Source organism: Hyla sarda, chromosome 2 (genome assembly GCF_029499605.1).
Source record: "Hyla sarda isolate aHylSar1 chromosome 2, aHylSar1.hap1, whole genome shotgun sequence".
Classification (NCBI taxonomy): domain Eukaryota; kingdom Metazoa; phylum Chordata; class Amphibia; order Anura; family Hylidae; genus Hyla; species Hyla sarda.
In genome coordinates this window covers 414,864,059-415,008,237 of record NC_079190.1, presented here as the reverse complement: position 1 = coordinate 415,008,237, position 144,179 = coordinate 414,864,059, and the positions used below count along the sequence as shown (strand labels likewise).

The 144,179-nt window shown below is 42.7% G+C and overlaps 1 long non-coding RNA gene across 1 annotated transcript; it reads left to right on the top strand.

Moving 5' to 3' along the window:
* Positions 1–37,420: 37,420 nt before the first annotated feature.
* On the top strand, positions 37,421–118,745 carry LOC130356843 (uncharacterized). Its single transcript, XR_008889012.1, has 5 exons — positions 37,421–37,970; positions 42,940–43,024; positions 50,314–51,421; positions 115,312–115,396; positions 117,493–118,745. It is a non-coding gene; the product is annotated as an uncharacterized LOC130356843 (long non-coding RNA).
* Positions 118,746–144,179: the final 25,434 nt, after the last annotated feature.

Sequence of the window (144,179 nt, the reverse complement as noted above, 5' to 3'; positions counted from 1 at the left end):
CATGCGCGCGGCACCCCCTTTTTAATCAGTCCCCGGAGCGTGCTCGCAGGGCCAGCGGCATGTGACGTCACGCCCCCGCCCCCGTGTGACGTCACGCTCCGCCCCTCAATGCAAACCTACGGGAGGGGGCATGATAGCTATCACGCCCCCTCCCGTAGGCTTGCATTGAGAGGCGGAGCGTGACGTCACACGGGGGCGTGATTTCACACGCCGCCGACCCTGCGGTCGACCGTAATCAGACCCGGAGCGAACACGCTCCGGGGACTGATTACAAATTGGGTGCCGCGTGCATGATCCCGGGTGTCCCCAGCTGCGGGACTCCCCCGATAAGGCATCTTATCCCCTATCCTTTGCATAGGGGATAAGATATGTAAGCACCGGAGTACCCCTTTAAAGCTTCAATTGTTTTTGAATGTTTAAAATTAGGAATACCGGATTATGAGATTGTGGGCAATGGAAACTTTCATGTTACTACTATTTGTGATAAAAGAAGCAAATAGTTAAAAATGCACCAATTTTGGAGATGGACAGGAAGGCTGTAGGGGCGGAGGAGGCCTGAACTGAGCATAGCGATTTATTTGTAACTGTGCTCAAAAGATGCAATCTAGTAAAGTATCCAAGGCCGCCATGTCATATTCCTTGTATATTAACAATCTATTGTGAGATTTCCTTTTTTGTTAACTTTTCATTTGTCTTTATATGTATTATTACAATGTTCTTTCGCAAGGGAGTGACTAAAAGCATGACAACTATTTTGATTATCTTATACCAGAATTTTAAAACAGGTGATTTATATTCTTCCGTCAGAAAATCGTCAGCAAAAGGGCAGTTATAAAATCCTATACGGCCGTTAGAAAATCCCAGTATAGTTTGTGGGATTTTTCTAATAGCCGTTTTAACACGTTATAGCCCGTTATTAATAACGGTCATTATTTGTGACGGAAGATAGTAACGTGAGAAATAGTTCATGAACTATTTCTTCCATTACTATCTTCCATCATAAAATAACGGGTTAAAACGGCTATTAGAAAAATCTCACAGACTATAATGGGGTTTTCCAACGGCCGTCTAGGACTAGGTAACTACCGTTTTAATGCCGATTTTTTGAGTAATTATGTAGTGTGAAAGGGGCCTTAAAGCTTCAATTGTTTTTGAATGTTTAAATTTAGGAATACCAGATTATAAGATTGTGGGCAATGGAAACTTTCATGTTACTAATATTTGTGATAAAAGAAGCAAATAGTTAAAAATGCACCAATTTCGGAATGGACAGGAATTATGTAGGGGAGGAGGACTGAACTGAGCACAGCAATTTATATGTATTTGTGCTCAAAATGTGAAATCTAGTAAAGTTTCCAAGGCCGCCATGTCATATTCCTTGTAAATTAACAATCTTCTGTGGAGTTTTCTTTTTTTGTTCACTTTTAAAATTTCTTTACATGTGTTATGTAAATGTTCTTTCACAAGGGAGTGACTAAGTAAAAGCATGACTACTGTTTTTGATTGTTTTGTTAAAGAATGTTATAACATAGGGGATATATATTCTTAAAGGGGTACTCCGGTGCTTACACATCTTATCCCTTATCCAAAGGATAGGGGATAAGATGCCTGATCGCGGGAGTCCCGCAGCTGGGGACGCCTTGGATCATGCACGCGGCACCCCCTTTTTAATCAGTCCCCGGAGCGTGCTCACAGGGCCAGCGGCATGTGACGTCACGCCCCCGCCCCCTGTGTGACGTCACGCTCCGCCCCTTAATGCAAACCTACGGGAGGGGGCATAATACCTATCACGCCCCCTCCCGTAGGCTTGCATTGAGGCGGAGCGTGACGTCACACGGGGGCGTGATGTCACACGCCGCCAGCCATGCGGTCGACCGTAATCAGACCCGGAGCGTAAACGCTCCGGGGACTGATTACAAACTGGGTGCCGCGTGCATGATCCTGGGCGTCCCCAGCTGCGGGACTCCCGCGATCAGGCATCTTATCCCCTATCCTTTGCATAGGCGATAAGATATGAAAGCACCGGAGTACCCCTTTAAAGCTTCAATTGTTTTTGAATATTTAAAATTAGGAATACCGGATTATGAGATTGTGGGCAATGGAAACTTTCATGTTACTACTATTTGTGATAAAAGAAGCAAATAGTTAAAAATGCACCAATTTTGGAGATGGACAGGAAGGCTGTAGGGGCGGAGGAGGCCTGAACTGAGCATCGCGATTTATTTGCAACTGTGCTCAAAAGATGCAATCTAGTAAAGTTTCCAAGGCCGCCATGTCATATTCCTTGTATATTAACAATCTATTGTGAAATTTCCTTTTTTGTTAACTTTTCATTTGTCTTTATATGTATTATTTCAATGTTCTTTCGCAAGGGAGTGACTAAAAGCATGACAACTATTTTGATTATCTTATACCAGAATTTTAAAACAGGTGATATATATTCTTCCGTCAGAAAATCGTCAGCAAAAGGGCAGTTATAAAATCCTATACGGCCGTTAGAAAATCCCAGTATAGTTTGTGGGATTTTTCTAATAGCCGTTTTAACACGTTATAGCCCGTTATTAATAACGGTCATTATTTGTGACGGAAGATAGTAACGTGAGAAATAGTTCATGAACTATTTCTTCCATTACTATCTTCCATCATAAAATAACTGGTTAAAACGGCTATTAGAAAAATCTCACAGACTATAATGGGGTTTTCCAACGGTCGTCTAGGACTAGGTAACTACCGTTTTAATGCCGATTTTCTGAGTAATTATGTAGTGTGAAAGGGGCCTTAAAGCTTCAATTGTTTTTGAATGTTTAAATTTAGGAATACCAGATTATGAGATTGTGGGCAATGGAAACTTTCATGTTACTAATATTTGTGATAAAAGAAGCAAATAGTTAACCCCTTAAGGACTCAGGGTTTTTCCGTTTTTGCACTTTCGTTTTTTCCTCCTTACCTTTTAAAAATCATAACCCTTTCAATTTTCCACTTAAAAATCCATATTATGGCTTATTTTTTGCGTCGCCAATTCTACTTTGCAGTGACATTAGTCATTTTACCCAAAAATGCACGGCGAAACGGAAAAAAAAATCATTGTGCGACAAAATCGAAAAAAAAACGCCATTTTGTAACTTTTGGGGGCTTTCGTTTCTACGCAGTGCATATTTCGGTAAAAATTACACCTTATCATTATTCTGTAGGTCCATACGGTTAAAATGATACCCTACTTATATAGGTTTGATTTTATCGCACTTCTGGAAAAAATCATAACTACATGCAGGAAAATTTATACGTTTAAAAATGTCATCTTCTGACCCCTATAACTTTTTTATTTTTCCACGTATGGGGTGGTATGAGGACTCATTTTTTGCGCCGTGATCTGAAGTTTTTATCGGTATGATTTTTGTTTTGATCGGACTTTTTGATCACTTTTTATTAATTTTTTAATGATATAAAAAGTGACCAAAATACGCTTTTTTGGACTTTGGAATTTTTTTGCGCGTACGCCATTGACCGTACGGCTTAATAAATGATATATTTTTATAGTTCGGACATTTACGCACGCGGCGATACCACATATGTTTATTTTTTATTTTTTTTACACTGTTTTATTTTTTTTATGGGAAAAGGGGGGTGATTCAAACTTTTATTAGGGAAGGGGTTAAATGACCTTTATTAACACTTTTTTTTTACATTTTTTTTGCAGTGTTATAGGTCCCATAGGGACCTATAACACTGCACACACTGATCTCTAATGCTGATCACTGGCGTGCATTAACACGCCTGTGATCAGCATTATCGGCGCTTGACTGCTCCTGCCTGGATCTCAGGCACGGAGCAGTCATTCGTCGATCGGACACCGGGGAGGCAGGTAAGAGCCCTCCCGGTGTCCGATCAGCTGTTCGGGACGCCGCGATTTCACCGCGGCGGTCCCGAACAGCCCGACTGAGCAGCCGGGTCACTTTCACTTTCACTTTAGAAGCGGCGGTCAGCTTTGACCGCCGCTTCTAAAGGGTTAATACCGCACATCGCCGCGATCGGCGATGTGTGGTATTAGCCACGGGTCCCGGCCGTTGATTAGCGCCGGGACCGACGCGATATGATGCGGGATCGCGGCGCGATCCCGCTTCATATCGCGGGAGCCGGCGCAGGACGTAAATATACGTCCTGCGTCGTTAAGGGGTTAAAAATGCACCAATTTCGAAATGGACAGGAATTATGTAGGGGAGGAGGACTAAACTGAGCATAGCAATTTATATGTATTTGTGCTCAAAATGTGAAATCTAGTAAAGTTTCCAAGGCCGCCATGTCATATTCCTTGTAAATTAACAATCTTCTGTGGAGTTTTCTTTTTTTGTTCACTTTTTAAATTTCTTTACATGTGTTATGTAAATGTTCTTTCACAAGGGAGTGACTAAGTAAAAGCATGACTACTGTTTTTGATTGTTTTGTTCCAGAATGTTATAACATAGGGAATATATATTCTTAAAGGGGTACTCCGGTGCTTACACATCTTATCCCCTATCCAAAGGATAGGGGATAAGATGCCTGATCACGGGAGTCCCGCAGCTGGGGACGCCCGGGATCATGCACGCGGCACCCCCTTTTTAATCAGTCCCCGGAGCTTGCTCACAGGGCCAGCGGCATGTGACGTCACGCCCCCGCCCCCTGTGTGACGTCACGCTCCGCCCCTTAATGTAAACCTACGGGAGGGGGCATGATACCTATCACGCCCCCTCCCGTAGGCTTGCATTGAGGCGGAGCGTGACGTCACACGGGGGCGTGATGTAAAACGCCGCCAGCCATGCGGTCGACCGTAATCAGACCCGGAGCGAAAACGCTCCGGGGACTGATTACAAACTGGGTGCCGCGTGCATGATCCCGGGCGTCCCCAGCTGCGGGACTCCCGCAATCAGGCATCTTATCCCCTATCCTTTGCATAGGCGATAAGATATGAAAGCACCGGAGTACCCCTTTAAAGCTTCAATTGTTTTTGAATGTTTAAAATTAGGAATACCGGATCATGAGATTGTGGGCAATGGAAATTTTCATGTTACTACTATTTATGATAAAAGAAGCAAATAGTTAAAAATGCACCAATTTTGGAGATGGATAGGAAGGCTGTAGGGGCGGAGGAGGCCTGAACTGAGCATAGTGATTTATTTGTAACTGTGCTCAAAACGTGTAATCTAGTAAAGTTTCCAAGGCCGCCATGTCATATTCCTTGTATATTAACAATCTATTGTGGAATTTCCTTTTTTGTTAACTTTTTATTTGTCTTTATATGTGTTATTTAAATGTTCTTTCGCAATGGAGTGACTAAAAGCATGACAACTGTTTTCATTATCTTATACCAGAATTTTATAACAGGTGATATAAATTCTTCCTTCAGAAAATCGTCAGCAAAAGGGCAGTTACAAAATCCTACACGGCCGTTAGAAAATCCCTTTATAGTCTGTGGGATTTTTCTAATAGCCGTTTTAACACGTTATAGCCCGTTATTAATAACAGACATTACTTGTGACGGAAGATAGTAACGGGAGAAATAGTTCATGAACTATTTCTCCCATTACTATCTTCCATCATAAAATAACGGGTTAAAACGGCTATAAGAAAAATCTCACAGACTATAATGGGATTTTCCAACAGCCATATAGGACTAGGTAACTACCGTTTTAATGCCGATTTTCTGAGTAATTATGGAGTGTGAAAGGGGCCTTAAAGCTTCAATTGTTTTTGAATGTTTAAATTTAGGAATACCAGTTTATGAGATTGTGGGCAATGGAAACTTTCATGTTACTACTATTTGTGATAAAAGAAGCAAAAAGTTAAAAATACACCAATTTTGGAGATGGACAGGAATTCTGTAGGGGAGGAGGAATGAACTGAGCATAGCAATTTATATGTATTTGTGCTCAAAATATGTAATCTAGTAAAGTTTCCAAGGCCGCCATGTCATATTTTTTGTAAATTAAAAATCTTTTGTTGAGTTTTCTGTTTTTGTTAACTTTTTAAATTTGTAAATTTCTTTACATGTGTTATGTAAATGTTCTTTTACAAGGGAGTGACTAAGTAAAAGCATGACCACTGTTTTTGATTGTCTTATACCAGAATGTTATAACATAAGTGATATATATTCTTAAAGGGGTACTCCGGTGCTTACACATCTTATCCCCTATCCAAAGGATAGGGGATAAGATGCCTGATCGCGGGAGTCCCGCAGCTGGGGACGCCCGGGATCATGCACGCGGCACCCCCTTTTTAATCAGTCCCCGGAGCGTGCTCGCAGGGCCAGCAGCATGTGACGTCACGCCCTCGCCCCTGTGTGATGTCACGCTCCACCCCTCAATGCAAACCTACGGGAGGGGGCATGATAGCTATCACGCCCCCTCCCGTAGGCTTGCATTGAGAGGCGGAGCGTGACGTCACACGGGGGCCTGATTTAACACGCCGCCGGCCCTGCGGTCGACCGTAATCAGACCCGGAGCGAACACGCTCCGGGGACTGATTACAAACTGGGTGCCGTGTGCATGATCCCGGGCGTCCCCAGCTGCGGGACTCTCGCGATCAGGCATCTTATCCCCTATCCTTTGCATAGGGAATAAGATATGAAAGCACCGGAGTACCCCTTTAAAGCTTCAATTGTTTTTGAATGTTTAAAATTAGGAATACCGGATTATGAGATTGTGGGCAATGGAAATTTTCATGTTACTACTATTTGTGATAAAAGAAGCAAATAGTTACAAATGCACCAATTTTGGAGATGGACAGGAAGGCTGTAGGGGCGGAGGAGGCCTGAACTGAGCATAGCGATTTATTTGTAACTGTGCTCAAAACGTGTAATCTAGTAAAGTTTCCAAGGCCGCCATGTCATAGAAAATCCCATTATAGTCTGTGGGATTTTTCTAATAGTCGTTTTAACACGTTATAGCCCATTATTAATAACGGCCATTATTTGTGACGGAAGATAGTAACGGGAGAATTAGTTCATGAACTATTTCTCCCATTACTATCTTCCATCATAAAATAACGGGTTAAAACGGCTATTAGAAAAATCTCACAGACTATAATGGGATTTTCCAACGGCCGTATAGGACTAGGTAACTACCGTTTTAATGCCGATTTTCTGAGTAATTATGTAGTGTGAAAGGGGCCTTAAAGCTTCAATTGTTTTTGAATGTTTAAATTTAGGAATACCAGATTATGAGATTGTGGGCAATGGAAACTTTCATGTTACTACTATTTGTGATAAAAGAAGCAAATAGTTAAAAATGCACCAATTATGGGATGGACAGGAATTCTGTAGGGGAGGAGGACTGAACTGAGCATAGCAATTTATATGTATTTATGCTCAAAATGTGAAATCTAGTAAAGTTTCCAAGGCCGCCATGTCATATTCCTTGTAAATTAACAATCTTCTGTGGAGTTTTCTTTTTTTGTTCACTTTTTAAATTTCTTTACATGTGTTATGTAAATGTTCTTTTACAAGGGAGTGACTAAGTAAAAGCATGACTACTGTTTTTGATTGTTTTGTTCCAGAATGTTATAACATAGGGGATATATATTCTTAAAGGGGTACTCCGGTGCTTACACATCTTATCCCCTATCCAAAGAATAGGGGATAAGATGCCTGATCGCGGGAGTCCAGCAGCTGGGGACGCCCGGGATCATGCACGCGGCACCCCCTTTTTAATCAGTCCCCGGAGCGTGCTCACAGGGCCAGCGGCATGTGACGTCACGCCCCCGCCCCCTGTGTGACGTCAAGCTCCGCCCCTCAATGCAAACCTACGGGAGGGGGCATAATAGCTATCACGCCCCCTCCCGTAGGCTTGCATTGAGGCGGAGCTTGACGTCACACGGGGGCGTGATGTCACACGCCGCCAGCCATGCGGTCGACCGTAATCAAACCCGGAGCGAAAACGCTCCGGGGACTGATTACAAACTGGGTGCCGCGTGCACAATCCCGGGCGTCCCCAGCTGCGGGACTCCCGCGATCAGGCATCTTATCCCCTATCCTTTGCATAGGAGATAAGATATGCAAGCACCGGAGTACCCCTTTAAAGCTTCAATTGTTTTTAAATGTTTAAAATTAGGAATACCGGATCATGAGATTGTGGGCAATGGAAATTTTCATGTTACTACTATTTGTGGTAAAAGAAGCAAATAGTTAAAAATGCACCAATTTTGGAGATGGATAGGAAGGCTGTAGGGGCGGAGGAGGCCTGAACTGAGCATAGTGATTTATTTGTAACTGTGCTCAAAACGTGTAATCTAGTAAAGTTTCCAAGGCCGCTATGTCATATTCCTTGTATATTAACAATCTATTGTGGAATTTCCTTTTTTGTTAACTTTTCATTTGTCTTTATATGTGTTATTTAAATGTTCTTCCGCAATGGAGTGACTAAAAGCATGACAACTGTTTTCATTATCTTAAACCAGAATTTTATAACAGGTGATATAAATTCTTCCATCAGAAAATCGTCAGCAAAAGGGCAGTTACAAAATCCTACACGGCCGTTAGAAAATCCCTTTATGGTCTGCGGGATTTTTCTAATAGCCGTTTTAACACATTATAGCCCGTTATTAATAACAGACATTATTTGTGACGGAAGATAGTAACGGGAGAAATAGTTCATGAACTATTTCTCCCATTACTATCTTCCATCATAAAATAACGGGTTAAAACGGCTATAAGAAAAATCTCACAGACTATAATGGGATTTTCCAACAGCCATATAGGACTAGGTAACTACCGTTTTAATGCCGATTTTCTGAGTAATTATGGAGTGTGAAAGGGGCCTTAAAGCTTCAATTGTTTTTGAATGTTTAAAATTAGGAATACCGGATTATGAGATTGTGGGCAATGGAAATTTTCATGTTACTACTATTTGTGATAAAAGAAGCAAATAGTTACAAATGCACCAATTTTGGAGATGGACAGGAAGGCTGTAGGGGCGGAGGAGGCCTGAACTGAGCATAGCGATTTATTTGTAACTGTGCTCAAAACGTGTAATCTAGTAAAGTTTCCAAGGCCGCCATGTCATAGAAAATCCCATTATAGTCTGTGGGATTTTTCTAATAGTCGTTTTAACACGTTATAGCCCGTTATTAATAACGGTCATTATTTGTGACGGAAGATAGTAACGTGAGAAATAGTTCATGAACTATTTCTTCCATTACTATCTTCCATCATAAAATAACGGGTTAAAACGGCTATTAGAAAAATCTCACAGACTATAATGGGGTTTTCCAACGGCCGTCTAGGACTAGGTAACTACCGTTTTAATGCCGATTTTCTGAGTAATTATGTAGTGTGAAAGGGGCCTTAAAGCTTCAATTGTTTTTGAATGTTTAAATTTAGGAATACCAGATTATGAGATTGTGGGCAATGGAAACTTTCATGTTACTAATATTTGTGATAAAAGAAGCAAATAGTTAAAAATGCACCAATTTCGGAATGGACAGGAATTATGTAGGGGAGGAGGACTGAACTGAGCATAGCAATTTATATGTATTTGTGCTCAAAATGTGAAATCTAGTAAAGTTTCCAAGGCCGCCATGTCATATTCCTTGTAAATTAACAATCTTCTGTGGAGTTTTCTTTTTTTGTTCACTTTTTAAATTTCTTTACATGTGTTATGTAAATGTTCTTTCACAAGGGAGTGACTAAGTAAAAGCATGACTACTGTTTTTGATTGTTTTGTTCCAGAATGTTATAACATAGAGGATATATATTCTTAAAGGGGCACTCCGGTGCTTACACATCTTATCCCCTATCCAAAGGATAGGGGATAAGATGCCTGATCGCGGGAGTCCCGCAGCTGGGGACGCCCGGGATCATGCACGCGGCACCCCCTTTTTAATCAGTCCCCGGAGCGTGCTCACAGGGCCAGCGGCATGTGACGTCACGCCCCCGCCCCCTGTGTGACGTCACGCTCCGCCCCTTAATGTAAACCTACGGGAGGGGGCATGATACCTATCACGCCCCCTCCCGTAGGCTTGCATTGAGGCGGAGCGTGACGTCACACGGGGGCGTGATGTCACACGCCGCCAGCCATGCGGTCGACCGTAATCAGACCCGGAGCGTAAACGCTCCGGGGACTGATTACAAACTGGGTGCCGCGTGCATGATCCCGGGCGTCCCCAGCTGCGGGACTCCCGCGATCAGGCATCTTATCCCCTATCCTTTGCATAGGCGATAAGATATGAAAGCACCGGAATACCCCTTTAAAGCTTCAATTGTTTTTGAATGTTTAAAATTAGGAATACCGGATCATGAGATTGTGGGCAATGGAAATTTTCATGTTATGATAAAAGAAGCAAATAGTTAAAAATGCACCAATTTTGGAGATGGATAGGAAGGCTGTAGGGGCGGAGGAGGCCTGAACTGAGCATAGTGAATTATTTGTAACTGTGCTCAAAACGTGTAATCTAGTAAAGTTTCCAAGGCCGCCATGTCATATTCCTTGTATATTAACAATCTATTGTGGAATTTCCTTTTTTGTTAACTTTTTATTTGTCTTTATATGTGTTATTTAAATGTTCTTTCGCAATGGAGTGACTAAAAGCATGACAACTGTTTTCATTATCTTATACCAGAATTTTATAACAGGTGATATAAATTCTTCCTTCAGAAAATCGTCAGCAAAAGGGCAGTTACAAAATCCTACACGGCCGTTAGAAAATCCCTTTATAGTCTGTGGGATTTTTCTAATAGCCGTTTTAACACGTTATAGCCCGTTATTAATAACAGACATTATTTGTGACGGAAGATAGTAACGGGAGAAATAGTTCATGAACTATTTCTCCCATTACTATCTTCCATCATAAAATAACGGGTTAAAACGGCTATAAGAAAAATCTCACAGACTATAATGGGATTTTCCAACAGCCATATAGGACTAGGTAACTACCGTTTTAATGCCGATTTTCTGAGTAATTATGGAGTGTGAAAGGGGCCTTAAAGCTTCAATTGTTTTTGAATGTTTAAATTTAGGAATACCAGTTTATGAGATTGTGGGCAATGGAAACTTTCATGTTGCTACTATTTGTGATAAAAGAAGCAAAAAGTTAAAAATACACCAATTTTGGAGATGGACAGGAATTCTGTAGGGGAGGAGGAATGAACTGAGCATAGCAATTTATATGTATTTGTGCTCAAAATATGTAATCTAGTAAAGTTTCCAAGGCCGCCATGTCATATTTTTTGTAAATTAAAAATCTTTTGTTGAGTTTTCTGTTTTTGTTAACTTTTTAAATTTGTAAATTTCTTTACATGTGTTATGTAAATGTTCTTTTACAAGGGAGTGACTAAGTAAAAGCATGACCACTGTTTTTGATTGTCTTATACCAGAATGTTATAACATAAGTGATATATATTCTTAAAGGGGTACTCCGGTGCTTACACATCTTATCCCCTATCCAAAGGATAGGGGATAAGATGCCTGATCGCGGGAGTCCCGCAGCTGGGGACGCCCGGGATCATGCACGCGGCACCCCCTTTTTAATCAGTCCCCGGAGCGTGCTCGCAGGGCCAGCAGCATGTGACGTCACGCCCTCGCCCCCGTGTGATGTCACGCTCCACCCCTCAATGCAAACCTACCGGAGGGGGCATGATAGCTATCACGCCCCCTCCCGTAGGCTTGCATTGAGAGGCGGAGTGACGTCACACGGGGGCCTGATTTAACACGCCGCCGGCCCTGCGGTCGACCGTAATCAGACCCGGAGCGAACACGCTCCGGGGACTGATTACAAACTGGGTGCCGCGTGCATGATCCCGGGCGTCCCCAGCTGCGGGACTCTCGCGATCAGGCATCTTATCCCCTATCCTTTGCATAGGGAATAAGATATGAAAGCACCGGAGTACCCCTTTAAAGCTTCAATTGTTTTTGAATGTTTAAAATTAGGAATACCGGATTATGAGATTGTGGGCAATGGAAATTTTCATGTTACTACTATTTGTGATAAAAGAAGCAAATAGTTACAAATGCACCAATTTTGGAGATGGACAGGAAGGCTGTAGGGGCGGAGGAGGCCTGAACTGAGCATAGCGATTTATTTGTAACTGTGCTCAAAACGTGTAATCTAGTAAAGTTTCCAAGGCCGCCATGTCATAGAAAATCCCATTATAGTCTGTGGGATTTTTCTAATAGTCGTTTTAACACGTTATAGCCCATTATTAATAACGGCCATTATTTGTGACGGAAGATAGTAACGGGAGAATTAGTTCATGAACTATTTCTCCCATTACTATCTTCCATCATAAAATAACGGGTTAAAACGGCTATTAGAAAAATCTCACAGACTATAATGGGATTTTCCAACGGCCGTATAGGACTAGGTAACTACCGTTTTAATGCCGATTTTCTGTTTTTGAATGTTTAAATTTAGGAATACTTGATTATGAGATTGTGGGCAATGGAAACTTTCATGTTACTACTATTTGTGATAAAAGAAGCAAATAGTTAAAAATGCACCAATTTCGGGATGGACAGGAATTCTGTAGGGGAGGAGGACTGAACTGAGCATAGCAATTTATATGTATTTGTGCTCAAAATGTGAAATCTAGTAAAGTTTCCAAGGCCGCCATGTCATATTCCTTGTAAATTAACAATCTTCTGTGGAGTTTTCTTTTTTTGTTCACTTTTTAAATTTCTTTACATGTGTTATGTAAATGTTCTTTTACAAGGGAGTGACTAAGTAAAAGCATGACTACTGTTTTTGATTGTTTTGTTCCAGAATGTTATAACATAGGGGATATATATTCTTAAAGGGGTACTCTGGTGCTTACACATCTTATCCCCTATCCAAAGGATAGGGGATAAGATGCCTGATCGCGGGAGTCCCGCAGCTGGGGACGCCCGGGATCATGCACGCGGCACCCCCTTTTTAATCAGTCCCCGGAGCGTGCTCACAGGGCCAGCGGCATGTGACGTCACGCCCCCGCCCCCTGTGTGACGTCACGCTCCGCCCCTTAATGTAAACCTACGGGAGGGGGCATAATACCTATCACGCCCCCTCCCGTAGGCTTGCATTGAGGCGGAGCGTGACGTCACACGGGGGCGTGATGTCACACGCCGCCAGCCATGCGGTCGACCGTAATCAGACCCGGAGCGAAAACGCTCCGGGGACTGATTACAAACTGGGTGCCGCGTGCATGATCCCGGGCGTCCCCAGCTGCGGGACTCCCGCGATCAGGCATCTTATCCCCTATCCTTTGCATAGGCGATAAGATATGAAAGCACCGGAGTACCCCTTTAAAGCTTCAATTGTTTTTGAATGTTTAAAATTAGGAATACCGGATCATGAGATTGTGGGCAATGGAAATTTTCATGTTACTACTATTTATGATAAAAGAAGCAAATAGTTAAAAATGCACCAATTTTGGAGATGGATAGGAAGGCTGTAGGGGCGGAGGAGGCCTGAACTGAGCATAGTGATTTATTTGTAACTGTGCTCAAAACGTGTAATCTAGTAAAGTTTCCAAGGCCGCTATGTCATATTCCTTGTATATTAACAATCTATTGTGGAATTTCCTTTTTTGTTAACTTTTCATTTGTCTTTATATGTGTTATTTAAATGTTCTTTCGCAATGGAGTGACTAAAAGCATGACAACTGTTTTCATTATCTTATACCAGAATTTTATAACAGGTGATATAAATTCTTCCGTCAGAAAATCGTCAGCAAAAGGGCAGTTACAAAATCCTACACGGCCGTTAGAAAATCCCTTTATAGTCTGTGGGATTTTTCTAATAGCCGTTTTAACACGTTATAGCCCGTTATTAATAACAGACATTATTTGTGACGGAAGATAGTAACGGGAGAAATAGTTCATGAACTATTTCTCCCATTACTATCTTCCATCATAAAATAACGGGTTAAAACGGCTATAAGAAAAATCTCACAGACTATAATGGGATTTTCCAACAGCCATATAGGACTAGGTAACTACCGTTTTAATGCCGATTTTCTGAGTAATTATGGAGTGTGAAAGGGGCCTTAAAGCTTCAATTGTTTTTGAATGTTTAAAATTAGGAATACCGGATTATGAGATTGTGGGCAATGGAAATTTTCATGTTACTACTATTTGTGATAAAAGAAGCAAATAGTTACAAATGCACCAATTTTGGAGATGGACAGGAAGGCTGTAGGGGCGGAGGAGGCCTGAACTGAGCATAGCGATTTATTTGTAACTGTGCTCAAAACGTGTAATCTAGTAAAGTTTCCAAGGCCGCCATGTCATAGAAAATCCCATTATAGTCTGTGGGATTTTTCTAATAGTCGTTTTAACACGTTATAGCCCATTATTAATAACGGTCATTATTTGTGACGGAAGATAGTAACGTGAGAAATAGTTCATGAACTATTTCTTCCATTACTATCTTCCATCATAAAATAACGGGTTAAAACGGCTATTAGAAAAATCTCACAGACTATAATGGGGTTTTCCAACGGCCGTCTAGGACTAGGTAACTACCGTTTTAATGCCGATTTTCTGAGTAATTATGTAGTGTGAAAGGGGCCTTAAAGCTTCAATTGTTTTTGAATGTTTAAATTTAGGAATACCAGATTATGAGATTGTGGGCAATGGAAACTTTCATGTTACTAATATTTGTGATAAAAGAAGCAAATAGTTAAAAATGCACCAATTTCGGAATGGACAGGAATTATGTAGGGGAGGAGGACTGAACTGAGCATAGCAATTTATATGTATTTGTGCTCAAAATGTGAAATCTAGTAAAGTTTCCAAGGCCGCCATGTCATATTCCTTGTAAATTAACAATCTTCTGTGGAGTTTTCTTTTTTTGTTCACTTTTTAAATTTCTTTACATGTGTTATGTAAATGTTCTTTCACAAGGGAGTGACTAAGTAAAAGCATGACTACTGTTTTTGATTGTTTTGTTCCAGAATGTTATAACATAGGGGATATATATTCTTAAAGGGGCACTCCGGTGCTTACACATCTTATCCCCTATCCAAAGGATAGGGGATAAGATGCCTGATCGCGGGAGTCCCGCAGCTGGGGACGCCCGGGATCATGCACGCGGCACCCCCTTTTTAATCAGTCCCCGGAGCGTGCTCACAGGGCCAGCGGCATGTGACGTCACGCCCCCGCCCCCTGTGTGACGTCACGCTCCGCCCCTTAATGTAAACCTACGGGAGGGGGCATGATACCTATCACGCCCCCTCCCGTAGGCTTGCATTGAGGCGGAGCGTGACGTCACACGGGGGCGTGATGTCACACGCCGCCAGCCATGCGGTCGACCGTAATCAGACCCGGAGCGAAAACGCTCCGGGGACTGATTACAAACTGGGTGCCGCGTGCATGATCCCGGGCGTCCCCAGCTGCGGGACTCCCGCGATCAGGCATCTTATCCCCTATCCTTTGCATAGGCGATAAGATATGAAAGCACCGGAGTACCCCTTTAAAGCTTCAATTGTTTTTGAATGTTTAAAATTAGGAATACCGGATCATGAGATTGTGGGCAATGGAAATTTTCATGTTACTACTATTTATGATAAAAGAAGCAAATAGTTAAAAATGCACCAATTTTGGAGATGGATAGGAAGGCTGTAGGGGCGGAGGAGGCCTGAACTGAGCATAGTGATTTATTTGTAACTGTGCTCAAAACGTGTAATCTAGTAAAGTTTCCAAGGCCGCCATGTCATATTCCTTGTATATTAACAATCTATTGTGGAATTTCCTTTTTTGTTAACTTTTATTTGTCTTTATATGTGTTATTTAAATGTTCTTTCGCAATGGAGTGACTAAAAGCATGACAACTGTTTTCATTATCTTATACCAGAATTTTATAACAGGTGATATAAATTCTTCCTTCAGAAAATCGTCAGCAAAAGGGCAGTTACAAAATCCTACACGGCCGTTAGAAAATCCCTTTATAGTCTGTGGGATTTTTCTAATAGCCGTTTTAACACGTTATAGCCCGTTATTAATAACAGACATTATTTGTGACGGAAGATAGTAACGGGAGAAATAGTTCATGAACTATTTCTCCCATTACTATCTTCCATCATAAAATAACGGGTTAAAACGGCTATAAGAAAAATCTCACAGACTATAATGGGATTTTCCAACAGCCATATAGGACTAGGTAACTACCGTTTTAATGCCGATTTTCTGAGTAATTATGTAGTGTGAAAGGGGCCTTAAAGCTTCAATTGTTTTTGAATGTTTAAATTTAGGAATACCAGTTTATGAGATTGTGGGCAATGGAAACTTTCATGTTACTACTATTTGTGATAAAAGAAGCAAAAAGTTAAAAATACACCAATTTTGGAGATGGACAGGAATTCTGTAGGGGAGGAGGAATGAACTGAGCATAGCAATTTATATGTATTTGTGCTCAAAATATGTAATCTAGTAAAGTTTCCAAGGCCGCCATGTCATATTTTTTGTAAATTAAAAATCTTTTGTTGAGTTTTCTGTTTTTGTTAACTTTTTAAATTTGTAAATTTCTTTACATGTGTTATGTAAATGTTCTTTTACAAGGGAGTGACTAAGTAAAAGCATGACCACTGTTTTTGATTGTCTTATACCAGAATGTTATAACATAAGTGATATATATTCTTAAAGGGGTACTCCGGTGCTTACACATCTTATCCCCTATCCAAAGGATAGGGGATAAGATGCCTGATCGCGGGAGTCCCGCAGCTGGGGACGCCCGGGATCATGCACGCGGCACCCCCTTTTTAATCAGTCCCCGGAGCGTGCTCGCAGGGCCAGCAGCATGTGACGTCACGCCCTCGCCCCTGTGTGATGTCACGCTCCACCCCTCAATGCAAACCTACCGGAGGGGGCATGATAGCTATCACGCCCCCTCCCGTAGGCTTGCATTGAGAGGTGGAGCGTGACGTCACACGGGGGCCTGATTTAACACGCCGCCGGCCCTGCGGTCGACCGTAATCAGACCCGGAGCGAACACGCTCCGGGAACTGATTACAAACTGGGTGCCGCGTGCATGATCCCGGGCGTCCCCAGCTGCGGGACTCTCGCGATCAGGCATCTTATCCCCTATCCTTTGCATAGGGAATAAGATATGAAAGCACCGGAGTACCCCTTTAAAGCTTCAATTGTTTTTGAATGTTTAAAATTAGGAATACCGGATTATGAGATTGTGGGCAATGGAAATTTTCATGTTACTACTATTTGTGATAAAAGAAGCAAATAGTTACAAATGCACCAATTTTGGAGATGGACAGGAAGGCTGTAGGGGCGGAGGAGGCCTGAACTGAGCATAGCGATTTATTTGTAACTGTGCTCAAAACGTGTAATCTAGTAAAGTTTCCAAGGCCGCCATGTCATAGAAAATCCCATTATAGTCTGTGGGATTTTTCTAATAGTCGTTTTAACACGTTATAGCCCATTATTAATAACGGCCATTATTTGTGACGGAAGATAGTAACGGGAGAATTAGTTCATGAACTATTTCTCCCATTACTATCTTCCATCATAAAATAACGGGTTAAAACGGCTATTAGAAAAATCTCACAGACTATAATGGGATTTTCCAACGGCCGTATAGGACTAGGTAACTACCGTTTTAATGCCGATTTTCTGAGTAATTATGTAGTATGAAAGGGCCCTTAAAGCTTCAATTGTTTTTGAATGTTTAAATTTAGGAATACCAGATTATGAGATTGTGGGCAATGGAAACTTTCATGTTACTACTATTTGTGATAAAAGAAGTAAATAGTTAAAAATGCACCAATTTCGGGATGGACAGGAATTCTGTAGGGGAGGAGGACTGAACTGAGCATAGCAATTTATATGTATTTGTGCTCAAAATGTGAAATCTAGTAAAGTTTCCAAGGCCGCCATGTCATATTCCTTGTAAATTAACAATCTTCTGTGGAGTTTTCTTTTTTTGTTCACTTTTTAAATTTCTTTACATGTGTTATGTAAATGTTCTTTTACAAGGGAGTGACTAAGTAAAAGCATGACTACTGTTTTTGATTGTTTTGTTCCAGAATGTTATAACATAGGGGATATATATTCTTAAAGGGGTACTCCGGTGCTTACACATTTTATCCCCTATCCAAAGAATAGGGGATAAGATGCCTGATCGCGGGAGTCCTGCAGTTGGGGACGCCCGGGATCATGCACGTGGCACCCCCTTTTTAATCAGTCCCCGGAGCGTGCTCACAGGGCCAGCGGCATGTGACGTCACGCCCCCGCCCCCTGTGTGACGTCAAGCTCCGCCCCTCAATGCAAACCTACGGGAGGGGGCATAATAGCTATCACGCCCCCTCCCGTAGGCTTGCATTGAGGCGGAGCTTGACGTCACACGGGGGCGTGATGTCACACGCCGCCAGCAATGCGGTCGACCGTAATCAGACCCGGAGCGAAAACGCTCCGGGGACTGATTACAAACTGGGTGCCGCGTGCACGATCCCGGGCGTCCCCAGCTGCGGGACTCCCGCGATCAGGCATCTTATCCCCTATCCTTTGCATAGGAGATAAGATATGAAAGCACCGGAGTACCCCTTTAAAGCTTCAATTGTTTTTAAATGTTTAAAATTAGGAATACCGGATCATGAGATTGTGGGCAATGGAAATTTTCATGTTACTACTATTTGTGGTAAAAGAAGCAAATAGTTAAAAATGCACCAATTTTGGAGATGGATAGGAAGGCTCTAGGGGCGGAGGAGGCCTGAACTGAGCATAGTGATTTATTTGTAACTGTGCTCAAAACGTGTAATCTAGTAAAGTTTCCAAGGCCGCTATGTCATATTCCTTGTATATTAACAATCTATTGTGGAATTTCCTTTTTTGTTAACTTTTCATTTGTCTTTATATGTGTTATTTAAATGTTCTTTCGCAATGGAGTGACTAAAAGCATGACAACTGTTTTCATTATCTTATACCAGAATTTTATAACAGGTGATATAAATTCTTCCGTCAGAAAATCGTCAGCAAAAGGGCAGTTACAAAATCCTACACGGCCGTTAGAAAATCCCTTTATGGTCTGCGGGATTTTTCTAATAGCCGTTTTAACACATTATAGCCCGTTATTAATAACAGACATTATTTGTGACGGAAGATAGTAACGGGAGAAATAGTTCATGAACTATTTCTCCCATTACTATCTTCCATCATAAAATAACGGGTTAAAACGGCTATAAGAAAAATCTCACAGACTATAATGGGATTTTCCAACAGCCATATAGGACTAGGTAACTACCGTTTTAATGCCGATTTTCTGAGTAATTATGGAGTGTGAAAGGGGCCTTAAAGCTTCAATTGTTTTTGAATGTTTAAATTTAGGAATACCAGTTTATGAGATTGTGGGCAATGGAAACTTTCATGTTACTACTATTTGTGATAAAAGAAGCAAAAAGTTAAAAATACACCAATTTTGGAGATGGACAGGAATTCTGTAGGGGAGGAGGAATGAACTGAGCATAGCAATTTATATGTATTTGTGCTCAAAATGTGTAATCTAGTAAAGTTTCCAAGGCCGCCATGTCATATTTTTTGTAAATTAAAAATCTTTTGTTGAGTTTTCTGTTTTTGTTAACTTTTTAAATTTGTTAATTTCTTTACATGTGTTATGTAAATGTTCTTTTACAAGGGAGTGACTAAGTAAAAGCATGACCACTGTTTTTGATTGTCTTGTACCAGAATGTTATAACATAAGTGATATATATTCTTAAAGGGGTACTCCGATGCTTACACATCTTATCCCCTATCCAAAGGATAGGGGATAAGATACCTGATCGTGGGAGTCCCGCAGCTGGGGACGCCCGGGATCATGCACGCGGCACCCCCTTTTTAATCAGTCCCCGGAGCGTGCTCGCAGGGCCAGCAGCATGTGACGTCACGCCCTCGCCCCTGTGTGATGTCATGCTCCACCCCTCAATGCAAACCTACCGGAGGGGGCATGATAGCTATCACGCCCCCTCCCGTAGGCTTGCATTGAGAGGCGGAGCGTGACGTCACACGGGGGCCTGATTTAACACGCCGCCGGCCCTGCGGTCGACCGTAATCAGACCCGGAGCGAACGCGCTCCGGGGACTGATTACAAACTGGGTGCCGCGTGCATGATCCCGGGCGTCCCCAGCTGCGGGACTCTCGCGATCAGGCATCTTATCCCCTATCCTTTGCATAGGGAATAAGATATGAAAGCACCGGAGTACCCCTTTAAAGCTTCAATTGTTTTTGAATGTTTAAAATTAGGAATACCGGATTATGAGATTGTGGGCAATGGAAATTTTCATGTTACTACTACTTGTGATAAAATAAGCAAATAGTTACAAATGCACCAATTTTGGAGATGGACAGGAATTCTGTAGGGGAGGAGGAATGAACTGAGCATAGCAGTTTATATGTATTTGTGCTCAAAATGTGTAATCTAGTAAAGTTTCCAAGGCCGCCATGTCATATTTTTTGTAAATTAAAAATCTTTTGTTGAGTTTTCTGTTTTTGTTAACTTTTTAAATTTTTTTATTTCTTTACATGTGTGATGTAAATGTTCTTTTACAAAGGAGTGACTAAGTAAAAGCATGACCACTGTTTTTGATATTCTTGTACCAGTATGTTATAACATAAGTGATATATATTCTTAAAGGGGTACTCCGGTGCTTACACATCTCATTCCCTATCCAAAGGATAGGGGATAAGATGCCTGATTGCGGGAGTCCCGCAGCTGGGGACGCCCGGGATCATGCATGCGGCATCCCCTTTTTAATCAGTCCCCGGAGCGTGCTCGCAGGGCCAGCAGCATGTGACGTCACGCCCCCGCCCCTGTGTGATGTCACGCTCCGCCCCTCAATGCAAACCTACCGGAGGGGGCATGATAGCTATCACGCCCCCTCCCGTAGGCTTGCATTGAGAGGCGGAGCGTGACGTCACACGGGGGCGTGATTTCACACGCCGCCGGCCCTGCGGTCGACCGTAATCAGACCCGGAGCGAACACGCTTCGGGGACTGATTACAAACTGGGTGCTTTGTGCATGATCCCGGGTGTCCCCAGCTGCGGGACTCCCGCGATAAGGCATCTTATCCCCTATTCTTTGCACAGGGAATAAGATATGAAAGCACCGGAGTACCCCTTTAAAACTTCAATTGTTTTTGAATGTTTAAAATTAGGAATACCGGATCATGAGATTGTTGGCAATGGAAACTTTCATGTTACTACTATTTGTGATAAAAGAAGCAAATAGTTAAAAATGCACCAATTTTGGAGATGGACAGGAAGGCTGTAGGGGCGGAGGAGGCCTGAACTGAGCATAGCAATTTATTTGTAACTGTGCTCAAAACGTGTAATCTAGTAAAGTTTCCAAGGCTGCCATGTCATATTCCTTGTATATTAACAGTCTATTGTGGAATTTCCTTTTTTGTTAACTTTTTATTTGTCTTTATATGTGTTATTTAAATGTTCTTTCGCAAGGGAGTGACTAAAAGCATGACAACTCTTTGATTATCTTATACCAGAATTTTATAACAGGAGATATATATTCTTCCGTCAGAAAATTGTCAGCAAAAGGGCAGTTACAAAATCCTATACGGCCGTTAGAAAATCCCATTATAGTCTGTGGGATTTTTCTAATAGCCGTTTTAACACGTTATAGCCCGTTATTAGTAACGGCCATTATTTGTGACGGAAGATAGTAACGGGAGAAATAGTTCATGATCTATTTCTCCCATTACTATCTTCCATCATAAAATAACGGGTTAAAACGGCTATTAGAAAAATCTCACAGACTATCATGGGATTTTTCAACGGCCGTATAGGACTAGGTAACTACCGTTTTAATGCCGATTTTCTGAGTAATTATGTAGTGTGAAAGGGGCCTTAAAGTTTCAATTGTTTTTGAATGTCTAAATTTAGGAATACCAGATTATGAGATTGTGGGCAATGGAAACTTTCATGTTACTACTATTTGTGATAAAAGAAGCAAATAGATAAAAATGCACAAATTTTGGAGATGGACAGGAATTCTGTAGGGGAGGAGGACTGAACTGAGCATAGCAATTTATATGTATTTGTGCTCAAAATGTGTAATCTAGTAAAGTTTCCAATGCCGCCATGTCATATTTCTTGTAAATTAACAATCTTTTGTGGAGTTTTCTTTTTTTGTTAACTTTTTAAATTTTTAAATTTCTTTACATGTGTTATGTAAATGTTCTTTTACAAGGGAGTGACTAAGTAAAAGCATGACTACTGTTTTTGATTGTCTTGTTCCAGAATGTTATAACATAAGTGATATATATTCTTAAAGGGGTACTCCTGTGCTTACACATCTTATCCCCTATCCAAAGGATAGGGGATAAGATGCCTGATCGCGGGAGTCCCGCAGCTGGGGATGCCCGAGATCATGCACGCGGCACCCCTTTTTTAATCAGTCCCCGGAGCGTGCTCGCAGGGCCAGCGGCATGTGACGTCACGCCCCTGCCCCCGTGGGACGTCACACTCCGCCCCTCAATGCAAACCTACGTGAGGGGGAATGATAGCTATCATGCCCCCTCCCGTAGTCTTGCATTGAGGCGGAGCGTGACGTCACACGGGGGCGTGATGTCACACGTCGCCGGCCCTGCGGTCGACCGTAATCAGACCCGGAGCGAACTCGCTCCGGGGACTGATTACAAACTGGGTGCCGCGTGCATGATCCCGGGCGTCCCCAGCTCTGGGACTCCCGCGATCAGGTATCTTATCCCCTATCCTTTGCATAGGGGATAAGATATGTAAGCACCGGAGTACCCCTTTAAAGCTTTAATTGTTTTTGAATGTTTAAAATTAGGAATACCGGATTATGAGATTGTGGGCAATGGAAACTTTCATGTTACTACTATTTGTGATAAAAGAAGCAAATAGTTAAAAATGCACCAATTTTGGAGATGGACAGGAAGGCTGTAGGGGCGGAGGAGGCCTGAACTGAGCATAGCGATTTATTTGTAACTGTGCTCAAAACGTGTAATCTAGTAAAGTTTCCAAGGCCGCCATGTCATATTCCTTGTATATTAACAATCTATTGTGGAATTTCCTTTTTTTTTACTTTTCATTTGTTTTTATATGTGTCATTTCAATGTTCTTTCCCAAGGGAGTAACTAAAAGCATGACAACTGTTTTGATTATCTTATACCAGAATTTTATAACAGGAGATATATATTCTTCCGTCAGAAAAATATCAGCAAAAGGGCAGTTACAAAATCCTATACGGCCGTTAGAAAATCCCATTATAGTCTGTGGGATTTTTCTAATAGCCGTTTTAACACGTTATAGCCCGTTATTAATAACAGCCATTATTTGTGACGGAAGATAGTAACGGGAGAAATAATTCATGAACTATTTCTCTCATTACTATCTTCCATCATATAATAACGGGTTAAAACGGCTATTAGAAAAATCTCACAGACTATCATGGGATTTTCAAACGGCCGTATAGGACTAGGTAACTACCGTTTTAATGCCGATTTTCTGAGTAATTATGTAGTGTGAAAGGGGCCTTAAAGCTTCAATTGTTATTGAATGTTTAAATTTAGGAATACCAGATTATGAGATTGTGGGCAATGGAAACTTTCATGTTACTACTATTTGTGATAAAAGAAGCAAATTGTTAAAAATGCACCAATTTTGGAGATGGACAGGAAGGCTTTAGGGGCGGAGGAGGCCTGAACTGATTAACGATTTATTTGTAACTGTGCTCATAACGTGTAATCTAGAAAAGTTTCCAAGGCCGCCATGTCATATTCCTTGTATATTAACAATCTATTGTGGAATTTCCTTTTTTGTTAACTTTTCATTTGTCTTTATATGTGTTATTTCAATGTTCTTTCGCAAGGCAGTGACTAAAAGCATGACAACTGTTTTGATTATCTTATACCAGAATTTTATAACAGGTGATATTCTTCCGTCAGAAAATCGTCAGCAAAAGGGCAGTTACAAAATCCTATACGGACGTTAGAAAATCCCATTATAGTCTGTGGGATTTTTCTAATAGCCGTTTTAACACGTTATAGCCCGTTATTAATAACGGCCATTATTTGTGACGGAAGATAGTAACGGGAGAAATAGTTCATAAACTATTTCTCCCATTACTATCTTCCATCATAAAATAACGGGTTAAAACGGCTATTAGAAAAATCTGATAGACTATAATGGGATTTTCCAACGGCCGTATAGGACTAGGTAACTACCGTTTTAATGCCGATTTTCTGAGTAATTATGTAGTGTGAAAGGGGCCTTAAAGCTTCAATTGTTTTTGAATGTTTAAATTTAGGAATACCAGATTATGAGATTGTGGGCAATGGAAACTTTCATGTTACTACTATTTGTGATAAAAGAAGCAAATAGTAAAAAATACACCAATTTTGGAGATGGACAGGAATTCTGTAGGGGAGGAGGACTGAACTGAGCATAGCAATTTATATGTATTTGTGCTCAAAATGTGTAATCTAGTAAAGTTTCCAATGCCGCCATGTCATATTTCTTGTAAATTAACAATCTTTTGTGGAGTTTTCTTTTTTTGTTAACTTTTTAAATTTTTAAATTTCTTTACATGTGTTATGTAAATGTTCTTTTACAAGGGAGTGACTAAGTAAAAGCATGACTACTGTTTTTGATTGTCTTGTTCCAGAATGTTATAACATAGGTGATATATATTCTTAAAGGGGTACTCGGGTGCTTACACATCTTATCCCCTATCCAAAGGATAGGGGATAAGATGCCTGATCGCGTGAGTCCTGCAGCTGGGGATGCCCGGGATCATGCACGCGGCACCCCCTTTTTAATCAGTCCCCGGAGCGTGCTCGCAGGGCCAGCGGCATGTGACGTCATGCCCCCGTCCCCGTGTGACGTCATGCTCCGCCTCTCAATGCAAACCTACGGGAGGGGGCATGATAGCTATCACGCCCACTCCCATAGGCTTGCATTGAGAGGCGGAGCGTGACGTCACACGGGGGCGTGATTTCACACGCCGCCAGCCCTGCGGTCGACCGTAATCAGACCCGGAGCGAACACGCTCCGGGGACTGATTACAAACTGGGTGCCGCGTGCATGATCCCGGGCTTCCCCAGCTGCGGGACTCCCGCGATAAGGCATCTTATCCCCTATCCTTTGCATAGGGGATAAGATATGTAAGCACCGGAGTACCCCTTTAAAGCTTCAATTGTTTTTGAATGTTTAAAATTAGGAATACCGGATCATGAGATTGTGGGCAATGGAAACTTTCATGTTACTACTATTTGTGATAAAAGAAGCAAATTGTTAAAAATGCACCAATTTTGGAGATGGACAGGAAGGCTGTAGGGGCGGAGGAGTCCTGAACTGAGCATAGCGATTTATTTGTAACTGTGCTCAAAAGATGCAATCTAGTGAAGTTTCCAAGGCCGCCATGTCATATTCCTTGAATATTAACAATCTATTGTGGAATTTCCTTTTTTGATAACTTTTCATTTGTCTTTATATGTGTTATTTAAATGTTCTTTCGCAAGGGAGTGACTAAAAGCATGACTACTGTTTTGATTATCTTATACCAGAATTTTATAACAGGTGATATAAATTCTTCCGTCAGAAAATCGTCAGCAAAAGGGCAGTTACAAAATCCTACACGGCCGTTAGAAAATCCCATTATAGTCTGTGGGATTTTTCTAATAGCCGTTTTAACACGTTATAGCCCGTTATTAATATTGGACATTATTTGTGACGGAAAATAGTAACGGGAGAAATAGTTCATGAACTATTTCTCCCATTACTATCTTCCATCATAAAATAAAGGGTTAAAACGGCTGTAAGAAAAATCTCACAGACTATAATGGGATTTTCCTACAGCCATATAGGACTAGGTAACTACAGTTTTAATGCCGATTTTCTGAGTAATTATGTAGTGTGAAAGGGGCCTTAACCCCTTAAGGACAATGGACGTACTCCTACGCCCCCGTTTCTGAGTCCTTAAGGACCGAGGACGTAGGAGTACGTCCTGTCCTTTCCCGGCCCCTTGCCGCTAGCCGGAGGGGAGCCGGTGCCCGATGCCTGCTGAAAGCGTTCAGCAGGCATCGCGGCATATCGCCCAGGGGGGTCATTATGCCCCCCCCATGTCGGCGATGGCCGCAGATCGCTGGACAATTCGGCCGACCAATCAGGGTGCCTGCTGCGGGTGTCACTCCCGCACCCGCTCCGCCCCTCTTCCGGAGGACGTGAGCGGGTGCGGGACGTGCACCCCTGGTGCTGGGGACCCCGATCCCCGGCGTTAATGTTGGGATCGGGGCCCCAGGAGCGACGACGGCGGCGGCGGCGGGACTGACCTGTGCGGCGATCAAGCAGCAGCAGGAGGTGAGTGACAGCCTCCTGCTGTTGCTTAGCAACAGCTCCCAGCTAGACCGTACATGCTGGGAGTTGTAGTTTTGCAACAGCTGGATGTTCCCCCCCCAATGTGAATGTACAGGGTACACTCACATGGGCGGAGGATTACAGTAAGTATCCGGCTGCAAGTTTGAGCTGCAGCAAATTTTCTGCTGCAGCTCAAGCTGCCAGCGAGAAACTACTGTGAACCCCCGCCCGTGTGACTGTACCCTAAAAACACTACACTACACTAACATACAATAAAATAAAAAGTAAAAAAACACTACATATACACATACCCCTACAATAAAAATGAAAAACGTCTGGTACGCCACCGTTTCCAAAACGGAGCCTCCAGCTGTTGCAAAACTACAACTCCCAGCATGCACTTATAGACCCTACATGCTGGGAGTTGTAGTTTTGCAACAGCTGGATGTTTCCCCCCCCCCCCCAATGTGAACGTACAGGGTACACTAACATGGGCGGAGGATTACAGTAAGTATCCGGCTGCAAGTTTGAGCTGAGGCAAATTTTCTGCCGCTGCTCAAACTGCCAGCGAGAAACTACTGTGAACCCCCCGCCCGTGCGACTGTACCCTAAAAACACTACACTACACTAACACAAAATAAAATAAAAAGTAAAAAACACTACATATACACATACCCCTACACAGCCCCCCTCCCCTCCCCAATAAAAATGAAAAACGTCTGGTACGCCACTGTTTCCAAAACGGAACCTCCAGCTGTTGCAAAAAGGGCAGTTACAAAATCCTATACGGCCGTTAGAAAATCCCATTATAGTCTGTGGGATTTTTCTAATAGCCGTTTTAACACGTTATAGCCCGTTATTAATAACGGCCATTATTTGTGACGGAAGATAGTAACGGGAGAAACAGTTCATGAACTATTCAAAAAAAATTGAAGCTTTAAGGCCCCTTTCACACTATATAATTACTCAGAAAATTGGCATTAAAATGGTAGTTACCTAGTCCTATACGGCCATTGGAAAATCCCATTATAGTCTGTGAGATTTTTCTAATAGCCGTTTTAACCCGTTATTTTATGATGGAAGATAGCAATGGGAGAAATAGTTCATGAACTATTTCTCCCGTTACTATCTTCCGTCACAAATAATGGCTGTTATTAATAACGGGCTATAACGTGTTAAAACCGCTATTAGGATTTTGTAACTGCCCTTTTGCTGACGATTTTCTGACGGAAGAACATATATCACCTGTTATAAAATTCTGGTATAAGATAATCAAAACAGTTGTCATGCTTTTAGTCACTCCCTTGCAAAAGAACATTGAAATAACACATATAAAGACAAATGAAAAGTTAACAAAAAAGGAAATTCCACAATAGATTGTTAATATACAAGGAATATGACATGGCGGCCTTGGAAACTTTTCTAGATTACACGTTATGAGCACAGTTACAAATAAATCGTTAATCAGTTCAGGCCTCCTCCGCCCCTAAAGCCTTCCTGTCCATCTCCAAAATTGGTGCATTTTTAACAATTTGCTTCTTTTATCACAAATAGTAGTAACATGAAAGTTTCCATTGCCCACAATCTCATGATCCGGTATTCCTAATTTTAAACATTCAAAAACAATTGAAGCTTTAAAGGGGTACTCCGGTGCTTACATATCTTATCCCCTATGCAAAGAATAGGGGATAAGATGCCTGATCGCGGGAGTCCCGCAGCTGGGGACGCCCGGGATCATGCACGCGGGCATCACCGAAGGGCATGCTGGGAGATGTAGTTATGCAACAGTTGGAGGTACCCAACAACAACTCCCAGCATGCCGAGACAGCTGTTTGCTGTCTTGGCATGCTGGGATTTGCAGTTTTGCAACATCTGGAGGGCTACCGTTTTTAGACCAGTGCACAGTGATCTCTAAACTGTGGACCTCCAGATGTTGCAAAACTACAACTCCCAGCATTTCCAGACAACAAACAGCTATGTGGGCATGCTAGGAGTTGTAGTTTTGCAAGATCTGGAGGGACATAGTTTAGAGACCACTGTATAGTGGTCTCTAAACTGTAGCCCTCTAGATGTTGCAAAACTACAACTCCAAGCATGCCCAGACAGCTGTTTGGGCATGCTGGGCAGCCACTGACTGTCTGGACAGCCACTGACTGTCCAGGCATGCTGGGAGTTTAGCAACAGCTGGAGGCACCCTTTTTGGGAATCACTGGTGTAGAATACCCCTATGTCCACCCCTATGCAATCCCTAATTTAGTCCTCAATTGCATATGGCACTCTCTCACTTTGTAGCCCTGTCGTATTTAAAGGAAACAGTTTAGGGACACACATGGAGTATTTCCGCACTCGGAAGAAATTGCACTACAAATTTTGGTGGTCTCTTTTTCCTTTTACCGCTTGTGAAAATGAAAAGTTGGGGGCTACACCAGCCTGTTAGTGTAAAAAAAGAAAAAACAAATTACACTAACATGCTGGTGTTGCCCCATACTTTTTATTTTCACAAGCGGTTAAAGGAAAAAAAGACCCCCAAAATTTGTAACACAATTTCTCCTGAGTACGGAAATACCCCATATGTAAGCGTAAAATGCTCTGCGGACGCACAACAAGGCTCAGGAATGAGAGCGCACAATGTACATTTGAGGCCTAAATTGGTGATTTGCACAGGGTTGGCTGATTTTACAGCGGTTCTGACAAACGCAAAAAAAAAAAATACCCACATGTGACCCCATTTTGGAAACTACACCCCTCACGGAACGTGACAAGGGGTGTAGTGAGCCTTAACACCCCACAGGTGTTTGACGAATTTTCATTAAAGTTGGATGGGAAAATGGGAAAAAAAAAATGTTTCACAAAAATGCTGGTGTTACCCTAAATTTTTCATTTTCACAAGAGAAAATAAGAAAAAGCCCCCCCCCCATATTTGTAACCCCATCTCGTCTGAGTAAGAACATACCCCATATGTGAATTTAAAGTGCTCTGCGGGCGAACTACAATGCTCAGAAGAGAAGGAGCACAATTGGGATTTTGAAGACAAAATTTGTCCGGAATTGAAGGCCACATGTGTTTACAAAGCCCCCATAGTGCCAGAACAATGGACCCCGACACATCTGACCCCATTTTGGAAACTACACCCCTCACGTACTGTAATAAGGGGTACAGTGAGCATTTACGCCCCACAGGTGTCTGACAGATTTTTGGAACAGTGGTCCGTAAAAATGATAAATTTAATTTTTCATTTGCACAGCCCACTGTTCCAAAGATCTGTCAAACGCCAGTGGGGTGTAAATACTCACTGCACCCCTTATTAAATTCTGTGAGGGGTGTAGTTTCCAAAATGGGGTCACATGTGGGGGGGTCCACTGTTCTGGCACCACGGGGGGCTTTGTAAATGCACATGGCCCCTGCCTACCATTCCAAACGAATTATCTTTCCAAAAGCTCAATGGCGCTCCTCCTCTTCTGAGCATTGTAGTTCGCCAGCAGAGCATTTTACATCCTAACATGGGGTATTTCCATACTCAGAAGAAATGGGGTTACAAATTTAGGGGAAAAACTGCATTTTAGTAAAAAAAAATGTTTTCTTATTTACACATCCAACATTAACGAAAAGTCGTCAAACACCTGTGGGGTGTTACGGCTCAGTGGACCTCTTGTTACGTTCCTTTAGGGTTGTAGTTTCCAAAATAGTATGCCATGTGTGTATTTTTTGCTGTTCTGGCACCACAGGGGCTTCCTAAATACGAAATGCCCCCAAAAAAACATTTCAGCAAAAATTGCTTTCAAAAAGCCAAATGTGACTCCTTCTCTTCTGAGCATTGTAGTTCGCCCGTAAAGCATTTTATGTCCTAACATGGGGTATTTCCATACTCAGAAGAGATTACAAAGAGGTTACAAATTTAGGGGGGCATTTTCTCCCATTACCCTTTGTAAAAATGGTAAATTTGGGGTAAAAACTGCACTTTAGTTTGAATTTTTTTTTCCATTTACACATCCGATTTTAACGAAAAGTTGTCAAACACCTGTGGGGTTTTAGGCTAACTGGACCCCTTTTTACGTGCCTTGAGGGGTGTTGTTTCCAAAATGGCATGCCACGTGGGGTTTTCTGCTGTTCTGGCACCATAGGGGCTTTCTAAATGTGACATGCCCCCCAAAAACCATTTCAGAAAAATTCCCTCTCCAAAATCCCATTGTCACTCCTTCCCTTCTGAGCCCTCTACTGTGCCCGCCGAACACTTGACATACACATATGAGGTATTTCCTTACTCGAGAGAAATTGGGTTACAAATTTATTTATTTTTTTCTACTATTACCACTTGTAAAAATTCAAAAACTGGGTCTACAAGAACATGCGAGTGTAAAAAATGAAGATTTTTTATTTTCTCCTTCACGTTGCTGCTATTCCTGTGAAACACCTAATGGGTTAACAAGCTTACTGAATGTCATTTTGAATACTTTGAGGGGTGCAGTTTTTATAATTGGGTCATTTGTGGGGTATTTCTAATATGAAGGCCCTTCAAATCCACTTCAAAACTGAACTGGTCCCTGAAAAATTCCGATTTTGAAAATTTTGTGAAAAATTTGAAAACTGCTGCTGAACTTTGAAGCCCTCTGATGTCTTCCAAAAGTAAAAACATGACACCAAAAAGAGAACCATGCCACAAATTAAACAGAAAAGTAAGAGAATGTAAAAAATAAACTTTATTAATACAATTTAGTAATAAAAAATAGATATTAGAATTAAAACAAAAAAAGTAGTAGCAATAGATAGGCACTAGTGGACATACAAAGATATAGGACAATGGTAGGACCCAAATACATCAAAATATACAAGTATAAGGAGTAAATGCCACAGAAGCTGGTAGGATACAAGAATAATACCTGCCAATAGTATACAATAAAGGGTGCCAAACCATACCTACACCTGAACCCCCTATCTATTGCCACTACTTTTTTTGCTTTAATTCTAATATCTATTTTTTATTACTAAATTGTATTAATAAAGTAAATTTTTTACATTCTATTACTTTTCTGTTTAATTTGTGGTATGGTTCTCTTTTTGGTGTCATAAGTGCAAATACATACCCTTACCTACTATATATGTAGGGTTATATATATCTTTGGTGACAAAAGTAAAAACATGTAAACTTTATGATGCAAACATATAGTAGACATATTTTATTTTTGAATCAATATATAATTTATTTGGAATATCCATTTTTCTTATAAGCAGAGAGCTTCAAAGTAAAAAAAAATGCAAAATTTTCAATTCTTTCATCAAATTTTGGAATTTTTCACCAAGAAATGATACAAGTATCGACAAAATGTTACCACTAACATAAAGTAGAATATGTCACGAAAAAACTATCTCGGAATCAGAATGAAAGGTAAAAGCATCCCAGAGTTATTAATGCTTGAAGTGACAGTGGTCAGATGTTAAAAAAATGGCCGGGTCCTTAAGGTATATTTGGGCTGGGTCCTTAAGGGGTTAAGGGCAAAATGGGCTTGGTCCTTAAAGAGTAGCTATCACTAAATTAAATTTCCCTATTCCCCCTCCCCATCTGTCCCTGACACTAACTACATCTATCCCTGTCTTTATATTTCTACAAATCCCCATAAAAATACCTTATGTTTAACTGCTGCAGGAGCTCAGAGTTGAGCTCTCTGGTGAGGGCAGGAAGTGGACGGCCACGGCAGGCGTGACATCGATTGAAGCCTTCCCGGGGCTCGCTTCTGCCCGTCTCCTTTCTCTCCTGCAGCTCGTGCGCTGCAATGAATTAGGAGAGGGAGATGCAGGGGGGAAGGGAAATTTTATTTTTTGCGCGCCGCACGCGTACGAGCACTGTACTCGCTCTCTGCCTGTATAGGAAACAGGCAGAGAGCGAGCACAGTGGTCGTGCGCGCGCGGCACGTGAAATTTTAATATCCCCGCCCACCTGCATCTCCCTCTCCTCATCCATGTGAACGCGCGTTCTGGACCACGCTGCCCGGCCAGCGTTGGTCCGAACATGCCGAACGTCAGGGGGGGGGGAAAGTAATCCTGAGCCATATTGGGTGACACGTAGTGGCCAGGTTTACTAATGTAAAAAAAAAAACACATATAACACTTTTTTTTTTTTTTAAATAAAATATATTAGAAACATTCTATTTAATAAAAAAAAATAATTAGAGTACCCATTTCAGGGGTTAAATAACGCTTAAATAATGTTCTATACGTGTCATATTGATTTAAGATACATATATGTATAACCTTTGTCTTTATATATTCATATTGGTTATTACTCATAACTAATAAATCTGCATAGTTAATAATACCTGTGTGTTATTTCATGATATTGAAAACATACCGCCATAGCTTAAATCAATGAGCTTTTAAATATTCTGGGTAAATATTCAGGCCCAGAGATATGAATTGCATTATAGATATTTAAGCAGTTAATAAGATCACATATATTAAATTACTGGTGACTGCAGGTCATGGTGTCACAATGAAGCAATGACCGCCCGCCATAGCGGGATAGACACAACATTCATATGGGGGTCATCCTGTGGGGGAACTAATCCTATATTCAGGGAGTTGCCCACAGGGATGATTTACATATGAATAGTGGTCTCACTGTGCATAATCTCCTCCCACAAATTTAAGGAGGTCTGCACATGGGTCACCATCGTGTGTGATCAGTAAAACTGACAGCTTTTGGTAGGTCCTACCGAGATCAGATAATACTGACATTATTTGGTAGGTACCACCGTAGATCAGATCAATAATACTTCCGCCCGTCAGACTTTTATGGTATAGCCTGTGGGTATGCTATCAATCTCCAGATGGAAAATCCTCTTTAATAGTATTGAGTACACTTATATAGAGATAAAATCAACCAGTCAGGGTTAAATTCTTACCTAGAAGCAGTAAACAAGCACTGGACTGAACCATTTACGGGAGGCGATAGTAAAGTAGCAGGTCAGCAGCAGCAACATTTTTTATTTATTTTTTTAAATCAAATGGTGCCAGACAGTTAAACAGATTTGTAAATTACTTCTATTAAAATAAAAATATATCTTCACCAAACCAGTACTTATTAGCTGCTGTATGCTCCAGAGGAAGTTGAGTTGTTCTTTTCAGTCTGACAACAGTGCTTTCTGCTGACACCTCTGTCCCTATCAGGACATGACCAGAGCAGGAGCAAATCCCCATAGCGAACCTCTCCTGCTCCAGACAGTTCCTGACATGGACAGAGGTGGCACCAGTTGATAAAAAAAAAAATAACCAGAGTACTCCTTTAACCCCTTAAGGATAATGAAAGTAAATGTACGTCCTGATGCAGTGGTACTAAGGAAAACTGTCAGCCTGCTCACCACACTAAACCCAAAACAATGGGTTATAGTGTGGGTGAACAAGTATCCAGCGAGGGGTCACTTACCTAAATATGTCCAGTAGGTCCTGAGATATGTCCCCCAGAAGATCCTCTGCTTAATTCAGTGAATCACGTGTAGCGGGCGGGGCTTCTTTACTCCAGGAGTCACAATGAATATATAAATTGAGCCGGTGAAGCCCCGCCCCCTGCGCGTGATTCACCAAATTCAGAAGAGCATGTTCTGTGGGACATATCTCAGGACCTACTGGACAAATTTAAAGGGGTACTGATGTATGATCTTGGGGGTCCCTCCGCTGGGGACCCCCACGATCTCCCTATGCATTGCGGCCTTCACTCCATCTCCCATAGGCTTGCATTGCATTGACGTCATGAGGGGCAGAGCCATGACGTCGCGGTACTCCAGTCCCTGTATTGTGAGTCATCAGACACGGAGCGATCTTCGCTCCATGAGGCTGATGACAAGTTTGTGCCGCAGGGAGATCGCGGGGTCCCCAGCAGTGGGACCCCTGCGATCAGACATCTTATCCCCTATCCTTTGGATATGGGATAAAATGTCTAGTTCCGGAGTACCGCTTTAACCCCTTAAGGACCGGAGGTTTTTCCGTTTTTGCATTTTCGTTTTTTGCTCCTTGCCTTCAAATTTACACCTAAAAATCCATATGATGGCTTATTTTTTGCGCCACTAATTCTACTTTGTAATGACATCAGTCATTTTGCCCAAAAATCTATGGTGAAGCGGGAAAAAAAATCATTGTGCGACAAAATTGAAAAAAAAACGCTGTTTTGTAACTTTTGGAGGCTTCCGTTTCTACGTAGTACATTTTTCGGTAAAAATGACACCTGATATGTATTCTGTAGGTCCATACGATTAAAATGATACCCTACTTATATAGGTTTGATTTTGTCGGACTTCTGGAAAAAATCATAACTACATGCAGGAAAATTAATACGTTTAAAATTGTCATTTTCTGACCCCTATAACTTTTTTATTTTTCCGTGTATGGGGCAGTATGAGGGCTCATTTTTTGCGCCGTGATCTGAAGTTTTTAACGGTACCATTTTTGCATTGATAGGACTTATTGATTTTTAAATGATATAAAAAGTGACCAAAAATGCACTATTTTGGACTTTGGAATTTTTTTGCGCGCACGCCATTGACCGAGCGGTTTAATTAATGATATATTTTTATAATTCGGACATTTCCGCACGCGGTGATACCACATATGTTTATTTTTATTTTTATTTACACTGTGTTTTTTTTTTATTGGAAAAGGGGGGTGATTCAAACTTTTAATAGGGGAGGAGTTAAATGATCTTTATTCACTTTTTTTTTTCACTTTTTTTTGCAGTGTTATAGGTCCCATAGGGACCTATAACACTGCACACACTGATCTTCTATGTTGATCACTGGTTTCTCATAAGAAACCAGTGATCAACGATTCTGCCGCATGACTGCTCATGCCTGGATCTCAGGCACTGAGCAGTCATTCGGCGATCGGACAGCGAGGAGGCAGGAAGGGGCCCTCCCGCTGTCCTGTCAGCTGTTCGGGATGCCGCGATTAGCCGCGGCTATCCCGAACAGCTCGACTGAGCTAGTCGGGAACTTTCACTTTCACTTTTAGCCGCGCGGCTCAGCTCTGAACGCGCGGCTAAAGGGTTAATAGCGTGCGGCGCCGCGATCGGCGCTGCGCGCTATTAGAGGCGGGTCCCGGCTTCACTATGACGCCGGGCCCGCCATGATATGACGCGGGGTTACTGTGTAACCCCGCGTTATATCAGAAGAGCAGGACCAAGGACGTACCGGTACGTCCTTGGTCCTTAAGGGGTTAAAGTGGTACTCGGGTGGAAAACTTTTTATTTTTTTAAATCAAATGGTGCCAGAGAGTAAAACAGATTTGTAAATTGCTTCTATTTAAAAATCTTAATCATTCCAGTACTTATTAGCTGCTGAATACTACAGAGGACATTGTTTTCTTTTTGGAACACAGTGCTCTCTGCTGCCATCACGAGCGCAGTGCTCTCTGCTGACATCTCTGTCCATTTTAGGAACTGTCCAGAGCAGCATATGTTTGCTATGGGGATTTTCTCCTACTCTTGGACAGTTCTTAAAATGGACAGAGATGTCAGCAGAGAGCACTGTGCTCATGATGTCAGCAGAGAGCTCTGTGTTCCAAAAAGAAAATATTTTCCTCTGTAATATTCAGCAGCTAATAAGTACTGGAAGGATTAAGATTTTTTAATAGAAGTAATTTACAAATCTGTTTAACTTTCTGGCACCACTGACTCCTGTTCACCCACACTATAACCCAGTATAGTGTGGGTAAATAGACTAACAGTTTTCCTTTAACGCACTAGGACGTACATTTATGTCCTGTACATGATGGGGGCACCAGACTGCCATTAACCCCTTAGATGCCATGATCAATACAGATAACGACATCTGCGGCAATGCAGGCATTATATTGGATGATCGGATCGATGACTGCACTGCTGCGGGGATACGATCATCCAAAATGGCGGATGTCTGCCATTAACCCCTCAGATGTTGTGATCAATACAGATTACTGCATCTGCAGCAATGCGGGCGTTATATTGGATGATCGGATCACTGGCGGCACTACCGCAGGGATATGATCATCCAAAATGGCGGACAAAAGGTCCTCTAACTGGCCTCCGCCGCTCTCCCAGGTTCTTCTGCTCTGGTCTGACATCGAGCAGACCAGAGCGGAAGATCGACGATATGTCTATGCATAGCACTGAATGGTATTAGCAATCAAATGATTGCTATCAATAGTCCCCTATGGGGACATAAAAAGTGTAAAGAAAATAAGTAAGAAAAATGTGAAAAATCTCCTCCCCCAATTGAATTGTACATCGCCAGTTTTTCAAAATTTCCCCCCAAAAAAGCGTAAAAAAAATTATTAATAAACATATTTGGACTAACAAAAGGTTAATGATTCCATACAGTGAATGGCATAAACATAAAAAAAAAATTAAAAAAAAAATTGATGCTTTTTGGTCACATCACATTCCCCCAAAAATTTATAAAAAGCGACTTAAAAGTCATGTGGTACTAAAAAAAAAATACAGGTCATTGCACAAAAAATGAGCCCTCATAAATCCCCATATATGGAAAAATGGAAAAGTAATAGGTGGTCAGAACAGGGCGATTTTAAACATACTTAGTTTGTAAAAATAAAAAAATTTTTTTTTTTTAAACAATATAGCAATAGAAAAGTAAACTATTTCTGGGAAGGAACCAGCACTGCTCCTAGGGATGTTACTCAATATCCCATGACTTGTAGATCCAAAGAAGAAGAAGCGGCACTCCTGTCAAATAGTGGTAATGTGAATTTATTCACCCATCAAGTCACAAAAGTGCCACGTTTCAGTCTACACAATGAGACCTTGAGACCAATGAGACCGAAAAGTATGTGATCATGGATTTCATTTTAATTGCATTGACCCACAGAAAAAAAAAAAAATCATTTTTACCGTAAAGTGTACAGTAGAGATGAGCGAACTTACAGTAAATTCGATTCGTCACAAACTTCTCGGCTCGGCAGTTGATGACTTTTCCTGCAGAAATTAGTTCAGCTTTCAGGTGCTCCCATTGGGCTGGAAAAGGTGGATACAGTCCTAGGAGACTCTTTCCTAGGACTGTATCCACCTTTTCCAGCCCACCGGAGCACCAGAAAGCTGAACTAATTTATGCAGGAAAAGTCAGCAACCGCCGAGCCGAGAAGTTCGTGACGAATCGAATTTACTGTAAGTTCACTCATCTCTAGTGTACAGCGTAAAAAACAAAACCTTTCAAAATGTGCAAAATTGCAGTTTTTGTTTCAATTTCTTCACACAAATAATAATCTTTTTAGGCTTGCTGTACATTTTATGGTAAATAAGTGATGGGTCCAAAAACAAGCCCTCATATGGGTCTGTGGATGGAAATATAAAAGAGTTATTGATTTTAGAAGGCGAGGAGGAAAAAACGCAAAAATAAAATTGGCCTGGTCCTTAAGGGGTCAATCATAGAGCTGCCTTAATTTTTACTGTGTGTTTTGTGGCAGTTTACCGTTTCTTGTGTTGGTATAATTCACTGTTGCTTGTTGAGCTAGGTACTATTGCTATGACAACTGTTATATTTCAGCAGCCATTTTAACTGCCATCCTAAAGACAGATTGAAGACCAGTCCAGTGCCAGTCCTGAGTCCCCCCCGCCATTTGTATGGAGACAATCCTGCTTCTCTCTCTGCTTCCTGTTTCTGTAATTTAAGGTGAACATAGATGGCGCACAGGTTTTGGGCAGTGTTGGCACAGAGGTGAGCGTTTCCATTATACTTTGTAGTCTAGGAGATGGACACATACATGGCTCCTCATGTTACCATGTTATGTGTATTTGCCATGTACAATAATTTGGTCGGATTGTACATTGTGATACCTAAAAGCTTATGAGTGCCGCACATTGCTGGTGTGCAGTAGAAATCGGGTGCACTATATGGTGACCATTGGGAAAGTGTTTAACCTGTTAAGGACCATGGATGTACGCATACGTCCTAGCTCCCTGGTACTTAAGGACCAAGGATGTACGCGTACATCATGTAGAATTTCGGTCCCTGCCGGGAGCGCACCCCGCGCAAATGCCCAGGGGGGTGAAGGAATAGGAGTGAGGTGGCAGGGGTGCCACCCCTCCTATCCCTGCTATTGGTTGTCAGAAGCATTGACCAATAGCAGATCGGGGGCGGGGGGTTAACTTTCGCTTTCCTCGTTCTGCCCACCCACAATAGGCAGGGCAGGACGGGGAAACCGACAGGGACCGGGCGCCGAAGTCCACTTACCCATCGGCGATGGCAGCGAGACACGATCGGCGGTGGCAGCAGGCAGCAGACGAGGATGGCTATGCGGCTCCCTGGATCGTACAGAAGCCAGTGAGTTACCTAGCAACATCTGGAGGGCTACAGTCTGAGACCACTATACAGTGGTCTCTATACTTTAGCCCTCCAGATGTTGCAAAACTACAACTCCCAGCATGCCCAGACAGCTGTTTGGACATGCTGGGAGTTGTAGTTTTGTAAAAGCTGGAGGACCACAGTTTGGAGATCACTGCAAATCGCAGCATGCCCAAAGAGCAAACAGCTGTCTCAGCATGCTGGGAGTTGTAATTGCATACCTCCAGCTGTTGCATAACTACATCTCCCAGCATGCCCTTCGGTGATCAGTACATGCTGAGAGTTGTACTTTTGCAACAGCTTGAGGCACACTGGTTGGAAAATACTGAGTTAGGTAACAGAACCTAACTGAAGGTTTTCCAACCAGTGTGCCTGCAGCTGTTGCAAAAGTACAACTCCCAGCATGCACGGTCTGTCAGTACATGCTGGGAGTTGTAGTTTTGAAACAGCTGGAGGTTTGCCCCCCCCCATTTGAATGTACAGGGTACATTCACACGGGCAGTAAGTTTCCTGCTTCAAGTTTGGGCTGCGGCAAATTTTTCACCGCAGTGCAAACTCCTAGCGGGATACTTACCGTCACCCGCCAGTGCGAATGTACCCTAAAAACACTACACTTCACTAATACAAAATAAAGGGTAAAACGCTACATATACACCCCCCTACACTGTCGTCCCCCCCCCCCCCCCCCCCAATAAAAATGAAAAATGTATTGTACGGCAGTGTTTCCAAAACGGAGCCTCCAGCTGTTGCAAAACAACAACTCCCAGCATTTCCGGACAGCCACTGACTGTCCAGGCATGCTGGGAGTTTAGCAACAGCTGGAGGCACCCTGTTTGGGAATCATTGATGTAGAATACCCTCATGTCCACCCCTATGCAATCCCTAATTTAGTCCTCAAATGCTCATGGCGCTCTCTCAGTTCAGAGCCCTGTCGTATTTCAAGGAAACTGTTTAGGGCCACATATGGGGTATTTCCGTACTTGGGAGAAATTGCAATACAAATTATGGGGGGCTTTTTCTCCTTTTACCCCTTATGAAAAGGAAAAGTTGGGGTCTACACCAGCCTGTTAGTGTAAAAAAATTAAAATTTTTACACTAGCATGCTGATGTTGCCCCATACTTTATATTTTCACAAGCAGTAAAAGCAAAAAAAGACCCCCAAAATTTGTAACGCAATTTCTCCTGAGTACGCAAATATGCCATATGTGGGCGTAAAATGCTCTGCGGATGAAGGCTCAGGATTGAGAGCACACTATGTACATTTGAGGCCTAAATTGGTGATTTGCACAGGGGTGGCTGATTTTACAGCGGTTCTGACATAAACGCAAAAAAATAAATACCCACATGTGACCCCATTTTGGAAACTACACCCCTCACGGAACGTAACAAGGGGTATAGTGAGCCTGAACACACCACAGATGTTTGAAGAATTTTCATTAAAGTTGGATGGGAAAATGAAAAAAAAAAGTTTTTTCACTAAAATGCTGGTTTTACCCTAAATTTTTCATTTTCACAATGGAAAATAGGAAAAAAGCCCCCAAAATTTGTAACCCCATTTCTTCTGAGTAAGAAAATACCACATATGGGGATGTAAAGCGCTCTGCGGGCGAAATACAATGTTCAGAAGAGAGGGAGCGCAATTGAGATTTTGGAGAGAGAATGTGCCTGAAATTGAAGGCCAAGTGTGTTTAAAAAGCCCCCATAGTGCCAGAACAATGGACCCCCCCACACACATGTGACCGCATTTTGGAAACTACACCCCTCACGTAATGTAATAAGGGGTGCAGTGAGCATTTATGCCCCACAGGTGTCTGACAGATTTTTGGAACAGTCGTCCGTGAAAATGAAAAATTTTATTTTTCATTTGCACAGCCCACTATTTCAAAGATCTGTCAAACGTCAGTGGGGTGTAAATATTCACTGCACCCCTTATTAAATTCTGTGAGGGGTGTAGTTTCCAAAATGGGGTCACATGTGGGGGGGGTTCTACTGTTCTGGCACTACGGGGGCTTTGTAAACACACATGGCCCCTGGCTCCTATTCCAAACAAATTCATTCTCCGTAAACTCAATGGCGCTCCTTCTCTTCTGAGCATTGTAGTGCGTCAGCAGAGCACTTGACGTCCACATGTGGTATTCTTAGAAGAAATGGGGTTACAAATTTTGTGTGTCATTTACTCCTATTACTCCTTGTAAAATAATAAAAATTTGGGGGAAAAGCAGCATTTTAGTGAAAAAAAATCATTTACACATCCAACTTTAATGAAAAGTTGTCAAACACCTGATGGGTGTTAAGGCTCACTGGACCCCTTGTTAAGTTCCTTGAGGGGTGTAGTTTCCAAAATAGTATGCCATGTGAGTTTTTTTTTTTTTTTGCTATTCTGGCACCATCGGGGCTTCCTAAATGTGACATGCCCCCCAAAAACCATTTCAGAAAAACTCACTCTCCAAAATCCCAGTGTCGCTCCTTCCCTTCTGAGCCCTCTACTGCGCCTGACGAATACTTTACATACACATATGAGGTATTTCCTTACTCGAGAGAAATTGGGTTACAAATTTTACGAAGATTTCTCTCCTTTTACCCCTTGTTAAAATTCAAAAACTGGGTTTTCAAGAACATGAGAGTGTAAAAAATGAAGATTTAGAATTTTCTCCTTCACTTTGCTGCTATTCCTGTGAAACACCTAAAGGGTTAACAAGCATTATGAATTTCATTTGAATACTTTGAGGGGTGCAGTTTTTATAATGGGGTCATTTATTGGGTATTTCTAATAGGGCTGGGCGGTATACCGGCTCATACCGGATACAGTTTTTTTTTTCTCCGACGGTATGAATTTTGCCCCATACCGCTATACCGGTGGGGCCCCTCCCCCCCACCCATGAATGAATTACAGAGCCCACGGCTCCATTCTGTCAGGGGAGAGCAGGATGAGACTCCTCATCCCCGCTCCCCCTGCAGTTTCAGGCCGGCTCTTCTCTGCAATCAGAGCCAGGGGAAAGCGCAGAAACTGCATCCCCTGGCTCTGATGTTTCCCCGAGCCGGCTCCCTGCTCCAGTCCACCTCTCCCCTCTCTTCGCCTACTTCAGGGAGTGTTCATAACAAGCGCCCGCTCCCCTTGGTCCTGCGGCGTAAGGCGGAGTATTGTGCCGCATTTCTTCTAGTTCTGGTGCCCGTTCCTGAGGCCCCTAGTGCACGCCGCAGGACCAAGGAGAGCGAGCGCTTCAGGGGCGGACAGACCGCCTGTGAGGGGGCCCCCTGATCTTTGAAAGAGCGGCGGGCCCCCTCACACAACGCACGTGAGCTGCGCCGCTGCTGCTCACTGTTCTAAAGTGGAGGTGGCACATAATAGCGCAGTGGGCACTTTAGATCAAAATTTAAAATTCCCTCCTGGTGGAAGCGTCAGCATCCTGCGGTGATCGCTTCTGCCAGAGAGGATCCCGTGTCCGGGTGGTAAGCGCCCACGTTACTGCACTGATGACAGGGGCACTTCCCAGCAGCCGCATCAGCGCACAGGTGAGGAGGGGGGGTTATTGAAGCAGAGGGGGTAATGGAATAAGGGGCAGGATAGGATAAATGAAAGGATCAGGGGGGGTTAATGGGTGCAGGGGGGTAATGGAAGCAGGGGCGTTAATGGAATGAGGGACAGGATCGGGTTAATTGGTGTAGGGGGGTTAATGGGTGTAGGGGGGTGAATGGAAAGAGGGGCAGGACGGGGTGAATGGAGAGATTTTCGCTGCCCTGACTCCTCATCCCCTGTAGTGCAGAGCTGTAATAGACAGCAGTGGGGGAGTATACAGTACAACGCTGTTTCCCCAACCAGTGTGCCTCCAGCTGTTGCAAAACTACAACTCCCAGCATACCCAGACATCCGCAGGCTGTCCAGGCATGCTGGGAGTTGTAGTTTTGCTACAGCTGGAGGCACACTGGTTGGGGAAATCCTGATGTTCTGACACTTAAACAAGCCCCCCCCCCCAAATACTGTTAAATACCGTGATACCACCATCATTTTAAAAAATACTGTGATACACATTTTTGATCATACCGCCCAGCTCTAAATTCTAATATGAAGGCCCTTCAAATCCACTTCAAAACTGAATTGGTCTCTGAAAAATTCTGATTTTGAAAATTTTGTGAAAATTGCTGCTGTACTTTGAAGCCCTCTGATGTCTTCTAAAAGTTAAAACATGTTAACTTTATGATGTAATCATAAAGTAGACATATTGTATATGTGAATCAATATATAATTTATTTGGAATATCTATTTTCCTGATAAACAGAGCTTCAAAGTTATAAAAATGCAAAATTTTCAAATTTTTTTCCAAATTTTGGAATTTTCAACAAGAAATGATGCAAGTATCGATGAAATTTTACCACTAACATAAAGTAGAATATGTCACGAAAAAACAATCTCGGAATCAGAATGAAAGGTAAAAGCATCCTAGAGTTATTAATGCTTTAAGGGGTACTCCGGTGCTTAGACATCTTATCCCCTATTCAAAGGATAGGGGATAAGATGCCTGATCGCGGGAGTCCCGCCGCTGGGGACCCCCGTGAACTTGCACGCGGCACCCTGTTTGTAATCAGTCCCCGGAGCGTGTTCGCTCCAGGACTGATTACCGGCGACTATAGGCCGGGCGGCGTGTGACGTCACGCCCCCGACCCCGTGTGATGTCACGCTCCGCCCCTCAATGCAAGTGTCACGATGCCGGCTGGCAGGTAGTGGATCCTCTGTGCCAGAGAGGGATTGGCGTGGACCGTGCTAGTGGACCGGTTCTAAGCCACTACTGGTTTTCACCAGAGCCCGCCGCAAAGCGGGATGGTCTTGCTGCGGCGGTAGTGACCAGGTCGTATCCACTAGCAACGGCTCACCTCTCTGGCTGCTGAAGATAGGCGCGGTACAAGGGAGTAGGCAAAAGCAAGGTCGGACGTAGCAGAAGGTCGGGGCAGGCAGCAAGGATCGTAGTCAGGGGCAACGGCAGAAGGTCTGGAAACACAGGCAAGGAACACACAAGGAACGCTTTCACTGGCACTAAGGCAACAAGATCCGGCAAGGGAGTGCAGGGGAAGTGAGGTGATATAGGGAAGTGCACAGGTGAACACACTAATTGGGACCACTGCGCCAATCAGCGGCGCAGTGGCCCTTTAAATCGCAGAGACCCGGCGCGCACGCGCCCTAGGGAGCGGGGCCGCGCGCGCCGGGACAGAACAGACGGAGAGCGAGTCAGGTAGGGGAGCCGGGGTGCGCATCGCGAGCGGGCGCTACCCGCATCGCGAATCGCATCCCGGCTGGCAGCGGAATCGCAGCGCCCCGGGTCAGAGGACGTGACCGGAGCGCTGCCGCGGGGAGAGTGAAGCGAGCGCTCCGGGGAGGAGCGGGGACCCGGAGCGCTCGGCGTAACAGTACCCCCCCCCTTGGGTCTCCCCCTCTTCTTGGAGCCTGAGAACCTGAGGAGCAGACTTTTGTCTAGGATGTTGTCCTCAGGTTCCCAGGATCTCTCTTCAGGACCACAACCCTCCCAGTCCACTAAAAAAAAATTTTTCCCTCTGACCTTTTTGGCAGCTAAAATTTCTTTGACCGAGAAGATGTCCGAGGAGCCAGAAACAGGAGTGGGAGGAACAGATTTGGGAGAAAAACGGTTGAGGATGAGTGGTTTGAGAAGAGAGACGTGAAAGGCATTAGGGATACGAAGAGAGGGAGGAAGAAGAAGTTTATAAGAGACAGGATTAATTTGACACAAAATTTTGAAAGGACCAAGATAGCGTGGTCCCAACTTGTAGCTAGGGACACGGAAGCGGACATATTTAGCGGAGAGCCATACCTTGTCTCCAGGGGAAAAAACGGGGGGAGCTCTTCTTTTCTTATCCGCGAACTTCTTCATGCGTGATGAAGCCTGTAAGAGAGAATTTTGGGTCTCTCTCCATATGATGGAAAGGTCACGAGAAATTTCATCCACAGCGGGCAGACCAGAGGGCAAGGGAGTAGGGAGGGGGGGAAGAGGGTGACGGCCGTACACCACGAAAAATGGGGATTTGGAGGAAGACTCAGAGACCCTGAAGTTATACGAGAATTCGGCCCATGGGAGGAGATCTGCCCAGTCATCCTGGCGGGAGGAAACAAAATGTCGCAAATAATCACCCAAGATCTGGTTAATCCTTTCTACTTGTCCATTGGACTGGGGATGATATGCAGAAGAAAAATTTTATTTAATCTTGAGTTGTTTACAGAGAGCCCTCCAGAATTTAGACACGAATTGGACGCCTCTATCCGAGACAATCTGCGTAGGCAACCCGTGAAGACGAAAAATGTGTACAAAAAATTGTTTAGCCAACTGAGGCGCAGAAGGAAGACCAGGAAGAGGGATGAAATGTGCCATTTTGGAGAATCGATCAACGACCACCCAAATAACAGTGTTGCCACGGGAAGGGGGTAAATCAGTAATAAAATCCATACCAATCAGAGACCAAGGCTGTTCGGGGACAGGCAGAGGATGAAGAAAACCAGCGGGCTTCTGGCGAGGAGTCTTATCCCGGGCACAGATAGTGCAGGCTCGCACAAAGTCCACAACATCCGTCTCCAGAGTCGGCCACCAATAGAAGCGGGAGATGAGTTGCACAGATTTCTTGATACCCGCATGACCTGCGAGATGGGAGGAGTGACCCCATTTGAGGATTCCGAGGCGTTGGCGAGGAGAAACAAAGGTCTTTCCTGGAGGAGTCTGCCTGATGGAGGCAGGAGAAGTGGAGATCAGGCAGTCAGGTGGAATGATGTGTTGCGGAGAGAGTTCAACTTCTGAGGCATCCGAGGAACGAGAGAGCGCATCGGCCCTAATGTTCTTATCGGCAGGACGAAAGTGAATCTCAAAATTAAATCCGGCAAAGAACAGAGACCACCGGGCCTGGCGAGGATTCAGCCGTTGGGCAGACTGGAGGTAGGAGAGGTTCTTGTGGTCGGTGTAGATAATAACAGGAGAACTTGATCCCTCCAGCAGATACCTCCATTCCTCAAGTGCTAATTTGATGGCTAGAAGCTCTCGATCCCCGATGGAGTAGTTCCTCTCCGCTGGAGAGAAGGTCCTAGAGAAAAAACCACAAGTGACAGCATGCCCGGAAGAATTTTTTTGTAGAAGAACAGCTCCAGCTCCCACTGAGGAGGCATCAACCTCCAATAGGAAGGGTTTGGAAGGGTCAGGTCTGGAGAGGACGGGAGCCGAAGAAAAGGCAGACTTGAGTCGTTTAAAGGCGTCTTCTGCTTGAGGAGGCCAGGACTTGGGATCAGCATTTTTTTTGGTTAAAGCCACGATAGGAGCCACAATGGTAGAAAAATGTGGAATAAATTGCCTGTAATAATTGGCGAACCCCAAAAAGCGTTGGATAGCACGGAGTCCGGAGGGGCGTGGCCAATCTAAGACGGCAGAGAGTTTGTCAGGATCCATCTGTAGTCCCTGGCCAGAGACCAAATATCCTAGAAAAGGAAGAGATTGGCATTCAAACAGACATTTCTCAATTTTGGCATAGAGTTGGTTGTCACGAAGTCTCTGAAGAACCATACGGACATGCTGGCGGTGTTCTTCTAGATTGGCAGAAAAAATTAGGATATCGTCCAGATATACAACAACACAGGAGTATAACAAATCACGAAAAATTTCATTGACAAAGTCTTGGAAGACGGCAGGGGCGTTGCACAGTCCAAAGGGCATGACCAGATACTCAAAGTGTCCATCTCTGGTGTTAAATGCCGTTTTCCACTCGTCCCCCTCTCTGATGCGGATGAGGTTATAGGCGCCTCTTAAGTCCAATTTAGTGAAGATGTGGGCACCTTGGAGGCGATCAAAGAGTTCAGAGATGAGGGGTAAGGGGTAGCGGTTCTTAACCGTGATTTTATTAAGACCGCGGTAGTCAATGCAAGGACGTAGGGAGCCATCTTTTTTGGACACAAAGAAAAATCCGGCTCCGGCAGGAGAGGAGGATTTACGGATAAAGCCCTTTTTTAGATTCTCCTGGACGTATTCGGACATGGCAAGAGTCTCTGGGGCAGAGAGAGGATAAATTCTGCCCCGGGGTGGAGTAGTGCCCGGGAGGAGGTCGATAGGGCAATCATAAGGCCTGTGAGGAGGTAGAGTCTCAGCTTGTTTTTTGCAGAAAACATCCGCGAAGTCCATATAGGCCTTAGGGAGACCGGTTACTGGAGGAACCACAGAGTTACGGCAAGGGTTACTGGGAACCGGTTTTAGACAGTTCTTGGAACAAGAGGACCCCCAACTCTTGATCTCCCCAGTGGACCAATCCAGGGTAGGGGAATGAAGTTGAAGCCAGGGAAGTCCAAGGAGAATTTCCGAGGTGCAATTGGGGAGGACCAAAAGTTCAATCCTCTCATGATGAGATCCGATGCTCATAAGAAGGGGCTCCGTGCGGAAACGTATGGTACAGTCCAATCTTTCATTATTTACACAATTGATGTAGAGGGGTCTGGCGAGACTGGTCACCGGGATGTTGAACCTGTTGACGAGAGAGGCCAAAATAAAATTTCCTGCAGATCCTGAGTCCAAGAAGGCCACTGTAGAGAAGGAGAAGGCAGAGGCAGACATCCGCACAGGCACAGTAAGACGTGGAGAAGCAGAGTAGACATCAAGGACTGTCTCACCATTGTGCGGAGTCAGCGTACGTCTTTCCAGGCGAGGAGGACGGATAGGACAATCTCTCAGGAAGTGTTCGGTACTAGCACAGTACAGGCAGAGGTTCTCCATACGGCGTCGTGTCCTCTCTTGAGGTGTCAGGCGAGACCGGTCGACCTGCATAGCCTCCACGGCGGGAGGCACAGGAACAGATTGCAGGGGACCAGAGGAGAGAGGAGCCGAGGAGGAGAAACGCCTCGTGCGAACAGAGTCCATATCTTGGCGGAGTTCCTGACGCCTTTCGGAAAAACGCATGTCAATGCGAGTGGCTAGGTGAATAAGTTCATGTAGATTAGCAGGAATTTCTCGTGCGGCCAGAACATCTTTAATGTTGCTGGATAGGCCTTTTTTGAAGGTCGCGCAGAGGGCCTCATTATTCCAGGACAATTCTGAAGCAAGAGTACGGAATTGTACGGCATACTCGCCAACGGAAGAATTACCCTGGACCAGGTTCAACAGGGCAGTCTCAGCAGAAGAGGCTCGGGCAGGTTCCTCAAAGACACTTCGGATTTCCGAGAAGAAGGAGTGTACAGAGGCAGTGACGGGGTCATTGCGGTCCCAGAGCGGTGTGGCCCATGACAGGGCTTTTCCGGACAGAAGGCTGACTACGAAAGCCACCTTAGACCTTTCAGTGGGAAACAGGTCCGACATCATCTCCAGATGCAGGGAACATTGGGAAAGAAAGCCACGGCAAAACTTAGAGTCCCCATCAAATTTATCCGGCAAGGATAAGCGTATCCCAGGAGCGGCCACTCGCTGCGGAGGAGGTGCAGGAGGAAACACAGGCAAGGAACACACAAGAAACGCTTTCACTGGCACTAAGGCAACAAGATCCGGCAAGGGAGTGCAGGGGAAGTGAGGTGATATAGGGAAGTGCACAGGTGAACACACTAATTGGGACCACTGCGCCAATCAGCGGCGCAGTGGCCCTTTAAATCGCAGAGACCCGGCGCGCGCGCGCCCTAGGGAGCGGGGCCGCGCGCGCCGGGACAGAACAGACGGAGAGCGAGTCAGGTAGGGGAGCCGGTGTGCGCATCGCGAGCGGGCGCTACCCGCATCGCGAATCGCATCCCGGCTGGCAGCGGAATCGCAGCGCCCCGGGTCAGAGGACGTGACCGGAGCGCTGCCGCGGGGAGAGTGAAGCGAGCGCTCCGGGGAGGAGCGGGGACCCGGAGCGCTCGGCGTAACAGCAAGCCTATGGGAGGGGGCGTGACAGCTATCACGCCCCCTCCCATAGGCTTGCATTGAGGGGTGGAGCGTGACGTCACACGCCGCCCGCCCTGTAGTCGCCGGTAATCAGTCCCGGAGCGATCACGCTCCCGGGACTGATTACAAAAGGTGTGCCGCGTGCAAGATCATGGGGGTTCCCAGCGGCGGGACTCCCGTGATCAGGCATCTTATCCCCTATCCTTTGGATAGGGGATAAGATGTCTAAGCACCGGAGTACCCCTTTAAAGTGACAATGGTCAGATATGCAAAAAACGCTCTGGTCCTTAAGACCAAAATGGGCCAGGTCCTTAAGGGGTTAACAGTTTTCCTCAATATTCCTTCTTTATCTGCATTCATTCTCTTAGGGTGCTTTCACACTACGATTGTAGTGTACGGTTGCTGGATCCGGTTGGGAGGGGCGAAAACCGTCCGCTCCCGTATCCCAGCCGGATCCAGCCTGAACCCCATTCATTTCAATCAGCCGACCGGAGTCAAACGCTGACTCCGGTTGTCTCATTTTTGCCTCGCATACAGTTTTCTGACTGGACCTAAAACCGTGGTATACCACGGTTCTCAGTCCGGTCAGAAAACCGTATTTGGGGAAAAATTAGACAACCGGAGTCAGCGTTTGACTCCGGTCGGCTCATTGAAATGAAAGGGGTTCAGGCTGGATCCGGCTGGGATATGGGAGCGGCCGGTTTTCGCCCCTCCCAACCAGATCCAGCAACCGTACACTACAATCGTAGTGTGAAAGCACCCTTACTTGTATCTGCACCATTTTTTAAATAATGAAAGAATGTGGAAATCTTTTCCTTATTATTAATAAGTGCTACAATAATCTTTTCAAGACAAAAGCCATTGGGGATATTTATCAAAACCTGTCTAGAGGAAGAGTGGTGCAGTTGCCCATAGCAACCAATCAGATAGCTTCTTTCATTTTTCCCAGGCCTCCTTAAAAATGAAAGAAGTGATCTGATTGGTTGCCATGGGCAACTGCACCTCTCTTTCTCTGCACAGGTTTTGATAACTCTCCCCCATTGTGTGTTAGAATGTCCACTGAGTAATGTCTTTTGGAAGGCTGCATACTAAAGGCAAACATAAAAAATATTTATATCATTATATATATATATATATATCATTTTCAGATGTATATCATTTTTTTAATAGACAATTCTATACACAAATGGGGCTTTAAAGGGGTTATCCAGGATTAGAAATGCAAAGCTGCTTTCTTCCTTTCCTCCAAAACAGCACAACAGCGGTCCGGTGAATAAAGAAGAGTAGTGATAACACAGAGCGCAGTGGTGCTATATATATATACACATATATATATAGCAAATCCAGAAAATCACCACACAAGTAGGTCTTGGATCAGAAAAAGCTGGTGGTTTTAATCCCAATTAAAGTGCAACGTTTCGTCAATAGCCTTTATCAAGCATGGCTATTGCCGAATCATTGCACTTTAATTGGAAATAAAACCACCAGCTTTTTCTGATCCAAGACCTACTTGTGCGGTGATTTTCTGGATTTGCTGTTCATTTATCCTGGGCTGGCAGCCTGGGCAACCACAGGCACAGAGGTTGATCCCCGGTGCGGTCTTACCATCTACATATGTATGGAATAATGTCCTCTCACTTTAGGTTTGTGTAACACTGATTGTGACAAAGATTACAGGGCTGATGACATCATAACTGCAGATAGAATGTTTAGCCAAGTGCACAGGTTACAATTTCATTCGCTCACTAGGGATCAGCAGAGTCACTTGTGATAGGTCACTGTCCATTGCTGTAGTTTTCTAGTGACTTTATCATCTTTGTCATGCTCATAAAATGTAGGCAAAAGGGAAGAAAATTCATTTAGTAGAGGAAGAGGAAATAAGAAGAAAGATGAGCTGAGACCAGAACAGTGAAAATGATTTTCAGGAGCCACCAAGTACAGATGAGATACCAAGAAAGAGCAAGTTATTGGCGTTCCTGGAGAATATCTGGGCCCGGATGACCTGTAAGAGTATGACAGTAAAGAAAAGAGCCTACCCACACCCGGCATCTGATGGATGGCACAGGTAGGACATCATAATTTTAGGGCCCAGTCACCCTGCATTGCACTTCATCCATGCTACCATTGTTATCACCTTTCATTTAATTTTTCGGGAATATGCAGTGACCAGAAATCATCAGATCTGGCACTGGGTATTTATTTTTGTTTATGGAGTTCGATGTGCAGCATAAATAATGTTATTTTTAAATACCATGGGCTTTTTTTGCATAAAGGGATTCCAATTCTGGAACTTTTTTTTAGCCTTTTTGCTTTTTAAGTTTTTAATCCTCCTGAACTGCACACGGCTGTCAACTGTTAAAATCAGCTAACAACCCAGGAGTATAGAGAAGGCTTAGCTCCTATGCATATGCCCCTGTGAGCATTGGGCATACTATATATGGAGAGAGAGAGAGAGAGACATGTATTGAACATTTATAGGATATATCACCAGTGCCCACACCCTTCTGAAGACCCTAGCTGCTGTAAGCAAACACTGGATTGAACCATTGGCTGGTGGGTAAATAAAAGAACATTAAACAGTGGGAAAATGCATGAATACAAAATGAAAAGAGAGTAAGAAAATAAAATACTTTCACAATTTTCATGTTTTAATCATACAGCTGCCTACCTTATCATTTTTTTACTGTGTGCTTTGGGACAGTTTATCTGTTCTTGTAGTGGTACGGCCCGCTGTTGTTTACTGAGCTTGGTGTGGTTGCTATGACAACCTCTATACTGCAGCAGCCATTTTAACTGCCATCCTAGAGACAGCTTGAAGACTAGTCCAGTGCCAGTTCTTTGTGTCCCCCCAGTTTTATGGAGACAACACTGCTTCTTTCTGCTCCCTGTTTTTGTAATGTAAGGTCAACACAGATGGCACACAGGTTAGGCAGTGTTGGCACAGAGGTGAGCACTGTGTACCAAATATTCCAGACCAAGTATGTGCAGCCATCTTGCCTAAATGTCTATTGAAGTAAAACAGTGAAAGATACTTCTTCTAGGAATTAGTAGGGGCCCAGTGGTCAGAATCCCACCAATCAGATATTTTGGACTAATCTAATGCATCTGTCATAATTGTCTTCACAATGTCTTATGTGATTCCTTTAAACGTATATGTTGTGCACCATTTGTTTACACTGCTTCATTTGAGGCTATATTTTATGGGATTTCTTAGAAATGTTTGCACATTATTAAATGCATACATTTCTGAAAGATAAATCTTCCACCAGAGCAGAGTAGGGATTATAAGGATTTATACAGGTTCACTGTGAAAGTATAATCAAAACTAGTTAAAAGAAAAGCAGTTGCCCATAGCAACCTGTTAAACACAAGTTGTCATTTCTCAGTGTCTAATGCCAGCTGTCACTTCTGCTTGCACAAATTTCAATAAATGTCCCCTGGTTAGTCTGTATGAGGCTGTATCCAGTTTGCTCTCTCTGGTGGTTGACTTGTCTTTCAGAAATATATGTATCTAAGACAATCTGTCAGGTAAAACAGATCAGTGGGTACAGAGGAAAGAATTATAGCCTCTATGCAGGAGGAGTGTCCTGATTAATTACATAGCAGATCATGATCAGTCCTATCGATTACCCTGTGACCTTGGAGGCACGCTCTCTTCCTAGGTCCTACTTACAACCACTAAGTAATACCTGTCACAAAATTGTGATTGTATAGAACTGCATGGGAATGCAGTTTAACCCCTTAAGGACACAGGGCGTACAGGTACGCCCTGATGTCCTGGTACTTAAAGGGGTTATCCAGGAAAAAAATTTTTTTCATATATCAACTGGCTTCAGAAAGTTAAACAGATTTGTAAATTACTTCTATTAATTTTTTTTTAATTATTTCAGTACTTATGAGCTGCTGAAGTTGAGTTGTTCTTTTCTGTCTAAGTGCTCTCTGATGACACCTGTCTAGGGAACTGTCCAGAGTAGAAGCAAATCCCATAGCAAACCTCTTCTACTCTGTGCAGTTCCCGAGACAGACAGAGGTGTCAGCAGAGAGCACTGTTGCCAGACAGAAAAGAACAACTCAACTTCAGCAGCTGATATTTATTGGAAGGATTAAGATTTCTTAATATAAATAATTTACAAATCTAAACAGTAACCAACCCCTCAAGACTAGTACCAGTTACCTGATACATAGATGAACAATAATTATAATGATAATGGATACCTTGATTGTGCTTCAATTATAAGATACAACTATATAAAAATATAGAAATGTTTTATTTAAAATATCAAATAATGGAATGTAACCTCATATCACAGGGCTCTTGTACAAATCTGTTTAACTTTCTGGAGCCAGTTGATATAAAAAAAATAATAATAATTCTCCGGGAATACCCTTTTAAGGGCCCAGGGCATACCTGTACGTGCTGGACTTTTCCGTTCACCCGGAATGGGATGCCTGCTGAAATCATTCAGCAGGTACCCCATGCAGACTCCTGGGGGGGGGATCCTGAGACCAGATCGGCGATTTGCGGCAATTCCAGGTCAATCAGGTCACCGGTGACCCGAGAAAACCACCTCACAATTGTCCTGATTCATCTGCAGTTACCAGCTAACAAATCAGGACTCCTGCTAGGGGCACCCGCTCCGCCCCTAATGGCACCCGCTCCGCCCCCATTCCAGTGGGTGAAAGCGAGTGTCGGGAGTGTACACCGCACTTGGGGCCCCCGATCCCCGGAGTCTGTGGTGGGATCGGGCTCCAGGACCAGCGGAGGCGGTGATGAGGAGGGAGCAGGCAACAGCAGGAGGTAAGGCTGTGCCTCCTGCTGTTGCTTAGCAACAACTCCCAGCATGCAGAAAAGGGCATGCTGGGAGTTGTTGTTATGCAACAGCAGAAGGCACAACTCCCAGCTTGCCCTTTGGTAGTTTGTGCATGCTGGGGGTTGTAGTTATGCAACAGCTGTAGGCACATTCTTACTATGAAAAAGTGTGCCTCCAGCAGTTACATAACTACAACCCCCAGCATGCATGAACAGCCAAAGGGCATGCTGGGAGTTGTAGTAGTGTGCCTCCAGCTGTTGCGTAACTACAAGTCCCAGCATGCCCTCCTGCTGTCTGTGCATGCTGAGAGTTGTAGTTTTTGCAACAGCTGAAGGCACACTGGTTGCGAAACACCTGAGAGTTTGTTACATAACCTAATATGTGGATGTAAAGTGCTCTGCGGGCGCACTACAGGGCTCAGAAGAGAAGGGTCACCATTGGGCTTTTGGAGAATTTGGCTGGAATTTAAGGCCATGTGCGTTTACAAAGCCCCCATGGTGCCGAAACCATATGTGACTCCATTTTGAAACTACACCCCTCATGGAATGTAAAAAGGGGTGCAGTGAGCATTTACACCCCACAGGTGTCTGACAGATTTTTTGAACTGTGGTCCATTAAAATGAAAAATTTATTTTTTTATTTGCACAGCCTACTGTTCCAAAGGTCTGTCAAATGCTAGTGGGGTGTAAATGCTCACTGCACCCATTGTTACATTCCGTGTGGGGTGTCTGAAATAGGGTCACATGTGGGTGTGGTTTACTGTTCTGGTAGCACGGGGGCTTTGTAAATGCACATGGCCCCCGACTTCCATTCCAACCAATTTCTCTCTCCAACAGCCCAATGGCACTCCTTGTCTTCTGAACCCTGTAGTGCGCTCGCAGAGCACTTTACATCCACATATGTAGTATTTCCATACTCAGAAGAAAAGGTGTTACACATTTTGGGGGGCTTTTTTTCCTATTACCCCTTGTGAAAATAAAATTTTTGGGGTAATATCAGCATTTTCGTGAAAATTTTTTTTTTTCATGTCCAACTTTAAAGAGAATTTGTCAAACACCTGTGGGGTGTACAGGCTCACTGTACCCCTTGTTACGTTCCTTGAGGGGTGTTATTTTCCAAATAGTGTGCCAAATGTGTGTGTTTTTTTTTTTGTTTTGTTTTTTTGCTGTTCTGGCACCATAGCGGCTTCCTAAATGCGACATGCCGCCCAAAAACCATTTCAGCAAAATTTGCTTTCCGAAAGCCAAATGTGGCTCTTTGTCTTCTGAGCCCTGTAGTGCACCTGCATAGCACTTTACGTCCACACATGGGTTTTACCCTTGTAAAAAATTCAAAAAATGGGTCTACAAGAACATGTGATTGTAAAAAATGAAGATTTAGAATTTTCTAAAGGGCTAACAAACTTTCTGAATGTCATTTTGAGTACTTTGAGGGGTGTGGTTTTCATAATGGGTAATTTATGGGGTATTTCTAATATGAAGGCCTCTCAAATCCACTTCAATCTGAACTGGTCCCTGAAAAAATCAGTTTTTGTAAATTTTGGGAAAAAATTGGAAAATTGCTGCTAAAATTTGAAGCCCTCTAATGTTTTAAAAAATAAAAACATGTCAACTTTATGATGCCAACATAAAGTTTATATATTGCATATGTGAATTAATATATCATTTATTTGGTATGTCTATTTTCCTTACAAGCAGAGAGCTTCTAAGTTAGAAAAATGCAAAATTTTGAAATTTTTCATGAAATGTTGCTATTTTTTACTGAGAAATGATGAAGTATCGACGAAAATTTATCACTATGTTAAATTAGAATATGTCACGAAATTTTTTTCTTGAAATCAAATTAATAAGTAAAAGCATCCCTGAGTTATTAATGCTTAAAGTCACAGTGGTCAGATGTGCAAAAAATCCTCTGGACCTTAACCCCTTGAGGACCCAGCCAATTTTCAGTGTAGGACCCGGCCATTTTTTGCACATCTGACCACTGTGACTTTAAGCATTATTAACTCTGGGATGCTTTTACTTTTCATTCTGATTCCGAGGTAGTTTTTTCGTGACATATTCTACTTTATGTTAATGGAAAACTTTTGTCGATACTTGCCTCATTTGTTGGTGAAAAATTCCAAAATTTTATTGAAAAATTAAAAATTTCTCTCTGCTTTTAAGGAAAATAGACATACCAAACAAATTATATATTGATTCACATATACAATATGTCTACTTTATATTGGCATCATTAAGTTGACATGTTTTTACTTTTGGAAGACATCAGAGGGCTTCAAAGTTCAGCAGCAATTTTCCAATTTTTCACAACATATTCAAAATAGGAATTTTTCAGAGACCAGTTCAGTTTTGAAGTGGATTTGAAGGGCCTTCATGTTAGAAATACCCCACAAATGACCCCATTATAAAAACTACACCCCTCAAAAGAATTCAAAATGACATTCAGTTAGTGTGTTAACCCTTTAGGTGTTTCACAGGAATAGCAGCAAAGTGAAGGAGAAAATTCAAAATCTTCATTTTTTACACTCGCATGTTCTTTTAGACCCAGTTTTTGAATTTTTGTAATGAGTAATAGGAGAAAAAGTTCCCTAAATGTGTAACCCAATTTCTCTCGAGTAAGGAAATATCTCATATGTGTATGTGAAGTGTTCGGCAGGCGCAGTAGAGGGCTCAGAAGGGAAGGAGCAACAATAGGATTTTGGAGAGTGAATTTTGATCAAATGGTTTTTGGGGGGCGTGTCACATTTAGGAAGCCCCTATGGTGCCAGAACAGCAGAAAACCCCCCACATGGCATACCATATTAGAAACTACACCCCTCAAGGCATGTAACAAGGTGTCCAGTGAGCCTTAACACCCACAGGTGTTTGACAACTTTTCTTTAAAGTCGGATGTGTAAATGAAAAAAATATATATATCGACTCCATTGGGGGACACAGACCGTGGGTGTATGCTGCTCTCTCTAGGAGGTGTGACACTATGATAATAAAAAAAGGTCGGCTCCTCCCAGCAGGATATACCCGCCTCCAGGCCCTGAGCTAATCAGTTTAAGCTTAGTGTCTGAAGGAGGTGGACATGGTCCCCCCGTGCGCATATGCGGCTGACATATGCGCTCAGGACTAGGAGCGTCCTTCTAGTCCTTCCCCGTCCTTCATTAGCTCCGCCTACAGGGCCGTCGGAGCTCCCTGGAGGCGCAAAGTGTCCTCCAATCAACACCTTGTCACTAAGGTGGTTTCCCCTCCCTCAGTGGATCCACCAATCTCCCGGATCTCTAAGGCCACTACACTGCCACTGGCAGATGCGGCCGCCTTCAAGGATTCTACAGACAAGAAGGTGGAGTCCTTAGCGAAGTTTGTCTCTGAAGCAGCCGGCTCTTCGCTTCTTCCCATCTTCACCTCAGCATGGGCGTCCAAGGCCCTATCGGAGTGGTGCCCAAAACTCTGTCAGGGTATCCTAGCAGGATCCCCCTCAGAGGATCTGTCTGCTCTGGCTCTCCAATGCTCTAAAGCTGGGGAATTTCTGTGCACAGCTTCCATGCAGTCAGCCCGTTGTTCTGCCTTGCTGTGGGTCACCTAGCTGCTTCTATGTGGCTTAAAGCTTGGAATGTGGATGCCGCTTCCAAAAGGTCTCTCACTGAGCTTCCTTTTACGGGTGGCCGTCTTTTTGGCAAGCACCTTGACGAGATTATCTCAGAGGCGACGGGAGGTAAGAGTTCCTTGTTGCCTCAAAATATGGCTCGTTCTACTTCCCAAAGGAAGTCCTCTTCCTTTCGGACCTTTGGCCCCAGCAAGGGGTCTGAGCGGGCGCCTTCGCGGGACAAGAAGGCTCCCTCATTCCGGCTGCGCCCGTCTTGGAAGTTGGACACCAACCATTACGGCCGGTTTGCGGCCAAATCAGGCAACCGCAAACCCTCTTCCAAAAAGAAGCCCCCACCCGCAGTTTTTTCTCGGGTGGGAGGTCTTCTCTTATTTTTTTCGAGACATCTGGACCACACACATTCAGGACTCCCGGGTCAGGGACGTGGTATCCAGCGGTTACCGAATCGAATTTGCCTCCCTCCCAAGGGATCGCTTTTTTCGATCCCTGGCCCCCCGGTCTCCTTCTCTGGTGAAGCAATTTCGAGAGGCTCTACAGTCTCTGCTTCTCCAGGGGGTTATCGGTCCCTTTCCTCCAGGGGAACGTTTTTGGGGTTTCTATTCCAATCTTTTTGTGGTCCCCAAGAAGGACGGTTCTGTGCGGCCAATCCTAGACCTCAAGCGTCTCAACTGTCATCTTCTCATCTGCCACTTCCGAATGGAATCTCTCCGTTCGGTAGTGGTATCCCTGGAACTAGGGGAGTTTCTCCTCAGTAGACATCAAGGATGCCTATCTCCATGTGCCAATATTTCAAGGCCATCACGGTAACTCCACTTTGCGGTTCCGGAGGGGCATTTTCAATTCGTAGCCCTCCCCTTTTGCCTGGCCACGGCTCCTCGGGTCTTTACCAAAATCCTTGGCCCTGTTGCGGCCGAGGGGAGTCTCGGTGATACCCCACCTGGACGACCCTCTCATCAAGACTTCCACCAGATCCCAGACTCTGGAGAATGTGGATGTCACTCTTCACACTCTGGATCACTTCGGGTGGAGGGTCAACCGGGACAAGTCAGTCCTCTCTCCCACCCAGTCCCTGATATTCTTGGGACTTCAGTTCAACACGACCTCGGCCCGAATTTGACTTCCGCCAGACAAACGTCTGACTCTTCTGTCAGGAGTCCGCTCCCTTTGGCTCCAGGTCCCAGTCTCCATCCGCACTTGCATGGAAGTCCTGGGATGGATGGTGGCGACCATAGAGGCCGTGCCCTTTGCCCAGTTTCCTTACCGACCTCTTCAACTGGCAATTCTCTCTCGGTGGGACAGATCTCCGCTCTCCATGTTCTCCCTCACAGGATCCGTCAGTCTCTTCTCTGCTGGCTCCGCTCCCCGCTTCTTCTCCAGGGGCGCTCATTTGTTCCCCTTCACTGGCAGGTGGTTACGACGGATGCCAGTCGGGCTGGGGCGGTGTGTTCAGGGATTGGACAGTCCACGGACTCTGGTCTCCCCGAGAAGCCCTTCTTCCGATAAACATATTGGAACTACGGGTGATCCTGGTTTGTCTTCTTCATTGGGAATCCCGGCTTCAGACCCGACCTGTCCGTGTCCAGTCAGACAACCCCACGGCCGTGGGATACATAAATCGTCAAGGCGGCACTCTCAGCTCGACAGCCATGGCGGAGGTGACAAAGATTCTCATCTGGGCGGAAAGCATGGTTCCGGCCATCTCGGCGATTCACATTCCGGGGTTGCTCAACTGGGAAGCGGACTTCCTCAGTCGGTCCTCACCCGACCCAGGTGAGTGGTCCCTACATCCAGAGGTCTTCACGCAGATCCGCGACCTCTGGGGCATTCCAGACGTGGCCCTCTTCACGTTCCGGCACAATGGGAAGATCCTTCCATTTGTGTCCAAGTCCCGGGACCCTCTGGCTTTAGCCGTGGACGCCCTAGTGATTCCTTGGGTGGGGTTTGCCCTACCCTATCTGTTTCATACCCTTCCGCTCCTTCCCAGGAGTCTGAGGAAGCTCAAAGCGGAGGACGTTCCCACCATTCTGGTAGCTCCAGATTGGCCCCGAAGGTCGTGGTACGCCGACGTGGTCAGGCTCCTGTCCCTCCTTATCGGTCGCCCTCTCCCCCTTGGGACTTGAATCATGTTCTGAGTGCCCTCCAGGGTGAACCTTTTGAGCCCCTTAGAGAGGTGTCTCTACGCCTCCTTTCTTGGAAAGTGGCGTTTCTTGTTGTTATCACCTCCATCCGAAGGGTGTCTGAATTGGCAGCTCTCTCCTGCCGTTCTTCATTTTTGGTGCTCCATCAGGAAAAGGTTGTTTTCCTGCCAGATCCTTCCTTTTTTGCTTAAGGTGGTTTCGGCTTTTCATCTCAATTTGGACATTGTCCTCCCGTCTTTTTGTCCTGCTCCTTCTCCTTATCTCTCTATCACTTCTGCGTTTCGTCAGTGTGATTCCTTTTTCGTCCTTACGGAGGGTCGTTGTAAAGGACAGCCTGCTTTCAATGCCACCATTTCTCGGTGGATTTGGTCTGCCATTTCGGAAGCCTGTAAGGGGAAGATTTTCTCCTTTCAGGGTTGTGGCTCCTCACAGACTATAATGGGATTTTCCAACGGCCGTATAGGACTATATAACTACCATTTTAATGCCGATTTTCAGAGTAATTATGTAGGGTGAAAGGGGCAGCCTTAAAGCTTAAATTGTTTTTGAATGTTTAAAATTAGGAATACCAAATTATGAGATTGTGGGCAATGGAAACTTTCATGTTACTACTGTTTGTGATAAAAGAAGCAAATAGTTAAAAATGCACCAATTTTGGAGATGGAGAGGAATTCTGTAGGGGAGGAGGACTGAACTGAGCATAGCAATTTATATGTATTTGTGCTCAAAATGTGTAATCTAGTAAAGTTTCCAAGGCCGCCATTTCATATTCCTTGTAAATTAACAATCTTTTGTGGAGTTTTTTTTTTTTATGTTAACTTTTAAAATTTTAAAATTTCTTTACATGTGTTATGTAAATGTTCTTTTACAAGGGAGTGACTAAGTAAAAGCATGACTACTGTTTTTGATTGTCTTGTTCCAGAATGTTAAAACATAGGTCATATATATTCTTAAAGGGGTTCTCCGGTGCTTACACATCTTATCCCCTATCCAAAGGATAGGCGATAAGATGCCTGATCGCGGGAGTCCCGCAGCTGGGTACGCCCGGGATCATGCACGCGGCACCCCCTTTTTAATCAGTCCCCGGAGCGTGCTCGCAGGGCCGGCGGCATGTGACGTCACGCCCCCAACCTGTGTGACGTCACGCTCCGCCCCTCAATGCAAACCTAAGGGAGGGGGCATGATAGCTATCACGCCCCCTCCCGTAGGCTTGCATTGAGAGGCAGAGCGTGACGTCACACGGGGGCGGTCGACCGTAATCAGACCCCGAGCGAACACGCTCCGGGGACTGATTACAAACTGGGTGCCGCGTGCATGATCCCGGGCGTCCCCAGCTGCGGGACTCCCGTGATAAGGCATCTTATCCCCTATCCTTTGCATAGGGGATAAGATATGTAAGCACCGGAGTACCCCTTTAAAGCTTCAATTGTTTTTGAATGTTTAAAATTAGGAATACCGGATTATGAGATTGTGGGCAATGGAAACTTTAATGTTACTACTATTTGTGATAAAAGAGGCAAATAGTTAAAAATGCACAAATTTTGGAGATGGACAGGAAGGCTGTAGGGGCGGAGGAGGCCTGAACTGAGCATAGCGATTTATTTGTAACTGTGCTCAAAAGATGCAATCTAGTAAAGTTTCCAAGGCCGCCATGTCATATTCCTTGTATATTAACAATCTATTGTGGAATTTCCTTTTTTGTTAACTTTTCATTTGTCTTTATATGTGTTATTTCAATGTTCTTTCGCAAGGGAGTGACTAAAAGCATGACAACTGTTTTGATTATCTTATACTAGAATTTTATAACAGGTGATATATATTCTTCCGTCAGAAAATCGTCAGCAAAAGGGCAGTTACAAAATCCTATACGGCCGTTAGAAAGTCCCATTATAGTCTGTGGGATTTTTCTAATAGCCGTTTTAACACGTTATAGCCCGTTATTAATAACGGCCATTATTTGTGACGGAAAATAGTAACGGGAGAAATAGTTCATGAACTATTTCTCCCATTACTATCTTCCATCATAAAATAACGGGTTAAAACGGCTATTAGAAAAATCTCATAGACTATAATGGGATTTTCCAACGGCCGTATAGGACTAGGTAACTACCGTTTTAATGCCGATTTTCTGAGTAATTGTGTAGTGTGAAAGGGGCCTTAAAGCTTCAATTGTTTTTGAATGTTTAAATTTAGGAATACCAGATTATGAGATTGTGGGCAATGGAAACTTTCATGTTACTACTATTTGTGATAAAAGAAGCAAATAGTTAAAAATACACCAATTTTGGAGATGGACAGGAATTCTGTAGGGGAGGAGGACTGAACTGAGCATAGCAATTTATATGTATTTGTGCTCAAAATGTGTAATCTAGTAAAGTTTCCAATGCCGCCATGTCATATTTCTTGTAAATTAACAATCTTTTGTGGAGTTTTCTTTTTTTGTTAACTTTTTAAATTTTTAAATTTCTTTACATGTGTTATGTAAATGTTCTTTTTCAAGGGAGTGACTAAGTAAAAGCATGACTACTGTTTTTGATTGTCTTGTTCCAGAATGTTATAACATAGGTGATATATATTCTTAAAGGGCTACTCCGGTGCTTACACATCTTATCCCCTATCCAAAGGATAGGGGATAAGATGCCTGATCGGGTGAGTCCCGCAGCTGGGGACGCCCGGGATCATGCACGCGGCACCCCCTTTTTAATCAGTCCCCGGAGCGTGCTCGCAGGGCCAGCGGCAGGTGACATCACGCCCCCGCCCCCGTATGACGCCACGCTCCGCCCCTCAATGCAAACCTACGGGAGGGGGCATGATAGCTATCACGCCCCCTCCCGTAGGCTTGCATTGAGAGGCGGAGCGTGACGTCACACGGGGGCATAATTTCACACGCCGCCGGCCCTGCGGTCGACGTAATCAGACCAGGAGCGAACACGCTCCGAGGACTGATTACAAACTGGGTGCCGCGTGCATGATCCCGGGCGTGCCCAGCTGCGGGACTCCCGCGATAAGGCATCTTATCCCCTATCCTTTGCATACGGGATAAGATATGTAAGCACCGGAGTACCCCTTTAAAGCTTCAATTGTTTTTGAATGTTTAAAATTAGGAATACCGGATTATGAGATTGTGGGCAATGGAAACTTTCATGTTACTACTATTTGTGATAAAAGAGGCAAATAGTTAAAAATGAACCAATTTTGGAGATGGACAGGAAGGCTGTAGGGGCGGAGGAGGCCTGAACTGAGCATAGCGATTTATTTGTAACTGTGCTCAAAAGATGCAATCTAGTAAAGTTTCCAAGGCCGCCATGTCATATTCCTTGTATATTAACAATCTATTGTGGAATTTCCTTTTTTGTTAACTTTTCATTTGTTTTTATATGTGTTATTTCAATGTTCTTTCGCAAGGGAGTGACTAAAAGCATGACAACTGTTTTGATTATCTTATACCAGAATTTTATAACAGGTGATATATATTCTTCCGTCAGAAAATCGTCAGCAAAAGGGCAGTTACAAAATCCTATACGGCCGTTAGAAAATCCCATTATAGTCTGTGGGATTTTTCTAATAGCCGTTTTAACACGTTATAGCCTGTTATTAATAACGGCCATTATTTGTGACGGAAGATAGTAACGGGAGAAATAGTTCATGAACTATTTCTCCCATTACTATCTTCCATCATAAAATAACGCGTTAAAACGGCTATTAGAAAAATCTCATAGACTATAATGGGATTTTCCAACGGCCGTATAGGACTAGGTAACTACCGTTTTAATGCCGATTTTCTGAGTAATTATGTAGTGTGAAAGGGGCCTTAAAGCTTCAATTGTTTTTGAATGTTTAAATTTAGGAATACCAGATTATGAGATTGTGGGCAATGGAAACTTTCATGTTTCTACTATTTGTGATAAAAGAAGCAAATAGTTAAAAATACACCAATTTTGGAGATGGACAGGAAGGCTGTAGGGGCGGAGGAGGCCTGAACTGAGCATAGCGATTTATTTGTAACTGTGCTCAAAAGATGCAATCTAGTAAAGTTTCCAAGGCCGCCATCTCATATTCCTTGTATATTAACAATCTATTGTGGAATTTCCTTTTTTGTTAACTTTTCATTTGTTTTTATATGTGTTATTTCAATGTTCTTTCGCAAGGGAGTGACTAAAAGCATGACAACTGTTTTGATTATCTTATACCAGAATTTCATAACAGGTGATATATATTCTTCCGTCAGAAAATCGTCAGCAAAAGGGCAGTTACAAAATCCTATACGGCCGTTAGAAAATCCCATTATAGTCTGTGGGATTTTTCTAATAGCCGTTTTAACACGTTATAGCCCGTTATTAATAACGGCCATTATTTGTGACGGAAGATAGTAACGGGAGAAATAGTTCATGAACTATTTCTCCCATTACTATCTTCCATCATAAAATAATGGGTTAAAACGGCTATTAGAAAAATCTCATAGACTATAATTGGATTTTCCAACGGCCGTATAGGACTAGGTAACTACCGTTTTAATGCCGATTTTCTGAGTAATTGTGTAGTGTGAAAGGGGCCTTAAAGCTTCAATTGTTTTTGAATGTTTAAATTTAGGAATACCAGATTATGAGATTGTGGGCAATGGAAACTTTCATGTTACTACTATTTGTGATAAAAGAAGCAAATAGTTAAAAATACACCAATTTTGGAGATGGACAGGAATTCTGTAGGGGAGGAGGACTGAACTGAGCATAGCAATTTATATGTATTTGTGCTCAAAATGTGTAATCTAGTAAAGTTTCCAATGCCGCCATGTCATATTTCTTGTAAATTAACAATCTTTTGTGGAGTTTTCTTTTTTTGTTAACTTTTTAAATTTTTAAATTTCTTTACATGTGTTATGTAAATGTTCTTTTTCAAGGGAGTGACTAAGTAAAAGCATGACTACTGTTTTTGATTGTCTTGTTCCAGAATGTTATAACATAGGTGATATATATTCTTAAAGGCTACTCCGGTGCTTACACATCTTATCCCCTATCCAAAGGATAGGGGATAAGATGCCTGATCGGGTGAGTCCCGCAGCTGGGGACGCCCGGGATCATGCACGCGGCACCCCCTTTTTAATCAGTCCCCGGAGCGTGCTCGCAGGGCCAGCGGCAGGTGACATCACGCCCCCGCCCCCGTATGACGCCACGCTCCGCCCCTCAATGCAAACCTACGGGAGGGGGCATGATAGCTATCACGCCCCCTCCCGTAGGCTTGCATTGAGAGGCGGAGCGTGACGTCACACGGGGGCATAATTTCACACGCCGCCGGCCCTGCGGTCGACGTAATCAGACCAGGAGCGAACACGCTCCGGGGACTGATTACAAACTGGGTGCCGCGTGCATGATCCCGGGCGTGCCCAGCTGCGGGACTCCCGCGATAAGGCATCTTATCCCCTATCCTTTGCATACGGGATAAGATATGTAAGCACCGGAGTACCCCATTAAAGCTTCAATTGTTTTTGAATGTTTAAAATTAGGAATACCGGATTATGAGATTGTGGGCAATGGAAACTTTCATGTTACTACTATTTGTGATAAAAGAGGCAAATAGTTAAAAATGAACCAATTTTGGAGATGGACAGGAAGGCTGTAGGGGCGGAGGAGGCCTGAACTGAGCATAGCGATTTATTTGTAACTGTGCTCAAAAGATGCAATCTAGTAAAGTTTCCAAGGCCGCCATGTCATATTCCTTGTATATTAACAATCTATTGTGGAATTTCCTTTTTTGTTAACTTTTCATTTGTTTTTATATGTGTTATTTCAATGTTCTTTCGCAAGGGAGTGACTAAAAGCATGACAACTGTTTTGATTATCTTATACCAGAATTTTATAACAGGTGATATATATTCTTCCGTCAGAAAATCGTCAGCAAAAGGGCAGTTACAAAATCCTATACGGCCGTTAGAAAATCCCATTATAGTCTGTGGGATTTTTCTAATAGCCGTTTTAACACGTTATAGCCTGTTATTAATAACGGCCATTATTTGTGACGGAAGATAGTAACGGGAGAAATAGTTCATGAACTATTTCTCCCATTACTATCTTCCATCATAAAATAACGCGTTAAAACGGCTATTAGAAAAATCTCATAGACTATAATGGGATTTTCCAACGGCCGTATAGGACTAGGTAACTACCGTTTTAATGCCGATTTTCTGAGTAATTATGTAGTGTGAAAGGGGCCTTAAAGCTTCAATTGTTTTTGAATGTTTAAATTTAGGAATACCAGATTATGAGATTGTGGGCAATGGAAACTTTCATGTTTCTACTATTTGTGATAAAAGAAGCAAATAGTTAAAAATACACCAATTTTGGAGATGGACAGGAATTCTGTAGGGGAGGAGGACTGAACTGAGCATAGCAATTTATATGTATTTGTGCTCAAAATGTGTAATCTAGTAAAGTTTCCAATGCCGCCATGTCATATTTCTTGTAAATTAACAATCTTTTGTGGAGTTTTCTTTTTTTGTTAACTTTTTAAATTTTAAAATTTCTTTACATGTGTTATGTAAATGTTCTTTTACAAGGGAGTGACTAAGTAAAAGCATGACTACTGTTTTTGATTGTCTTGTTCCAGAATGTTATAACATAGGTGATATATATTCTTAAAGGGCTACTCCGGTGCTTACACATCTTATCCCCTATCCAAAGGATAGGGGATAAGATGCCTGATCGCGTGAGTCCCGCAGCTGGGGACGCCCGGGATCATGCACGCGGCACCCCCTTTTTAATCAGTCCCCGGAGCGTGCTCGCAGGGCCAGCGGCAGGTGACATCACGCCCCCGCCCCCGTATGACGTCACGCTCCGCCCCTCAATGCAAACCTACGGGAGGGGGCATGATAGCTATCACGCCCCCTCCCGTAGGCTAGCATTGAGGCGCAGCGTGACGTCACACGGGGGCGTGACGTCACACGCCGCTGGCCCTGCGGTCGGACGTAATAAGACCTAGAGCGAACACGCACCGGGGACTGATTACAAACTGGGTGCCGCGTGCATGATCCCGGGCGTTCCCAGCTGCGGGACTCCCGCGATCAGGCATCTTATCCCCTATCCTTTGCATACGGGATAAGATATGTAAGCACCGGAGTACCCCTTTAAAGCTTCAATTGTTTTTGAATGTTTAAAATTAGGAATACCCGATTATGAGATTGTGGGCAATGGAAACTTTCATGTTACTACTATTTGTGATAAAAGAAGCAAATTGTTAAAAATGCACCAATTTTGGAGATGGACAGGAAGGCTGTAGGGGCGGAGGAGGCCTGAACTGAGCATAGCGATTTATTTGTAACTGTGCTCAAAAGATGCAATCTGGTAAAGTTTCCAAGGCCGCCATGTCATATTCCTTGTATATTAACAATCTATTGTGGAATTTCCTTTTTTGTTAACTTTTCATTTGTCTTTATATGTGTTATTTCAATGTTCTTTCGCAAGGGAGTGACTAAAAGCATGACAACTGTTTTGATTATCTCATACCAGAATTTTATAACAGGTGATATATATTCTTCCGTCAGAAAATCGTCAGCAAAAGGGCAGTTACAAAATCCTATACGGCCGTTAGAAAATCCCATTATAGTCTGTGGGATTTTTCTAATAGCCGTTTTAACACGTTATAGCCCGTTATTAATAACGACCATTATTTGTGATGGAAGATAGCAACGGGAGAAATAGTTCATGAACTATTTCTCCCATTACTATCTTCCATCATAAAATAACGGGTTAAAACGGCTATTAGAAATATCTCACAGACTATAATGGGATTTTACAACGGCCGTATAGGACTAGGTAACTACCATTTAAATGCCGATTTTCTGAGTAATTACGTAGTGTGAAAGAGGCCTTAAAGCTTCAATTGTTTTTGAATGTTTAAATTTAGGAATACCAGATTATGAGATTGTGGTCAATGGAAACTTTCATGTTTCTACTATTTGTGATAAAAGAAGCAAATAGTTAAAAATACACCAATTTTGGAGATGGACAGGAATTCTGTAGGGGAGGAGGACTGAACTGAGCATAGCAATTTATATGTATTTGTGCTCAAAATGTGAAATCTAGTAAAGTTTCCAAGGCCGCCATTTCATATTCCTTGTAAATTAACAATCTTTTGTGGAGTTTTCTTTTTTTGTTAACTTTTTAAATTTTAAAATTTCTTTACATGTGTTATGTAAATGTTCTTTTACAAGGGAGTGACTAAGTAAAAGCATGACTACTGTTTTTGATTGTCTTGTTCCAGAATGTTATAACATAGGTGATATATATTCTTAAAGGGCTACTCCGGTGCTTACACATCTTATCCCCTATCCAAAGGATAGGGGATAAGATGCCTGATCGCGTGAGTCCCGCAGCTGGGGACGCCCGGAATCATGCACGCGGCACCCCCTTTTTAATCAGTCCCCGGAGCGTGCTCGCAGGGCCAGCGGCAGGTGACATCATGCCCCCGCCCCGTATGACGTCACGCTCCGCCCCTCAATGCAAACCTAAGGGAGGGGGCATGATAGCTATCACGCCCCCTCCCGTAGGCTAGCATTGAGGCGCAGCGTGACGTCAAACGGGGGCGTGACGTCACACGCCGCTGGCCCTGCGGTCGGACGTAATCAGACCCAGAGCGAACACGCACCGGGGACTGATTACAAACTGGGTGCAGCGTGCATGATCCCGGGCGTTCCCAGCTGCGGGACTCCCGCGATCAGGCATCTTATCCCCTATCCTTTGCATAGGGGATAAGATATGTAAGCACCGGAGTACCCCTTTAAAGCTTCAATTGTTTTTGAATTTTTAAAATTAGGAATACCGGATTATGAGATTGTGGGCAATGGAAACTTTCATGTTACTACTATTTGTGATAAAAGAAGCAAATAGTTAAAAATGAACCAATTTTGGAGATGGACAGGAAGGCTGTAGGGGCGGAGGAGGCCTGAACTGAGCATAGCGATTTATTTGTAACTGTGCTCAAAAGATGCAATCTAGTAAAGTTTCCAAGGCCGCCATGTCATATTCCTTGTATATTAACAATCTATTGTGGAATTTCCTTTTTTTGTTAACTTTTCATTTGTCTTTATATGTGTTATTTCAATGTTCTTTCGCAAGGGAGTGACTAAAAGCATGACAACTGTTTTGATTATCTCATACCAGAATTTTATAACAGGTGATATATATTCTTCCGTCAGAAAATCGTCAGCAAAAGGGCAGTTACAAAATCCTATACGGCCGTTAGAAAAACCCATTATAGTCTGTGGGATTTTTCTAATAGCTGTTTTAACACATTATTGCCCGTTATTAATAACGACCATTATTTGTGACGGAAGATAGCAACGGGAGAAATAGTTCATGAACTATTTCTCCCATTACTATCTTCCATCATAAAATAACGGGTTAAAACGGCTATTAGAAAAATCTCACAGACTATAATGGGATTTTCCAACGGCCGTATAGGACTAGGTAACTACCGTTTTAATGCCGATTTTCTGAGTAATTATGTAGTGTGAAAGGGGCCTTAAAGCTTCAATTGTTTTTGAATGTTTAAATTTAGGAATACCAGATTATGAGATTGTGGGCAATGGAAACTTTCATGTTACTACTATTTGTGATAAAAGAAGCAAATAGTTAAAAATACACCAATTTTGGAGATGGACAGGAATTCTGTAGGGGAGGAGGACTGAACTGAGCATAGCAATTTATATGTATTTGTGCTCAAAATGTGTAATCTAGTAAAGTTTCCAATGCCGCCATGTCATATTTCTTGTAAATTAACAATCTTTTGTGGAGTTTTCTTTTTTTGTTAACTTTTTAAATTTTAAAATTTCTTTACATGTGTTATGTAAATGTTCTTTTACAAGGGAATGACTAAGTAAAAGCATGACTACTGTTTTTGATTGTCTTGTTCCAGAATGTTATAACATAGGTGATATATATTCTTAAAGGGGTACTCCAGTGCTTACACATCTTATCCCCTATCCAAAGGATAGGGGATAAGATGCCTGATCGCGGGAGTCCCGCAGCTGGGGACGCCCGGGATCATGCGCGCGGCACCCCCTTTTTAATCAGTCCCCGGAGCGAGCTCGCAGGGCCAGCGGCATGTGACGTCACGCCCCCGTATGACGTCACGCTCCGCCCCTCAATGCAAACCTACGGGAGGGGGCATGATAGCTATCACGCCCCCGCCCGTAGGCTTGCATTGAGAGGCGGAGCGTGACGTCACACGGGGGCGTGATTTCACACGCCGCCGACCCTGCGGTCGACCGTAATCAGACCCGGAGCGAACACGCTCCAGGGACTGATTACAAATTGCTTGCCGCGTGCATGATCCCGGGCGTCCCCAGCTGCGGGACTCCCGCGATAAGGCATCTTATCCCCTATCCTTTGCATAGGGGATAAGATATGTAAGCACCGGAGTACCCCTTTAAAGCTTCAATTGTTTTTGAATGTTTAAAATTAGGAATACCGGATTATGAGATTGTGGGCAATGGAAACTTTCATGTTACTACTATTTGTGATAAAAGAAGCAAATAGTTAAAAATGCACCAATTTTGGAGATGGACAGGAAGGCTGTAGGGGCGGAGGAGGCCTGAACTGAGCATAGCGATTTATTTGTAACTGTGCTCAAAAGATGCAAACTAGTAAAGTATCCAAGGCCGCCATGTCATATTCCTTGTATATTAACAATCTATTGTGGAATTTCCTTTTTTGTTAACTTTTCATTTGTCTTTATATGTGTTATTTCAATGTTCTTTCGCAAGGGAGTGACTAAAAGCATGACAACTGTTTTGATTATCTTAAACCAGAATTTTATAACAGGTGATATATATTCTTCCGTCAGAAAATCGTCAGCAAAAGGGCAGTTACAAAATCTTATACGGCCGTTAGAAAATCCCATTATAGTCTGTGGGATTTTTCTAATAGCTGTTTTAACACGTTATAGCCCGTTATTAATAACGGCCATTATTTGTGACGGAAGATAGTAACGGGAGAAATAGTTCATGAACTATTTCTCCCATTACTATCTTCCATCATAAAATAACGGGTTAAAACGGCAATTAGAAAAATCTCATAGACTATAATGGGATTTTCCAACGGCCGTATAGGACTAGGTAACTACCGTTTTAATGCCGATTTTCTGAGTAATTATGTAGTGTGAAAGGGGCCTTAAAGCTTCAATTGTTTTTGAATGTTTAAATTTAGGAATACCAGATTATGACATTGTGGGCAATGAAAACTTTCATATTACTACTATTTGTGATAAAAGAAGCAAATAGTTAAAAATACACTAATTTTGGAGATGGACAGGAATTCTGTAGGGGAGGAGGACTGAACTGAGTATAGCAATTTATATGTATTTGTGCTCAAAATGTGTAATCTAGTAAAGTTTCCAATGCCGCCATGTCATATTTCTTGTAAATTAACAATCTTTTGTGGAGTTTTCTTTTTTTGTTAACTTTTTTAATTTTTAATTTCTTTACATGTGTTATGTAAATGTTCTTTTACAAGGGAGTGACTAAGTAAAAGCATGACTACTGTTTTTGATTGTCTTGTTCCAGAATGTTATAACATAGGTGATATGTATTCTTAAAGGGGTACTCCGGTGCTTACACATCTTATCCCCTATCCAAAGGATAGGGGATAAGATGCCTGATCGCGTGATTCCTGCAGCTGGGGACGCCCGGGATCATGCGCGCGGCACCCCCTTTTTAATCAGTCCCCGGAGCGTGCTCACAGGGCCAGCGGCATGTGACGTAAAGCCCCGGCCCCTGTATGACGTCACGCTCCTCTCCTCAATGCAAACCTACGGGAGGGGGCATTATAGCTATCACGCCCCCTCCCATAGGCTTGCATTGAGAGGCGGAGCGTGACGTCACACGGGGTAGTGATTTCACACACCGCCGGCCCTGCGGTCGACCGTAATCAGACCCAGAGCGAACACGCTCAGGGGACTGATTACAAATTGGGTGCCGCGTGCATGATCCCGGGCGTCCCCAGCTGCGGGACTCCCGCGATAAGGCATCTTATCCCCTATCCTTTGCATAGGGGATAAGATATGTAACAACCGAAGTACCCCTTTAAAGCTTCAATTGTTTTTGAATGTTTAAAATTAGGAATACCGGATTATGAGATTGTGGGCAATGGAAACTTTCATGTTACTACTATTTGTGATAAAAGAAGCAAATAGTTAAAAATGCACCAATTTTGGAGATGGACAGGAAGGCTGTAGGGGCGGAGTAGGCCTGAACTGAGCATAGCGATTTATTTGTAACTGTGCACAAAAGACGCAATCTAGTAAAGTATCCAAGGCCGCCATGTCATATTCCTTGTATATTAACAATCTATTGTGGAATTTCCTTTTTTGTTAACTTTTCATTTGTCTTTCTATGTGTTATTTCAATGTTCTTTCGCAAGGGAGTGACTAAAAGCATGACAACTGTTTTGATTATCTTATACCAGAATTTTATAACAGGTGATATATATTCTTCCGTCAGAAAATCGTCAGCAAAAGGGCAGTTACAAAATCCTATACGGCCGTTAGAAAATCCCATTATAGTCTGTGGGATTTTTCTAATAGCCGTTTTAACACGTTATAGCCTGTTATTAATAACGGCCATTATTTGTGACGGAAGATAGTAACGGGAGAAATAGTTCATGAACTATTTCTCCCATTACTATCTTCCATCATAAAATAACGCGTTAAAACGGCTATTAGAAAAATCTCATAGACTATAATGGGATTTTCCAACGGCCGTATAGGACTAGGTAACTACCGTTTTAATGCCGATTTTCTGAGTAATTATGTAGTGTGAAAGGGGCCTTAAAGCTTCAATTGTTTTTGAATGTTTAAATTTAGGAATACCAGATTATGAGATTGTGGGCAATGGAAACTTTCATGTTTCTACTATTTGTGATAAAAGAAGCAAATAGTTAAAAATACACCAATTTTGGAGATGGACAGGAATTCTGTAGGGGAGGAGGACTGAACTGAGCATAGCAATTTATATGTATTTGTGCTCAAAATGTGTAATCTAGTAAAGTTTCCAATGCCGCCATGTCATATTTCTTGTAAATTAACAATCTTTTGTGGAGTTTTCTTTTTTTGTTAACTTTTTAAATTTTAAAATTTCTTTACATGTGTTATGTAAATGTTCTTTTACAAGGGAGTGACTAAGTAAAAGCATGACTACTGTTTTTGATTGTCTTGTTCCAGAATGTTATAACATAGGTGATATATATTCTTAAAGGGCTACTCCGGTGCTTACACATCTTATCCCCTATCCAAAGGATAGGGGATAAGATGCCTGATCGCGTGAGTCCCGCAGCTGGGGACGCCCGGGATCATGCACGCGGCACCCCCTTTTTAATCAGTCCCCGGAGCGTGCTCGCAGGGCCAGCGGCAGGTGACATCACGCCCCCGCCCCCGTATGACGTCACGCTCCGCCCCTCAATGCAAACCTACGGGAGGGGGCATGATAGCTATCACGCCCCCTCCCGTAGGCTAGCATTGAGGCGCAGCGTGACGTCACACGGGGGCGTGACGTCACACGCCGCTGGCCCTGCGGTCGGACGTAATAAGACCTAGAGCGAACACGCACCGGGGACTGATTACAAACTGGGTGCCGCGTGCATGATCCCGGGCGTTCCCAGCTGCGGGACTCCCGCGATCAGGCATCTTATCCCCTATCCTTTGCATACGGGATAAGATATGTAAGCACCGGAGTACCCCTTTAAAGCTTCAATTGTTTTTGAATGTTTAAAATTAGGAATACCCGATTATGAGATTGTGGGCAATGGAAACTTTCATGTTACTACTATTTGTGATAAAAGAAGCAAATTGTTAAAAATGCACCAATTTTGGAGATGGACAGGAAGGCTGTAGGGGCGGAGGAGGCCTGAACTGAGCATAGCGATTTATTTGTAACTGTGCTCAAAAGATGCAATCTGGTAAAGTTTCCAAGGCCGCCATGTCATATTCCTTGTATATTAACAATCTATTGTGGAATTTCCTTTTTTGTTAACTTTTCATTTGTCTTTATATGTGTTATTTCAATGTTCTTTCGCAAGGGAGTGACTAAAAGCATGACAACTGTTTTGATTATCTCATACCAGAATTTTATAACAGGTGATATATATTCTTCCGTCAGAAAATCGTCAGCAAAAGGGCAGTTACAAAATCCTATACGGCCGTTAGAAAATCCCATTATAGTCTGTGGGATTTTTCTAATAGCCGTTTTAACACGTTATAGCCCGTTATTAATAACGACCATTATTTGTGATGGAAGATAGCAACGGGAGAAATAGTTCATGAACTATTTCTCCCATTACTATCTTCCATCATAAAATAACGGGTTAAAACGGCTATTAGAAAAATCTCACAGACTATAATGGGATTTTACAACGGCCGTATAGGACTAGGTAACTACCATTTAAATGCCGATTTTCTGAGTAATTACGTAGTGTGAAAGAGGCCTTAAAGCTTCAATTGTTTTTGAATGTTTAAATTTAGGAATACCAGATTATGAGATTGTGGTCAATGGAAACTTTCATGTTTCTACTATTTGTGATAAAAGAAGCAAATAGTTAAAAATACACCAATTTTGGAGATGGACAGGAATTCTGTAGGGGAGGAGGACTGAACTGAGCATAGCAATTTATATGTATTTGTGCTCAAAATGTGAAATCTAGTAAAGTTTCCAAGGCCGCCATTTCATATTCCTTGTAAATTAACAATCTTTTGTGGAGTTTTCTTTTTTTGTTAACTTTTTAAATTTTAAAATTTCTTTACATGTGTTATGTAAATGTTCTTTTACAAGGGAGTGACTAAGTAAAAGCATGACTACTGTTTTTGATTGTCTTGTTCCAGAATGTTATAACATAGGTGATATATATTCTTAAAGGGCTACTCCGGTGCTTACACATCTTATCCCCTATCCAAAGGATAGGGGATAAGATGCCTGATCGCGTGAGTCCCGCAGCTGGGGACGCCCGGAATCATGCACGCGGCACCCCCTTTTTAATCAGTCCCCGGAGCGTGCTCGCAGGGCCAGCGGCAGGTGACATCATGCCCCCGCCCCGTATGACGTCACGCTCCGCCCCTCAATGCAAACCTAAGGGAGGGGGCATGATAGCTATCACGCCCCCTCCCGTAGGCTAGCATTGAGGCGCAGCGTGACGTCAAACGGGGGCGTGACGTCACACGCCGCTGGCCCTGCGGTCGGACGTAATCAGACCCAGAGCGAACACGCACCGGGGACTGATTACAAACTGGGTGCAGCGTGCATGATCCCGGGCGTTCCCAGCTGCGGGACTCCCGCGATCAGGCATCTTATCCCCTATCCTTTGCATAGGGGATAAGATATGTAAGCACCGGAGTACCCCTTTAAAGCTTCAATTGTTTTTGAATTTTTAAAATTAGGAATACCGGATTATGAGATTGTGGGCAATGGAAACTTTCATGTTACTACTATTTGTGATAAAAGAAGCAAATAGTTAAAAATGAACCAATTTTGGAGATGGACAGGAAGGCTGTAGGGGCGGAGGAGGCCTGAACTGAGCATAGCGATTTATTTGTAACTGTGCTCAAAAGATGCAATCTAGTAAAGTTTCCAAGGCCGCCATGTCATATTCCTTGTATATTAACAATCTATTGTGGAATTTCCTTTTTTTGTTAACTTTTCATTTGTCTTTATATGTGTTATTTCAATGTTCTTTCGCAAGGGAGTGACTAAAAGCATGACAACTGTTTTGATTATCTCATACCAGAATTTTATAACAGGTGATATATATTCTTCCGTCAGAAAATCGTCAGCAAAAGGGCAGTTACAAAATCCTATACGGCCGTTAGAAAAACCCATTATAGTCTGTGGGATTTTTCTAATAGCTGTTTTAACACATTATTGCCCGTTATTAATAACGACCATTATTTGTGACGGAAGATAGCAACGGGAGAAATAGTTCATGAACTATTTCTCCCATTACTATCTTCCATCATAAAATAACGGGTTAAAACGGCTATTAGAAAAATCTCACAGACTATAATGGGATTTTCCAACGGCCGTATAGGACTAGGTAACTACCGTTTTAATGCCGATTTTCTGAGTAATTATGTAGTGTGAAAGGGGCCTTAAAGCTTCAATTGTTTTTGAATGTTTAAATTTAGGAATACCAGATTATGAGATTGTGGGCAATGGAAACTTTCATGTTACTACTATTTGTGATAAAAGAAGCAAATAGTTAAAAATACACCAATTTTGGAGATGGACAGGAATTCTGTAGGGGAGGAGGACTGAACTGAGCATAGCAATTTATATGTATTTGTGCTCAAAATGTGTAATCTAGTAAAGTTTCCAATGCCGCCATGTCATATTTCTTGTAAATTAACAATCTTTTGTGGAGTTTTCTTTTTTTGTTAACTTTTTAAATTTTAAAATTTCTTTACATGTGTTATGTAAATGTTCTTTTACAAGGGAATGACTAAGTAAAAGCATGACTACTGTTTTTGATTGTCTTGTTCCAGAATGTTATAACATAGGTGATATATATTCTTAAAGGGGTACTCCAGTGCTTACACATCTTATCCCCTATCCAAAGGATAGGGGATAAGATGCCTGATCGCGGGAGTCCCGCAGCTGGGGACGCCCGGGATCATGCGCGCGGCACCCCCTTTTTAATCAGTCCCCGGAGCGAGCTCGCAGGGCCAGCGGCATGTGACGTCACGCCCCCGTATGACGTCACGCTCCGCCCCTCAATGCAAACCTACGGGAGGGGGCATGATAGCTATCACGCCCCCGCCCGTAGGCTTGCATTGAGAGGCGGAGCGTGACGTCACACGGGGGCGTGATTTCACACGCCGCCGACCCTGCGGTCGACCGTAATCAGACCCGGAGCGAACACGCTCCAGGGACTGATTACAAATTGCTTGCCGCGTGCATGATCCCGGGCGTCCCCAGCTGCGGGACTCCCGCGATAAGGCATCTTATCCCCTATCCTTTGCATAGGGGATAAGATATGTAAGCACCGGAGTACCCCTTTAAAGCTTCAATTGTTTTTGAATGTTTAAAATTAGGAATACCGGATTATGAGATTGTGGGCAATGGAAACTTTCATGTTACTACTATTTGTGATAAAAGAAGCAAATAGTTAAAAATGCACCAATTTTGGAGATGGACAGGAAGGCTGTAGGGGCGGAGGAGGCCTGAACTGAGCATAGCGATTTATTTGTAACTGTGCTCAAAAGATGCAAACTAGTAAAGTATCCAAGGCCGCCATGTCATATTCCTTGTATATTAACAATCTATTGTGGAATTTCCTTTTTTGTTAACTTTTCATTTGTCTTTATATGTGTTATTTCAATGTTCTTTCGCAAGGGAGTGACTAAAAGCATGACAACTGTTTTGATTATCTTAAACCAGAATTTTATAACAGGTGATATATATTCTTCCGTCAGAAAATCGTCAGCAAAAGGGCAGTTACAAAATCTTATACGGCCGTTAGAAAATCCCATTATAGTCTGTGGGATTTTTCTAATAGCTGTTTTAACACGTTATAGCCCGTTATTAATAACGGCCATTATTTGTGACGGAAGATAGTAACGGGAGAAATAGTTCATGAACTATTTCTCCCATTACTATCTTCCATCATAAAATAACGGGTTAAAACGGCAATTAGAAAAATCTCATAGACTATAATGGGATTTTCCAACGGCCGTATAGGACTAGGTAACTACCGTTTTAATGCCGATTTTCTGAGTAATTATGTAGTGTGAAAGGGGCCTTAAAGCTTCAATTGTTTTTGAATGTTTAAATTTAGGAATACCAGATTATGACATTGTGGGCAATGAAAACTTTCATATTACTACTATTTGTGATAAAAGAAGCAAATAGTTAAAAATACACTAATTTTGGAGATGGACAGGAATTCTGTAGGGGAGGAGGACTGAACTGAGTATAGCAATTTATATGTATTTGTGCTCAAAATGTGTAATCTAGTAAAGTTTCCAATGCCGCCATGTCATATTTCTTGTAAATTAACAATCTTTTGTGGAGTTTTCTTTTTTTGTTAACTTTTTTAATTTTTAATTTCTTTACATGTGTTATGTAAATGTTCTTTTACAAGGGAGTGACTAAGTAAAAGCATGACTACTGTTTTTGATTGTCTTGTTCCAGAATGTTATAACATAGGTGATATGTATTCTTAAAGGGGTACTCCGGTGCTTACACATCTTATCCCCTATCCAAAGGATAGGGGATAAGATGCCTGATCGCGTGATTCCTGCAGCTGGGGACGCCCGGGATCATGCGCGCGGCACCCCCTTTTTAATCAGTCCCCGGAGCGTGCTCACAGGGCCAGCGGCATGTGACGTAAAGCCCCGGCCCCTGTATGACGTCACGCTCCTCTCCTCAATGCAAACCTACGGGAGGGGGCATTATAGCTATCACGCCCCCTCCCATAGGCTTGCATTGAGAGGCGGAGCGTGACGTCACACGGGGTAGTGATTTCACACACCGCCGGCCCTGCGGTCGACCGTAATCAGACCCAGAGCGAACACGCTCAGGGGACTGATTACAAATTGGGTGCCGCGTGCATGATCCCGGGCGTCCCCAGCTGCGGGACTCCCGCGATAAGGCATCTTATCCCCTATCCTTTGCATAGGGGATAAGATATGTAACAACCGGAGTACCCCTTTAAAGCTTCAATTGTTTTTGAATGTTTAAAATTAGGAATACCGGATTATGAGATTGTGGGCAATGGAAACTTTCATGTTACTACTATTTGTGATAAAAGAAGCAAATAGTTAAAAATGCACCAATTTTGGAGATGGACAGGAAGGCTGTAGGGGCGGAGTAGGCCTGAACTGAGCATAGCGATTTATTTGTAACTGTGCACAAAAGACGCAATCTAGTAAAGTATCCAAGGCCGCCATGTCATATTCCTTGTATATTAACAATCTATTGTGGAATTTCCTTTTTTGTTAACTTTTCATTTGTCTTTCTATGTGTTATTTCAATGTTCTTTCGCAAGGGAGTGACTAAAAGCATGACAACTGTTTTGATTATCTTGTACCAGAATTTTATAACAGGTGATATATATTCTTCCGTCAGAAAATCGTCAGCAAAAGGGGAGTCACAAAATCCTATACGGCCGTTAGAAAATCCCATTATAGTCTGTGGGATTTTTCTAATAGCCGTTTTAACACGTTATAGCCCGTTATTAATAACGGCCATTATTTGTGATGGAAGATAGTAACGGGAGAAATAGTTCATGGACTCTTTCTCCCATTACTATCTTCCATCATAAAATAACGGGTTAAAACGGCTATTAGAAAAATCTCATAGACTATAATGGGATTTTCCAACGGCCGTATAGGACTAGGTAACTACCGTTTTAATGCCGATTTTCTGAGTAATTATGTAGTGTGAAAGGGGCCTTAAAGCTTCAATTGTTTTTGAATGTTTAAATTTAGGAATACCAGATTATGAGATTGTGGGCAATGGAAACTTTCATGTTACTACTATTTGTGATAAAAGAAGCAAATAGTTAAAAATACACCAATTTTGGAGATGGACAGGAATTCTGTAGGGGAGGAGGACTGAACTGAGCATAGCAATTTATATGTATTTGTGCTCAAAATGTGTAATCTAGTAAAGTTTCCAATGCCGCCATGTCATATTTCTTGTAAATTAACAATCTTTTGTGGAGTTTTCTTTTTTTGTTAACTTTTTAAATTTTAAAATTTCTTTACATGTGTTATGTAAATGTTCTTTTACAAGGGAATGACTAAGTAAAAGCATGACTACTGTTTTTGATTGTCTTGTTCCAGAATGTTATAACATAGGTGATATATATTCTTAAAGGGGTACTCCAGTGCTTACACATCTTATCCCCTATCCAAAGGATAGGGGATAAGATGCCTGATCGCGGGAGTCCTGCAGCTGGGGACGCCCGGGATCATGCTCGCGGCACCCCCTTTTTAATCAGTCCCCGGAGCGAGCTCGCAGGGCCAGCGGCATGTGACGTCACGCCCCCGTATGACGTCACGCTCCGCCCCTCAATGCAAACCTACGGGAGGGGGCATGATAGCTATCACGCCCCCTCCCGTAGGCTTGCATTGAGAGGCGGAGCGTGACGTCACACGGGGGCGTGATTTCACACGCCGCCGACCCTGCGGTCGACCGCAATCAGACCCGGAGCGAACACGCTCCGGGGACTGATTACAAATTGCTTGCCGCGTGCATGATCCCGGGCGTCCCCAGCTGCGGGACTCCCGCGATAAGGCATCTTATCCCCTATCCTTTGCATAGGGGATAAGATATGTAAGCACCGGAGTACCCCTTTAAAGCTTCAATTGTTTTTGAATGTTTAAAATTAGGAATACCGGATTATGAGATTGTGGGCAATGGAAACTTTCATGTTACTACTATTTGTGATAAAAGAAGCAAATAGTTAAAAATGCACCAATTTTGGAGATGGACAGGAAGGCTGTAGGGGCGGAGGAGGCCTGAACTGAGCATAGCGATTTATTTGTAACTGTGCTCAAAAGATGCAAACTAGTAAAGTATCCAAGGCTGCCATGTCATATTCCTTGTATATTAACAATCTATTGTGGAATTTCCTTTTTTGTTAACTTTTCATTTGTCTTTATATGTGTTATTTAAATGTTCTTTCGCAAGGGAGTGAATAAAAGCATGACAACTGTTTTGATTATCCTAAACCAGAATTTTATAACAGGTGATATATATTCTTCCGTCAGAAAATCGTCAGCAAAAGGGCAGTTACAAAATCTTATACGGCCGTTAGAAAATCCCATTATAGTCTGTGGGATTTTTCTAATAGCTGTTTTAACACGTTATAGCCCGTTATTAATAACGGCCATTATTTGTGACGGAAGATAGTAACGGGAGAAATAGTTCATGAACTATTTCTCCCATTACTATCTTCCATCATAAAATAACGGGTTAAAACGGCAATTAGAAAAATCTCATAGACTATAATGGGATTTTCCAACGGCCGTATAGGACTAGGTAACTACCGTTTTAATGCCGATTTTCTGAGTAATTATGTAGTGTGAAAGGGGCCTTAAAGCTTCAATTGTTTTTGAATGTTTAAATTTAGGAATACCAGATTATGACATTGTGGGCAATGGAAACTTTCATATTACTACTATTTGTGATAAAAGAAGCAAATAGTTAAAAATACACTAATTTTGGAGATGGACGGGAATTCTGTAGGGGAGGAGGACTGAACTGAGCATAGCAATTTATATGTATTTGTGCTCAAAATGTGTAATCTAGTAAAGTTTCCAATGCCGCCATGTCATATTTCTTGTAAATTAACAATCTTTTGTGGAGTTTTCTTTTTTTGTTAACTTTTTAAATTTTTAATTTCTTTACATGTGTTATGTAAATGTTCTTTTACAAGGGAGTGACTAAGTAAAAGCATGACTACTGTTTTTGATTGTCTTGTTCCAGAATGTTATAACTTAGGTGATATGTATTCTTAAAGGGGTACTCCGGTGCTTACACATCTTATCCCCTATCCAAAGGATAGGGGATAAGATGCCTGATCGCGTGAGTCCTGCAGCTGGGGACGCCCGGGATCATGCGCGCGGCACCCCCTTTTTAATCAGTCCCCGGAGCGTGCTCGCAGGGCCAGCGGCATGTGACGTCACGCCCCCGCCCCCGTGTGACGTCACGCTCCGCCCCTCAATGCAAACCTACGGGAGGGGGCATGATAGCTATCACGCCCCCTCCCGTAGGCTTGCATTGAGAGGCGGACCGTGACGTCACACGGGGGCGTGATTTCACACGCCGCCGACCCTGCGGTCGACCGTAATCAGACCCGAAGCGAACACGCTCCGGGGACTGATTACAAATTGGGTGCCGCGTGCATGATCCCGGGCGTCCCCAGCTGCGGGACTCCCGCGATAAGGCATCTTATCCCCTATCCTTTGCATAGGGGATAAGATATGTAAGCAACAGAGTACCCCTTTAAAGCTTCAATTGTTTTTGAATGTTTAAAATTAGGAATACCGGATTATGAGATTGTGGGCAATGGAAACTTTCATGTTACTACTATTTGTGATAAAAGAAGCAAATAGTTAAAAATGCACCAATTTTGGAGATGGACAGGAAGGCTGTAGGGGCGGAGGAGGCCTGAACTGAGCATAGTGATTTATTTGTAACTGTGCTCAAAAGATGCAATCTAGTAAAGTTTCCAAGGCCGCCATGTCATATGTCTTGTATATTAACAATATATTGTGGAATTTCCTTTTTTGTTAACTTTTCATTTGTCTTTATATGTGTTATTTCAATGTTCTTTCGCAAGGGAGTGACTAAAAGCATGACAACTGTTTTGATTATCTTATACCAGAATTTTATAACAGGTGATATATATTCTTCCGTCAGAAAATCGTCAGCAAAAGGGCAGTTACAAAATCCTATACGGCCGTTAGAAAATCCCTTTATAGTCTGTAGGATTTTTCTAATAGCCGTTTTAACACGTTATAGCCCTTTATTAATAACGGCCATTATTTGTGACGGAAGATAGTAACGGGAGAAATAGTTCATGAACTATTTCTCCCATTACTATCTTCCATCATAAAATAACGGGTTAAAACGGCTATTAGCAAAATCTCACAGACTATAATGGGATTTTCCAACGGCCGTATAGGACTAGGTAACTACCGTTTTAATGCCGATTTTCTGAGTAATTATGTAGTGTGAAAGGGGCCTTAAAGCTTCAATTGTTTTTGAATGTTTAAATTTAGGAATACCAGATTATGAGATTGTGGGCAATGGAAACTTTCATGTTACTACTATTTGTGATAAAAGAAGCAAATAGTTAAAAATACACCAATTTTGGAGATGGACAGGAATTCTGTAGGGGAGGAGGACTGAACTGAGCATAGCAATTTATATGTATTTGTGCTCAAAATGTGTAATCTAGTAAAGTTTCCAATGCCGCCATGTCATATTTCTTGTAAATTAACAATCTTTTGTGGAGTTTTCTTTTTTTGTTAACTTTTTAAATTTTTAAATTTCTTTACATGTGTTATGTAAATGTTCTTTTACAAGGGAGTGACTAAGTAAAAGCATGACTACTGTTTTTGATTGTCTTGTTCCAGAATGTTATAACATAGGTGATATATATTCTTAAAGGGGTACTCCGGTGCTTACACATCTTATCCCCTATCCAAAGGATAGGGGATAAGATGCCTGATCGCGTGAGTCCTGCAGCTGGGGATGCCCGGGATCATGCACGCGGCACCCCCTTTTTAATCAGTCCCCGGAGCGTGCTCGCAAGGCCAGCGGCATGTGACGTCACGCCCCCGCCCCCGTGTGACATCAAGCTCCGCCCCTCAATGCAAACCTACGGGAGGGGGCATGATAGCTATCACGCCCCCTCCCGTAGGCTTGCACTGAGAGGCGGAGCGTGATGTCACACGGGGGCGTGATTTCACACGCCGCCGGCCCTGCGGTCGACCGTAATCAGACCCGGAGCGAACACGCTCCGGGGACTGATTACAAATTGGGTGCCGCGTGCATGATCCCGGGCGTCCCCAGCTGCGGGACTCCCGCGATAAGGCATCTTATCCCCTATCCTTTGCATAGGGGATAAGATATGTAAGCACCGGAGTACCCCTTTAAAGCTTCAATTGTTTTTGAATGTTTAAAATTAGGAATACCGGATTATGAGATTGTGGGCAATGGAAACTTTCATGTTACTACTATTTGTGATAAAAGAAGCAAATAGTTAAAAATGCACCAATTTTGGAGATGGACAGGAAGGCTGTAGGGGCGGAGGAGGCCTGAACTGAGCATAGCGATTTATTTGTAACTGTGCTCAAAAGATGCAATCTAGTAAAGTTTCCAAGGCCGCCATGTCATATTCCTTGTATATTAACAATCTATTGTGGAATTTCCTTTTTTGTTAACTTTTCATTTGTCTTTATATGTGTTATTTCAATGTTCTTTCGCAAGGGAGTGACTAAAAGCATGACAACTGTTTTGATTATCTTATACCAGAATTTTATAACAGGTGATATATATTCTTCCGTCAGAAAATCGTCAGCAAAAGGGCAGTTACAAAATCTTATACGGCCGTTAGAAAATCCCATTATAGTCTGTGGGATTTTTCTAATAGCCGTTTTAACACGTTATAGCCCGTTATTAATAACGGCCATTATTTGTGACGGAAGATAGTAACGGGAGAAATAGTTCATGATCTATTTCTCCCATTACTATCTTCCATCATAAAATAACGGGTTAAAACGGCTATTAGAAAAATCTCATAGACTATAATGGGATTTTCCAACGGCCGTATAGGACTAGGTAACTACCGTTTTAATGCCGATTTTCTGAGTAATTATGTAGTGTGAAAGGGGCCTTAAAGCTTCAATTGTTTTTGAATGTTTAAATTTAGGAATACCAGATTATGAGATTGTGGGCAATTAAAACTTTCATATTACTACTATTTGTGATAAAAGAAGCAAATAGTTAAAAATACACTAATTTTGGAGATGGACAGGAATTCTGTAGGGGAGGAGGACTGAACTGAGCATAGCAATTTATATGTATTTGTGCTCAAAATGTGTAATCTAGTAAAGTTTCCAATGCCGCCATGTCATATTTCTTGTAAATTAACAATCTTTTGTGGAGTTTTCTTTTTTTGCTAACTTTTAAAATTTTTAATTTCTTTACATGTGTTATGTAAATGTTCTTTTACAAGGGAGTGACTAAGTAAAAGCATGACTACTGTTTTTGATTGTCTTGTTCCAGAATGTTATAACATAGGTGATATATATTCTTAAAGGGGTACTCCGGTGCTTACACATCTTATCCCCTATCCAAAGGATAGGGGATAAGATGCCTGATCGCGGGAGTCCTGCAGCTGGGGACGCCCGGGATCATGCGCGCGGCACCCCCTTTTTAATCAGTCCCCGGAGCGTGCTCGCAGGGCCAGCGGCATGTGACGTCACGCCCCCGTATGACGTCACGCTCCGCCCCTCAATGCAAACCTACGGGAGGGGGCATGATAGCTATCACGCCCCCTCCCGTAGGCTTGCATTGAGAGGCAGAGCGTGACGTCACACGGGGGCGTGATTTCACACGCCGCCGACCCTGCGGTCGACCGTAATCAGACCCGGAGCGAACACGCTCCGGGGACTGATTACAAATTGCTTGCCGCGTGCATGATCCCGGGCGTCCCCAGCTGCGGGACTCCCGCGATAAGGCATCTTATCCCCTATCCTTTGCATAGGGGATAAGATATGTAAGCACCGGTGTACCCCTTTAAAGCTTCAATTGTTTTTGAATGTTTAAAATTAGGAATACCGGATTATGAGATTGTGGGCAATGGAAACTTTCATGTTACTACTATTTGTGATAAAAGAAGCAAATAGTTAAAAATGCACCAATTTTGGAGATGGACAGGAAGGCTGTAGGGGCGGAGGAGGCCTGAACTGAGCATAGCGATTTATTTGTAACTGTGCTCAAAAGATGCAATCTAGTAAAGTTTCCAAGGCCGCCATGTCATATTCCTTGTATATTAACAATCTATTGTGGAATTTCCTTTTTTGTTAACTTTTCATTTGTCTTTATATGTGTTATTTCAATGTTCTTTCGCAAGGGAGTGACTAAAAGCATGACAACTGTTTTGATTATCTTAAACCAGAATTTTATAACAGGTGATATATATTCTTCCGTCAGAAAATCGTCAGCAAAAGGGCAGTTACAAAATCTTATACGGCCGTTAGAAAATCCCATTATAGTCTGTGGGATTTTTCTAATAGCTGTTTTAACACGTTATAGCCCGTTATTAATAACGGCCATTATTTGTGACGGAAGATAGTAACGGGAGAAATAGTTCATGAACTATTTCTCCCATTACTATCTTCCATCATAAAATAACGGGTTAAAACGGCAATTAGAAAAATCTCATAGACTATAATGGGATTTTCCAACGGCCGTATAGGACTAGGTAACTACCGTTTTAATGCCGATTTTCTGAGTAATTATGTAGTGTGAAAGGGGCCTTAAAGCTTCAATTGTTTTTGAATGTTTAAATTTAGGAATACCAGATTATGAGATTGTGGGCAATGGAAACTTTCATGTTACTACTATTTGTGATAAAAGAAGCAAATAGTTAAAAATGCACCAATTTCGGGATGGACAGGTATTCTGTAGGGGAGGAGGACTGAACTGAGCATAGCAATTTATATGTATTTGTGCTCAAAATGTGAAATCTAGTAAAGTTTCCAAGGCCGCCATGTCATATTCCTTGTAAATTAACAATCTTCTGTGGAGTTTTCTTTTTTTGTTCACTTTTTAAATTTCTTTACATGTGTTATGTAAATGTTCTTTTACAAGGGAGTGACTAAGTAAAAGCATGACTACTGTTTTTGATAGTTTTGTTCCAGAATGTTATAACATAGGGGATATATATTCTTAAAGGGGTACTCCGGTGCTTACACATCTTATCCCCTATCCAAAGAATAGGGGATAAGATGCCTGATCGCGGGAGTCCCGCAGCTGGGGACGCCCGGGATCATGCACGCGGCACCCCCTTTTTAATCAGTCCCCGGAGCGTGCTCACAGGGCCAGCGGCATGTGACGCCACGCCCCCGCCCCCTGTGTGACGTCACGCTCCGCCCCTCAATGCAAACCTACGGGAGGGGGCATAATAGCTATCACGCCCCCTCCCGTAGGCTTGCATTGAGGCGGAGCGTGACGTCACACGGGGGCGTGATGTCACACGCCGCCAGCCATGCGGTCGACCGTAATCAGACCCGGAGCGAAAACGCTCTGGGGACTGATTACAAATTGGGTGCCGCGTGCATGATCCCGGGTGTCCCCAGCTGCGGGACGCCCGCGATAAGGCATCTTATCCCCTATCCTTTGCATAGGGGATAAGATATGTAAGCACCGGAGTACCCCTTTAAAGCTTCAATTGTTTTTGAATGTTTAAAATTAGGAATACCGGATTATGAGATTGTGGGCAATGGAAACTTTCATGTTACTACTATTTGTGATAAAAGAAGCAAATAGTTAAAAATGCACCAATTTTGGAGATGGACAGGAAGGCTGTAGAGGCGGAGGAGGCCTGAACTGAGCATAGCGATTTATTTGTAACTGTGCTCAAAAGATGCAATCTAGTAAAGTTTCCAAGGCCACCATGTCATATTCCTTGTATATTAACAATCTATTGTGGAATTTCCTTTTTTGTTAACTTTTCATTTGTCTTTATATGTGTTATTTCAATGTTCTTTCGCAAGGGAGTGACTAAAAGCATGACAACTGTTTTGATTATCTTATACCAGAATTTTATAACAGGTGATATATATTCTTCCGTCAGAAAATCGTCAGCAAAAGGGCAGTTACAAAATCCTATACGGCCGTTAGAAAATCCCATTATAGTCTGTGGGATTTTTCTAATAGCCGTTTTAACACGTTATAGCCCGTTATTAATAACGGCCATTATTTGTGACGGAAGATAGTAACGGGAGAAATAGTTCATGAACTATTTCTCCCATTACTATCTTCCATCATAAAATAACGGGTTAAAACGGCTATTAGAAAAATCTCATAGACTATAATGGGATTTTCCAACGGCCGTATAGGACTAGGTAACTACCGTTTTAATGCCGATTTTCTGAGTAATTGTGTAGTGTGAAAGGGGCCTTAAAGCTTCAATTGTTTTTGAATGTTTAAATTTAGGAATACCAGATTATGAGATTGTGGGCAATGGAATCTTTCATGTTACTACTATTTGTGATAAAAGAAGCAAATAGTTAAAAATACACTAATTTTGGAGATGGACAGGAATTCTGTAGGGGAGGAGGACTGAACTGAGCATAGCAATTTATATGTTTTTGTGCTCAAAATGTGTAATCTAGTAAAGTTTCCAATGCTGCCATGTCATATTTCTTGTAAATTAACAATCTTTTGTGGAGTTTTCTTTTTTTGTTAACTTTTAAAATTTTTAATTTCTTTACATGTGTTATGTAAATATTCTTTTACAAGGGAGTGACTAAGTAAAAGCATGACTACTGTTTTTGATTGTCTTGTTCCAGAATGTTATAACATAGGTGATATGTATTCTTAAAGGGGTACTCCGTTGCTTACACATCTTATCCCCTATCCAAAGGATAGGGGATAAGATGCCTGATCGCGGGAGTCCCGCAGCTGGGGACGCCCGGGATCATGTGCGCGGCACCCCCTTTTTAATCAGTCCCCGGAGCGTGCTCGCAGGGCCAGCGGCATGTGACGTCACGCCCCCGCCCCGTGTGACATCACGCTCCGCCCCTCAATGCAAACCTATGGGAGGGGGCATGATAGCTATCACGCCCCCTCCAGTAGGCTTGCATTGAGAGGCGGAGCGTGACGTCACACGGGGGCGTGATTTCACACGCCGCCGGCCCTGCGGTCGACCGTAATCAGACCCGGAGCGAACACGCTCCGGGGACTGATTACAAATTGGGTGCCGCGTGCATGATCCCGGGCGTCCCCAGCTGCGGGACTCCCGCGATAAGGCATCTTATCCCCTATCCTTTGCATAGGGGATAAGATATGTAAGCACCGGAGTACCCCTTTAAAGCTTCAATTGTTTTTGAATGTTTAAAATTAGGAATACCGGATTATGAGATTGTGGGCAATGGAAACTTTCATGTTACTACTATTTGTGATAAAAGAAGCAAATAGTTAAAAATGCACCAATTTTGGAGATGGACAGGAAGGCTGTAGGGGCGGAGGAGGCCTGAACTGAGCATAGCGATTTATTTGTAACTGTGCTCAAAAGATGCAATCTAGTAAAGTATCCAAGGCCGCCATGTCATATTCCTTGTATATTAACAATCTATTGTGGAATTTCCTTTTTTGTTAACTTTTCATTTGTCTTTATATGTGTTATTTCAATGTTCTTTCACAAGGGAGTGACTAAAAGCATGACAACTGTTTTGATTATCTTATACCAGAATTTTATAACAGGTGATATATATTCTTCCGTCAGAAAATCGTCAGCAAAAGGGCAGATACAAAATCTTATACGGCCGTTAGAAAATCCCATTATAGTCTGTGGGATTTTTCTTATAGCCGTTTTAACACGTTATAGCCCGTTATTAATAACGGCCATTATTTGTGACGGAAGATAGTAACGGGAGAAATAGTTCATGAACTATTTCTCCCATTACTATCTTCCATCATAAAATAACGGGTTAAAACGGCAATTAGAAAAATCTCATAGACTATAATGGGATTTTCCAACGGCCGTATAGGACTAGGTAACTACCGTTTTAATGCCGATTTTCTGAGTAATTATGTAGTGTGAAAGGGGCCTCAAAGCTTCAATTGTTTTTGAATGTTTAAATTTAGGAATACCAGATTATGAGATTGTGGGCAATGGAAACTTTCATATTACTAATATTTGTGATAAAAGAAGCAAATAGTTAAAAATGCACCAATTTCGGAATGGACAGGAATTATGTAGGGGAGGAGGACTGAACTGAGCACAGCAATTTATATATATTTGTGCTCAAAATGTGAAATCTAGTAAAGTTTCCAAGGCCGCCATGTCATATTCCTTGTAAATTAACAATCTTCTGTGGAGTTTTCTTTTTTTGTTCACTTTTTACATTTCTTTACATGTGTTATGTAAATGTTCTTTCACAAGGGAGTGACTAAGTAAAAGCATGACTACTGTTTTTGATTGTTTTGTTCCAGAATGTTATAACATAGGGGATATATATTCTTAAAGGGGTACTCCGGTGCTTACACATCTTATCCCCTATCCAAAGGATAGGGAATAAGATGCCTGATCGCGGGAGTCCCGCAGCTGGGGACGCCTTGGATCATGCACGCGGCACCCCCTTTTTAATCAGTCCCCGGAGCGTGCTCACAGGGCCAGCGGCATGTGACGTCACGCCCCCGCCCCCTGTGTGACGTCACGCTCCGCCCCTTAATGCAAACCTACGGGAGGGGGCATAATACCTATCACGCCCCCTCCCGTAGGCTTGCATTGAGGCGGAGCGTGACGTCACACGGGGGCGTGATGTCACACGCCGCCAGCCATGCGGTCGACCGTAATCAGACCCGGAGCGAAAACGCTCCGGGGACTGATTACAAACTGGGTGCCGCGTGCATGATCCCGGGCGTCCCCAGCTGCGGGACTCCCACGATCAGGCATCTTATCCCCTATCCTTTGCATAGGCGATAAGATATGAAAGCACCGGAGTACCCCTTTAAAGCTTCAATTGTTTTTGAATGTTTAAAATTAGGAATACCGGATTATGAGATTGTGGGCAATGGAAACTTTCATGTTACTACTATTTGTGATAAAAGAAGCAAATAGTTAAAAATGCACCAATTTTGGAGATGGACAGGAAGGCTGTAGGGGCGGAGGAGGCCTGAACTGAGCATAGCGATTTATTTGCAACTGTGCTCAAAAGATGCAATCTAGTAAAGTTTCCAAGGCCGCCATGTCATATTCCTTGTATATTAACAATCTATTGTGAAATTTCCTTTTTTGTTAACTTTTCATTTGTCTTTATATGTATTATTTCAATGTTCTTTCGCAAGGGAGTGACTAAAAGCATGACAACTATTTTGATTATCTTATACCAGAATTTTAAAACAGGTGATATATATTCTTCCGTCAGAAAATCGTCAGCAAAAGGGCAGTTATAAAATCCTATACGGCCGTTAGAAAATCCCAGTATAGTTTGTGGGATTTTTCTAATAGCCGTTTTAACACGTTATAGCCCGTTATTAATATTGGACATTATTTGTGACGGAAGATAGTAACGGGAGAAATAGTTCATGAACTATTTCTCCCATTACTATCTTCCATCATAAAATAACGGGTTAAAACGGCTATAAGAAAAATCTCATAGACTATAATGGGATTTTCCAACGGCCGTATAGGACTAGGTAACTACCGTTTTAATGCCGATTTTCTGAGTAATTATGTAGTGTGAAAGGGGCCTTAAAGCTTCAATTGTTTTTGAATGTTTAAATTTAGGAATACCAGATTATGAGATTGTGGGCAATGGAAACTTTCATGTTACTACTATTTGTGATAAAAGAAGCAAAGAGTTAAAAATACACCAATTTTGGAGATGGACAGGAATTCTGTAGGGGAGGAGGAATGAACTGAGCATAGCAATTTATATGTATTTGTGCTCAAAATGTGTAATCTAGTAAAGTTTCCAAGGCCGCCATGTCATATTTTTTGTAAATTAAAAATCTTTTGTTGAGTTTTCTGTTTTTGTTAACTTTTTAACTTTTTAAATGTCTTTACATGTGTTATGTAAATGAACTTTTACAAGGGAGTGACTAAGTAAAAGCATGACCACTGTTTTTGATTGTCTTGTACCAGAATGTTATAACATAAGTGATATATATTCTTAAAGGGGTACTCCGATGCTTACACATCTTATCCCCTATCCAAAGGATAGGGGATAAGATACCTGATCGTGGGAGTCCTGCAGCTGGGGACGCCCGGGATCATGCACGCGGCACCCCCTTTTTAATCAATCCCCGGAGCGTGCTCGCAGGGCCAGCAGCATGTGACGTCACGCCCCCGCCCCTGTGTGATGTAACGCTCCGCCCCTCAATGCAAACCTACCGGCGGGGCCATGATAGCTATCACGCCCCCTCCCGTAGGCTTGCATTGAGAGGCGGAGCGTGACGTCACACGGGGGCGTGATTTCACACGCCGCCGGCCCTGCGGTCGACCGTAATCAGACCCGGAGCGAACACGCTCTGGGGACTGATTACAAACTGGGTGCCGCGTGCATGATCCCGGGCGTCCCCAGCTGCGGGACTCTCGCGATAAGGCATCTTATCCCCTATCCTTTGCATAGGGGATAAGATATGAAAGCACCGGAGTACCCCTTTAAAGCTTCAATTGTTTTTGAATGTTTAAAATTAGGAATACCGGATTATGAGATTGTGGGCAATGGAAATTTTCATGTTACTACTACTTGTGATAAAATAAGCAAATAGTTACAAACGCACCAATTTTGGAGATGGACAGGAATTCTGAAGGGGAGGAGGAATGAACTGAGCATAGCAGTTTATATGTATTTGTGCTCAAAATGTGTAATCTAGTAAAGTTTCCAAGGCCGCCATGTCATATTTTTTGTAAATTAAAAATCTTTTGTTGAGTTTTCTGTTTTTGTTAACTTTTTAAATTTTTTAATTTCTTTACATGTGTGATGTAAATGTTCTTTTACAAAGGAGTGACTAAGTAAAAGCATGACCACTGTTTTTGATATTCTTGTACCAGAATGTTATAACATAAGTGATATATATTCTTAAAGGGGTACTCCGGTGCTTACACATCTCATTCCCTATCCAAAGGATAGGGGATAAGATGCCTGATTGCGGGAGTCCCGCAGCTGGGGACGCCCGGGATCATGCACGCGGCACCCCCTTTTTAATCAGTCCCCGGAGCGTGCTCGCAGGGCCAGCAGCATGTGACGTCACGCCCCCGCCCCTGTGTGATGTCATGCTCCGCCCCTCAATGCAAACCTACCGGAGGGGGCATGATAGCTATCACGCCCCCTCCCGTAGGCTTGCATTGAGAGGCGGAACGTGACGTCACACGCCGCCGGCCCTGCGGTCGACCGTAATCAGACCCGGAGCGAACACGCTCCGGGGACTGATTAAAAACTGGGTGCTTTGTGCATGATCCCGTGCGTCCCCAGCTGCAGGACTCCCGCGATAAGGCATCTTATCCCCTATTCTTTGCATAGGGAATAAGATATGAAAGCACCGGAGTACCCCTTTAAAACTTCAATTGTTTTTGAATGTTTAAAATTAGGAATACCGGATCATGAGATTGTGGGCAATGGAAATTTTCATGTTACTACTATTTGTGATAAAAGAAGCAAATAGTTAAAAATGCACCAATTTTGGAGATGGACAGGAAGGCTGTAGGGGCGGAGGAGGCCTGAACTGAGCATAGCAATTTATTTGTAACTGTGCTCAAAACGTGTAATCTAGTAAAGTTTCCAAGGCCGCCATGTCATATTCCTTGTATATTAACAGTCTATTGTGGAATTTCCTTTTTTGTTAACTTTTTATTTGTCTTTATATGTGTTATTTAAATGTTCTTTCGCAAGGGAGTGACTAAAAGCATGACAACTCTTTGATTATCTTATACCAGAATTTTATAACAGGAGATATGTATTCTTCCGTCAGAAAATTGTCAGCAAAAGGGCAGTTACAAAATCCTATACGGCCGTTAGAAAATCCCATTATAGTCTGTGGGATTTTTCTAATAGCCGTTTTAACACGTTATAGCCCGATATTAGTAACGGCCATCATTTGTGACGAAAGATAGTAACGGGAGAAATAGTTCATGATCTATTTCTCCCATTACTATCTTCCATAATAAAATAACGGATTAAAACGGCTATTAGAAAAATCTCACAGACTATCATGGGATTTTTCAACGGCCGTATAGGACTAGGTAACTACCGTTTTAATGACGATTTTCTGAGTAATTAAGTAGTGTGAAAGGGGCCTTAAAGTTTCAATTGTTTTTGAATGTTTAAATTTAGGAATACCAGATTATGAGATTGTGGGCAATGGATACTTTCATGTTACTACTATTTGTGATAAAAGAAGCAAATAGATAAAAATGCACAAATTTTGGAGATGGACAGGAATTCTGTAGGGGAGGAGGACTGAACTGAGCATAGCAATTTATATGTATTTGTGCTCAAAATGTGTAATCTAGTAAAGTTTCCAAGGCCACCATGTCATATTCCTTGTAAATTAACAATCTTTTTTGGAGTTTTCTTTTTTTGTTAACTTTTTAAATTTTTTAATGTCTTTACATGTGTTTTGTAAATGTTCTTTTACAAGGGAGTGACTAAGTAAAAGCATGACTACTGTTTTTGATTGTCTTGTTCCAGAATGTTATAACATAAGTGATATATATTCTTAAAGGGGTACTCCGGTGCTTACACATCTTACCCCCTATCCAAAGGATAGGGGATAAGATGCCTGATCGCGAGAGTCCCGCAGCTGGGGATGCCCGGGATCATGCACGCGGCACCCCTTTTTTAATCAGTCCCTGGAGCGTGCTCGCAGGGCCAGCGGCATGTGACGTCACTCCCCTGCCCCCGTGGGACGTCACGCTCCGCCCCTCAATGCAAACCTACGTGAGGGGGAATGATAGCTATCATGCCCCCTCCCGTAGTCTTGCATTGAGGCGGAGCGTGACGTCACACGGGGGCGTGATGTCACACGTCGCCGGCCCTGCGGTCAACCGTAATCAGACCCGGAGCGAACTCGCTCCGGGGACTGATTACAAACTGGGTGCCGCGTGCATGATCCCGGGCGTCCCCAGCTCTGGGACTCCCGCGATCAGGCATCTTATCCCCTATCCTTTGCATAGGGGATAAGGTATGTAAGCACCGGAGTACCCCTTTAAAGCTTCAATTGTTTTTGAATGTTTAAAATTAGGAATACCAGATCATGAGATTGTTGGCAATGGAAACTTTCATGTTACTACTATTTGTGATAAAAGAAGCAAATAGTTAAAAATGCACCAATTTTGGAGATGGACAGGAAGGCTGTAGGGGCGGAGGAGGCCTGAACTGAGCATAGCAATTTATTTGTAACTGTGCTCAAAACGTGTAATCTAGTAAAGTTTCCAAGGCCGCCATGTCATATTCCTTGTATATTAACAGTCTATTGTGGAATTTCCTTTTTTGTTAACTTTTTATTTGTCTTTATATGTGTTATTTAAATGTTCTTTCGCAAGGGAGTGACTAAAAGCATGACAACTCTTTGATTATCTTATACCAGAATTTTATAACAGGAGATATATATTCTTCCGTCAGAAAATTGTCAGCAAAAGGGCAGTTACAAATCCTATACGGCCGTTAGAAAATCCCATTATAGTCTGTGGGATTTTTCTAATAGCCGTTTTAACACGTTATAGCCCGTTATTAGTAACGGCCATTTTTTGTGACGGAAGATAGTAACGGGAGAAATAGTTCATGATCTATTTCTCCCATTACTATCTTCCATCATAAAATAACCGATTAAAACGGCTATTAGAAAAATCTCACAGACTATCATGGAATTTTTCAACGGCCGTATAGGACTAGGTTACTACCGTTTTAATGCCGATTTTCTGAGTAATTATGTAGTGTGAAAGGGGCCTTAAAGTTTCAATTGTTTTTGAATGTTTAAATTTAGGAATACCAGATTATGAGATTGTGGGCAATGGAAACTTTCATGTTACTACTATTTGTGATAAAAGAAGCAAATAGATAAAAATGCACAAATTTTGGAGATGGACAGGAATTCTGTAGGGGAGGAGGACTGAACTGAGCATAGCAATTTATATGTATTTGTGCTCAAAATGTGTAATCTAGTAAAGTTTCCAAGGCAACCATGTCATATTCCTTGTAAATTAACAATCTTTTTTGGAGTTTTCTTTTTTTGTTAACTTTTTAAATTTTTTAATGTCTTTACATGTGTTATGTAAATGTTCCTTTACAAGGGAGTGACTAAGTAAAAGCATGACTACTGTTTTTGATTGTCTTGTTCCAGAATGTTATAACATAAGTGATATATATTCTTAAAGGGGTACTCCGGTGCTTACACATCTTATCCCCTATCCAAAGGATAGGGGATAAGATGCCTGATCGCGGGAGTCCCGCAGCTGGGGATGCCCGGGATCATGCACGCGGCACCCCTTTTTTAATCAGTCCCCGGAGCGTGCTCGCAGGGCCAGCGGCATGTGACGTCACGCCCCTGCCCCGTGGGACGTCACGCTCTGCCCCTCAATGCAAACCTACGTGAGGGGGAATGATAGCTATCATGCCCCCTCCCGTAGTCTTGCATTGAGGCGGAGCGTGACGTCACACGGGGGCGTGATGTCACACGTCGCCGGCCCTGCGGTCGACCGTAATCAGACCCGGAGCGAACTCGCTCCGGGGACTGATTACAAACTGGGTGCCGCGTGCATGATCCCGGGCGTCCCCAGCTCTGGGACTCCCGCGATCAGGCATCTTATCCCCTATCCTTTGCATAGGGGATAAGATATGTAAGCACCGGAGTACCCCTTTAAAGCTTTAATTGTTTTTGAATGTTTAAAATTAGGAATACCGGATTATGAGATTGTGGGCAATGGAAACTTTCATGTTACTACTATTTGTGATAAAAGAAGCAAATAGTTAAAAATGCACCAATTTTGGAGATGGACAGGAAGGCTGTAGGGGCGGAGGAGGCCTGAACTGAGCATAGCGATTTATTTGTAACTGTGCTCAAAACGTGTAATCTAGTAAAGTTTCCAAGGCCGCCATGTCATATTCCTTGTATATTAACAATCTATTGTGGAATTTCCTTTTTTTTTACTTTTCATTTGTCTTTATATGTGTCATTTCAATGTTCTTTCCCAAGGGAGTGACTAAAAGCATGACAACTGTTTTGATTATCTTATACCAGAATTTTATAACAGGAGATATATATTCTTCCGTCAGAAAAATATCAGCAAAAGGGCAGTTACAAAATCCTATACGGCCGTTAGAAAATCCCATTATAGTCTGTGGGATTTTTCTAATAGCCGTTTTAACACGTTATAGCCCGTTATTAATAACAGCCATTATTTGTGACGGAAGATAGTAACGGGAGAAATAATTCATGAACTATTTCTCTCATTACTATCTTCCATCATATAATAACGGGTTAAAACGGCTATTAGAAAAATCTCACAGACTATCATGGGATTTTCAAACGGCCGTATAGGACTAGGTAACTACCGTTTTAATGCCGATTTTCTGAGTAATTATGTAGTGTGAAAGGGGCCTTAAAGCTTCAATTGTTATTGAATGTTTAAATTTAGGAATACCAGATTATGAGATTGTGGGCAATGGAAACTTTCATGTTACTACTATTTGTGATAAAAGAAGCAAATTGTTAAAAATGCACCAATTTTGGAGATGGACAGGAAGGCTTTAGGGGCGGAGGAGGCCTGAACTGATTAACGATTTATTTGTAACTGTGCTCATAACGTGTAATCTAGAAAAGTTTCCAAGGCCGCCATGTCATATTCCTTGTATATTAACAATCTATTGTGGAATTTCCTTTTTTGTTAACTTTTCATTTGTCTTTATATGTGTTATTTCAATGTTCTTTCGCAAGGCAGTGACTAAAAGCATGACAACTGTTTTGATTATCTTATACCAGAATTTTATAACAGGTGATATTCTTCCGTCAGAAAATCGTCAGCAAAAGGGCAGTTACAAAATCCTATACGGACGTTAGAAAATCCCATTATAGTCTGTGGGATTTTCTAATAGCCGTTTTAACACGTTATAGCCCGTTATTAATAACGGCCATTATTTGTGACGGAAGATAGTAATGGGAGAAATAGTTCATAAACTATTTCTCCCATTACTATCTTCCATCATAAAATAACGGGTTAAAACGGCTATTAGAAAAATCTCATAGACTATAATGGGATTTTCCAACGGCCGTATAGGACTAGGTAACTACCGTTTTAATGCCGATTTTCTGAGTAATTATGTAGTGTGAAAGGGGCCTTAAAGCTTCAATTGTTTTTGAATGTTTAAATTTAGGAATACCAGATTATGAGATTGTGGGCAATGGAAACTTTCATGTTACTACTATTTGTGATAAAAGAAGCAAATAGTTAAAAATACACCAATTTTGGAGATGGACAGGAATTCTGTAGGGGAGGAGGACTGAACTGAGCATAGCAATTTATATGTATTTGTGCTCAAAATGTGTAATCTAGTAAAGTTTCCAATGCCGCCATGTCATATTTCTTGTAAATTAACAATCTTTTGTGGAGTTTTCTTTTTTTGTTAACTTTTTAAATTTTTAAATTTCTTTACATGTGTTATGTAAATGTTCTTTTACAAGGGAGTGACTAAGTAAAAGCATGACTACTGTTTTTGATTGTCTTGTTCCAGAATGTTATAACACAGGTGATATATATTCTTAAAGGGGTACTCCGGTGCTTACACATCTTATCCCCTATCCAAAGGATAGGGGATAAGATGCCTGATCGCGTGAGTCCTGCAGCTGGGGACGCCCAGGATCATGCACGCGGCACCCCCTTTTTAATCAGTCCCCGGAGCGTGCTCGCAGGGCCAGCGGCATGTGACGTCATGCCCCCGTCCCCGTGTGACGTCATGCTCCGCCCCTCAATGCAAACCTACGGGAGGGGGCATGATAGCTATCACGCCCACTCCCATAGGCTTGCATTGAGAGGCGGAGCGTGACATCACACGGGGGCGTGATTTCACACGCCGCCAGCCCTGCGGTCGACCGTAATCAGACCCGGAGCGAACACGCTCCGGGGACTGATTACAAACTGGGTGCCGCGTGCATGATCCCGGGCGTCCCCAGCTGCGGGACTCCCGCGATAAGGCATCTTATCCCCTATCCTTTGCATAGGGGATAAGATATGTAAGCACCGGAGTACCCCTTTAAAGCTTCAATTGTTTTTGAATGTTTAAAATTAGGAATACCGGATCATGAGATTGTGGGCAATGGAAACTTTCATGTTACTACTATTTGTGATAAAAGAAGCAAATTGTTAAAAATGCACCAATTTTGGAGATGGACAGGAAGGCTGTAGGGGCGGAGGAGGCCTGAACTGAGCATAGCGGTTTATTTGTAACTGTGCTCAAAAGATGCAATCTAGTAAAGTTTCCAAGGCCGCCATGTCATATTCCTTGTATATTAACAATCTATTGTGGAATTTCCTTTTTTGTTAACTTTTCATTTGTCTTTATATGTGTTATTTAAATGTTCTTTCGCAAGGGAGTGACTAAAAGCATGACAACTGTTTTGATTATCTTATACCAGAATTTTATAACAGGTGATATAAATTCTTCCATCAGAAAATCGTCAGCAAAAGGGCAGTTACAAAATCCTACACGGCCGTTAGAAAATCCCATTATAGTCTGTGGGATTTTTCTAATAGCCGTTTTAACACGTTATAGCCCGTTATTAATATTGGACATTATTTGTGACGGAAAATAGTAACGGGAGAAATAGTTCATGAACTATTTCTCCCATTACTATCTTCCATCATAAAATAACGGGTTAAAACGGCTATAAGAAAAATCTCACAGACTTTAATGGGATTTTCCAACAGCCATATAGGACTAGGTAACTACCGTTTTAATGCCGATTTTCTGAGTAATTATGTAGTGTGAAAGGGGCCTTAACCCCTTAAGGACAATGGACGTACTCCTACGCCCCCGTTTCCGAGTCCTTAAGGACCGAGGACGTAGGAGTACGTCCTGTCCTTTCCCGGCCCCTTGCCGCTAGCCGGAGGGGAGCCGGTGCCCGATGCCTGCTGAAATCGTTCAGCAGGCATCGCGGCATATCGCCCAGGGGGGTCATTATGCCCCCCCCATGTCGGCGATGGCCGCAGATCGCTGGACAATTCGGCCGACCAATCAGGGCGCCTGCTGCGGGTGTCACTCCCGCACCCGCTCCGCCCCTCTTCCGGAGGACGTGAGCGGGTGCGGGACGTGCACCCCTGGTGCTGGGGACCCCGATCCCCGGCGTTAATGTTGGGATCGGGGCCCCAGGAGCGACGACGGCGGCGGGACTGACCTGTGCGGCGATCAAGCAGCAGCAGGAGGTGAGTGACAGCCTCCTGCTGTTGCTTAGCAACAGCTCCCAGCTAGACCGTACATGCTGGGAGTTGTAGTTTTGCAACAGCTGGATGTTCCCCCCCCAATGTGAATGTACAGGGTACACTCACATGGGCGGAGGATTACAGTAAGTATCCGGCTGCAAGTTTGAGCTGCAGCAAATTTTCTGCTCCAGCTCAAGCTGCCAGCGAGAAACTACTGTGAACCCCCGCCCGTGTGACTGTACCCTAAAAACACTACACTACACTAACATACAATAAAATAAAAAGTAAAAAAACACTACATATACACATAACCCTACAATAAAAATGAAAAACGTCTGGTACGCCACCGTTTCCAAAACGGAGCCTCCAGCTGTTGCAAAACTACAACTCCCAGCATGCACTTATAGACCCTACATGCTGGGAGTTGTAGTTTTGCAACAGCTGGATGTTTCCCCCCCCCAAATGTGAACGTACAGGGTACACTCACATGGGCGGAGGATTACAGTAAGTATCCGGCTGCAAGTTTGAGCTGAGGCAAATTTTCTGCCGCTGCTCAAACTGCCAGCGGGAAACTATTGTGAACCCCCCGCCCGTGCGACTGTACCCTAAAAACACTACACTACACTAACACAAAATAAAATAAAAAGTCAAAAACACTACATATACACATACCCCTACACAGCCCCCCTCCCCTCCCCTCCCCAATAAAAATGAAAAACGTCTGGTACGCCACTGTTTCCAAAACGGAGCCTCCAGCTGTTGCAAAAAGGGCAGTTACAAAATCCTATACGGCCGTTAGAAAATCCCATTATAGTCTGTGGGATTTTTCTAATAGCCGTTTTAACACGTTATAGCCCGTTATTAATAACGGCCATTATTTGTGACGGAAGATAGTAACGGGAGAAACAGTTCATGAACTATTCAAAAAAAATTGAAGCTTTAAGGCCCCTTTCACACTATATAATTACTCAGAAAATCGGCATTAAAATGGTAGTTACCTAGTCCTATACGGCCATTGGAAAATCCCATTATAGTCTGTGAGATTTTTCTAATAGCCGTTTTAACCCGTTATTTTATGATGGAAGATAGCAATGGGAGAAATAGTTCATGAACTATTTCTCCCGTTACTATCTTCCGTCACAAATAATGGCTGTTATTAATAACGGGCTATAACGTGTTAAAACCGCTATTAGGATTTTGTAACTGCCCTTTTGCTGACGATTTTCTGACGGAAGAACATATATCACCTGTTATAAGATAATCAAAACAGTTGTCATGCTTTTAGTCACTCCCTTGCAAAAGAACATTGAAATAACACATATAAAGACAAATGAAAAGTTAACAAAAAAGGAAATTCCACAATAGATTGTTAATATACAAGGAATATGACATGGCGGCCTTGGAAACTTTTCTAGATTACACGTTATGAGCACAGTTACAAATAAATCGTTAATCAGTTCAGGCCTCCTCCGCCCCTAAAGCCTTCCTGTCCATCTCCAAAATTGGTGCATTTTTAACAATTTGCTTCTTTTATCACAAATAGTAGTAACATGAAAGTTTCCATTGCCCACAATCTCATGATCCGGTATTCCTAATTTTAAACATGCAAAAACAATTGAAGCTTTAAAGGGGTACTCCGGTGCTTACATATCTTATCCCCTATGCAAAGAATAGGGGATAAGATGCCTGATCGCGGGAGTCCCGCAGCTGGGGACGCCCGGGATCATGCACGCGGGCATCACCGAAGGGCATGCTGGGAGATGTAGTTATGCAACAGTTGGAGGTACCCAACAACAACTCCCAGCATGCCGAGACAGCTGTTTGCTGTCTTGGCATGCTGGGATTTGCAGTTTTGCAACATCTGGAGGGCTCCCGTTTTTAGACCAGTGCACAGTGATCTCTAAACTGTGGACCTCCAGATGTTGCAAAACTACAACTCCCAGCATTTCCAGACAACAAACATCTATGTGGGCATGCTAGGAGTTGTAGTTTTGCAAGATCTGGAGGGACATAGTTTAGAGACCACTGTATAGTGGTCTCAAAACTGTAGCCCTCTAGATGTTGCAAAACTACAACTCCAAGCATGCCCAGACAGCTGTTTGGGCATGCTGGGCAGCCACTGACTGTCTGGACAGCCACTGACTGTCCAGGCATGCTGGGAGTTTAGCAACAGCTGGAGGCACCCTTTTTGGGAATCACTGGTGTAGAATACCCCTATGTCCACCCCTATGCAATCCCTAATTTAGTCCTCAATTGCATATGGCACTCTCTCACTTTGTAGCCCTGTCGTATTTAAAGGAAACAGTTTAGGGACACACATGGAGTATTTCCGCACTCGGAAGAAACTGCACTACAAATTTTGGTGGTCTCTTTTTCCTTTTACCGCTTGTGAAAATGAAAAGTTGGGGGCTACACCAGCCTGTTAGTGTAAAAAAAGAAAAAACAAATTACACTAACATGCTGGTGTTGCCCCATACTTTTTATTTTCACAAGCGGTTAAAGGAAAAAAAGACCCCCAAAATTTGTAACACAATTTCTCCTGAGTACGGAAATACCCCATATGTAAGCGTAAAATGCTCTGCGGACGCACAACAAGGCTCAGGAATGAGAGCGCACAATGTACATTTGAGGCCTAAATTGGTGATTTGCACAGGGTTGGCTGATTTTACAGCGGTTCTGACAAACGCAAAAAAAATAAATACCCACATGTGACCCCATTTTGGAAACTACACCCCTCACGGAACGTGACAAGGGGTGTAGTGAGCCTTAACACCCCACAGGTGTTTGACGAATTTTCATTAAAGTTGGATGGGAAAATGGAAAAAAAAAATGTTTCACAAAAATGCTGGTGTTACCCTAAATTTTTCATTTTCACAAGAGAAAATAAGAAAAAGCCCCCCCCCCCATATTTGTAACCCCATCTCGTCTGAGTAAGAACATACCCCATATGTGAATTTAAAGTGCTCTGCGGGCGAACTACAATGCTCAGAAGAGAAGGAGCACAATTGGGATTTTGAAGACAAAATTTGTCCGGAATTGAAGGCCACATGTGTTTACAAAGCCCCCATAGTGCCAGAACAATGGACCCCGACACATCTGACCCCATTTTGGAAACTACACCCCTCACGTACTGTAATGAGGGGTACAGTGAGCATTTACGCCCCACAGGTGTCTGACAGATTTTTGGAACAGTGGTCCGTAAAAATGAAAAATTTAATTTTTCATTTGCACAGCCCACTGTTCCAAAGATCTGTCAAACGCCAGTGGGGTGTAAATACTCACTGCACCCCTTATTAAATTCTGTGAGGGGTGTAGTTTCCAAAATGGGGTCACATGTGGGGGGGTCCACTGTTCTGGCACCACGGGGGGCTTTGTAAATGCACATGGCCCCTGCCTACCATTCCAAACGAATTATCTTTCCAAAAGCTCAATGGCGCTCCTCCTCTTCTGAGCATTGTAGTTCGCCAGCAGAGCATTTTACATCCTAACATGGGGTATTTCCATACTCAGAAGAAATGGGGTTACAAATTTAGGGGAAAAACTGCATTTTAGTAAAAAAAAATGTTTTCTTATTTACACATCCAACATTAACGAAAAGTCGTCAAACACCTGTGGGGTGTTACGGCTCAGTGGACCCCTTGTTACGTTCCTTTAGGGTTGTAGTTTCCAAAATAGTATGCCATGTGGGTATTTTTTGCTGTTCTGGCACCACAGGGGCTTCCTAAATACGAAATGCCCCCAAAAAAACATTTCAACAAAAATTGCTTTCAAAAAGCCAAATGTGACTCCTTCTCTTCTGAGCATTGTAGTTCGCCCGTAAAGCATTTTATGTCCTAACATGGGGTATTTCCATACTCAGAAGAGATTACAAAGAGGTTACAAATTTAGGGGGGCATTTTCTCCCATTACCCTTTGTAAAAATGGTAAATTTGGGGTAAAAACTGCACTTTAGTTTGAATTTTTTTTTCCATTTACACATCCGATTTTAACGAAAAGTTGTCAAACACCTGTGGGGTTTTAGGCTAACTGGACCCCTTTTTACGTGCCTTGAGGGGTGTTGTTTCCAAAATGGCATGCCACGTGGGGTTTTCTGCTGTTCTGGCACCATAGGGGCTTTCTAAATGTGACATGCCCCCCAAAAACCATTTCAGAAAAATTCCCTCTCCAAAATCCCATTGTCACTCCTTCCCTTCTGAGCCCTCTACTGCGCCCGCCGAACACTTGACATACACATATGAGGTATTTCCTTACTCGAGAGAAATTGGGTTACAAATTTATTTATTTTTTTCTACTATTACCACTTGTAAAAATTCAAAAACTGGGTCTACAAGAACATGCGAGTGTAAAAAATGAAGATTTTTTATTTTCTCCTTCACGTTGCTGCTATTCCTGTGAAACACCTAAAGGGTTAACAAGCTTACTGAATGTCATTTTGAATACTTTGAGGGGTGCAGTTTTTATAATTGGGTCATTTGTGGGGTATTTCTAATATGAAGGCCCTTCAAATCCACTTCAAAACTGAACTGGTCCCTGAAAAATTCCGATTTTGAAAATTTTGTGAAAAATTTGAAAACTGCTGCTGAACTTTAAAGCCCTCTGATGTCTTCCAAAAGTAAAAACATGACACCAAAAAGAGAACCATGCCACAAATTAAACAGAAAAGTAAGAGAATGTAAAAAATAAACTTTATTAATACAATTTAGTAATAAAAAATAGATATTAGAATTAAAACAAAAAAAGTAGTAGCAATAGATAGGCACTAGTGGACATACAAAGATATGGGACAATGGTAGGACCCAAATACATCAAAATATACAAGTATAAGGAGTAAATGCCACAGAAGCTGGTAGGATACAAGAATAATACCTGCCAATAGTATACAATAAAGGGTGCCAAACCATACCTACACCTGAACCCCCTATCTATTGCCACTACTTTTTTTGCTTTAATTCTAATATCTATTTTTTATTACTAAATTGTATTAATAAAGTAAATTTTTTACATTCTATTACTTTTCTGTTTAATTTGTGGTATGGTTCTCTTTTTGGTGTCATAAGTGCAAATACATACCCTTACCTACTATATATGTAGGGTTATATATATCTTTGGTGACAAAAGTAAAAACATGTAAACTTTATGATGCAAACATATAGTAGACATATTTTATTTTTGAATCAATATATAATTTATTTGGAATATCCATTTTTCTTATAAGCAGAGAGCTTCAAAGTAAAAAAAAATGCAAAATTTTCAATTCTTTCATCAAATTTTGGAATTTTTCACCAAGAAATGATACAAGTATCGACAAAATGTTACCACTAACATAAAGTAGAATATGTCACGAAAAAACTATCTCGGAATCAGAATGAAAGGTAAAAGCATCCCAGAGTTATTAATGCTTGAAGTGACAGTGGTCAGATGTTCAAAAAATGGCCGGGTCCTTAAGGTATATTTGGGCTGGGTCCTTAAGGGGTTAAGGGCAAAATGGGCTTGGTCCTTAAAGAGTAGCTATCACTAAATTAAATTTCCCTATTCCCCCTCCCCATCTGTCCCTGACACTAACTACATCTATCCCTGTCTTTATATTTCTACAAATCCCCATAAAAATACCTTATGTTTAACTGCTGCAGGAGCTCAGAGTTGAGCTCTCTGGTGAGGGCAGGAAGTGGACGGCCACGGCAGGCGTGACATCGATTGAAGCCTTCCCGGGGCTCGCTTCTGCCCGTCTCCTCTCTCTCCTGCAGCTCGTGCGCTGCAATGAATTAGGAGAGGGAGATGCAGGGGGGAAGGGAAATTTTATTTTTTGCGCGCCGCACGCGTACGAGCACTGTACTCGCTCTCTGCCTGTATAGGAAACAGGCAGAGAGCGAGCACAGTGGTCGTGCGCACGCGGCACGTGAAATTTTAATATCCCCGCCCACCTGCATCTCCCTCTCCTCATCCATGTGAACGCGCGTTCTGGACCACGCTGCCCGGCCAGCGTTGGTCCGAACATGCCGAACGTCAGGGGGGGGAAAGTAATCCTGAGCCATATTGGGTGACACGTAGTGGCCAGGTTTACTAATGTAAAAAAAAAAACACATATAACACTTTTTTTTTTTAAATAAAATATATTAGAAACATTCTATTTAATAAAAAAAATAATTAGAGTACCCATTTCAGGGGTTAAATAACGCTTAAATAATGTTCTATACGTGTCATATTGATTTAAGATACATATATGTATAACCTTTGTCTTTATATATTCATATTGGTTATTACTCCTAACTAATAAATCTGCATAGTTAATAATACCTGTGTGTTATTTCATGATATTGAAAACATACCGCCATAGCTTAAATCAATGAGCTTTTAAATATTCTGGGTAAATATTCAGGCCCAGAGATATGAATTGCATTATAGATATTTAAGCAGTTAATAAGATCACATATATTAAATTACTGGTGACTGCAGGTCATGGTGTCACAATGAAGCAATGACCGCCCGCCATAGCGGGATAGACACAACATTCATATGGGGGTCATCCTGTGGGGGAACTAATCCTATATTCAGGGAGTTGCCCACAGGGATGATTTACATATGAATAGTGGTCTCACTGTGCATAATCTCCTCCCACAAATTTAAGGAGGTCTGCACATGGGTCACCATCGTGTGTGATCAGTAAAACTGACAGCTTTTGGTAGGTCCTACCGAGATCAGATAATACTGACATTATTTGGTAGGTACCACCGTAGATCAGATCAATAATACTTCCGCCCGTCAGACTTTTATGGTATAGCCTGTGGGTATGCTATCAATCTCCAGATGGAAAATCCTCTTTAATAGTATTGAGTACACTTATATAGAGATAAAATCAACCAGTCAGGGTTAAATTCTTACCTAGAAGCAGTAAACAAGCACTGGACTGAACCATTTACAGGAGGCGATAGTAAAGTAGCAGGTCAGCAGCAGCAACATTTTTTATTTATTTTTTTAAATCAAATGGTGCCAGACAGTTAAACAGATTTATAAATTACTTCTATTAAAATAAAAATATATCTTCACCAAACCAGTACTTATCAGCTGCTGTATGCTCCAGAGGAAGTTGAGTTGTTCTTTTCAGTCTGACAACAGTGCTTTCTGCTGACACCTCTGTCCCTATCAGGACATGACCAGAGCAGGAGCAAATCCCCATAGCGAACCTCTCCTGCTCCAGACAGTTCCTGACATGGACAGAGGTGGCACCAGTTGATAAAAAAAAAAATAACCAGAGTACTCCTTTAACCCCTTAAGGATAATGAAAGTAAATGTACGTCCTGATGCAGTGGTACTAAGGAAAACTGTCAGCCTGCTCACCACACTAAACCCAAAACAATGGGTTATAGTGTGGGTGAACAAGTATCCAGCGAGGGGTCACTTACCTAAATATGTCCAGTAGGTCCTGAGATATGTCCCCCAGAAGATCCTCTGCTTAATTCAGTGAATCACGTGTAGCGGGCGGGGCTTCTTTACTCCAGGAGTCACAATGAATATATAAATTGAGTCGGTGAAGCCCCGCCCCCTGCGCGTGATTCACCAAATTCAGAAGAGCATGTTCTGTGGGACATATCTCAGGACCTACTGGACAAATTTAAAGGGGTACTGATGTATGATCTCCGGGGTCCCTCCGCTGGGGACCCCCACGATCTCCCTATGCATTGCGGCCTTCACTCCATCTCCCATAGGCTTGCATTGCATTGACGTCACGAGGGGCAGAGCCATGACGTCGCGGTACTCCAGTCCCTGTATTGTGAGTCATCAGACACGGAGCGATCTTCGCTTCATGAGGCTGATGACAAGTTTGTGCCGCAGGGAGATCGCGGGGTCCCCAGCAGTGGGACCCCTGCGATCAGACATCTTATCCCCTATCCTTTGGATATGGGATAAAATGTCTAGTTCCGGAGTACCGCTTTAACCCCTTAAGGACCGGAGGTTTTTCCGTTTTTGCATTTTCGTTTTTTGCTCCTTGCCTTTAAAAAATCATAACTCTTTCAAATTTACACCTAAAAATCCATATGATGGCTTATTTTTTGCGCCACTAATTCTACTTTGTAATGTTGTCAGTAATTTTGCCCAAAAATCTATGGTGAAGCGGGAAAAAAAATCATTGTGCGACAAAATTGAAAAAAAAACGCTGTTTTGTAAATTTTGGAGGCTTCCGTTTCTACGTAGTACATTTTTCGGTAAAAATGACACCTGATATGTATTCTGTAGGTCCATACGATTAAAATGATACCCTACTTATATAGGTTTGATTTTGTCGGACTTCTGGAAAAAATCATAACTACATGCAGGAAAATTAATACGTTTAAAATTGTCATTTTCTGACCCCTATAACTTTTTTATTTTTCCGTGTATGGGGCAGTATGAGGGCTCATTTTTTGCGCCGTGATCTGAAGTTTTTAACGGTACCATTCTTGCATTGATAGGACTTATTGATTTTTAAATGATATAAAAAGTGACCAAAAATGCACTATTTTGGACTTTGGAATTTTTTTGCGCGCACGCCATTGACCGAGCGGTTTAATTAATGATATATTTTTATAATTCGGACATTTCCGCACGTGGTGATACCACATATGTTTATTTTTATTTTTATTTACACTGTGTTTTTTTTTTTATTGGAAAAGGGGGGTGATTCAAACTTTTAATAGGGGAGGAGTTAAATGATCTTTATTCACTTTTTTTTTCACTTTTTTTTTGCAGTGTTATAGGTCCCATAGGGACCTATAACACTGCACACACTGATCTTCTATGTTGATCACTGGTTTCTCATAAGAAACCAGTGATCAACGATTCTGCCGCATGACTGCTCATGCCTGGATCTCAGGCACTGAGCAGTCATTCGGCGATCGGACAGCGAGGAGGCAGGAAGGGGCCCTCCCGCTGTCCTGTCAGCTGTTCGGGATGCCGCGATTAGCCGCGGCTATCCCGAACAGCTCGACTGAGCTAGTCGGGAACTTTCACTTTCACTTTTAGCCGTGCGGCTCAGCTCTGAACGCGCGGCTAAAGGGTTAATAGCGCGCGGCGCCGCGATCGGCGCTGCGCGCTATTAGAGGCGGGTCCCGGCTTCACTATGACGCCGGGCCCGCCATGATATGACGCGGGGTTACTGTGTAACCCCGCGTTATATCAGAAGAGCAGGACCAAGGACGTACCGGTACGTCCTTGGTCCTTAAGGGGTTAAAGTGGTACTCGGGTGGAAAACTTTTTATTTTTTTAAATCAAATGGTGCCAGAGAGTAAAACAGATTTGTAAATTGCTTCTATTTAAAAATCTTAATCATTCCAGTACTTATTAGCTGCTGAATACTACAGAGGACATTGTTTTCTTTTTGGAACACAGTGCTCTCTGCTGCCATCACGAGCGCAGTGCTCTCTGCGGACATCTCTGTCCATTTTAGGAACTGTCCAGAGCAGCATATGTTTGCTATGGGGATTTTCTCCTACTCTTGGACAGTTCTTAAAATGGACAGAGATGTCAGCAGAGAGCACTGTGCTCATGATGTCAGCAGAGAGCTCTGTGTTCCAAAAAGAAAATATTTTCCACTGTAATATTCAGCAGCTAATAAGTACTGGAAGGATTAAGATTTTTTAATAGAAGTAATTTACAAATCTGTTTAACTTTCTGGCACCACTGACTCCTGTTCACCCACACTATAACCCAGTATAGTGTGGGTAAATAGACTAACAGTTTTCCTTTAACGCACTAGGACGTACATTTATGTCCTGTACATGATGGGGGCACCAGACTGCCATTAACCCCTTAGATGCCATGATCAATACAGATAACGACATCTGCGGCAATGCAGGCATTATATTGGATGATCGGATCGATGACTGCACTGCTGCGGGGATACGATCATCCAAAATGGCGGATGTCTGCCACTAACCCCTCAGATGTCGTGATCAATACAGATTACTGCATCTGCAGCAATGCGGGCGTTATATTGGATGATCAGATCACTGGCGGCACTGCCGCAGGGATATGATCATCCAAAATGGCGGACAAAAGGTCCTCTAACTGGCCTCCGCAGCTCTCCCAGGTTCTTCTGCTCTGGTCTGACATCGAGCAGACCAGAGCGGAAGATCGACGATATGTCTATGCATAGCACTGAATGGTATTAGCAATCAAATGATTGCTATCAATAGTCCCCTATGGGGACATAAAAAGTGTAAAGAAAATAAGTAAGAAAAATGTGAAAAATCTCCTCCCCCAATTGAATTGTACATCGCCCATTTTTCAAATTTTCCCCCCAAAAAGCGTAAAAAAAATTATTAATAAACATATTTGGACTAACAAAAGGTTAATGATTCCGTACAGTGAATGGCATAAACATAAAAAAAAAAAAAAAAAAAATTGATGCTTTTTGGTCACATCACATTCCCCCAAAAATTTATAAAAAGCGACTTAAAAGTCATGTGGTACTAAAAAAAAAATACAGGTCATTGCACAAAAAATGAGCCCTCATAAATCCCCATATATGGAAAAATGGAAAAGTAATAGGTGGTCAGAACAGGGCGATTTTAAACATACTTAGTTTGTAAAAATAAAATTTTTTTTTTTTTTTTTTAAACAATATAGCAATAGAAAAGTAAACTATTTCTGGGAAGGAACCAGCACTGCTCCTAGGGATGTTACTCAATATCCCATGACTTGTAGATCCAAAGAAGAAGAAGCGGCACTCCAGTCAAATAGTGGTAATGTGAATTTATTCACCCATCAAGTCACAAAAGTGCCACGTTTCAGTCTACACAATGAGACCTTGAGACCAATGAGACCGAAAAGTATGTGATCATGGATTTCATTTTAATTGCATTGACCCACAGAAAAAAAAAAATTCATTTTTACCGTAAAGTGTACAGTAGAGATGAGCGAACTTACAGTAAATTCGATTCGTCACAAACTTCTCGGCTCGGCAGTTGATGACTTTTCCTGCAGAAATTAGTTCAGCTTTCAGGTGCTCCCATTGGGCTGGAAAAGGTGGATACAGTCCTAGGAGACTCTTTCCTAGGACTGTATCCACCTTTTCCAGCCCACCGGAGCACCAGAAAGCTGAACTAATTTATGCAGGAAAAGTCAGCAACCGCCGAGCCGAGAAGTTCGTGACGAATCGAATTTACTGTAAGTTCACTCATCTCTAGTGTACAGCGTAAAAAACAAAACCTTTCAAAATGTGCAAAATTGCAGTTTTTGTTTCAATTTCTTCACACAAATAATAATCTTTTTAGGCTTGCTGTACATTTTATGGTAAATAAGTGATGGGTCCAAAAACAAGCCCTCATATGGGTCTGTGGATGGAAATATAAAAGAGTTATTGATTTTAGAAGGCGAGGAGGAAAAAACGCAAAAATAAAATTGGCCTGGTCCTTAAGGGGTCAATCATAGAGCTGCCTTAATTTTTACTGTGTGTTTTGTGGCAGTTTACCGTTTCTTGTGTTGGTATAATTCACTGTTGCATGTTGAGCTAGGTACTATTGCTATGACAACTGTTATATTTCAGCAGCCATTTTAACTGCCATCCTAAAGACAGATTGAAGACCAGTCCAGTGCCAGTCCTGAGTCCCCCCCGCCATTTGTATGGAGACAATCCTGCTTCTCTCTACTTCCTGTTTCTGTAATTTAAGGTGAACATAGATGGCGCACAGGTTTTGGGCAGTGTTGGCACAGAGGTGAGCGTTTCCATTATACTTTGTAGTCTAGGAGATGGACACATACATGGCTCCTCATGTTACCATGTTATGTGTATTTGCCATGTACAATAATTTGGTCGGATTGTACATTGTGATACCTAAAAGCTTATGAGTGCCGCACATTGCTGGTGTGCAGTAGAAATCGGGTGCACTATATGGTGACCATTGGGAAAGTGTTTAACCTGTTAAGGACCATGGATGTACGCATACGTCCTAGCTCCCTGGTACTTAAGGACCAAGGATGTACGCGTTCATCATGTAGAATTTCGGTCCCTGCCGGGCGCCGGGAGCGCACCCCGCGCAAATGCCCAGGGGGGTGAAGGAATAGGAGTGAGGTGGCAGGGGTGCCACCCCTCCTATCCCTGCTATTGGTTGTCAGAAGCATTGACCAATTGCAGATCGGGGGCGGGGGGGTTAACTTTCGCTTTCCCCGTTCTGCCAACCCACAATAGGCAGGGCAGGACGGGGAAACCGACAGGGACCGGGCGCCGAAGTCCACTTACCCATCGGCGATGGCAGCGAGACACGATCGGCGGTGGCAGCAGGCAGCAGACGAGGATGGCTATGCGGCTCCCTGGATCGTACAGAAGCCAGTGAGTTACCTAGCAACATCTGGAGGGCTACAGTCTGAGACCACTATACAGTGGTCTCTATACTTTAGCCCTCCAGATGTTGCAAAACTACAACTCCCAGCATGCCCAGACAGCTGTTTGGACATGCTGGGAGTTGTAGTTTTGCAAAAGCTGGAGGACCACAGTTTGGAGATTACTGCAAATCGCAGCATGCCCAAAGAGCAAACAGCTGTCTCAGCATGCTGGGAGTTGTAATTGCATACCTCCAGCTGTTGCATAACTACATCTCCCAGCATGCCCTTCGGTGATCAGTACATGCTGAGAGTTGTACTTTTGCAACAGCTTGAGGCACACTGGTTGGAAAATACTGAGTTAGGTAACAGAACCTAACTGAAGGTTTTCCAACCAGCTGTTGCAAAAGTACAACTCCCAGCATGCACGGTCTGTCAGTACATGCTGGGAGTTGTAGTTTTGAAACAGCTGGAGGTTTGCCCCCCCCCCCCCCCCCATTTGAATGTACAGGGTACATTCACACGGGCAGTAAGTTTCCTGCTTCAAGTTTGGGCTGCAGCAAATTTTTCACCGCAGTGCAAACTCCTAGCGGGATACTTACCGTCACCCGCCAGTGCGAATGTACACTAAAAACACTACACTTCACTAATACAAAATAAAGGGTAAAACGCTACATATACACCCCCCTACACTGTCGTCCCCCCCCCCAATAAAAATGAAAAATGTATTGTACGGCAGTGTTTCCAAAACGGAGCCTCCAGCTGTTGCAAAACAACAACTCCCAGCATTTCCGGACAGCCACTGACTGTCCAGGCATGCTGGGAGTTGAGCAACAGCTGGAGGCACCCTGTTTGGGAATCATTGATGTAGAATACCCTCATGTCCACCCCTATGCAATCCCTAATTTAGTCCTCAAATGCTCATGGCGCTCTCTCAGTTCAGAGCCCTGTCGTATTTCAAGGAAACAGTTTAGGGCCACATATGGGGTATTTCCGTACTTGGGAGAAATTGCAATACAAATTATGGGGGGCTTTTTCTCCTTTTACCCCTTATGAAAAGGAAAAGTTGGGGTCTACACCAGCCTGTTAGTGTAAAAAAACTAAAATTTTTACACTAGCATGCTGATGTTGCCCCATACTTTATATTTTCACAAGCAGTAAAAGCAAAAAAAGACCCCCAAAATTTGTAACGCAATTTCTCCTGAGTACGCAAATATGCCATATGTGGGCGTAAAATGCTCTGCGGATGAAGGCTCAGGATTGAGAGCACACTATGTACATTTGAGGCCTAAATTGGTGATTTGCACAGGGGTGGCTGATTTTACAGCGGTTCTGACATAAACGCAAAAAAATAAATACCCACATGTGACCCCATTTTGGAAACTACACCCCTCACGGAACGTAACAAGGGGTATAGTGAGCCTGAACACACCACAGATGTTTGAAGAATTTTCATTAAAGTTGGATGGGAAAATGAAAAACAAAAAGTTTTTTCACTAAAATGCTGGTTTTACCCTAAATTTTTCATTTTCACAATGGAAAATAGGAAAAAAGCCCCCAAAATTTGTAACCCCATTTCTTCTGAGTAAGAAAATACCACATATGGGGATGTAAAGCGCTCTGCGGGCGAAATACAATGTTCAGAAGAGAGGGAGCGCAATTGGGATTTTGGAGAGAGAATGTGCCTGAAATTGAAGGCCAAGTGTGTTTAAAAGGCCCCCATAGTGCCAGAACAATGGACCCCCCACACACATGTGACCGCATTTTGGAAACTACACCCCTCACGTAATGTAATAAGGGATGCAGTGAGCATTTATGCCCCACAGGTGTCTGACAGATTTTTGGAACAGTCGTCCGTGAAAATGAAAAATTTTATTTTTCATTTGCACAGCCCACTATTTCAAAGATCTGTCAAACGTCAGTGGGGTGTAAATATTCACTGCACCCCTTATTAAATTCTGTGAGGGGTGTAGTTTCCAAAATGGGGTCACATGTGGGGGGGGTTCTACTGTTCTGGCACTACGGGGGCTTTGTAAACACACATGGCCCCTGGCTCCTATTCCAAACAAATTCATTCTCCGTAAACTCAATGGCGCTCCTTCTCTTCTGAGCATTGTAGTGCGTCAGCAGAGCACTTGACGTCCACATGGGGTATTCTTAGAAGAAATGGGGTTACAAATTTTGTGTGTCATTTACTCCTATTACTCCTTGTAAAATAATAAAAATTTGGGGGAAAAGCAGCATTTTAGTGAAAAAAAATCATTTACACATCCAACTTTAATGAAAAGTTGTCAAACACCTGATGGGTGTTAAGGCTCACTGGACCCCTTGTTAAGTTCCTTGAGGGGTGTAGTTTCCAAAATAGTATGCCATGTGAGTTTTTTTTTTTTTTTTTGCTATTCTGGCACCATAGGGGCTTCCTAAATGTGACATGCCCCCCAAAAACCATTTCAGAAAAACTCACTCTCCAAAATCCCAGTGTCGCTCCTTCCCTTCTGAGCCCTCTACTGCGCCTGACGAATACTTTACATACACATATGAGGTATTTCCTTACTCGAGAGAAATTGGGCTACAAATTTTACGAAGATTTCTCTCCTTTTACCCCTTGTTAAAATTCAAAAACTGGGTTTTCAAGAACATGAGAGTGTAAAAAATGAAGATTTAGAATTTTCTCCTTCACTTTGCTGCTATTCCTGTGAAACACCTAAAGGGTTAACAAGCATTATGAATTTCATTTGAATACTTTGAGGGGTGCAGTTTTTATAATGGGGTCATTTATTGGGTATTTCTAATAGGGCTGGGCGGTATATCGGCTCATACCGGATACAGTTTTTTTTTTCTCCGACGGTATGAATTTTGCCCCATACCGCTATACCGGTGGGGCCCCTCCCCCCCACCCATGAATGAATTACAGAGCCCACGGCTCCATTCTGTCAGGGGAGAGCAGGATGAGACTCCTCATCCCCGCTCCCCCTGCAGTTTCAGGCCGGCTCTTCTCTGCAATCAGAGCCAGGGGAAAGCGCAGAAACTGCATCCCCTGGCTCTGCCCCGAGCCGGCTCCCTGCTCCAGTCCACCTCTCCCCTCTCTTCGCCTACTTCAGGGAGTGTTCATAACAAGCGCCCGCTCCCCTTGGTCCTGCGGCGTAAGGCGGAGTATTGTGCCGCATTTCTTCTAGTTCTGGTGCCCGCTCCTGAGGCCCCTAGTGCACGCCGCAGGACCAAGGAGAGCGAGCGCTTCAGGGGCGGACAGACCGCCTGTGAGGGGGCCCGCTGATCTTTGAAAGAGCGGCGGGCCCCCTCACACAACGCACGTGAGCTGCGCCGCTGCTGCTCACTGTTCTAAAGTGGAGGTGGCACATAATAGCGCAGTGGGCACTTTAGATCAAAATTTAAAATTCCCTCCTGGTGGAAGCGTCAGCATCCTGCGGTGATTGCTTCTGCCAGAGAGGATCCCGTGTCCGGGTGGTAAGCGCCCACGTTACTGCACTGATGACAGGGGCACTTCCCAGCAGCCGCATCAGCGCACAGGTGAGGAGGGGGGGGTTATTGAAGCAGAGGGGGTAATGGAATAAGGGGCAGGATAGGATAAATAAAAAGGATCAGGGGGGGTTAATGGGTGCAGGGGGGTAATGGAAGCAGGGGCGTTAATGGAATGAGGGACAGGATCGGGTTAATTGGTGTAGGGGGGTTAATGGGTGTAGGGGGGTGAATGGAAAGAGGGGCAGGACGTGGTGAATGGAGAGATTTTCGCTGCCCTGACTCCTCATCCCCTGTAGTGCAGAGCTGTAATAGACAGCAGTGGGGGAGTATACAGTACAACGCTGTTTCCCCAACCAGTGTGCCTCCAGCTGTTGCAAAACTACAACTTCCAGCATACCCAGACATCCGCAGGCTGTCCAGGCATGCTGGGAGTTGTAGTTTTGCTACAGCTGGAGGCACACTGGTTGGGGAAATCCTGATGTTCTGACACTTAAACAAGCCCCCCCCCCAAATACCGTTAAATACCGTGATACCACCATCATTTTAAAAAATACTGTGATACACATTTTTGATCATACCGCCCAGCTCTAAATTCTAATATGAAGGCCCTTCAAATCCACTTCAAAACTGAATTGGTCTCTGAAAAATTCTGATTTTGAAAATTTTGTGAAAATTGCTGCTGTACTTTGAAGCCCTCTGATGTCTTCTAAAAGTTAAAACATGTTAACTTTATGATGTAATCATAAAGTAGACATATTGTATATGTGAATCAATATATAATTTATTTGGAATATCTATTTTCCTGATAAACAAAGCTTCAAAGTTATAAAAATGCTAAATTTTCAATTTTTTTTCCAAATTTTGGAATTTTCAACAAGAAATGATGCAAGTATCGATGAAATTTTACCACTAACATAAAGTAGAATATGTCACGAAAAAACAATCTCGGAATCAGAATGAAAGGTAAAAGCATCCTAGAGTTATTAATGCTTTAAGGGGTACTCCGGTGCTTAGACATCTTATCCCCTATTCAAAGGATAGGGGATAAGATGCCTGATCGCGGGAGTCCCGCCGCTGGGGACCCCCGTGAACTTGCACGCGGCACCCTGTTTGTAATCAGTCCCCGGAGCGTGTTCGCTCCAGGACTGATTACCGGCGACTATAGGCCGGGCGGCGTGTGACGTCACGCCCCCGACCCCGTGTGATGTCACGCTCCGCCCCTCAATGCAAGCCTATGGGAGGGGGCGTGGCAGCTATCACGCCCCCTCCCATAGGCTTGCATTGAGGGGTGGAGCGTGACATCACACGCCGCCCGCCCTGTAGTCGCCGGTAATCAGTCCCGGAGCGATCACGCTCCCGGGACTGATTACAAAAGGTGTGCCGCGTGCAAGATCATGGGGGTTCCCAGCGGCGGGACTCCCGTGATCAGGCATCTTATCCCCTATCCTTTGGATAGGGGATAAGATGTCTAAGCACCGGAGTACCCCTTTAAAGTGACAATGGTCAGATATGCAAAAAACGCTCTGGTCCTTAAGACCAAAATGGGCCTGGTCCTTAAGGGGTTAACAGTTTTCCTCAATATTCCTTCTTTATCTGCATTCATTCTCTTAGGGTGCTTTCACACTACGATACTACGAGAGGCGAAAACCGGCCGCTCCCATATCCCAGCCGGATCCAGCCTGAACCCCATTCATTTCAATCAGCCGACCGGAGTCAAACGCTGACTCCGGTTGTCTCATTTTTGCCTCGCATACAGTTTTCTGACTGGACCTAAAACCGTGGTATACCACGGTTCTCAGTCCGGTCAGAAAACCGTATTTGGGGAAAAATTAGACAACCGGAGTCAGCGTTTGACTCCGGTCGGCTCATTGAAATGAAAGGGGTTCAGGCTGGATCCGGCTGGGATATGGGAGCGGCCGGTTTTCGCCTCTCCCAACCAGATCCAGCAACCGTACACTACAATCGTAGTGTGAAAGCACCCTTACTTGTATCTGCACCATTTTTTAAATAATGAAAGAATGTGGAAATCTTTTCCTTATTATTAATAAGTGCTACAATAATCTTTTCAAGACAAAAGCCATTGGGGATATTTATCAAAACCTGTCTAGAGGAAGAGTGGTGCAGTTGCCCATAGCAACCAATCAGATTGCTTCTTTCATTTTTCCCAGGCCTCCTTAAAAATGAAAGAAGTGATCTGATTGGTTGCCATGGGCAACTGCACCTCTCTTTCTCTGCACAGGTTTTGATAACTCTCCCCCATTGTGTGTTAGAATGTCCACTGTGTAATGTCTTTTGGAAGGCTGCATACTAAAGGCAAACATAAAAAATATTTATATCATTATATATATATATATATATCATTTTCAGATGTATATCATTTTTTTAATAGACAATTCTATACACAAATGGGGCTTTAAAGGGGTTATCCAGGATTAGAAATGCAAAGCTGCTTTCTTCCTTTCCTCCAAAACAGCACAACAGCGGTCCGGTGAATAAAGAAGAGTAGTGATAACACAGAGCGCAGTGGTGCTATATATATATATATACACATATATATAGCAAATCCAGAAAATCACCACACAAGTAGGTCTTGGATCAGAAAAAGCTGGTGGTTTTAATCCCAATTAAAGTGCAACGTTTCGTCAATAGCCTTTATCAAGCATGGCTATTGCCGAATCATTGCACTTTAATTGGAAATAAAACCACCAGCTTTTTCTGATCCAAGACCTACTTGTGCGGTGATTTTCTGGATTTGCTGTTCATTTATCCTGGGCTGGCAGCCTGGGCAACCACAGGCACAGAGGTTGATCCCCGGTGCGGTCTTACCATCTACATATATATGGAAAAATGTCCTCTCACTTTAGGTTTGTGTAACACTGATTGTGACAAAGATTACAGGGCTGATGACATCATAATTGCAGATAGAATGTTTAGCCAAGTGCACAGGTTACAATTTCATTCGCTCACTAGGGATCAGCAGAGTCACTTGTGATAGGTCACTGTCCATTGCTGTAGTTTTCTAGTGACTTTATCTTCTTTGTCATGCTCATAAAATGTAGGAAAAAGGGAAGAAAATTCATTTAGTAGAGGAAGAGGAAATAAGAAGAAAGATGAGCTGAGACCAGAACAGTGAAAATGATTTTCAGGAGCCACCAAGTACAGATGAGATACCAAGAAAGAGCAAGTTATTGGCGTTCCTGGAGAATATCTGGGCCCGGATGACCTGTAAGAGTATGACAGTAAAGAAAAGAGCCTACCCACACCCGGCATCTGATGGATGGCACAGGTAGGACATCATAATTTTAGGGCCCAGTCACCCTGCATTGCACTTCATCCATGCTACCATTGTTATCACCTTTCATTTAATTTTTCGGGAATATGCAGTGACCAGAAATCATCAGATCTGGCACTGGGTATTTATTTTTGTTTATGGAGTTCGATGTGCAGCATAAATAATGTTATTTTTAAATACCATGGGCTTTTTTTGCATAAAGGGATTCCAATTCTGGAACTTTTTTTTAGCCTTTTTGCTTTTTAAGTTTTTAATCCTCCTGAACTGCACACGGCTGTCAACTGTTAAAATCAGCTAACAACCCAGGAGTATAGAGAAGGCTTAGCTCCTATGCATATGCCCCTGTGAGCATTGGGCATACTATATATGGAGAGAGAGAGAGAGAGACATGTATTGAACATTTATAGGATATATCACCAGTGCCCACACCCTTCTGAAGACCCTAGCTGCTGTAAGCAAACACTGGATTGAACCATTGGCTGGTGGGTAAATAAAAGAACATTAAACAGTGGGAAAATGCATGAATACAAAATGAAAAGAGAGTAAGAAAATAAAATACTTTCACAATTTTCATGTTTTAATCATACAGCTGCCTACCTTATCATTTTTTTACTGTGTGCTTTGGGACAGTTTATCTGTTCTTGTAGTGGTACAGTCCGCTGTTGTTTACTGAGCTTGGTGTGGTTGCTATGACAACCTCTATACTGCAGCAGCCATTTTAACTGCCATCCTAGAGACAGCTTGAAGACTAGTCCAGTGCCAGTTCTTTGTGTCCCCCCAGTTTTATGGAGACAACACTGCTTCTTTCTGCTCCCTGTTTTTGTAATGTAAGGTCAACACAGATGGCACACAGGTTAGGCAGTGTTGGCACAGAGGTGAGCACTGTGTACCAAATATTCCAGACCAAGTATGTGCAGCCATCTTGCCTAAATGTCTATTGAAGTAAAACAGTGAAAGATACTTCTTCTAGGAATTAGTAGGGGCCCAGTGGTCAGAATCCCACCAATCAGATATTTTGGACTAATCTAATGCATCTGTCATAATTGTCTTCACAATGTCTTATGTGATTCCTTTAAAGTATATGTTGTGCACCATTTGTTTACACTGCTTCATTTGAGGCTATATTTTATGGGATTTCTTAGAAATGTTTGCACATTATTAAATGCATACATTTCTGAAAGATAAATCTTCCACCAGAGCAGAGTAGGGATTATAAGGATTTATACAGGTTCACTGTGAAAGTATAATCAAAACTAGTTAAAAGAAAAGCAGTTGCCCATAGCAACCTGTTAAACACAAGTTGTCATTTCTCAGTGGCTAATGCCAGCTGTCACTTCTGCTTGCACAAATTTCAATAAATGTCCCCTGGTTAGTCTGTATGAGGCTTTATCCAGTTTGCTCTCTCTGGTGGTTGACTTGTCTTTCAGAAATATATGTATCTAAGGCAATCTGTCAGGTAAAACAGATCAGTGGGTACAGAGGAAAGAATTATAGCCTCTATGCAGGAGGAGTGTCCTGATTAATTACATAGCAGATCATGATCAGTCCTATCGATTACCCTGTGACCTTGGAGGCACGCTCTCTTCCTAGGTCCTACTTACAACCACTAAGTAATACCTGTCACAAAATTGTGATTGTATAGAACTGCATGGGAATGCAGTTTAACCCCTTAAGGACACAGGGCGTACAGGTACGCCCTGATGTCCTGGTACTTAAAGGGGTTATCCAGGAAAAAAAAAATTTCATATATCAACTGGCTTCAGAAAGTTAAACAGATTTGTAAATTACTTCTATTAATTTTTTTTTTATTATTTCAGTACTTATGAGCTGCTGAAGTTGAGTTGTTCTTTTCTGTCTAAGTGCTCTCTGCTGACACCTGTCTAGGGAACTGTCCAGAGTAGAAGCAAATCCCATAGCAAACCTCTTCTACTCTGTGCAGTTCCCGAGACAGACAGAGGTGTCAGCAGAGAGCACTGTTGCCAGACAGAAAAGAACAACTCAACTTCAGCAGCTGATATTTATTGGAAGGATTAAGATTTCTTAATATAAATAATTTACAAATCTAAACAGTAACCAACCCCTCAAGACTAGTACCAGTTACCTGATACATAGATGAACAATAATTATAATGATAATGGATACCTTGATTGTGCTTCAATTATAAGATACAACTATATAAAAATATAGAAATGTTTTATTTAAAATATCAAATAATGGAATGTAACCTCATATCACAGGGCTCTTGTACAAATCTGTTTAACTTTCTGGAGCCAGTTGATATAAAAAAAATAATAATAATTCTCCGGGAATACCCTTTTAAGGGCCCAGGGCATACCTGTACGTGCTGGACTTTTCCGTTCACCCGGAATGGGATGCCTGCTGAAATCATTCAGCAGGTACCCCATGCAGACTCCTGGGGGGGGGATCCTGAGACCAGATCGGCGATTTGCGGCAATTCCAGGTCAATCAGGTCACCGGTGACCCGAGAAAACCACCTCACAATTGTCCTGATTCATCTGCAGTTACCAGCTAACAAATCAGGACTCCTGCTAGGGGCACCCGCTCCGCCCCTAATGGCACCCGCTCCGCCCCCATTCCAGTGGGTGAAAGCGAGTGTCGGGAGTGTACACCGCACTTGGGGCCCCCGATCCCCGGAGTCTGTGGTGGGATCGGGCTCCAGGACCAGCGGAGGCGGTGATGAGGAGGGAGCAGGCAACAGCAGGAGGTAAGGCTGTGCCTCCTGCTGTTGCTTAGCAACAACTCCCAGCATGCAGAAAAGGGCATGCTGGGAGTTGTTGTTATGCAACAGCAGAAGGCACAACTCCCAGCTTGCCCTTTGGTAGTTTGTGCATGCTGGGGGTTGTAGTTATGCAACAGCTGTAGGCACATTCTTACTATGAAAAAGTGTGCCTCCAGCAGTTACATAACTACAACCCCCAGCATGCATGAACAGCCAAAGGGCATGCTGGGAGTTGTAGTAGTGTGCCTCCAGCTGTTGCGTAACTACAAGTCCCAGCATGCCCTCCTGCTGTCTGTGCATGCTGAGAGTTGTAGTTTTTGCAACAGCTGAAGGCACACTGGTTGCGAAACACCTGAGAGTTTGTTACATAACCTAATATGTGGATGTAAAGTGCTCTGCGGGCGCACTACAGGGCTCAGAAGAGAAGGGTCACCATTGGGCTTTTGGAGAATTTGGCTGGAATTTAAGGCCATGTGCGTTTACAAAGCCCCCATGGTGCCGAAACCATATGTGACTCCATTTTGAAACTACACCCCTCATGGAATGTAAAAAGGGGTGCAGTGAGCATTTACACCCCACAGGTGTCTGACAGATTTTTTGAACTGTGGTCCATTAAAATGAAAAATTTATTTTTTTATTTGCACAGCCTACTGTTCCAAAGGTCTGTCAAATGCCAGTGGGGTGTAAATGCTCACTGCACCCATTGTTACATTCCGTGTGGGGTGTCTGAAATAGGGTCACATGTGGGTGTGGTTTACTGTTCTGGTAGCACGGGGGCTTTGTAAATGCACATGGCCCCCGACTTCCATTCCAACCAATTTCTCTCTCCAACAGCCCAATGGCACTCCTTGTCTTCTGAACCCTGTAGTGCGCTCGCAGAGCACTTTACATCCACATATGTAGTATTTCCATACTCAGAAGAAAAGGTGTTACACATTTTGGGGGGCTTTTTTTCCTATTACCCCTTGTGAAAATAAAATTTTTGGGGTAATATCAGCATTTTCGTGAAATTTTTTTTTTTTCATGTCCAACTTTAAAGAGAATTTGTCAAACACCTGTGGGGTGTACAGGCTCACTGTACCCCTTGTTACGTTCCTTGAGGGGTGTTATTTTCCAAATAGTGTGCCAAATGTGTGTGTTTTTTTTTTTGTTTTGTTTTTTTGCTGTTCTGGCACCATAGCGGCTTCCTAAATGCGACATGCCGCCCAAAAACCATTTCAGCAAAATTTGCTTTCCGAAAGCCAAATGTGGCTCTTTCTCTTCTGAGCCCTGTAGTGCACCTGCATAGCACTTTACGTCCACACATGGGTTTTACCCTTGTAAAAAATTCAAAAAATGGGTCTACAAGAACATGTGATTGTAAAAAATGAAGATTTAGAATTTTCTAAAGGGCTAACAAACTTTCTGAATGTCATTTTGAGTACTTTGAGGGGTGTGGTTTTCATAATGGGTAATTTATGGGGTATTTCTAATATGAAGGCCTCTCAAATCCACTTCAATCTGAACTGGTCCCTGAAAAAATCAGTTTTTGTAAATTTTGGGAAAAAATTGGAAAATTGCTGCTAAAATTTGAAGCCCTCTAATGTTTTAAAAAATAAAAACATGTCAACTTTATGATGCCAACATAAAGTTTATATATTGCATATGTGAATTAATATATCATTTATTTGGTATGTCTATTTTCCTTACAAGCAGAGAGCTTCTAAGTTAGAAAAATGCAAAATTTTGAAATTTTTCATGAAATGTTGCTATTTTTTACTGAGAAATGATGAAGTATCGACGAAAATTTATCACTATGTTAAATTAGAATATGTCACGAAATTTTTTTCTTGAAATCAAATTAATAAGTAAAAGCATCCCTGAGTTATTAATGCTTAAAGTCACAGTGGTCAGATGTGCAAAAAATCCTCTGGACCTTAACCCCTTGAGGACCCAGCCAATTTTCAGTGTAGGACCCGGCCATTTTTTGCACATCTGACCACTGTGACTTTAAGCATTATTAACTCTGGGATGCTTTTACTTTTCATTCTGATTCCGAGGTAGTTTTTTCGTGACATATTCTACTTTATGTTAATGGAAAACTTTTGTCGATACTTGCCTCATTTGTTGGTGAAAAATTCCAAAATTTTATTGAAAAATTAAAAATTTCTCTCTGCTTTTAAGGAAAATAGACATACCAAACAAATTATATATTGATTCACATATACAATATGTCTACTTTATATTGGCATCATAAAGTTGACATGTTTTTACTTTTGGAAGACATCAGAGGGCTTCAAAGTTCAGCAGCAATTTTCCAATTTTTCACAACATATTCAAAATAGGAATTTTTCAGAGACCAGTTCAGTTTTGAAGTGGATTTGAAGGGCCTTCATGTTAGAAATACCCCACAAATGACCCCATTATAAAAACTACACCCCTCAAAAGAATTCAAAATGACATTCAGTTAGTGTGTTAACCCTTTAGGTGTTTCACAGGAATAGCAGCAAAGTGAAGGAGAAAATTCAAAATCTTCATTTTTTACACTCGCATGTTCTTTTAGACCCAGTTTTTGAATTTTTGCAATGAGTAATAGGAGAAAAAGTTCCCTAAATGTGTAACCCAATTTCTCTCGAGTAAGGAAATATCTCATATGTGTATGTGAAGTGTTCGGCAGGCGCAGTAGAGGGCTCAGAAGGGAAGGAGCAACAATAGGATTTTGGAGAGTGAATTTTGATCAAATGGTTTTTGGGGGGCGTGTCACATTTAGGAAGCCCCTATGGTGCCAGAACAGCAGAAAACCCCCCACATGGCATACCATATTAGAAACTACACCCCTCAAGGCATGTAACAAGGTGTCCAGTGAGCCTTAACACCCACAGGTGTTTGACAACTTTTCTTTAAAGTCGGATGTGTAAATGAAAAAAATATATATATCGACTCCATTGGGGGACACAGACCGTGGGTGTATGCTGCTCTCTCTAGGAGGTGTGACACTATGATAATAAAAAAAGGTCGGCTCCTCCCAGCAGGATATACCCGCCTCCAGGCCCTGAGCTAATCAGTTTAAGCTTAGTGTCTGAAGGAGGTGGACATGGTCCCCCCGTGCGCATATGCGGCTGACATATGCGCTCAGGACTAGGAGCGTCCTTCTAGTCCTTCCCCGTCCTTCATTAGCTCTGCCTACAGGGCCGTCGGAGCTCCCTGGAGGCGCAAAGTGTCCTCCAATCAACACCTTGTCACTAAGGTGGTTTCCCCTCCCTCAGTGGATCCACCAATCTCCCGGATCTCTAAGGCCACTACACTGCCACTGGCAGATGCGGCCGCCTTCAAGGATTCTACAGACAAGAAGGTGGAGTCCTTAGCGAAGTTTGTCTCTGAAGCAGCCGGCTCTTCGCTTCTTCCCATCTTCACCTCAGCATGGGCGTCCAAGGCCCTATCGGAGTGGTGCCCAAAACTCTGTCAGGTTATCCTAGCGGGATCCCCCTCAGAGGATCTGTCTGCTCTGGCTCTCCAATGCTCTAAAGCTGGGGAATTTCTGTGCACAGCTTCCATGCAGTCAGCCCGTTGTTCTGCCTTGCTGTGGGTCACCTAGCTGCTTCTATGTGGCTTAAAGCTTGGAATGTGGATGCCGCTTCCAAAAGGTCTCTCACTGAGCTTCCTTTTACGGGTGGCCGTCTTTTTGGCAAGCACCTTGACGAGATTATCTCAGAGGCGACGGGAGGTAAGAGTTCCTTGTTGCCTCAAAATATGGCTCGTTCTACTTCCCAAAGGAAGTCCTCTTCCTTTCGGACCTTTGGCCCCAGCAAGGGGTCTGAGCGGGCGCCTTCGCGGGACAAGAAGGCTCCCTCATTCCGGCTGCGCCCGTCTTGGAAGTTGGACACCAACCATTCCGGCCGGTTTGCGGCCAAATCAGGCAACCGCAAACCCTCTTCCAAAGAGAAGCCCCCACCCGCAGTTTTTTCTCGGGTGGGAGGTCTTCTCTTATTTTTTTCGAGACATCTGGACCACACACATTCAGGACTCCCGGGTCAGGGACGTGGTATCCAGCAGTTACCGAATCGAATTTGCCTCCCTCCCAAGGGATCGCTTTTTTCGATCCCTGGCCCCCCGGTCTCCTTCTCTGGCGAAGCAATTTCGAGAGGCTCTACAGTCTCTGCTTCTCCAGGGGGTTATCGGTCCCTTTCCTCCAGGGGAACGTTTTTGGGGTTTCTATTCCAATCTTTTTGTGGTCCCCAAGAAGGACGGTTCTGTGCGGCCAATCCTAGACCTCAAGCGTCTCAACTGTCATCTTCTCATCTGCCACTTCCGAATGGAATCTCTCCGTTCGGTAGTGGTATCCCTGGAACTAGGGGAGTTTCTCCTCAGTAGACATCAAGGATGCCTATCTCCATGTGCCAATATTTCAAGGCCATCACGGTAACTCCACTTTGCGGTTCCGGAGGGGCATTTTCAATTCGTAGCCCTCCCCTTTTGCCTGGCCACGGCTCCTCGGGTCTTTACCAAGATCCTTGGGTGTTCACATCCAAGAACCCCTTTATTGGTAAAATTAAACTTTTTCTCAGGTATGTGGACGACCTCTTTATCATTTGGGACGGTTCAGAGAAGGAATTTGTTGCCTTTGTTGAATATCTCAACCAAGTGAATGGAGTTAATATGTTTTTTACATATGTATTTGGAGATCAACATCTTGAATTTCTGGATGTACAGATAGATATTGTGGATAGCAATATAGTGACATCTGGTTTTAGAAAATCGATTGCCAAAAATTCATTGTTACATTATCATTCATCTCATCCCCCCCAGGTCAAAAATAGTATCCCATACAGTCAGTTAGTCAGACTAAAACGAATCAACAGCAATCCCATACTGTTTCAAAAACAGGCAGATGATTTACAATATCGTTTGGAACAGAGAGGATATCCTCTTAATTTAATTCTAGATGCAAGAAAGAAAATAGATCGAGTACCAAGAGAAGTGTTGCTGAAAACGAAAGATAGAATTAACAATAAACGTTGCGTTTTTTCTTTTTCAAATACTCCTATTAATAATGTAGTTAAAAAAGCTATTACGAATAATTGGTATATTTTACAAGAGGATGCTGATATAGCAATAACTACTAGTGAAAAACCTATCGTTACATATAGAAAAACGAAAACAATTGGAGATTTATTGAAAAAAGGAAAAAACGCAACGGGACAGAATTGGTTGTCTGAATTACGCCCGAAAGGAAATTTTATTTGCGGTTCATGTTCATTTTGCTCTCTAAACATGAAATGTAGAGTTGTAGAATTAGCAGGTAATACTATTAATGTGAAACAATGTATTACATGTAGATCCTCTCATGTAGTGTACGCATTGGTATGTAAATGTAAATTATTTTATATTGGGAAGACAAAGAGGCCCTTATTTCACAGAATCCGCGAACATGTTCGATCCCTCAGAACCGGCATCGGAGCCACTAGATTTATTCAACATATTAATGAAGTTCATTCGAAAGAAAAATATGGATTCCGTTTTGCCGGACTTGAGAGGATCGAACATGGTATTGCTGGGAAAAATAAAGAAGAAATACTGTTAAAAAATGAAACTAAATGGATTCTTCGGTTAGAAGCAATGGGGCCTTTAGGGCTTAATGAACGTACTGAGCTCAGTGCACTACTAACATAAATGAATATCTTAGGAGTATCACACAGTTGTTTTTAACATTTTTAATTGCACTTACCTTTTGTTTGGCTCATTTCTATGGCAACGGAGGGGAGGGTTATTTAAATGTGTTTCCGGCTGGAAGACGATGTGGGCCAGTTGAAGCATATCTTGCGAAACGGCACCGTAGCCCCGAACGAACGTCCCCCTGTTGTCTGTCCACCCGTGTCTTGCACAGTTTATACCCTTCATGGATCAATAAAGAAGCGTGAAGTTTACGTAATTGGTGAGTTGCCCTGGTTTCTTTTTCTCTTCTCTACGGATTATAGACATCAAGGATGCCTATCTCCATGTGCCAATATTTCAAGGCCATCACGGTAACTCCACTTTGCGGTTCCGGAGGGGCATTTTCAATTCGTAGCCCTCCCCTTTTGCCTGGCCACGGCTCCTCGGGTCTTTACCAAGATCCTTGCGCCAGTGATGGCCCTGTTGCGGCCGAGGGGAGTCTCGGTGATACCCCACCTGGACGACCCTCTCATCAAGACTTCCACCAGATCCCAGACTCTGGAGAATGTGGATGTCACTCTTCACACTCTGGATTGCTTCGGGTGGAGGGTCAACCGGGACAAGTCAGTCCTCTCTCCCACCCAGTCCCTGATATTCTTGGGACTTCAGTTCAACACGACCTCGGCCCGAATTTGACTTCCGCCAGACAAACGTCTGACTCTTCTGTCAGGAGTCCGCTCCCTTTGGCTCCAGGTCCCAGTCTCCATCCGCACTTGCATGGAAGTCCTGGGATGGATGGTGGCGACCATAGAGGCCGTGCCCTTTGCCCAGTTTCCTTACCGACCTCTTCAACTGGCAATTCTCTCTCGGTGGGACAGATCTCCGCTCTCCATGTTCTCCCTCACAGGATCCGTCAGTCTCTTCTCTGCTGGCTCCGCTCCCCGCTTCTTCTCCAGGGGCGCTCATTTGTTCCCCTTCACTGGCAGGTGGTTACGACGGATGCCAGTCGGGCTGGGGCGGTGTGTTCAGGGATTGGACGGTCCAGGGACTCTGGTCTCCCCGAGAAGCCCTTCTTCCGATAAACATATTGGAACTACGGGTGATCCTGGTTTGTCTTCTTCATTGGGAATCCCGGCTTCAGACCCGACCTGTCCGTGTCCAGTCAGACAACCCCACGGCCGTGGGATACATAAATCGTCAAGGCGGCACTCTCAGCTCGACAGCCATGGCGGAGGTGACAAAGATTCTCATCTGGGCGGAAAGCATGGTTCCGGCCATCTCGGCGATTCACATTCCGGGGTTGCTCAACTGGGAAGCGGACTTCCTCAGTCGGTCCTCACCCGACCCAGGTGAGTGGTCCCTACATCCAAAGGTCTTTACGCAGATCCGCAACCTCTGGGGCATTCCAGACGTGGCCCTCTTCACGTTCCGGCACAATGGGAAGATCCTTCCATTTGTGTCCAAGTCCCGGGACCCTCTGGCTTTAGCTGTGGACGCCCTAGTGATTCCTCGGGTGGGGTTTGCCCTACCCTATCTGTTTCATACCCTTCCGCTCCTTCCCAGGAGTCTGAGGAAGCTCAAAGCGGAGGACGTTCCCACCATTCTGGTAGCTCCAGATTGGCCCCGAAGGTCGTGGTACGCCGACGTGGTCAGGCTCCTGTCCCTCCTTATTGGTCACCCTCTCCCCCTTGGGACTTGAATCATGTTCTGAGTGCCCTCCAGGGTGAACCTTTTGAGCCCCTTAGAGAGGTGTCTCTACGCCTCCTTTCTTGGAAAGTGGCGTTTCTTGTTGTTATCACCTCCATCCGAAGGGTGTCTGAATTGGCAGCTCTCTCCTGCCGTTCTTCATTTCTGGTGCTCCATCAGGAAAAGGTTGTTTTCCTGCCAGATCCTTCCTTTTTTGCTTAAGGTGGTTTCGGCTTTTCATCTCAATTTGGACATTGTCCTCCCGTCTTTTTGTCCTGCTCCTTCTCCTTATCTCTCTATCACTTCTGCGTTTCGTCAGTGTGATTCCTTTTTCGTCCTTACGGAGGGTCGTTGGACAGCCTGCTTTCAATGCCACCATTTCTCGGTGGATTTGGTCTGCCATTTCGGAAGCCTGTAAGGGGAAGATTTTCTCCTTTCAGGGTTGTGGCTCCTCACAGACTATAATGGGATTTTCCAACGGCCGTATAAGACTATATAACTACCGTTTTAATGCCGATTTTCTGACTAATTATGTAGGGTGAAAGGGGCAGCCTTAAAGCTTAAATTGTTTTTGAATGTTTAAAATTAGGAATACCAAATTATGAGATTGTGGGCAATGGAAACTTTCATGTTACTACTGTTTGTGATAAAAGAAGCAAATAGTTAAAAATGCACCAATTTTGGAGATGGAGAGGAATTCTGTAGGGGAGGAGGACTGAACTGAGCATAGCAATTTATATGTATTTGTGCTCAAAATGTGTAATCTAGTAAAGTTTCCAAGGCCGCCATTTCATATTCCTTGTAAATTAACAATCTTTTGTGGAGGTTTTTTTTTATGTTAACTTTTAAAATTTAAAATTTCTTTACATGTGTTATGTAAATGTTCTTTTACAAGGGAGTGACTAAGTAAAAGCATGACTACTGTTTTTGATTGTCTTGTTCCAGAATGTTATAACATAGGTGATATATATTCTTCCGTCAGAAAATCGTCAGCAAAAGGGCAGTTACAAAATCCTATACGGACGTTAGAAAATCCCATTATAGTCTGTGGGATTTTTCTAATAGCCGTTTTAACACTTTATAGCCCGTTATTAATAACGGCCATTATTTGTGACGGAAGATAGTAACGGGAGAAATAGTTCATGAACTATTTCTCCCATTACTATCTTCTATCATAAAATAACGGGTTAAAACGGCTATTAGAAAAATCTCATAGACTATAATGGGATTTTTCAACGGCCGTATTGGACTAGGTAACTACCGTTTTAATGCCGATTTTCTGAGTAATTATGTAGTGTGAAAGGGGCCTTAAAGCTTCAATTGTTTTTGAATGTTTAAATTTAGGAATACCAGATTATGAGATTGTGGGCAATGGAAACTTTAATGTTACTACTATTTGTGATAAAAGAAGCAAATAGTAAAAAATACACCAATTTTGGAGATGGACAGGAATTCTGTAGGGGAGGAGGACTGAACTGAGCATAGCAATTTATATGTATTTGTGCTCAAAATGTGTAATCTAGTAAAGTTTCCAATGCCGCCATGTCATATTTCTTGTAAATTAACAATCTTTTGTGGAGTTTTCTTTTTTTGTTAACTTTTTAAATTTCTTTACATGTGTTATGTAAATGTTCTTTTACAAGGGAGTGACTTAGTAAAAGCATGACTACTGTTTTTGATTGTCTTGTTCCAGAATGTTATAACATAGGTGATATATATTCTTAAAGGGGTACTCCGGTGCTTACACATCTTATCTCCTATCCAAAGGATAGGGGATAAGATGCCTGATCGCGTGAGTCCCGCAGCTGGGGATGCCCGGGATCATGCACGCGGCACCCCCTTTTTAATCAGTCCCCGGAGCGTGCTCGCAGGGCCAGCGGCATGTGACATCACGCCCCCGCCCCCGTGTGATGTCACGCTCCGCCCCTCAATGCAAACCTATGGGAGGGGGCATGATAGCTATCACGCCCCCTCCCGTAGGCTTGCATTGAGAGGCGGAGCGTGACGTCACACGGGGGCGTGATTTCACACGCCGCCGGCCCTGCGGTCGACCGTAATCAGACCCGGAGCGAACACGCTCCGGGGACTGATTACAAACTGGGTGCCGCGTGCATGATCCCGGGCATCCCCAGCTGCGGGACTCCCGCGATAAGGCATCTTATCCCCTATCCTTTGCATAGGGGATAAGATATGTAAGCACCGGAGTACCCCTTTAAAGCTTCAATTGTTTTTGAATGTTTAAAATTAGGAATACCGGATTATGAGATTGTGGGCAATGGAAACTTTCATGTTACTACTATTTGTAATAAAAGAAGCAAATAGTTAAAAATGCACCAATTTTGGAGATGGACAGGAAGGCTGTAGGGGCGGAGGAGGCCTGAACTGAGCATAGCGATTTATTTGTAACTGTGCTCAAAAGATGCAATCTAGTAAAGTTTCCAAGGCCGCCATGTCATATTCCTTGTATATTAACAATCTATTGTGGAATTTCCTTTTTTATTAACTTTTCATTTGTCTTTATATGTGTTATTTCAATGTTCTTTCGCAAGGGAGTGACTAAAAACATGACAACTGTTTTGATTATCTTATACCAGAATTTTATAACAGGTGATATATATTCTTCCGTCAGAAAATCGTCAGCAAAAGGGCAGTTACAAAATCCTATACGACCGTTAGAAAATCCCATTATAGTCTGTGGGATTTTTCTAATAGCCGTTTTAACACGTTATAGCCCGTTGTTAATAACGGCCATTATTTGTGACGGAAGATAGTAACGGGATAAATAGTTCATGAACTACTCCTCCCATTACTATCTTCCATCATAAAATAACGGGTTAAAACGGCTATTAGAAAAATCTCATAGACTATAATGGGATTTTCCAACGGCCGTATAGGACTAGGTAACTACCGTTTTAATGCCGATTTTCTGAGTAATTATGTAGTGTGAAAGGGGCCTTAAAGCTTCAATTGTTTTTGAATGTTTAAATTTAGGAATACCAGATTATGAGATTGTGGGCAATGGAAACTTTCATGTTACTACTATTTGTGATAAAAGAAGCAAATAGTTAAAAATACACCAATTTTGGAGATGGACAGGAATTCTGTAGGGGAGGAGGACTGAACTGAGCATAGCAATTTATATGTATTTGTGCTCAAAATGTGTAATCTAGTAAAGTTTCCAATGCCGCCATGTCATATTTCTTGTAAATTAACAATCTTTTGTGGAGTTTTCTTTTTTTGTTAACTTTTAAAATTTTTAAATTTCTTTACATGTGTTATGTAAATGTTCTTTTACAAGGGAGTGACTAAGTAAAAGCATGACTACTGTTTTTGATTGTCTTGTTCCAGAATGTTATAACATAGGTGATATATATTCTTAAAGGGGTTCTCCGGTGCTTACACATCTTATCCCCTATCCAAAGGATAGGGGATAAGATGCCTGATCGCGTGAGTCCCGCAGCTGGGGACGCCCGAGATCATGCACGCGGCACCCCCTTTTTAATCAGTCCCCGGAGCGTGCTCGCAGGGCCAGCGGCATGTGACGTCACGCCCCGCCCCCGTATGACGTCACGCTCTGCCCCTCAATGCAAACCTACGGGAGGGGGCATGATAGCTATCACGGCCCCTCCCGTAGGCTTGCATTGAGAGGTGGAGCGTGACGTCACACGGGGGCGTGATTTCACACGCCGCCGGCCCTGCGGTCGACCGTAATCAGACCCGGAGCGAACACGCTCCAGGGACTGATTACAAACTGGGTGACGCGTGCATGATCCCGTGTGTCCCCAGCTGCGGGACTCCCGCGATAAGGCATCTTATCCCCTATCCTTTGCATAGGGGATAAGATATGTAAGCACCGGAGTACCCCTTTAAAGCTTCAATTGTTTTTGAATGTTTAAAATTAGGAATACCGGATTATGAGATTGTGGGCAATGGAAACTTTCATGTTACTACTATTTGTGATAAAAGAAGCAAATAGTTAAAAATGCACCAATTTTGGAGATGGACAGGAAGGCTGTAGGGGCGGAGGAGGCCTGAACTGAGCATAGCGGTTTATTTGTAACTGTGCTCAAAAGATGCAATCTAGTAAAGTTTCCAAGGCCGCCATGTCATATTCCTTGTATATTAACAATCTATTGTGGAATTTCCTTTTTTGTTAACTTTTCATTTGTCTTTATATGTGTTATTTCAATGTTCTTTCGCAAGGGAGTGACTAAAAGCATGACATCTTTTTTGATTATCTTATACCAGAATTTTATAACAGGTGATATATATTCTTCCGTCAGAAAATCGTCAGCAAAAGGGCAGTTACAAAATCCTATACGGCCGTTAGAAAATCCTATTATAGTCTGTGGGATTTTTCTAATAGCCGTTTTAACACGTTATAGCCCGTTATTAATAACGGCCATTATTTGTGACGGAAGATAGTAACGGGAGAAATAGTTCATGAACTATTTCTCCCATTACTATCTTCCATCATAAAATAACGGGTTAAAACGGCTATTAGAAAAATCTCATAGACTATAATGGGATTTTCCAACGGCCGTATAGGACTAGGTAACTACCGTTTTAATGCCGATTTTCTGAGTAATTGTGTAGTGTGAAAGGGGCCTTAAAGCTTCAATTGTTTTTGAATGTTTAAATTTAGGAATACCAGATTATGAGATTGTGGGCAATGGAAACTTTCATGTTACTACTATTTGTGATAAAAGAAGCAAATAGTTAAAAATACACCAATTTTGGAGATGGACAGGAATTCTGTAGGGGAGGAGGACTGAACTGAGCATAGCAATTTATATGTATTTGTGCTCAAAATGTGTAATCTAGTAAAGTTTCCAATGCCGCCATGTCATATTTCTTGTAAATTAACAATCTTTTGTGGAGTTTTCTTTTTTTGTTAACTTTTAAAATTTTTACATTTCTTTACATGTGTTATGTAAATGTTCTTTTACAAGGGAGTGACTAAGTAAAAGCATGACTACTGTTTTTGATTGTCTTGTTCCAGAATGTTATAACATAGGTGATATATATTCTTAAAGGGGTACTCCGGTGCTTAAACATCTTATCCCCTATCCAAAGGATAGGGGATAAGATGCCTGATCGCGGGAGTCCCGCAGCTGGGGACGCCCGGGATCATGCGCGCGGCACCCCCTTTTTAATCAGTCCCCGGAGCGTGCTCGCAGGGCCAGCGGCATGTGACATCATGCCCCGCCCCCGTGTGACGTCACGCTCCGCCCCTCAATGCAAACCTATGGGAGGGGGCATGATAGCTATCACGCCCCCTCCCGTAGGCTTGCATTGAGAGGCGGAGCGTGACGTCACACGGGGGCGTGATTTCACACGCCGCCGGCCCTGCGGTCGACCGTAATCAGACCCGGAGCGAACACGCTCCGGTGACTGATTACAAACTGGGTGCCGCGTGCATGATCCCGGGCGTCCCCAGCTGCGGGACTCCCGCGATAAGGCATCTTATCCCCTATCCTTTGCATAGGGGATAAGATATGTAAGCACCGGAGTACCCCTTTAAAGCTTCAATTGTTTTTGAATGTTTAAAATTAGGAATACCGGATTATGAGATTGTGGGCAATGGAAACTTTCATGTTACTACTATTTGTGATAAAAGAAGCAAATAGTTAAAAATGCACCAATTTTGGAGATGGACAGGAAGGCTGTAGGGGCGGAGGAGGCCTGAACTGAGCATAGCGATTTATTTGTAACTGTGCTCAAAAGATGCAATCTAGTAAAGTTTCCAAGGTCGCCATGTCATATTCCTTGTATATTAACAATCTATTGTGGAATTTCCTTTTTTGTTAACTTTTCATTTGTCTTTATATGTGTTATTTCAATGTTCTTTCGCAAGGGAGTGACTAAAAGCATGACAACTGTTTTGATTATCTTATACCAGAATTTTATAACAGGTGATATTTATTCTTCCGTCAGAAAATCGTCAGCAAAAGGGCAGTTACAAAATCCTATACGGACGTTAGAAAATCCCATTATAGTCTGTGGGATTTTTCTAATAGCCGTTTTAACACGTTATAGCCCGTTATTAATAACGGCCATTATTTGTGACGGAAGATAGTAACGGGAGAAATAGTTCATGAACTATTTCTCCCATTACTATCTTCCATCATAAAATAACGGGTTAAAACGGCTATTAGAAAAATCTCATAGACTATAATGGGATTTTCCAACGGCCGTATAGGACTAGGTAACTACCGTTTTAATGCCGATTTTCTGAGTAATTATGTAGTGTGAAAGGGGCCTTAACCCCTTAAGGACCGGAGGTTTTTCCGTTTTTGCATTTTCGTTTTTTGCTCCTTGCCTTTAAAAAATCATAACTCTTTCAAATTTACACCTAAAAATCCATATGATGGCTTATTTTTTGCGCCACCAATTCTACTTTGTAATGACGTCAGTCATTTTGCCCAAAAATCTATGGTGAAGCGGGAAAAAAAATCATTGTGCGACAAAATTTTAAAAAAAACGCTGTTTTGTAACTTTTGGGGGCTTCCGTTTCTACGTAGTACATTTTTCGGTAAAAATGACACCTGATATGTATTCTGTAGGTCCATACGATTAAAATGATATCCTACTTATATAGGTTTGATTTTGTCGGACTTCTGGAAAAAATCATAACTACATGCAGGAAAATTAATACGTTTAAAATTGTCATCTTCTGACCCCTATAACTTTTTTATTTTTCCGTGTATGGGGCGGTATGAGGGCTCATTTTTTGCGCCGTGATCTGAAGTTTTTAACGGTACCATTTTTGCATTGATAGGACTTATTGATCGCTTTTTATTCATTTTTTCATGATATAAAAAGTGACCAAAAATGCACTATTTTGGACTTTGGAATTTTTTTGCGCGCACGCCATTGACCGTGCGGTTTAATTAACGATATATTTTTATAATTCGGACATTTCCGCACGCGGCGATACCATTTATGTTTATTTTTATTTTTATTTACACTGTGTTTTTTCTTTTATGGGAAAAGGGGGGTGATTCAAACTTTTAATAGGGAAGGGGTTAAATGATGTTTATTCACTTTTTTTTTGCACTTTTTTTTGCAGTGTTATAGGTCCCATAGGGACCTATAACACTGCACACACTGATCTTTTACATTGATCACTGGTTTCTCATAAGAAACCAGTGATCGATGATTCTGCCGCATGACTGCTCATGCCTGGATCTCAGGCACTGAGCAGTCATTCGGCGATCGGACAGCGAGGAGGCAGGTAGGGGCCCTCCCGCTGACCTGTCAGCTGTTCGGGATGCCGCGATTTCACCGCGGCTATCCCGAACAGCCCACTGAGCTAGCCGGCATGCTTTCGGTTTCACTTTAGACGCGGCGTTCAACTTTGAACGCCGCGTCTAAAGGGTTAATAGCGCGCGGCACAGCGATCAATGCCGCGCGCTATTAGCCACGGGTCCCGGCCGTTGTTAGAGGCCGGGCCCGACCCGCTATGACGCGGGGCCACGCCGTGGCCCCGCGTTATAGATCGGGAGTGGACACATGACGTTTTAGTACGTCATGTGTCCTTAAGGGGTTAAAGCTTCAATTGTTTTTGAATGTTTAAATTTAGGAATACCAGATTATGAGATTGTGGGCAATGGAAACTTTCATGTTACTACTATTTGTGATAAAAGAAGCAAATAGGTAAAAATACACCAATTTTGGAGATGGACAGGAATTCTGTAGGGGAGGAGGACTGAACTGAGCATAGCAATTTATATGTATTTGTGCTCAAAATGTGTAATCTAGTAAAGTTTCCAATGCCGCCATGTCATATTTCTTGTAAATTAACAATCTTTTGTGGAGTTTTCTTTTTTTGCTAACTTTTAAAATTTTTTTATTTCTTTACATGTGTTATGTAAATGTTCTTTTACAAGGGAGTGACTAAGTAAAAGCATGACTACTGTTTTTGATTGTCTTGTTCCAGAATGTTATAACATAGGTTATATATATTCTTAAAGGGGTACTCCGGTGCTTACACATCTTATCCCCTATCCAAAGGATAGGGGATAAGATGCCTGATCGCGGGAGTCCCGCAGCTGGGGACGCCCGGGATCATGCACGCGGCGCCCCCTTTTTAATCAGTCCCCGGAGCGTGCTCGTAGGGCCAGCGGCATGTGACGTCACGCCCCCGCCCCCGTGTGACGTCACGCTCCGCCCCTCAATGCAAACCTACGGGAGGGGGCATGATAGCTATCACGCCCCCTCCCGTAGGCTAGCATTGAGGCGCAGCGTGACGTCATACGGGGGCGTGACGTCACACGCCGCTGGCCCTGCGGTCGGACGTAATCAGACCCAGAGCGAACACGCACCGGGGACTGATTACAAACTGGGTGCCGCGTGCATGATCCCGGGCGTGCCCAGCTGCGGGACTCCCGCGATCAGGCATCTTATCCCCTATCCTTTGCATAGGGGATACGATATGTAAGCACCGGAGTACCCCTTTAAAGCTTCAATTGTTTTTGAATGTTTAAAATTAGGAATACCGGATCATGAGATTGTGGGCATTGGAAATTTTCATGTTACTACTATTTGTGATAAAAGAAGCAAATAGTTAAAAATGCACCAATTATGGAGATGGACAGGAAGGCTGTAGGGGCGGAGGAGGCCTGAACTGAGCATAGCGATTTATTTGTAACTGTGCTCAAAATGTGTAATCTAGTGAAGTTTCCAAGTCCGCCATGTCATATTCCTTGTATATTAACAATCTATTGTGGAATTTCCTTTTTTGTTAACTTTTCATTTGTCTTTATATGTGTTATTTCAATGTTCTTTCGCAAGGGAGAGACTAAAAGCATGACAACTGTTTTGATTATCTTATACCAGAATTTTATAACAGGTGATATATATTCTTAGGCCCCTTTCACAATACATAATTACTCCGTTTTCGAAGTTCCTTCAGAAAATCGTCAGCAAAAGGACAGTTACAAAATCCTATACGGCCGTTAGAAAATCCCATTATAGTCTGTGGGAATTTTCTAATAGACGTTTTAACATGTTATAGCCCGTTATTAATAACGGCCATTATTTGTGACGGAAGATAGTAACGTGAGAAATAGTTCATGAACTATTTCTCCCATTACTATCTTCCATCATAAAATAACGGGTTAAAACGGCTATTAGAAAAATCTCACAGACTATAATGGGATTTTCCAACGGCCGTATAGGACTAGGTAACTACCGTTTTAATGCCGATTTTCTGAGTAATTATGTAGTGTGAAAGGGGCCTTAAAGCTTCAATTGTTTTTGAATGTTTAAATTTAGGAATACCAGATTATGAGATTGTGGGCAATGGAAACTTTCATGTTACTACTATTTGTGATAAAAGAAGCAAATAGTTAAAAATACACCAATTTTCGAGATGGACAGGAATTCTGTAGGGGAGGAGGACTGAACTGAGCATAGCAATTTATATGTATTTGTGCTCAAAATGTGTAATCTAGTAAAGTTTCCAATGCCGCCATGTCATATTTCTTGTAAATTAACAATCTTTTGTGGAGTTTTCTTTTTTTGTTAACTTTTAAAATTTTTACATTTCTTTACATGTGTTATGTAAATGTTCTTTTACAAGGGAGTGACTAAGTAAAAGCATGACTACTGTTTTTGATTGTCTTGTTCCAGAATGTTATAACATAGGTGATATATATTCTTAAAGGGGTACTCCGGTGCTTACACATCTTATCCCCTATCCAAAGGATAGGGGATAAGATGCCTGATCGCGGGAGTCCCGCAGCTGGGGACGCCCGGGATCATGCGCGCGGCACCCCCTTTTTAATCAGTCCCCGGAGCGTGCTCGCAGGGCCAGCGGCATGTGACATCATGCCCCGCCCCCGTGTGACGTCACGCTCCGCCCCTCAATGCAAACCTATGGGAGGGGGCATGATAGCTATCACGCCCCCTCCCGTAGGCTTGCATTGAGAGGCGGAGCGTGACGTCACACGGGGGCGTGATTTCACACGCCGCCGGCCCTGCGGTCGACCGTAATCAGACCCGGAGCGAACACGCTCCGGGGACTGATTACAAACTGGGTGCCACGTGCATGATCCCGGGTGTCCCCAGCTGCGGGACTCCCGCAATAAGGCATCTTATCCCCTATCCTTTGCATAGGGGATAAGATATGTAAGCACCGGAGTACCCCTTTAAAGCTTCAATTGTTTTTGAATGTTTAAAATTAGGAATACCGGATTATGAGATTGTGGGCAATGGAAACTTTCATGTTACTACTATTTGTGATAAAAGAAGCAAATAGTTAAAAATGCACCAATTTTGGAGATGGACAGGAAGGCTGTAGGGGCGGAGGAGGCCTGAAATGAGCATAGCGATTTATTTGTAACTGTGCTCAAAAGATGCAATCTAGTAAAGTTTCCAAGGTCGCCATGTCATATTCCTTGTATATTAACAATCTATTGTGGAATTTCCTTTTTTGTTAACTTTTCATTTGTCTTTATATGTGTTATTTCAATGTTCTTTCGCAAGGGAGTGACTAAAAGCATGACAACTGTTTTGATTATCTTATACCAGAATTTTATAACAGGTGATATATATTCTTAGGCCCCTTTCACAATACATAATTACTCCGTTTTCAAAGTTCCTTCAGAAAATCGTCAGCAAAAGGACAGTTACAAAATCCTATACGGCCGTTAGAAAATCCCATTATAGTCTGTGGGAATTTTCTAATAGACGTTTTAACATGTTATAGCCCGTTATTAATAACGGCCATTATTTGTGACGGAAGATAGTAACGTGAGAAATAGTTCATGAACTATTTCTCCCATTACTATCTTCCATCATAAAATAACGGGATAAAACGGCTATTAGAAAAATCTCACAGACTATAATGGGATTTTCCAACGGCCGTATAGGACTAGGTAACTACCGTTTTAATGCCGATTTTCTGAGTAATTATGTAGTGTGAAAGGGGCCTTAAAGCTTCAATTGTTTTTGAATGTTTAAATTTAGGAATACCAGATTATGAGATTGTGGGCAATGGAAAATTTCATGTTACTACTATTTGCGATAAAAGAAGCAAATAGTTAAAAATGCACCAATTTTGGAGATGGACAGGAAGGCTGTAGGGGCGGAGGAGGCCTGAACTGAGCATAGCGATTTATTTGTAACTGTGCTCAAAAGATGCAATCTAGTAAAGTTTCCAAGGCCGCCATGTCATATTCCTTGTATATTAACAATCTATTGTGGAATTTCCTTTTTTGTTAACTTTTCATTTGTCTTTATATGTGTTATTTCAATGTTCTTTCGCAAGGGAGTGACTAAAAGCATGACAACTGTTTTGATTATCTTATACCAGAATTTTATAACAGGTGATATATATTCTTCCGTCAGAAAATCGTCAGCAAAAGGGCAGTTAGAAAATCCTATACTGCCGTTAGAAAATCCCATTATAGTCTGTGGGATTTTTCTAATAGCCGTTTTAACACGTTATAGCCCGTTATTAATAACGGCCATTATTTGTGACGGAAGATAGTAACGGGAGAAATAGTTCATGAACTATTTCTCCCATTACTATCTTCCATCATAAAATAACGGGTTAAAAAGGCTATTAGAAAAATCTCAAAGACTATAATGGGGTTTTCCAATGGCCGCATAGGACTAGGTAACTACCGTTTTAATGCCGATTTTCTGAGTAATTATGTAGTGTGAAAGGGGCCTTAAAGCTTTAATTGTTTTTGAATGTTTAAATTTAGGAATACCAGATTATGAGATTGTGGGCAATGTAAACTTTCATGTTACCACTATTTGTGATAAAAGAAGCAAATAGTTAAAAATGCACCAATTTTGGAGATGGACAGGAAGGCTGTAGGGGCGGAGGAGGCCTGAACTGAGCATAGCGATTTATTTGTAACTGTGCTCAAAAGATGCAATTTAGTAAAGTTTCCAAGGCCGCCATGTCATATTCCTTGTATATTAACAATCTATTGCGGAATTTCCTTTTTTGTTAACTTTTCATTTGTCTTTATATGTGTTATTTCAATGTTCTTTCGCAAGGGAGTGACTAAAAGCATGACAACTGTTTTGATTATCTTATACCAGAATTTTATAACAGGTGATATATATTCTTCCGTCAGAAAATCGTCAGCAAAAGGGCAGTTACAAAATCCTATACGGCCGTTAGAAAATCCCATTATAGTATGTGGGATTTTTCTAATAGCCGTTTTAACACGTTATAGCCCGTTATTAATAACGGCCATTATTTGTGACGGAAGATAGTAACGGGAGAAATAGTTCATGATCTATTTCTCCCATTACTATCTTCCATCATAAAATAATGGGTTAAAACGGCTATTAGAAAAATCTTACAGACTATAATGGGATTTTCCAACGGCCGTATAGGACTAGGTAACTACCGTTTTAATGCCGATTTTCTGAGTAATTATGTAGTGTGAAAGGGGCCTTAAAGCTTCAATTGTTATTGAATGTTTAAATTTAGGAATACCAGATTATGAGATTGTGGGCAATGGAAACTTTCATGTTACTACTATTTGTGATAAAGGAAGCAAATAGTTAAAAATGCACCAATTTCGGGATGGACAGGAATTCTGTAGGGGAGGAGGACTGAACTGAGAATAGCAATTTATATGTATTTGTGCTCAAAATGTGTAATCTAGTAAAGTTTCCAATGCCGCCATGTCATATTTCTTGTAAATTAACAATCTTTTGTGGAGTTTTCTTTTTTTGTTAACTTTTTAAATTTTTAAATTTCTTTACATGTGTTATGTAAATGTTCTTTTACAAGGGAGTGACTAAGTAAAAGCATGACTACTGTTTTTGATTGTCTTGTTCCAGAATGTTATAACATAGGTGATATATATTCTTAAAGGGGTAATCCGGTGCTTACACATCTTATCCCCTATCCAAAAGATAGGGGATAAGATGCCTGATCGCGGGAGTCCCGCAGCTGGGGACGCCCGGGATCATGCACGCGGCACCACCTTTTTAATCAGTCCCCGGAGCGTGCTCGCAGGGCCAGCGGCATGTGACGTCACGCCCCCGTGTGATGTCACGCTCCGCCCCTCAATGCAAACCTACGGGAGGGGGCATGATAGCTATCACGCCCGTCCCGTAGGCTTGCATTGAGAGGCAGAGCGTGACGTCACACGGGGGCGTGATTTCACACGCCGCCGGCCCTGCGGTCGACCGTAATCAGACCCGGAGCGAACACGCTCCGGGGACTGATTACAAACTTGGTGCCGCGTGCATGATCCCGGGCGTCCCCAGCTGCGGGACTCCCGCGAAAAAGCATCTTATCCCCTATCCTTTGCATAGGGGATAAGATATGTAAGCACCGGAGTACCCCTTTAAAGCTTCTATTGTTTTTGAATGTTTAAAATTAGGAATACCGGATTATGAGATTGTGGGCAATGGAAACTTTCATGTTACTACTATTTGTGATAAAAGAAGCAAATAGTTAAAAATGCACCAATTTTGGAGATGGACAGGAAGGCTGTAGGGGCGGAGGAGGCCCGAAATGAGCATAGCGATTTATTTGTAACTGTGCTCAAAAGATGCAATCTAGTAAAGTTTCCAAGGCCGCCATGTCATATTCCTTGTATATTAACAATCTATTGTGGAATTTCCTTTTCTGTTAACTTTTCATTTGTCTTTATATGTGTTATTTCAATGTTCTTTGGCAAGGGAGTGACTAAAAGCATGACAAATGTTTTGATTATCTTATACCAGAATTTTATAACAGGTGATATATATTCTTCCGTCAGAAAATCGTCAGCAAAAGGGCAGTTACAAAATCCTATACGGCCGTTAGAAAATCCCATTATAGTCTGTGGGATTTTTCTAATATCCGTTTTAACACGTTATAGCCCGTTATTAATAACGGCCATTATTTGTGACGGAAGATAGTAACGGGAGAAATAGTTCATGAACTATTTCTCCCATTACTATCTTCCATCATAAAATAACGGGTTAAAACGGCTATTAGAAAAATCTCATAGACTATAATGGGATTTTCCAACGGCCATAAAGGACTAGGTAACTACCGTTTTAATGCCGATTTTCTGAGTAATTATGTAGTCTGAAAGGGGCCTTAAAGCTTCAATTGTTTTTGAATGTTTAAATTTAGGAATACCAGATTATGAGATTGTGGGCAATGCAAACTTTCATGTTACTACTATTTGTGATAAAAGAAGCAAATAGTTAAAAATGCCCCAATTTTGGAGATGGACAGGAATTCTGTAGGGGAGGAGGACTGAACTGAGCATAGCAATTTATATGTATTTGTGCTCAAAATGTGTAATCTAGTAGAGTTTCCAATGCCGCCATGTCATATTTCTTGTAAATTAACAATCTTTTGTGGAGTTTTCTTTTTTTGTTAACTTTTTAAATTTTAAAATTTCTTTACATGTGTTATGTAAATGTTCTTTTACAAGGGAGTGACTAAGTAAAAGCATGACTACTGTTTTTGATTGTCTTGTTCCAGAATGTTATAACATAAGTGATATATATTCTTAAAGGGGTACTCCGGTGCTTACACATCTTATCCCCTATCCAAAGGATAGGGGATAAGATGCCTGATCGCGGTAGTCCCGCAGCTGGGGATGCCCGGGATCATGGACGTGGCACCCCCTTTTTAATCAGTCCCCGGAGCGTGCTTGCAGGGCTGGCGGCATGTGACGTCATGCCCCCGCCCCCGTGTGACGTCACGCTCCGCCCCTCAATGCAAACCTACGGGAGGGGGCATGATAGCTATCACGCCCCCTCCCGTAGGCTTGCATTGAGGCGGAGCGTGACTTCACACGGGGTGTGTGATATCACGCGCCGCCGGCCCTGCGGTCTACCGTAATCAGACCCGGAGCGAACACGCTCCGGGGACTGATTACAAATTGGGTGCCGCGTGCATGATCCCGGGCGTCCCCAGCTGCGGGACTCCCGCGATCAGGCATTTTATCCCCTATCCTTTGCATAGGGGATAAGATATGTAAGCACCGGAGTACCCCTTTAAAGCTTCAATTGTTTTTGGATGTTTAAAATTAGGAATACCGGATCATGAGATTGTGGGCAATGGAAACTTTCATGTTACTACTATTTGTGATAAAAGAAGCAAATAGTTAAAAATGCACCAATTTTGGAGATGGTCAGGAAGGCTGTAGGGCCGGAGGAGGCCTGAACTGAGCATAGCGATTTATTTGTAACTTTGCTCAAAACGTGTAATCTAGTAAAGTTTCCAAGGCCGCCATGTCATATTCTTTGTATATTAACAATCTATTGTGGAATTTCCTTTTTTGTTAACTTTTCATTTGTCTTTATATGTGTTATTTCAATGTTCTTTCACAAGGGATTGACTAAAAGCATGACAACTGTTTTGATTATCTTATACCAGAATTTTATAACAGGTGATATATATTTTTCCGTCAGAAAATCGTCAGCAAAAGGGCAGTTACAAAATCCTATACGGCCGTTAGAAAATCCCATTATAGTATGTGGGATTTTTCTAATAGCCGTTTTAACACGTTATAGCCCGTTATTAATAACGGCCATTATTTGTGACGGAAGATAGTAACGGGAGAAATAGTTCATGAACTATTTCTCCTATTACTATCTTCCATCATAAAATAATGGGTTAAAACGGCTATTAGAAAAATCTCACAAACTATAATGGTATTTTCCAACTCTCAACATTAGACCTAATCCTCCTTCTCAAATTCTGTTTTCCTATTGCAAACCCCATCTACCTGTTTCTTCATCTACTCTCGCTAGATGGGTCAAGACAACTATGCAACTAGCTGGCATAGATATATCACAATTTGGTGCTTACTCTCTCAGAATAGCTATGGCCACTAAAGTCTTCCAAGCAGGAGGTTCTTTGCCAGATATCCTTAAAACAGCTAATTGGTCTTCAGAGTCCACTTTCAGAACATTCTATTTTAAACCAGATTCTCATGTCTCTCTGATTGTTTTTTTTTTCTTTTTTAAATAATCTGTTTATTGAACAATTTCAAAGATACAATAATACGAAAGTACAAAAAAGACCAGGGTATGGTCATGGCTGAAACAGCAATAAGTGCAATTCTTATCAGAGAAGCATATAGTCTAAGGCACGGAGACACACCCACTGATGTGAGTTAACAACGTAACAGTATAACAAGAGATAGTCGGATGCCTCGTTGGGGCAGAGACACATAAATAATAAAGAAACAGTAAAAAAACAATTGTCTAGAGAGATCCGAGGGGGGTGTAGTAGGGTCTGTACCCAGGGTCACCGAAGTGGCACAAGGGAGTTATTGATTACCTCAAAACTGGAAAGCACAACAATCGACAAAAGTGGAGGAGAGGGATGAGACAGGACTTCAGTAGCTGCTTCAAAGGTAAGCACAGGGGGGGAAAAGGAGGGAGGGGGCTACGGGGCAAGGGAG